This window comes from Neomonachus schauinslandi, chromosome 8 (genome assembly GCF_002201575.2).
Source record: "Neomonachus schauinslandi chromosome 8, ASM220157v2, whole genome shotgun sequence".
NCBI lineage: Eukaryota > Metazoa > Chordata > Mammalia > Carnivora > Phocidae > Neomonachus > Neomonachus schauinslandi.
The window spans coordinates 82,785,733-82,922,218 of record NC_058410.1 but is presented as its reverse complement, the minus strand read 5'-3'; the positions used below and the strand labels follow the sequence as shown (position 1 = coordinate 82,922,218).

Here is a 136,486-nt window from a genome sequence, read left to right as displayed (position 1 = left end):
TTTTCCTGTAAAGTGCCATGGTAGTAAATATTTTAAGCTTTGTGGGCCTTATGGTCTCTATCACAACTACTCAACTCTGTCACTGTCGTGAAAGAGCAGCCACAGACAATACTAAATGAAGGAGCATGGCTGAGTTCCAATAAAACTTTATTTACAAAAGCGGGCAGAGGCCTAGATTTGGCCTGCAGGCCATAATTGCCAACCCTGGGTTAAAGAAGGTTCTGCTGGGCAGAGGAGGTCAGAGGCAACCTGTGGCTCCCCCAGCACCCAGCTGACCCCTGTGGGGCTGGTCCACTAGAGAGGAATTTGCAAAGCTGGATTAAACATTATCTTCATTCTAGAGATATGGAGACAGAGACACTGAACAGGATAGTTAAGACTGGAACCCAGAACAATTCACCTCCCAGTCCCGTTTTGTCCATCAGTAGTCCTGGAAGAACATAAAAGTTAGCAGCCTCCAACTGACATAAGACACAAATGAGAATTTAATTAAAGGGGAAACTGCTGTAAGAAATGTATCCTGGGTTGCTATTCCCCACGGGTGGATCTTAGCTTTCTTAGACTTGACCTTCATTTTTCTCACTGTTCTTTTTTGCCTTCCACACCCCTAGCCCAGGCTCAGAAAATTGAAGCCATTCCTCATTTTATGAAGACATCCCTCATGGATGAATGGCCACAGAAGGTAAATCCTGTTCTTTACACCATCACCCTGTTTTTACAAGGTCTAATATATCTTGTCAGGACCACAACAGGGCGTGTGGCAGAGATAACTGTGCAGCCCTGAGCACTACGTCACTTTGGGATGGGAAAGAAACAGTGACGGCACCTAATTGTCCCTGAAACCCAGTCCCAGCTCACATGCCTTTTTAAACAGTTGGGTTCTGGAGCCCTGTTTAGAAAAGCTCATTTTAAAAGATGAGGGAATAAAACTGCAAGAGGCAGCCTTGAAATTCTGAAACTTGCAGTGCTGGTTTCAGACCAACATGGGTTTGCTCTTTGAAGCCTGAAAGGCAATGGGTTTTGGCCAACAGTGCTCTCACCGTGGCTGGGCGGAGGGAAGAGTAACGACAGGAGCAGCGGCAAACACTGATGGCACCTTCTGGGCGCCTCAGACTTTATAACTGTTAACTCAGGATATAGTTATGATTCACATTCTAACAGATGAGGAAACTGAGGCACAGAAGTTAAGAAACTGGGCACCTGGGTGGCTCAGTTGGTCAAGCGACTGCCTTCGGCTCAGGTCATGATCCTGGAGTCCCTGGATCGAGTCCCACATCGGGCTCCCTGCTCGGCAGGGAGTCTGCTTCTCCCTCTGACCCTCCCCCCTCTCATGTGCTCTTTCTCATTCTCTCTGTCTCAAATAAATAAATAAAATCTTAAAAAAAAAAAATTTAAAAAATTTAAAAAAAAAAGATTTTATTTATTTATTTGACAGAGAGAGACACAGAGAGAGAGGGAACACAAGCAGGGGGAGTGGGAGAGGGAGAAGCAGACTTCCCCACAGAGCAGGGAGCCCAAAGCAGGGCTCTATCCCAGGACCCGGGATCACGACCTGAGTCGAAGGCAGACGCTTAATGACTGAGCCCAGGCACCCCTAAACCTGTTTGTTAAACTTAAAGGTTTCATGTAGTAGCTTTGCTATAGTTGAGCAGTTCTTTGTGAAGTACACATTTTCTGTAAAGTCTCCCTTATTTAAAAGTACTCAATTTGTCTTTCATGGGTAGTCTGGTTCATAGCATTCTTAGGGAAACTTAGTAATATTTGATTTATAATAAAATTTTAATTTTTATATCATGTTTATTTCCAGTGCAACATGGCCATATGCTGTCCGTCGACTTGCACAGACTTACTTGAAAGAGCCAATGATTGTATATGTTGGTACTTTGGATCTAGTGGTAAGCTTGTTTTTTATTACTATTATAAAAAATATTCATGAAAGTTTTAATTACTTTGTTTTGGCATAGCTACTCTGCCCCCTCCCTAATTATAGAGAAGACCCTAGATACATATGATTTTATTCATAAATACTTCAGTATACATTAAGACTAACTTTAACATAATTGCCGTACTGTTATCTCACATCTGAAATTTTAATAATCCCTTAATACCATCAAATATTCATTCCTTGTTCCTATTTTTCTGATATCTCATTTTATTTAATCCTGTTAAAATCAGGTTCTTTCGGATGCCTGGTTGGCTCAGTTGTTGGGGCATCTGCCTTCAGCTCAGGTCATGATCCCGGGGTCCTGGGATCGAGCCCCACATTGGGCTCCCTGCTCAGCGAGCAGCCTGCTTCTCCCTCTCCCACTCCCCCTGCTTGTGTTCCCTCTCTTGCTGTGTCTCTGTCAAATAAATAAAATCTTAAAAAAAAAATCAGGTTCTAAAAGGGCAACATAGGTGCATGTATGTAATTTTGGTGGAGTCATGATGGATCATTGGGTCCAGATGTCAGTAATTATACAACTTATGAAGGTCTCTATGTATCTCCTCCATTACAAAGTTATCTGGCCTTTCACTTAATTGAAATCAACCTTTCAATTAATCATTATTGAAAAAAATGACCTTTTACTTAATCACCAGTAATAGTGATAGGTCATTGCCTAAGTTCATTTCATTAAATTTCATGAAAAGTGAGGATAGATGTCATTCTTTACCTTCATTGAATGCTGTTAAAACCTATTTTATCTCTGGGTTAAAAAGTTGTATCAGTGATATTATGAAATTTTGTTTTTTATAGATTTTTTTTTTTAGAGAGAATCTTTTTCTTTTTCTTTTCTTTTTTTTTTTTTTTTTAAGGATTTTACTTATTTATTTGAGAGAGAGAATGACAGACGGAGAGCACGGGAGGGAAGAGAGTCAGAGGGAGAAGCAGACCCCCCCGCTGAGCAGGGAGCCCGATATGGGACTCGGTCCCGGGACTCCAGGATCATAACCCGAGCCGAAGGCAGTCGCTCAACCAACTGAGCCACCCAGGCGCCCGATATTATGAAAATTTGCATTAAGTTGTCAAAATCATAAATGGGAACTCTTGTGTCCTAAGCTAATCATCTTCCTTTATTGAAAGGACTGTACCCAAATTCATGATGAAATTTTGGCCTTCAGTTTTCTTTTCCAACAATAGTAACCAATTACTTTTTTTTTTTTTTTAAAGATTTATTTATTTATTTGAGAGAGCGAGAATGAGAGAGAGTACATGAGAGGGGGGAGGGTCAGAGGAAGAAGCAGGCTCCTCGCCGAGCAGGGAGCCCAATGCGGGACTCGATCCTGGGACTCCAGGATCATGACCTGAGCCGAAGGCAGTCGCTTAACCGACTGAGCCACCCAGGCGCCCCAGTAACCAATTACTTTTAACACACTGCCAAGCATTCGTTTCCAACTCAGCTTCGGTGAATGAGCAAGAAGTGAAAGGCTGAGCTACAAATCTTTGAGTAGAGGTCATTTTGCAAGGACCTGCCTCTTTCTTGTTAGCAGTTTGTTAAGACTTAACCAGGGATAGAAATAGATGTATTCTGAGCCAGTGTATAGGGTTTGCCTCTCAATTTTGATGTACTGTGATCTTTATTCCTTTAGGCAGTAAGTACCGTGAAACAAAACATAATTGTCACCACCGAAGAAGAGAAACGCTCTCATATCCAAACTTTTCTAGAAAGCATGTCTCCCAAAGACAAAGTCATAGTGTTTGTCAGCAGAAAAGCTGTGTAGGTATTTTTTTCTTTTACATCCTTAAATCATCAAATTGATTTGTTTAGCATTCGCTCTATTTGCATACTAATTTCAAAAGGGGTATGTATGTCTTATAGTATGTTAATTCGGTCTTTTGCTAATAGAAGTAAAACTAGTGGATTGATAGTGATATTAGAAGAAGCACTTCAGATCACTGACTTCATCTTTTGCTTCAGTGCTGACCACCTATCAAGCGACCTGATTCTGCGACATGTATCAGTGGAATCCCTTCACGGTAATAGGGAGCAGAGTGACCGAGAGAGGGCATTAGAAAACTTTAAAACAGGTACATTTATACAAGTAGTGTTGGTTGCTGTTAAAGGGTACAAGGCCTGGGCATGGCTGAGTGACAACACCTTTTCATGGAGCCTGTTCGTAAGATCTGTCCTCAGCTTGCAGATCCCAAAACTATGCTTGTTAGAACTCTGAATATTAATCAGATCTCCAGAACTATCCAAACTCAAAGAGCAAATATTAGGCCTGGATATCAAGGCAATTTGCAGTGGGGTTATTTTCTTTAATTTACCTGAGAGGCATAGATCTTTGTGACATGGTTCAGATGATTCAGGGATGGGTTGCTGAGCCAGGGTGTATATTGTGTTGTAACTCACCAGCAGTTTAAAAAGCTAGAAATGCCCCTTTCTCATTTTCACTCTCTGAAGTGTTTTAATACTAAAAGTAATAATGGCTCACCTAGATAGTGGGGGGAAATTATACTTTTCTGCTATGTCTTGGGTTGGTTTATGCCAGAATGTATATTCTTTTGGTTTTATTCTTTAGGTAAAGTAAGAATATTGATTGCCACCGACTTAGCATCTCGGGGTCTTGACGTCCTTGATATCACACACGTCTATAATTATGATTTCCCCCGGAACATCGAAGAATACGTGCACAGAGTAGGGCGCACTGGAAGAGCAGGGTAAGTCAGCATAGTCTACCTCTGAAAGAAGCCAACTATCATTACTCCGTTCACAGACTATTCTTAGCTAGAAAACGTTTTTTTTTCCTATTGCCCATGAATTGTCTGTGCCACCCGCTTTGCTCCTCTATGCCTGTCTTAATTGGCCTGTTGCAGATTCAGCCAGACCCCTCTGATTAGCTGCAGCTGTTTCTTACTCCACTCCGCTTTCTCTCTGCAGAGTCACACGGAGCTATACCCAGTGGTTCCTCTATTGTCCCCGCGTAAGAGAGCCTTTCTCCTCATTGAGAGCACTACTATCAAATCCCCTGCAAACACGCTGTTTAAACAGCTCCAGATTATTGAGATTCTAAATAGCTGTTTGAGTGATGCTAACTTCTAAGACATAATAAAATATTTGGGCTTAAAAGTTGAGGTTTGGCTATTTTTAGTGTTTTGCTAATGAATCATGAGTATAAATCAAAAATCAAATTAACATATGAATTCGTTCCCCCCCACCCCACCCTTTTGTAGGAGAACTGGGATATCTATTACTCTTCTCACTAGAAATGACTGGAGGGTTGCTGGAGAGTTAATTAATATTCTGGAAAGAGCGCGACAGGTGATTATACAACTCAGAACTCTACCTTGTATCACTTTTCTAAAGTTCAAATAATTTCATTGACTCCAAGTACCGGGGCTTACTGTGTGTCAGGGAAAACAGATGTTAAGCATGTTATGAGGGCCATAGCGTGGCAAAGACAAGGAGCTGTAATACAGAATTGGGGAACCCAATCTAATGGGGGTAAGCATCAGTGGAAATAGTACTGTGGAAGAAGCCGGTGGAGTGGAGGTTGGGAGAATTGTGCAAGAATGGGATGCACATTCCAGCTGGGGAACACATTCAGGCCCTGGGGACAGAATGCCGCAGAACGTGGCACCAGTTAAGGCATGTTCAGGGCACTGGGAAGCAACTGAAGGGCCATACATACGAGCAGGGAGTGGTAGCATCAGGGAAGTTTAAGATCAGTCTGGTTTTTGAGCTTGAAGATTTCAGAGTTTAACACGCAAGGAGATAACACTTCATTGTTGGAAAGATGTCATGGAATTGGGAAGGTTCTGTGACTGAGATTTGGAGGTATTTTAGCATATTATAGAAAAGCTGTTACTCTGAAAGAAAAATCTCATTCCTAATACACATTTAATGTTTCAGAGTATCCCAGAGGATCTTGTGGCAATGGCCAAGAGGTACGAGGTGAATAAACTGAAAAAAGAAATGGAGAAAAAATTGGGGAAACCCCAAGGAAAACCCCAGAAGTTTTATTATTAATGCCCTTGTTGAAAAGTGGTACCAGCCTCCTGAGAGGAGGTAAATAACACTTTCAAATTTTGGACTTTCGGGGCGCCTGGGTGGCTCAATTGGTTGGGCAACTGCCTTCGGCTCAGGTCATGATCCTGAAGTCCCGGGATCGAGTCCCACATCAGGCTCCCCGCTCAGCGGGGAGTCTGCTTCTGCCTCTGAACCTCTCTCCTCTCGTGTTTTCTCTCTCATTCTCTTTCTCTCAGATAAATAAATAAAATCTTAAAAAAAAAATTCAAATTTTGGACTTTCAAATGCCTGTTTTCCTTAACTACACTGTTAGTGTTTATTGCATTCGGTATTCTCTAAGAGTCATTAACATAATTTATTCGGGGTAATTCTTTACCTGTTACCTAAGTTCCAGTTAATATCTTTTTTTAATTTTAATTTTTTATCTTTTATTTTTTTAAAAATTTTATTTATTTGAGAGAGAGTGAGAGAGAAGGAGCATGGGGAGGGGCAGAAGCAAACTCCCCGCTGAGCAGGGAGCCCGACATGGGGCTCGATCCCGGACTCGGGATCGTGACCTGAGCTGAAGGCAGACGCTTAACTGACTGAGCCACCCAGGTGCCCCTAATATCTTTTTTTAAAAGATTTTATTTATCCATTTGTCAGGGACAGAAAGCGCAAGCAGGTGGGGAGGGGCAGAGGGAGAGGGAGAAGCAGACTTCCCGCTGAGCAGGGAGCCCAATGCGGGGCTTGATCCCAGGACCCTGGGATCATGACCCGAGCTGAAGGAAGACGCTTAACCAACTGAGCCACTCAGTCACCCCCAGTTAGTATCTTCTTTAGAGTTAGATGTATTCAAGAGTTGAGAAAATAAAAAGCTGTACAGAAATCTCATTAAGCATGTGATGGAGTTGGTAGAGGTGTTAAGTTGGTAGAACCTCTGCGCAATTTGGTAATGTATCAATTATAAATACATAATTCCTTTTCAGCAATTATTTTAGGGATGTATTCTATAAATACGTATTCTGCATATGTAAAGATTTACTATAGCAATATTTGTAGTAGGAAAATACTATAACCTAAATGTCCAGTAGGGGACCATATAAATAAATTCTGGAGGAGTTTTTTTTTTAACACTTCCATACATCACCCGGTGCTGCTCACACAAGTGTCCTCCTTAATCCCCATCACCTATTTCCCCATCCCCCCATCCCCCTCCCCTCAGGTAACTATCAGTTTGTTCTCTAGAGAGTCTATTTCTTGGTTTCTCTTTTTTCCCCCCTCTTTGTTTTTGTTTCTTAAATTCCACATGAGTGAAGTCATACAATATTTGTCTTTCTCTGACTTAATTTCACTTAGTGTAATACTCTAGCTTGGAGGATATATTTTTGCAAGTCATATCTGATAAGGGACGAGTACCTATAATATAGAGAACTCCTAAAACAATAAAAATAACCTGATTAAAAAATGGGCAAAGGACTTGGATATGCATTTCTCCAAAAGATATACAAATGGCCAACAAGCATGAAAGATGCTCAGCCTCACTAGTAATCACTGGGGAAATGCAAATCAGAACTGCAATGAGGGGGCGCCTGGGTGGCTCAGTCGTAAAGCGTCTGCCTTCAGCTCAGGTCATGGTCCCAGGGGCCTGGGATCGAGCCCCACATCGGGCTCCCTGCTCAATGGGAAGCCTGCTTCTCCCTCTCCCACTCCCCCTGCTTGTGTTCCCTCTCTCTCTCGCTGTGTCTCTGTCAAGTAAATCTTTAAAAAAAAAAACAACTGCAGGGGCACCTGGGTGGCTCAGTCGTTAAGCGTCTGCCTTCGGCTCAGGTCATGATCCCAGGGTCCTGGATCGAGCCCCACATCGGGCTCCCCGCTCAGCGGGAAGCCTGCTTCTCCCTCTCCCACTCCCCCTGCTTGTGTTCCCTTTCTCGCTGTGTCTCTCTCTGTCAAATAAATAAAATCTTTAAAAAAAAAAAAAAAAAACTGCAGGTGCGCCTGGGTGGCTCAGTCTTTAAGCGTCTGCTTTGGCTCGGTCACGATCCCAGGGTCCTGGGATCGAGCCCCACATCGGGCTCCCTGCTCGGCGGGAAGCCTGCTTCTCCCTCCCTCACTCCTGCTTGTGTTCCTTCTCTCGCTATGTCTCTGTCAAATAAATAAATCTTAAAAAAAAAAAAAACTGCAATGAGATTGCCTCACACACATTAGGATGGCTCCTATAGAATAGCTACTATGAAACAATGGGTTTTGGCAAGGATATGGAGAAATTGGAACCCTTCTGCTCTGTTGGTGGGAATGTAGGGTACATCTACGATGCAAAATATAGCAGTTGCTCAAAAAATTAAATATAATCCAGCCACTCCACATCTGAGTATAAATCCAAAAGAACTAAAAGCAGGGTCCCTAAGAGATATTTGTATATCCATGGTCGTGGCAGCTTTATTCATAATAGCCAACAGGTGAAGGCACACCAGGCATGAATGAATGGATAAACAGATGGGCCTATCAAGGGGAATTCTGACCCAAGGTACAACATGGGTGAACCTTAAGGCCACTGTACTGAGTAAAATAAGCCCGTCAAGGACAAATACTGTGTAATTCCACTTAACCTGAGGTACCTAGAGTAATCAATTTACAGAAGTAGAATGGTGGTTTTTAGGAGCCAGTGAAAGGAGGAATATGGGGAGATATTTAATGGGTATAGATTTTCAGTTTTGTAAGATGAAAAACTTCTGGAGGTTGGTTGTGGAACAATGAATATACTGGATACCAAACTATATTTAAATGGTCAGGATGGCAATTTTTTTTATTAATCACCATACATTACATCATTAGTTTTTGAAGGATGGCAAATTTTATGTGAATTTTATCACAGTTTAAAATTCAAAGGCTTGGGAACAATTTACATTTTCTTTTTCAGATCTCAAGATATATGGAAGTATGGGAAACATGCTGGCACTATGAAGAAATAAGTGATTCTTAAAATAATAGTGTTTAAAAATGTAGAATTCAGTATTTTATACTTTAATAAAATCAAAAGTATTTAAACTTGAGTTAAATTTTTTTTCATGGATATTAAGGAATGTAGCATTTTTTCACTTTACTATCCTTATTTAAGAATGTAAATTTTATCTCCTGTAATGTTATATTAAGGTCAGTCTTAAGAGTTGAAAGCCTGTTCAGATGTCATGGCAGTGAAAGATACCGTTAACAAATAAATGTTTATGATAAAAAGATAAGATGATCACTGTCTCTTTGAATAGCTCTTTAATTTTGTTAATAGTATTTTATTTGGGAGTACTTAAGGGATTACGCTTCACCTACTTCTAAATGAAACAATAAAAGGATTTCATTAGACAAATAGGCAACAGCTCTTAAGTTTCAGCCCATAGGCTAAAATAAATCCTAGGAAAATAATCTCATTTTCATGAAAGCTTCTTTGACTAATCACATTCTCCAACTTCAGTTTTGAGTAGTTTTCTGTTCTATACATGATAAGTATTAACACTTAATATTTATATAGCTATTTGTATATAATTGATTAGGGCTTCACCTCATCTTACACAATAATAGCTTCCTGGCATAGGGATAGGAAGATTAATAACAGAAAGGAAAAAGGAAAAGTAGAAATGAATCAAAATGGAGTTCAGTGAAAACCAACAGCTGATTCTTAAAGCTGACTGATGAATTAAGTTTCTAGTAAGTCTGAGTGGGGAGGAGAGAACAGCTCTCCTGCTCTTTAGAGATCTAGAGGCATAAAATTTTATTTTTTATTTTTTTTTTAAAGATTTTATTTATTTGAGAGAGAGAATGAGAGAGAGAGAGAGCATGAGAGGGGGGAGGGTCAGAGGGAGAAGCAGACTCCCTGCCGAGCAGGGAGCCCGATGCAGGACTCGATCCTGGGACTCCAGGATCATGACCTGAGCCAAAGGCAGTCGCTTAACCAACTGAGCCACCCAGGCGCCCTAGAGGCATAAAATTTTAAAGGCCATGTATAACCCTGTATCAAAAAATTCACCAGCTTGACTATATTTTCCTAAGTCACCAAAAATAACCCAAGTAGTTAAGCTGACTAGACAAACATGAATGGTAATCAAGGGCCTTCAAGAGGGTTAAATCTTGTGCAGAACATTAAAAAGGATGAGTCTTGGGGCGCCTGGGTGGCTCAGTCGTTAGGCGTCTGCCTTCGGCTCAGGTCATGATCCCAGGGTCCTGGGATCGAGTGCCACATCAGGCTCCCTGCTTGGCAGGAAGCCTGCTTCTCCCTCTCCCACTCCCCCTGCTTGTGTTCCCTCTCCTGCTGTCTCTCTGTCAGATTAATAAAATCTTTAAAAAAAAAAAAGGATGAGTCTTCAAATCATTCTATAAAGCTAGCATAACTGATACCAAAACTGAGAAATAGCGTTATCTCAAGCCATTCTCAATGCTGTGCATAAATCTCTAGAAAATAACTGCAATCTGAATGCTGCAATGGAATAAAATGTACACGCTAGAAAGGATGAGGCAGTTCTATGCATACAGATAGAATGATCTCAAAGTGAAAAATGTTTTATTAGACTATATGTACGCATAGAAGCATATTCTTAGAAGGATATGTAAGAAGTATTAGTAATTGCCTCTGGGAAGGCAAATGTATGTCTGAGTAATTGGACAATTGATACTTTTCATTGCTCTTAGGTACTTTTTGAGTTGTTTTTGGCATTTGCATGTATCACCTGTCAGAAAAAACTGAATAGTAATGAAATATATTCATAACAAATAGTGCAAACACCTATCAAAGTGTGTAAGAACTAATTTTTTAATAAAAATTATAAACAAGCATTAAAATAAGTGAAAAATGGCTAACATTAATATGGATTATAGACAGGTTTTCAGCAAAGGTGGCCTAGGCTAATAGCTAAACTGTCCTTACCAAAATGCAGGATTAAATATAAGGTCTTAAATACGGGGTTTCTTTTCGAGGTGATGAAAGTATCCTGGAATTACGTAGAGGTGATTGGGTTTTTTTTGTTTTTTAAGATTTTGTCAGAGAGCACAAGTGGGGGAGTGGCAGGTAGAGGGAGAAGCAGGCTTCCCGCTGAGCAAGGAGCCCGATGCGGGGCTCAATCTCAGGACTCTGGGATCATGACCCGAGCCAAAGGCAGACGCTTAAGGACTGAGCCACCCAGGTGTCCCCATAGAGGTGATTGTTTAACACCACTTTTTGAATATACTAATAACCACTGAATTACACCTTAAACGGGTGAATTTTATGTTAGTGAATTGTATTTCAAAAGAGCTCTTTATTTTTTTCAGAGTGGGAATGGAGGTGAGGGGCAGAGATTTTTTTTTTTTAGGGAGTGGGGAGGGAGGGGCAGAGGGAAAGGGAGAGAAAGAATCTTTCTCTTTTTTATAATTTTTTTTTAAGATTTTATTTATTTATTTGACAGAGAGAGAGGGAACACAAGCAGGGGGAGTGGGAGAGGGAGACGCAGGCTTCCCGCTGAGCAGGGAGCCCCATGTGGGGCTCGATCCCAGGATCCCAGGATCATGACCTGAGCCAAAGGCAGACGCTTAACGACTGAGTCACCCAGGTGCCCCTCTTTTTCTTTTTTAAAGATTCATTAGAATGTAATGAGCAGGGGTGCCTGGGTGGCTCAGTTGGTTAAGAGACTGCCTTTGGCTCAGGTTATGATCCTGGAGTCCTGGGATCGAGTCCCACATCGGAATCCCAGCTCATCAGGGAGCCTGCTTCTCCCTCTGACCCTCTGACCCTCTCCCCTCTCATGCCGTTTCTCTCTCTCTCTCTAAAAAAAAAAAAAAAAGTGCAATGAGCACTGAACTCTACCTCTAAAACTAATAATACACTATATGTTAATTAATTGAATTTAAATTTTAAAAAGATGTAAGAGCTTTTAAAAGCAAAGCACGAAATTTAAAAAAAAAGATTTATTAGAGAAAGAGTGAGTGAGTGTGGGGCAGGGTGGGGGGGAGGAGGGAAGGATGGCAGAGAGAAACCCAAGCCGACTCCGTCCTGAGTGCAGATCCTGACAAGGTCCTCAATCCCACAGCCCATGAGATCATGACCTGAGCTGAAGTCAAGAGTCAGACGCTTAACCCACTGAGCCACCCAGGTGCCCATAGAGGTCTTATTTTGTAAGTCTCCTTAAAAACAGAAGAGCTAGTAGGATAGTAAGGAACTTACTTTATAAGTCTCGTGAACGAAAGCCAAAAAGCTGGTAGGATAGTAAGGAACTCAAAAGAGCGTGAAGCAGAGCACCAGCAACTCCAAACCCCTTTTGGATTTGATGACGTTTGATGACCCTATTCTGCTAGATCAGTGGGGAGGGAGGCTCAGTGGCAACTTCTTAGGCTAAACTAAATGTACATAACTCAATACCACCAACCCCCCTACTTAGCATGAGACTCGCTCAGGAGCATATGTGAGGAATCTCAGCTTGCCAGCAAAGCACTGTTTGGTGTTCATGGGAAGAGCCCTTGCAGAAGTCCATATGCCCAGCCTGGAGCTAGGATCACTGGCACTCCCAGGTAACAGTTCAGGGGCAAGAGACTAGATCCACCTTGGTGGGTCTGAGGTCCACTTACCTCTAGTAAAAACTTCACAGGCATAGATTCCCATACTGAAAAACTGAATTTTTACTTTGGTGACAAAAAATCAAGGACCAAGGTCAACTAGAGGTGAAGAATTTAAGACCCTCCTCACATTAAATGAGGAGACCAGAGAGCTATTATCTTAAGTTAAGGTAAACCAAAAGGAAACCCACTTCCAGCTTTCTGAAAACAAGACAGCCTTGGCACTAGGAGAATAGGAGTCAAAATGAAAAGTAAAAAATGACGTTGAGAATTGTAGCCCTGATTACACAGACGTGAAGACTAAGTTCATATCGCGTGGGTGATCTAAGAAGGCTCTAGATGTAATCTTTTTTTTTTTTTAAGATTTTATTTATATAGAGAGAGTGTGTGTGCAAGTGCGCACATTAGCAGGGGGAGGGGCAGAAGGAGAGGGAGAGAGAGAGTCTCAAGCAGACTGTGCAGCTCAACCAGTTGAGCCACCCAGGCACCCCTCTAATCAGATTTTGTAAATTAGAAACAACACGATTGTTGTTTCTTAAACTCCACAGTCTTAGTTTTTCAGGGACAGAGAGAATTTGTAGTGATGACATCAACTCCATGTCATTTGGCTGCTCCTGACGCTACAAGGCGAAGAGGATTTCTACCTCACTAGCCAGTGAGGACAAGAATTCTTCAGCTGTGCTCCAGAAGCATCTGAGCCCCGGCAAGGGGGCTCGCTTGCAGGGTCTGACAAAGCATGACGTGTTGCACAGGTAGCCCAGGATTCCCAAGCCTTGTAAAGGCTTTTTTTTTTTTTTTTTAAGATTTTATTTATTTATTTGACAGAGAGAGACACAGCGAGAGAGGGAACACAAGCAGGGGGAGTGGGAGAGGGAGAGGGAGAAGCAGGCTTCCTGCTGAGCAGGGAGCCCGATGTGGGGCTCGATCCCAGGACCCTGGGACCATGACCTGAGCCGAAGGCAGATGCTTAATGACTGAGCCACCCAGGCGCCCCGTAAAGGCTTTCATTAGTGCCCACCAGGCCTGTGCTAGTTCATCAAGTACCCTAACCAAGCACACACTCATCTTCCCTGACTTTCTGCTACCCACTAGCCCTGCCATACTCCTCTTAGCCTACTTCCATGACCCTACAAATGTCAAAAGGTGCACCAGCCTGGGGTATGGCAGAAGTTGTAGTGGGACAGCCTTTGAGACCATATTAATGAGTATTGATAAAAGAGAGCAGAGGGGGATGGAGTTAAGACGGTGGAGGAGTTGGGGGACCCTAAATTTGTCTTGTCCCTGGAATGCAACCAGATAGTTATCAAATCGTTCTGAACACCCGAGAAATCAATTGGAGGTCTGAGAAAACAAATACTGCAAGTCTACAGGTCGGAAAGCAACCACCTTTTGGAAGGTAGGAGATGCAGAGACTTGAATCAGGTGTGATATAGCTGAGGGGATACAGCAGTGGGGAGGGAGCCTGCCTAAGGAAGCTATGGCAAAGGATTAATAAGCAGCGGAGCACAAAGTCAGAACTTTTAGAAGTCTACTACAGTGAGAGTGTGCCTGGCTTAAAGGCGCTCAGGTGGTGAAGCAGGGCAGAATCCCAGGTGTAATACCTTGATCTGAGGATCCCCTGGGTCTCAAGAAGAAGGGGTGGTGTCTAAGCAATGCAGTTACCAGGCATAAGCGTGGGGAAGCTGGCTGAGAATAGTGAGTCTAGGTGCCGGCTTTCTGTTCTGTGTTGCCATGAACTGCGAACAGCTGTGTGGTCATGCCACCGCTCTCCTGGGATGGGTCCAGCCAAAGGTAGAAGCGTGGTGAGACTCCCTCCCCTCCGGGAGGAACAGCGGAGTCCCTAAAATTTGGAGGTTTTAACTCAGTCCCGGGCCTGAGATAAAAAAGCTCAGATGCACGCAGGGTGAGCATAAGAGTTCTCACGGAAACCGGGAAGACAAGAGTGATTGATTGCTCTTCTGTGAGGGCTCATTGAAAAGTGGGGTCCCGAATTTTCCGCTCTGGGGCTAGAGAGCCGGGCGCTGCCATATTCATCCGGTGCATCAGTACTAAAAGCCTTCAGGGAGCAAAACAGCACCACCTAGTGGAGTCCGGCGCTGCTTACACCAAGCGCAGTGCATTTCCACTAGGGCAAGTCCACCTGAGAATCAGTGCAAGAGACCCCTCCCCCTAGAAGACCAGCACAAACAACTCGCTCACATCAAGTTTACTGGTCACAGAGGCCTGCAAAGCTGCAGCAATAGGGGAAAATAGTATCTAGCATCTTTGTACTTTTATTCTTTAGTTTTTTATTATTTTTCAGTTACTTCCTTATTTTTTTCAATTTTTTATTCTTTTAAAATTTTTATATATACTTTATATATATTTTCTTAATTTTTTGTTTTCTTTCAATGTATTTTATTTTATATATACATATATTTTTCTTTCTTTCTTATTTTGGGATCTAGTTCATTTTAATAAGCAAACCAAAACACACCCGGGATTTAGGTTTTTTTTGTTTTGTTGTTGTTGCTATTGTTTTGTTTTGTTTTTTAAAGATTTTATTTATTTATTAGACAGAGAGAGACAAAGCGAGAGAAGGAACACAAGCAGGGGGAGTGGGAGAGAGAGAAGCAGGCTTCCTGCGGAGCAGGGAGCCCGATGTGGGGTTCGATCCCAGAACCCTGGGATCATGACCTGAGCCGAAGGCAGATGCTTAACGACCTGAGCCACCCAGGCGCCCCTTGTTTTGTTTTGTTTGTTTGTTTTCCTCTTTCTTCTTTTCTGGACAAAAGGACAAGATGGAAAAATTCAACCCAAAAGAAAGAAGAGGAAGTAGTACTCACAGTCAGGGATTAATTGATTGATTGATTGATATTTATTTTTATTTTTTACTTATTTATTTTTAAATTTGTCTTTTTTTAAAATAACGACATTATTTATTTGTCAGAGAGAGAAAGAAAGAGAGAGGCAGGCAGAGGGAGAAGCAGGCTCCCCACTGAGCAAGGAAGCTGATGTGGGGCTTGATCCCAGGACCCTAGGATGATGACCTGAGCCAAGGCAGATGCTTAATGACTGAGCCACCCAGTCGTCCCTCACAGCCAGGGATTTAATCAATATGGATATAAGTAAGATGTCTGAACTAGAATTTAAAACAATGATTATAAAGATACTAGCTGGGCTTGAAAAAGCATAGAAGACACTAGAGAATCCCTTAGTACTGAGATAAAAGAACTAAAATCTATTCAGGCTGAAATTAAAAATGCTATAACTGAGATGCAGTCCCAAGTGGAGGCCATAAAAACAAGGACAAATGAAGCAGAAGAGTGAATCAGTGATATAGAACATAAAATTATGGAAAATAATGAAGCTAAAAAGAAGAGGAAAAGAAAACTATCAGATCACAAAGGTAGACTTAGGGAACTCAGCTATTCCATAAAGCAAAATAATATCCAGGTAACAGGAGTCACAGAAGAAGAAGAGCGGGAAATAGGGGCAGAAGGTTTATTTGAACAAATTATAGCTGAGAACTTCCCTAAGCTGGGGAAGGAAACAGGCATTCAAGTCCAAGAGGCACAGAGCACTCCCCTCAAAATCAACAAAAATGGGTCAACACCACAATATATTATAGTGAAACTTGCAAATTACAAAGAGAAAGAGAAAATTCTGAAAGCAGCATGGGACAAGTGGTCCTTAACCTACAAGGGTAGACGCATAAGGCTGGCAGCAGACCTGTCCACAGAGACCTAGCAGGCCAGAAAGGATTGGCATGATGTATTCAAGGTGCTAAATGGGAAAAGTATGCAGCCAAGAATACTTTATCCAGCAAGGCTGTCATTCAGAATAGAAGGAAAGATAAAGAGGTTCCAAGAAAAAACAAAAACTAAATGAATTTGTGAACACTAAACCAGCCATGCAAGAAATATTAAAGGGGACCCTTTGAGTGGAAAGAAAGACCAAAAGTCAAAAAGACTAGAAAGGACCAGAGATAATCTACAGGAACAGCAACTTTACAGGTAATACAATGGCACTAACTGCACATCTTTCAATAATGACTCTGAATGTAAATGGACTACATGCTCCAATCATTTTTTTTTTTTTTTTAAAGATTTTATTTATTTATTTGAGAGACAGAGAATGAGAGACAGAGAGCACGAGAGGGAAGGGGATCAGAGGGAGAAGCAGACCCCCCGCCGAGCAGGGAGCCCGATGCGGGACTCGATCCCGGGACTCCAGGATCATGACCTGAGCTGAAGGCAGTCGCCCAACCAACTGAGCCACCCAGGCGCCCCTACATGCTCCAATCAAAAGACATGGGGCATCAGAATGGATAAAAAAAATAAGACCTATTGATATGCTGCTTACAAGAGACTCATTTTAGACCCAAAAACACCTCCAGATTGAAAATGAGGGCATGGAGAACCATTTATCATGCCAATGGACATCAAAAAAAAAGCTGCGATAGCAATCCTTATATCAGACAAACTAGATTTTAAACCAAGACTGTAATAAGAAATGAAGAAGGACACTATATCATAATAAAGGGGTCTATCCAACAAGAAGATCTAACAATTGTAAATATTTATGTCCCTAACTTGGGAGGAGCAAAATATATAAATCAATTAATAAAAAAACTAAAGAAACTCATTGATAATAATACAATAATAGTAGGGGACTTTAACACCCCACTCAGCAGGAATGGACAGATCATCTAAATAGAAGATCAACAAGGAAGTAAGGGCTTTGAATGACACATTGGACTAGATGGACTTAACAGATATATTCAGAGCATTTCATCCTAAAGCAGAATACACATTCTTGGAGTGCACACGGAACATTCTCTAGAACAGATCACATACTGGGTCACAAATCAGGCCTCAACCAGTACAAAAAGACTGAGATCATACCATACATATTTTCAGACCACAATGCTATGAAACGTGAAGCCAACCATAAGAAAAAATTTGGAAGGACCACAAACACATCATGGAGGTTAAAGAACAGCCTACTGGGGTGCCTGGGTGGCCCAGTTGATTAAGTGTCTGCCTTCAGCTCAGGTCATGATCCCAGCGTCCTGGGATCAAGCCCCATGTTGGACTTCCTGCTCAGTGGGGAGCCTGCTTCTCCCTCTCCCTCTGCCCCTCCTCCTGCTTGTGCTCTTTCTCTCACTCTCTCAAATAAAATCTTTTTAAAAAATTAAAAAAAAAAACAAAACAGCCTACTAAAGAATGAATGGGTCAACCAGGAAATTAAAGAAGAATTAAAAAAATACATGGAAGCAAAAGAAAATGAAAACATGATAGTCCAAAACCTTCGGGATGCAGCAAAGATGGTCCTAAAAGGAAGTATATAGCAATACAGGCCTTCCTCAAGAAGCAAGAAACAAATGACCAACAGACACATGAAAAGATGCTTAACATCATTCATCACCAGGGAAATACAAATCAAAACCGCTATGAGATACCACCTCATAGCAGTAAGAATGGCTAAAATTAACAAGTCAGGAAAGGACAGATGTTGGCGGGGATGCGGAGAAAGGGGAACCCTCTTACACTGTTGGTGGGAATGCAAGCTGGTGCAGCCACTCCGGAAAAGAGTACGGAGTTTCCTCAAAAAGTTAAAAATAGAACTACCCTATGACCCAGCAATTGCACTACTAGGTATTTATCCAAAGGAGACAAACATAGTGATCTGAAGGGGCACCTGCACCCCAGTGTTTATAGCAGCAATGTCCATAATGGCCAAACTATGGAAAGAGCCCAGATGTCCATCGACAGATGAATGGTTAAAGAAGATGTGGTATATATATATATATATATATATATATATATATATATATATATATACACATTGGAATATTACGCAGCCATCAAAAAACCCAAAATCTTACCATTTACAACAACACGGATGGAACTAGAGGGTATTATGCTAAGCGAAATAAATCAATCAGAGAAAGACAAACACCATACGATTTCACTCATATGTGGAATTTAAAAAACAAAAGAGAGGAACATAGGGGAAGGGAAGGAAAAATAAAGGAAGATAAAAAACAGAGAGGGAGACAAACCATAAGAGACTCTTAACTATAGGGAACAAACTGAAGGGTGCTGGAGGGGAGGGGAGTGGGGGGATGGGGTAACTGGGTGATGGGCATGAAGGAGGGCCCTTGATGTAACGAGCATGCGTGTTATATGCAACTGATGAATCACTAAATTCCACCCCTGGAACTACTAATACACTATATGTTAACTAAATTGAATTTAAACTCTAAACGAGGGGGAGCAGGGTTCCCCCAGAGACAATGAGACAACATCCCCTTCCCCTCCCGGCCCGGCCCGCCCATGTCTGCTCCTAGCACATCGTTAGGCAGTGTTCTCGTGTGAGAGGACCCTAGGGAAGCTAAAAGTTAGAACTGCTACCCACCTTGCCGCTTCCTGGCAGGTGAAAGTCACCTCCTAGCATGTCACAGGTGTAGCTGCAGAACACTAGCGGGACTAGGACTAGGACTGCTCTACCCTGTTTTCCCCCCAAGGGCAGAGTAGGCTCTGTGCGCTTTACTTTGTAAGAAAGAGACGTGAGCGACAAGTGAGGCACCTCCTGCCACAGCCTCCTTCCCTGCCCCATGCAGGTGTCCAGGGCACTCTCTTTGCCCCCAAGTGGCCAGTGCTCCACCAGCCTGGCACCGAATGGAACATCTCAACAGCAGAACCGAGTTCTAAAAACACAGTTTCTGGGCGCCTGGGTGGCTCAGTTGGTCAAGCGACTGCCTTCGGCTCAGGTCATGATCCTGGAGTCCCGGGATCGAGTCCCGCATCGGGCTCTCTGCTCGGCAGGGAGTCTGCTTCTCCCTCTGACCCTCCTCCCTCTCATGCTCTCTGTCTCTCATTCTCTCTGTCTCAAATAAATAAATAAAATCTTTTAAAAAGGGCACCTGGGTGGCTCAGTTGGTTAAGCAACTGCCTTCGGCTCAGGTCATGATCCTGGAGTCCCGGGATCGAGTCCCGCATCGGGCTCCCTGCTCGGCGGGGAGTCTGCTTCTCCCTCTGACCCTCCCCCCGTCTCATGTGCTCTCTCTCTCTCTCTCAAATAAATAAAATCTTTAAAAAAAAAATAAAATAAAATAAAAAAATAAAAACACAGTTTCTGCTAGTAAACGCTTATAGTCTGAGACCCAACCAAGGCTTCCCTCCCTCCTTCAAAAGTGTCCAGCTTCTTCCTCACAGATCGAACTCTCCCCAGTCCGTGAGTTCTCTCCTGGACCATCTACAGAACCTAAGAGGGAACCCAAGGCTCTTTACTAGACACTGGACAGCAGTGTGGCCAGGCCAGGCGAGACCCATTTCCTGAGCTGGCTGTTGTGGCTGCACAAGGCCTCGGAGGACAGGCCTCCCGTAGCAACAGCAGGTGTACAGGTAACAAGGCCAGGGGAGGGGACCCCAAGTGTCTTCTCCACAGGGAGGGAGCGCTATGTACAGGGTGGGGGCGGGGATAGCCAGGTACACCCCCCTGCCATCTCATTTAACCAAAAGATCAAACTCAGCAGCTCCAAACTCAGCATTCATGGACGCAGCCCATTCATCTGGCTCTGATTCCAGGATCTCCGGCATCTTCTTTCGGTTCTCTTTCACGGCTGGTGGGGGAATTCCTGGGAGTTGTATCTGGGGCCCAGGGCTTCCCAGGGACCCTGGGGACTTCGGTTAACTTTGAACACACCACAGGTGAGACTCTGGCCAAGTCTTTGGACCCCAGCAGCCCCTCGAAACCAAAGCAAGACAGACCGGCAGCCTGGGGCGGAGGTGGAGACACAGCCAAGGGTCTCCAGCAGGCTGGAGGACCGCCTGCACAGAGACGGACATTTCCAAGTCTCTGGCGCCCAGGTCTTCTTCCCTGGAGTCGGACTCAACATTCAGGGGGTACAGCACAGGAGTGGTGGTGGGGGTGACGTGGATATTACATGTCTGGAAGAGATCCTCCCTAGCAGGCTCCTTGCTAGGAGGATTGGTTTCCTTCTCCAAGAAAAAAGCAATCCTGGGACTCCTTTGAGGCATGTGGACAGTATGGACCACAATCTTCAATCTGGTTTTTTTTTTTAAGTTTTATTTATTTATGTAATCTTTACATCCAACGTGGAATTAGAACTCACAGCCCCAAGATCAAGAGCCACACGCTCTTCTGACTGAGCCAGCCAGGCACCCCTTAAAACAATGGGCTTTCTAACTAGAGCCACATGGGGTGTCTTGGCCAGATTTCAGGAAGGGTACTCGATCAGGGCCTGATTTCTGCTGGGACCTCCACAGAGACTGAGTAGGAATGGGGCCCTGGCCCTGGAGCACTGGGCAGCCCCTCTGGACCTCATTCACCTCTTAGACACGTAAGCCTTGGTCTCCGTCTTGGCCATCGCTGGGGCTCACACCAACCCAGAGACCCTGCATAACTTATTTTTAGAAAGTAGTCCCCAGTTCTTTTCCCCTTTATTTTTCTTTTCTTTTTTTTAAAAAAATATTTTATTTATTTGACAGAGAGAGACACAGCGAGAGAGGGAACACAAGCAGGGGAAGTGGGAGAAGGAGAAGCAGGCTTCCTGCAGAGCAGGGAGCCCGATGTGGGGCTCGATCCCAGAACCCTGGGATCACGACCCGAGCCGAAGGCAGACTCTTAACGACTGAGCCACCCAGGCACCCCTCCCCTTTATTTTTCATCACCAAGATGCAACCACTTTATCTTTTAGCCATTTCTTTTTTTAAGATTTTTTAAATTTATTTTATTTATTTGACAGAGAGAGACACAGCGAGAGAGGGAACACAAGCAGGGGGTAGTGAGAGAGGGAGAAGCAGGCTTCCCGCCGAGCAGGGAGCCCAATGTGGGGCTCGATCCCAGGACCCCAGGATCATGACGTGAGCTGAAGGCAGACGCTTAACGACTGAGCCACCCAGGCGCCCCTAGCCATTTCTTTTTTTAAAGATTTATTTGAGAGAGAGAGAGCAAGCCTGAGCAGGGGGAGGGGCAGAGGGAGAGAATTCTAAGCAGACTCCCTGCTAAGTGTGGAGCCTGCCCCAGGGCCCGATCTCATGACCCTGAGACCACAACCCAAGTCAAAATCAAGAGTCCGACACTTCTTAACTGACTGAGCCACCTAGGCACCCCTTAGCCATTTCTAAATAACATGCTTATATTGCATTTTCTTGGTTTTTCAAATTTGCTATTATCTACTCATCTCCCACTGTAAGAGAGAGAATTCAGCTCATTCATACTTGTGATGGTTATACTCTTAGGGTGGTTCCACGACTCTCACCCTCCTGGGATTTGTATCTAGGTAATAAAAACACAAACATGTAACTCAAGTTAGTAACCTAACTCAAAGAGAAGTCTTGCCTTTGCCATTGGCTTCTGGCAGGTAATCACTAGGCCCTTGGAACATGCCAGAAAGTCTAACAAAGTGATTTATGGCGGGGCTTTGGGTCATGACGCCCAGAGTGGTTGGACTCTGAGGTTAGACATGTAGGCAGTCAACCACTGAGCTCCAATAAGAATTCTGGACACAGACTCAGATGAGCTTCCCTGGTTGGCAATATGCCACGTGTATTGTTATATGCCGACGCAAGAGAATAATGCATCCATGACCCCATAGGGAAGGGAGAACAGAAGCTGTTTGGTCTCTGCTCTATGTGCTCTTCCCTTGGCTAATTTTAACCTGCATCTTTACCCTGTAATGAATTGTAACCAGTAACCAGGAGTATAACTGTTTCAGCGAGTTCTGAGTCCTTCCAGCGAATTATCAAACCTAAGAGTGCTTGTGGGAATCTCCTGAAACTGCAATTGGTGTCAGAAGTGAGGCTGCTCTTGTGGGGGTTGTTTTTCCCCTAACTGTGTAGTTGGCTAAACTGGCACAACACTCCTGAGTGAGTTCCCTCCCCTGGAATATGTGTGGGACCTGTGACTTGCTTCCAACCAATTAAATATGGTAAAGGACATGGAGGGTACACGATTATGGGCATGCAATTATGTTAAATAAGACCGTAGCACGGCCTCGTGCTGGAGTCTCTCCCTCCCTTGAGCTCTGAAGTGACCTGCCATGTTGCGTGGGCTGCCAGTGCTGGGAGGCTGGCATGGCAAGGAACCCAAGGCAGTTCCTAGCCGCTAAGGACAACCTCTGGCTGCCAGTCAGGAAGAAACTGAAGTCCTCGGTCTTACAAACGTGTGGACCTAAATACTGCCAGCAAAGGTGGATCGTTCTCAGTCAAGCCTCAGGTGAGACTGCAGCCCCAGCTGACACCTTGATGGTAGCCTCGTGAGACCCTGTGCAGAGCCGTGCCCAGGATCTTGACCCAGACACACTGAGAAAATAAATGTGTGTTGTTTGAAACCACTAAGTTTGTGGTAACTTGTTATGCAGCAATAGCAAACTATAGAATCCAACCCCTGTGCCCGCTGTCACCATACAAGCACTCAGCCTGTTCCCTTATCCTCCCCAAATAACTCATCATAATTCTGGTAAGACTAAGAGTCAATGGTTATATTACTTTGACTTCATACATAAATACAGCTGAGCAATATTCTCAAATCAGAACTTTTCTTGCACGCATTTGTTTTTCCTCTGGAATTAAAAAGTTTGGACTTTTTTGTTTTTTGTCTAGTTTTCTATTATTTAGCATTCACTGTCCCCAAAACTCTCCTCCAAATGTCTAACTGTTCTCTTAGTATGTTTAAGTAGGTTGTTAAACAAGATGTATAAAGTGCACAAACTATGAAGAAGACTGATAAATTCAACTACATTAAAATTTTAAAACCTGGTTTACTGGGGCACCTGGGCGGCTCAGTTGTTAAGTGTCTGCCTTCGGCTCAGGTCATGATCCCAGGGTCCTGGGATCGAGCCCCGCATCGGGCTCCCTGCTCAGGGAAGCCTGCGTCTCCCTCTCCCACTCCCCTTGCTTGTGTTCTCTCTTTTGCTGTGTCTCTCTGTGTCAAATAAATAAATAAAATCTTAAAAAAAAAACCACCCTGGTTTACTAAAAGACACCAAAAATGGTAAAGACATGCCACACGTTATTCATTATGTAGGCAAGCAACAAAGCATAAATATCCAAAGTATATGAAGAACTTCTACAAAACAATGAGAAAACAATACAATAGCCAATAATAAAATGTACAAAATACACAAGTAGGAAAAAGTTAATGAACAGCAGCTGCCTCTAAGTTGAATGCTGCCTGAGCAGAGGAGAAAGGGCAATTCCATCCGTTCCTTTAAGTGTTCTATGCATGTATTGCCTTTTCAGAAATACATATAAAAGTGTTATGAGGCATAGTAGGCCCTCAATTATTTTTTGACATGAATGAATGAGGGGCTCTCCGCTGAGCAGAGAGCCAGACAGGGGGCTCAATCCCGGGACCCCAGGATCATGACCTGAGCCGAAGGCAGCCGCTTAACTGACTGAGCCACCCAGGCGCCCCTCAAACATTCCAATTATTATAAAGTCACTCTAAATTCTTGATTCTTTTTAAAAATATAATTTCAAAATTCATGAAAAACTGGAAATCCATTGTTTCTTTCATATTCAATTTGCTGTGATAGAAATTCTTTACTTATTTTGTCAATTTGGTCCCGAGAAAACAGATTGAATCCAGGAATGAAATAATGCTTGAGTTGTTCAGTCCTGAGGCACTCAAGAAAGTACGTCACGCAGTTATCAAAGCAGAGCTCTAGGTTTCTGGTGTGCCACTGACTGTCTTGCGGGTCCTGGGTACAGACATGAAAGAAGGCAGTTTTCACATGGTAGGAGCAGAATTTATCAAGTTCCTTTCGGTGTCCAAACTTCATTTTCAATTGTTCTAAGAGATACTTCATTAGTTTTAAGCAATCTTTCCTATTGAATAAAAAAAGAAAACCACTTATTATTTATTTTTAAAGATTTTATTATTATAAAAAGCCACCCGAGGGCGCCTGGGTGGCTCAGTTGGTTAAGCGACTGCCTTCGGCTCAGGTCATGATCCTGGAGTCCCAGGATCGAGTCCCACATCGGGCTCCCTGCTCGGCAGGGAGTCCGCTTCTCCCTCTGACCCTCCTCCCTCTCATGCTCTCTATCTCTCATTCTCTCTCTCGCAAATAAATAAAAATCTTAAAAAAAAAAAAAAAAGCCACCCGAATACGAAGACACATCCAATTGTTGTGGCTAGCCATGGTGAGTGTTCATATCCTCTCACCCTATCATACTTTCTACAACTATCTGATCTAGGTTCAGGAATATGCTCTCGCCTTGCCTTCTAACAACGCTATTTCCTTGGGCTCCTGGATCTGGCTTCCCTGGTTTTATGCTCATCCCCTAGATAAATACTCCAGGGTCAGTCCAGACACGCACTGCCCCCAGGACTCAACTCAGCAATGATCATCTTCAGGTTAGAGATATGAAATCAGTAAAGAATTAAATGTTCAGGGGCGCCCGGGTGGCTCAGTCGGTTAAACGTCTGCCTTCGGCTCAGGTCATGGTCCCAGGGTCCTGGGATCGAGCCCCGCGTCGGGCTCCCTGCTCAGCAGGGAGTCTATTTCTCCCTCTCCTTCTGCTCCTCCCCCTGCTCGTGCTCTCCCTCTCAAACAAATAAATAAAATCTTTAAAAAAAGAATTAAATGTTCCATAGACAATCTACCATTTAACAAAACAAGGAAGTTACCTGCAACATTTTACTCCATCAGCTTCACAGCACGTTTTAGAATGTCCATGACTTTTCAAAAGGTCCTTTTCAATGTGAGAGAAGGACAGCCGCCATGTTTCTTCTTAATTTCCAAAAGAAAAACAGAAAAGCACTTTACCAAAAACATTCATATATAAACAAAACAATACTGAAGTGATTTCCTTCATTAAAATATCACTCTGGAAGATTTCTAGGGGGAGACAGACCAAAAGAAGTGAATAGATAAATAATGTAATTACATATTGAAACAAGTGACTTGAGGGCGCCTGGGTAGCTGTTCTGTATGGATACATGTTTTTGTGATTTGTCCCGCATAACTGACCACCTGGATGTGCATCAACACAGGCAGACTAAGGAATGTTGTTTGTGAGACTCATGCTCTGTGAATAACCTTGGGAGCCTAATTGTTTAAACTATATTATCTGGCCTCCACATCAGAACCGACCCTTCTGTTCTGGACGCCAAGACCTACAAATCTTGTCTCACATCCCCTGCTGCTCCAGGCTGGGCTGGACCCCCCAGAATGGAATCTGGGAAGGGAAGCAGATACACGTAGCCCAGGCTCCTTGAAAATACAGAAACATGATCACATGGAAATGCAGCTCACTCCAAACCATGTAGGCGAACAAATGTTTCATTTCAAACCCTGTTATTTGCCCTGTAAATATGGCCCTTATGGGGATGGTCAGTTGGAAGTCTCACCTGAGGGGAGGATGCTCTGCCCAGGCCTCTCAATCGGGACTCCAACCTGACTGTTTCCATCGGGTTCCCTTGCTGTTGAGGTCGGATGTTGTAAGTACCCGATTTGATGTAACTTTGCCTTATTCTCACTCATTGCCTACTATTACCTTCATCCATGTGTAGATTCCTTTCCTCTCCTGTTTCTGTTAGGTTTTATAATAATAATAAAGTTTTCTTTCCTTTTCAAAGCTGAAACACGGCTGTTGTGAATCTTTTGTTCAGAACACCATCTCAGCATTATTGACTTTTCTTTCTATTTTTTTTAAGATTTTATTTATTTATTTGTCAGAGAGAGAGAGTACAAGCAGGGTGGGTAGCAGGCTCCCTGCTGAGCAAGGGCCCCATGCATGCATGTGGGACTCCATCCCAGGACTCTGGCATCATGACTGAGCTGAAGGCAGATGTTTAAGCATCTGAGCCACCCTGGGCCTCTCAATTAGGACTCCAGTCTGTTTCCACCAGATTCCCCGGCTGATGAGGTTGGCTGCTGTAAGTACCTGATTTGATGTAATTTTGCCTTCTTTTCTTTTTTTTAAAAGATTTTATTTATTTATTTATTTATTTATTTATTTGAGAGAGAGAGAGCACAAGAGGGGGGAGGGTCAGAGGAAGAAGCAGACTCCCTGCTAAGATTGAAGAATAGATTGCTTCTCCCTCTCCCACTCCCCCTGCTTGTGTTCCAGCTCTCGCTGTCTCTCTCTCTCTCTGTCAAATAAATAAATAAAATCTTTAAAAAAATAAATAAAAATGTAAAAAGTAGCAACATAATATAAGGTAAAAAGTTGAGGTTTTTCCTTTGAAATTAGGAAGGCAGAGTGTTAGTTATCCCCATTTCCATTCAACATGGCCTGGTTATGCTAACAAGCACAGTGAAGGAAGAAAAAACAGGGACATAGCATTGGAAAGGGAGAAACAAAGCTATTATTATTGATAGATGATATAATTGGGTATGTAGAAAATACAAAAGAAGCTGGGTGTCAGGTAAGTGTAAGTTCAATATATTCTTCAATCTACTTTTGGTTTAAAACTTTTCATAATATTTTTTTTTTTTTTTAAAGATTTTATTTATTTATTCATGAGAGACAGAGAGAGAGAGAGAGAGAGAAGCAGGCTCCCAAGGAGCAGGGAGCCCGATGCGGGACTCGATCCCAGGACCCTGGGATCATGACCTGAGCCGAAGGCAGACGCTTAACCATCTGAGCCACCCAGGCGCCCTAAAACTTTTCATAATAGGGAGCCTGGGTGGCTCAGTCGGTTGAGCGTCTGCCTTCGGCTCGGGTCGTGATCCCGGGGTCCTGGGATCGAGCCCCGCGTCGGGCTCCCTGCTCGGCGGGGAGCCTGCTTCTCCCTCCCCTGCCTACTCATGCTCTCTCGCTATCTCTGTTGCTATCTCTGTCTCTCTCTCAAATAAATAAAATCTTTAAAAAAAATTTAAAACACCTTTTCATAATAAAAATGTACAAGTGCCTATGAGTAAATCTAACAAAATACATATATAACTTTTTAAAAGATTTACTTATTTATTTGAGAGAGAGAGAGAGTGGGGGGAGGAACAGAGGGAAGGAATCCTCAAGCAGACTCCCACTGAGCATGGAGCCTGACAGCAGGCTCAATCTCGGGACCCATGAGATCATGACCTGAGCTGAAATCAAGAGTCAGACGCTTAACCCACTGAGCCACCCAGGCGTCCCCAAAATACATACAAAACCTCTATGGAAGATTCTAAAACTTCACTGAGAAGTTTTAGAGGAAATCTTAATAAATGGAGATGTGCACCTGTATATGGATTGGAAGACTCATTATTGTAAATATATCAAGTCTCCCCAAATTTACCTATAGATTCAACGTACTCTCAATCAAAATTCCAAAAAAACATTTCTGTGGAACCTGACAACAGGATACCAAAATTTTTATGAAAATACAAAGGCTCGAGAATATCTAAAACAGGGACACCTGGGTGGCTCAGTCAGTTAAGCGGCTGCCTTCGGCTCAGGTCATGATCCTAGGGTCCTGGGATCGAGTCCCTCATTGGGCTCCTTGCTCAGCAGGGAGCCTGCTTCTCCCTCTGCCTGCCACCCCCCTGCTTGTGCTCTCTCTCTCTGACAAATAAATAAATAAAATCTTAAAAAAAAAAAAGAATATGTAAAACACTCTTAAAGAAGGACAAAGTGGGAGAACCTGCCCTACCAGATACCAAGACTTACAAAGCTACATTATGTATGACAATATGGTATAGCACAAGGAGAGACAAAGGTTTTAATGTGATAGAATAAAGAGTTTAGTAATAGCTACACAATACATAGACAAGGAACATATGGAGATGATAGCACTGAGCTAGGTGTACTCATGGCTAGTGTATACACCCATTTATGAAATCCACTTATGTCATTCCAGAAAAGGAAAAACTATAGAGATCAGTGGTTTCCAGAGGTTTGGGATGGGGAGGGTTGGAAAAATGAAACACAGGGGGCTTTTTAAAGCAGTGAAGCTATTATTTAAGGGTAGATAAATGATACAATGCATCTGTCAAAACCAGAAGAACTCTATAGCACTGTGAACCTTAAGGTACAAAAACTTAATTTTTTTTTACGAAAACTTTATTTTTTTTTAAGATTTTATTTATTTATTTGACAGAGACTGAGAGAGCACAAGCAGGGGGAGCAGCAGACAGAGGGAGAAGCAGGCTCCCCAATGCCGGGCTCGATCCCAGGACCCCGGGATCATGACCTGAGCTGAAGGCAGACGCTTAACTGACTGAGCCACCCAGACATTCCAAGGTATGAAAACTTCAGTCACTGGGAGGTCAAGTAAGCCCAGGAAATAATGCAGACTGGCAAAAGGAACTCTTTTATTTTTTTATTTTTTATTTTTTTTTTTTTAAGATTTATTTATTTTATTTGAGAGATCGAGAATGAGAGAGAGTACATGAGAGGGGGGAGGGTCAGAGGGAGAAGCAGGCTCCTCGCTGAGCAGGGAGCCAGATGCGGGACTCGATCCCAGGACTCCAGGATCATGACCTGAGCAGAAGGCAGTTGCTTAACCAACTGAGCCACCCAGGCGCCCAAAAGGGACTCTTTTAAATAGCCTCCCTGAAGGGGAGGGGTGGTGGTGGAAGCAAAAGGTGCTGACCTAAGTGACTTTGGAAATGTGTTCTCTAAGACTGAAAACAAAAGAAACTATACATAAGCACTGTACTCCAGTTGGTTTTGCTTCCCACAGGAAAATGGGTTTCATTCTGAATGTAATCGGTTTACGTTCTGAAACAACTACACGTATATACTATATACTGGAACTGAACAATTAAGTAAATAGGTGACATGCTGGGAGCCAGGTTTTTCACTGTCGGAATGAGAAGTGACTGATAGATAGCAAGGAGAGAAGTTTAGAATGATCCATGTGGTAATAGATTATAATTAGAGACATCGGTATGTACTCATGTATAACTTAATATAAAATATAAATACAGATGAGGGGTGCCTGGGTGGCTCAGTTGGTTAAGCGGCTGCCTTCGGCTCAGGTCATGATCCCAGGTCCTGGGATCGAGCCCCACATCGGGCTCCCTGCTCAGCAGAGAGCCTGCTTCTCCCTTTCCCTCTGCCTGCCGCTCTGCCTACTTATGCTCTCTATCTCTCTGTCAAATAAATAAATTTTAAAAAAAATCTTAAAAAAAATAATAAAATAAATACAGGTGATTACATAGAAATATTTATAGACATGTGCATACACTGGGGTTACAATACGTACACATAGTTCCTCGCTCTTTTAGCTGAGAGCAATGACACCTTAGTAGCAGAGCACACATAACACCCAGATCTTGGTTTCTAGTACATTTCTCAATAAAAGGATCCAGGGCTTCTTGGATAAATGGCTGATTCTAAGACTGAAGCTGGGGGCGCCTGGGTGGCTCAGTTGGTTAAGCGACTGCCTTCGGCTCAGGTCATGATCCTGGAGTCCCGGGATCGAGTCCCGCATCGGGCTCCCTGCTCGGCAGGGAGTCTGCTTCTCCCTCGGACCCTCCCCCCTCTCATGTGCTTGCTCTCTCTCATTCTCTCTCTCTCAAATAAATAAATAAAATCTTTAAAAAAAAAAAAAAAAAAGACTGAAGCTGGAAATACACAAGATGAGTCTGGAGCATCTTGTAGTGCCAGAAAGTAAGTTAGTGCTGAAAACAAAATCAACCTCCACCCCCAACTATGGGGTGTATGTCAAGGGATACGGGAGCCAACTGAAAGAACTCTCAAAGGCAAAAGCTAGAACAATTTAGGGGCGTCTGGGTGGCTCTGGTGGTTAAGTGGCTGCCTTCAGCTCAGGTCATGACCTTGGGGTCCAGGGATGAAGAAGCTCCACATCAGGCTCTCTGCTTGGCGGGGAGTCTGCTTCTCCCTCTCTCTCTCTCTCTCTCTCAAGTAAATAAATAAAATCTTAAAAAAAAAAAAAAGGTAGAACAATTTAAGCAAGAATATAAAGCAGTACTGGGTTACAGCTCAACGTAAAAAACAAATATCCATGAGTCCTTACTGATATGACTGATTGAGTAAATAAATAAATGGGGGAGAAGAGACAATCTCCCATGCAGAAGAATTCCAAATAATTTATGTAAATATTCTGCTCTAAAAAGATGGAGCATAACTCCCCAATCCTTAAGTGTGAACTGTGCACAGTGACTTCCTTCCAAATAGAACAGTCTGAAAAAGGGTAGAAGGATTAACAGTGGAGAAACCTGACAAATGCTACCTCAGCCATATGACCAAGGTCAACGACAGCAGTGCTGAGTAATGCTCATGGCATGTACCCTTGATAGGATATGATGAGAATGGCATTACCACTGTGGTCCTCCGCCCCAAAACCCAGAACTCCACTTTAATTATAAGAAGAACATCAGACACGTATCACATGAGGGACATTCTACAAAAGACCTGACTGGTACTCCTCCAAACCATCAAGGGCATCAAAAATAAGGACACACTGAGAAACTGTTACAGTGAAGAGGAGCCTGAGGAGATGCAATGACTAAATGTAATGTGGCGTCCTGGATGAGATCCTGGGATGGGAAAAGGGACATTAGGTAAAAACTAAGGAAATCTGAGTAAAGTATGGACTTTAGTTAATAATACTATTTTTTTTAAAGATTTTATTTATTTATTTGAGAGAGAGAGAATGAGAGACAGAGAGCACGAGAGGGAAGAGGGTCAGAGGGAGAAGCAGACTCCCTGCCGAGCAGGGAGCCTGATGTGGGACTCGATCCCGGGACTCCAGGATCATGACCTGAGCCAAAGGCAGTCGCTTAACCAACTGAGCCACCCAGGTGCCCTAGTTAATAATACTATTATCAGTATTTGTTCATTAATTGTGACAACGTAGCATATTAATGTAACGTGTTAATAGTAAGGAAATAAGTATGGGGTATATGGGAACTCCGTACGATCTTTTCAATTTTTCTGCAAATCTATAACTATTTTAAAGTTAAAAGTTTATTTTAAAAAACTATATTATCATTTCTCACTTTTTGTATTATTGGCAAAAATTTCAAAGTTTAACAAGGGTTGTTGCTAAGACTGAGGGTGCAATCGGTCCTCTCGTACATTGGTGTGGGAATGCAAATTGCGTGATCCCTGTGGAGGCGATTCTGGCAATGTCTAGCAAAATTACGTATGGATTTACTCCTCGACTGGCTGTGAAGACAGACTGAAAAATGGAATGGGTGCTACCTCCATTCAGAGCCACAGCTTTATATTCAAGATATCTTACTAAGTGATAAAAGGAAGGTGTACTTTTTATCTTAAAATATACGCATATATGTATTTACTTATACGAAAGGTAAATCAAAAACAAGAGCGTTTCCAACCAGGGAAGGAGAGAAGAATGAAGAGTGAGCATGAATGACAGCTGTGCTTCTCTAAGAATACCTTTTTCTGTAGCTTGGACATTGGAACCATGTGAATGCCTTATAAATTTATGAGACAAAATTAAATCAAAATTGAAAATCCAACATCTAAAATTTAAAACCATAATGAGGGGCGCCTGGGTGGCTCAGTGGGTTAAGCGTCTGCCTTCGGCTCAGGTCATGATCCCAGGGTCCTGGGATCAAGCTCCGCATCAGACTCCCTGCTCAGCGGGAAGCCTGCTTCTCCCTCTCCCTCTGCTCCCCTGATCTTGCTCTCTCTCTCTCTCTCAAATAAATAAATAAAATTTTATTTAAGAAAAACCATAATGAGGGGCACCTGGGTGGCTCAGTTGGTTAAGCGACTGCCTTCGGCTCAGGTCATGATCCTGGAGTCCCAGGATCGAGTCCCGCATCGGGCTCCCTGCTCAGCAAGGGGTCTGCTTCTCTCTCTGACCCTCCTCTCTCTCATGCTCTCTCTCTCTCTCTCTCTCTCAATAAAATAAAATAAAATTAAAAATCTTTAAAAAAAAAAAAAAGAAAAACCATAATGAAACAAACAAACCTAACTATTTTGAGTTGGGTAGCTTAACCACCTGGAGAAATTTTTTCAAGTGGATTTAAGCTTGATATTTTGACTGTCTTTTTATCTTCAGAACAAAAGAACTACAGATAAATCTTAAACCGTTTTTTTTTAAAATTATACTCTTGATAATGATGCTGGCATTATTTTGAAATACGTAGAAATATTTTTAAAATTTTTAATTAATCAAATGATTTCTATTTTTAAAAATATAGCTTGTGAGACCAGAAAATTTATAGTAAAATGTTTGGAAAGAGAAAAACTAAAATAGGTGTTATACATGCCTGCAATGTAGTATAAGTACTTTCACTGCTAATATGCCCCTCTGTTCAGTCATTTGGATACAGAGATGGGGGGGGGGGCTTGCCTGAATACAGATAACCTAGAATGATAGGAGAACAGCCAAAGGTAACAGAGAGCAAATATAGGCTGAGCACCCATCACCAGCCTCCACTTTCATCTTAATGCAAGGACGTGAAGAACTACCCAATCACACTGGCCTCTGTATGGCCACAGGGCCTCTGAAGGACTCTCTCATCCCTAATCTGATTTATCGCCCAGTCTTGCCCAGGGCAGTCGGTGGTAGACTAACAAGCTGGTGGTATGGGTCCTGTTAAGATTTCTGCATTACATACAGTGAGGGTTTCTTGGGATAGCCATTCTAGAAATTATTCAGTGGTGGCAACCCCTTTGCAGAAAGCTATGTTCCTTTTCTAAAATTATGAATAATGATATTTGTAATTCTGTCTTAACAGAAAATGGCTCCTATATATGTGCAGTATAAAAAGTTATGCTGTGTCGGGGCGCCTGGGTGGCTCAGTCGTTAAGCGTCTGCCTTCGGCTCAGGTCATGATCCCAGGGTCCTGGGATCGAGTCCCACATCGGGCTCCCTGCTCTGCGGGAAGCCTGCTTCTCCCTCTCCCACTCCCCCAGCTTGTGTTCCTGCTCTCGCTATCTCTGTCTCTGTCAAATAAATAAATAATAAAATCTTTAAAAAAAAAAAAAAAAAAAGTTATGCTGTGTCTACAAAACACAAGCCATCAAACTAAGCATGACTGACTAATTCCAGGATTTGTTCAGCAATACTAATTTGTAACTTGGTTCCTACGTTTCATGGTGTCCTCCAATATCCCTGGAATCGAGCTGTAGTAGGTGCCAAAAGTCCTTAATTTATGAGAGAAAAATAAAATAATCAGCTAAACTGTTGTATCTGTAGACTAACTCAGAACTTGAATGTTACCCAAGAGCACCACTTGAAAACCTGTCCTCAGCAGTCAGGCAGAGTACACAGGTGAGAAGACCAACTGCAGCTGAAGCTGCAAAGGTCTGCTAGCTGCATGGGGCACAGAGGAAGGGGAAGAAGGAAAGAAAGGAGTATGGCTGGGAATGAGAATCTAGGCTCTGATTGATAACATTAATTATAACTGCCTGTACTAAACTGGAGATTCTACACACACCGTCTCATTTTTATCTTCCCAGAAACTTTTTCTCTTTTCTTTGTTTTTTTTTTTAATTTATTCATTTGAGAGAGAAAGAAAGCGAGAGTGCGGGGGAGGGACAGAGGGAGAGGGAGAGAGAGACTCCTCAAGCAGACTCCCCACTGAGCTCGGAGCTGGATCCCAGGACCCTGAGATCATGACCTGAGCTGAAACCAGGAGTCAGCCACTTAATCAACTGAGCCACCCCCAGAAACTTTCAAGTAGCTTTGATTAAACCAGTATAGAGATGAGCAAACAGGTTTAGAGAGGCTTGATTAACTAGCCCAAAATCACACATCTAGTAGAAGAAGAAGCCTCAGGATTCAGATCCAGGGTAGTCTGACTCCAAGGCCAGTACTGCCCTTCTCTACTGAAAACAAACAAGCAAAAAATAACATTCAAATGGGGGTTAGCAGACATTTGAAATCTGAGTATTTGATACTACTACTACAACTATGCCTTTTTCAATTCCATTCCTCACCAAACTCCCATCTTATAGTCTATTTAGCCTCATGGCTCTTGATAAGCCAATAGCACTAGCTACTGTTTTAGTATATAATATTAACAACCCTTGGGGTGCCTGGCTGGCTCAGTGGTTAGAGCCTGTGACTCTTGATCTTGGGGTAGTGAGTTCAAGCCCCATGTTGGGCATAGAGCTTACTTTTTATTTTTTTTAAGATTTTATTAGTTATTTGAGAGAGAAAGAGAGAAAGAGCACAAGCAGGGGGAAGGGCAGAAGGACAAGCAGACTTTCCACTGAGCGGGGAGCCCAATGTGGGGCTTAATCCCAGGACCCTGGGATCATGACCCGAGCTGAAGGCAGACACTCAACTGACAGAGCCACCCAGGTGTCCCCATAGAACTTACTTTAAAAAGAAAAAAGAAAAAAAAAAAGGGTAGACCATTCTTTTATGTCTTTAAGTTAACCTTCCCATTCAAGATACCTTGAAAACCATTTCCTTCCTTTGCATGCTTGGGTACCAGGTAAAATGGCTGTCGTCTTAAATTGGTTTTAACTTTTGTCCCAAGCCACTGACTGATGGGCAGTCCTTCCTGGGTGCTAGCAGGCCAGCTGCTTTTTGACTCCAAAGCCAGGATTATATCCACAGATATTTCTCTAGGTTTTCTAATAAGAAGTGTTACAGCAGGGCTCCCCCTCTTCTTCCTCTGCATAATGACATCTGTATCTGTTTAAACGCATAAAAAGGGAAGACAGCATTTATCAATCCAGTTTTCTGCGAAAATAATACATCCGTCATCGGAGATCTATAAAGTGCTAAGTGTAAGGTGAAGTGAGTTCTAAAGTAGAAACTGACCCCAAAAGCAAAGTGTTTTTCCCCACTTAACCAATATTTATCAATACCTACCATAGGGAAGCATTGTCAAAATTCTGTCTGGTATAAATGATGAGGAGCCCCTGAAGACTTTGAGCTTTGCGAGTATTGTGATTAAATTTTCACTTAAATGTATGGAGGGAAGCCTGGGGAAAAGAGCAGATGAGTGGCAGGGAGGAGGCAGGCAATCGAGAAGACCACAGCAACAGTCCAACCCAGAGGGTGTGTGCATGCGGCACCAGAGAGGCAGGGGGCATGAAGACAGAGGGAGCAATCCAGGTTCCCTGCGGCATTATTCACAACAGCCAAGACATGCAACAACCTATGTGTCAATGCATGGATGAATGGATACAGAAACTATGGTAACCATACACAATGGAATACCATTCAGCCTTAGCTCAGAATATCCTGCCATCTGTGACAACATGGATGGATCTGGAGGACATTATACTAAGTGAAATAAGCTAGATGCAGAAAGGCAAATACTGCATGACCTCACTTTTATGTGGAATCTAAAAAAGCAGAATACATAGGAGCAGAGGGTAGGATGGTAGTTACCGGGGGTGGGGAGGTGAGGGAAATGGGGGGATGTTAGTCAAAGGGCACAGAGTTACAGTTATGTAGGATGAGTAAGTATAGAAATCTAATGTATAGCATGATGACTGTCATTAATACTACTACACTGAACACTGGAAGTGAGCTCAGAGAGTAGATTTTTGGTACTCTCACCACACACACAAAAGGCAACTATGTGAGAAGGTATGTTAATTTGCCTACTGTGGTAATCACTTCACTACGTATATGTATATCAGAACAGCATGTTGTACACCTTAAATACAGCTGACCCTGGAACAAGATGGGTTTGAAATGTGCAGGTCCACTTAAATGCAGATTTTTCTGGTAAATATAGTACAGTCCTGTAAACATATTTTCTCTTCCTTATGATTTTCTAAGTTTTTAAATTCCAGTTAGTTAACATGCAGTGTAATGTTAGTTTCAGGTGTACAATATAGTTATTCAACACTTCCATACAACACCCTGTGCTCATCATGACAAGTGCATTCCTTAATCCCCATCACCTGTTTAATCCATCCCTCCCCCCACCTCTCTTCTGGTAACCATCAGTTTGTTCTCTGTAGCTAAGAGTCTGTTTCTTTTTGTCCCTTTGCTCCTTATTTTGTTCCTTAAATTCCACACACGAGTGTGATCATATGATATTTGTCTTTCTCTGACGGACTTATTTCCCTTAGCATTATACTCTCTAGCTCAATCCATGTGATTGCAAATGGCAAGATTTCATTCTTTTTTATGGCTAAATAATATCCCATTGTATATATAAATAAATATATATACACTTATAATAATATACATTATATATATATATATATATATATACATGCACCACATCTTTATCCATTCATCAGTCAATAGACACTTGGGCTGCTTCCATATCTTGGCTACTGTATATAATACCTCTATAAACAGAGGGGTGCATGCATCCCTTTGAATTAGTGTTCTTGTATTCTTTGGGTAAATACCCAGTAGTGCGATTGCTGAATTATAGGGTAGTTCTATTTCTAACTTTTTGAGGAACCTCCATATTGTTTTCCAGAGTGGCCATACCAGTTTGTAATCCCACCAACAGTGCACAAGGGTTCCTTTTTCTCCACATCCTTGCCAAACACTTGTTGTTTCTTGTGTTTTTGATTTCAGCCATTTTGACAGGTGTGAGGGGAATCTCTTACTGTAGTTTTGATTTGCATTTCTCTGATGTTGTCATGATAAACATCTTTTCATGTATCTCTTGGCCATCTGCATGCTTCTTTGGAGAAATATTGTTCATGTCTTCTGCCCATTTTTTAATTGGATTATTTGTCTTTTCTGGTGTTCAGTTTAATAAGTTCTTTATAGATCTTGGATACTAACCTTTATTGGATATGTCATTTGCAAATCTCTTCTCCCATTCAGTAGATTGTCTTCTAGTTCTGTTGATTGTTTCCTTTGCTGTGCAGAAACTTTTTTTTTTTTAAAGATTTTATTTATTTATTTGAGAGAGAATGAGAGAGAGCACATGAGAGGGGGGAGGGCCAGAGGGAGAAGCAGACTCCCCGCCGAGCAGGGAGCCCGATGCGGGACTCGATCCAGGGACTCCAGGATCACGACCTGAGCCGAAGGCCGTTGCTTAACCAACTGAGCCACCCAGGCGCCCTGTGCAGAAACTTTTTATTTTGATGTAGTCATTCCTTAGATTTTAACATTTTTTCTCTAGTTTACTTTATTGTAAGAATATAGTATATAATACATAGAACATACAAAATTTGTGTTAATCAACTGTTTATGTTATCCGTGGGGCTTCCAGTCAACAGGAGGCTCTTAATGGTTAAGTTTTGTTAAGTTATACACAGATTTTCAACTATGTGGGGAGGTTGGTGCCCCTAACTACCCTGTTGTTCAAGGAATAACTGTACAGTTTTTATTTTTTTTTAAAGACACAAGTAACAGAAATGAGAACAATTAAAGAGGTCCAAATCAACAAAACTGGTAGATGGACTGAATCTGTAAGGTAAGAAAGAAGGTAAAAGTCTGAAATGCCATCCCAGGATTTTGACCTGGGAAATGGTTGATGTTGATTTGATTCTTCAATATGGAATAATCAGAAGGAAAAAAGATTGGGCTGAGATGCACTTCATTTTAGACATACTGAGCTCTAGGTGTGTGGAAGATACCCAAGTGAAGATGGCCATAGGATAGGTGGCTGTGGTGGTCAGAAATTTGGGAAAGGAGTATAGAGGAGAGATACTGGCTTTGGTATTGGGAGGTGTACAAGCAGTAGCTAAAGACCGCTCCCAGATAAGACTTCTGGAAGGGACCACAGTGAGAGAGAAGATAGGGGACAAAGGAGAAAATCCTAGAGAACGCCCTCATTTTCTTATTACTAAATTGGCAAAACCCACTTCTTACCCATGATATCCTTCTACCCTCCTATTCCTAGTAAGAAGTGTCCATCTAGGGGTGCCTGGGTGGCTCAGTCGTTAGGCGTCTGCCTTCAGCTCCGGTCATGATCCCGGGGTCCTGGGATTGAGCCCCGCGTCGGGCTCCCTGCTCGGTGGGAAGCCTGCTTCTCCCTCTCCCACTCCCCCTGCTTGTGTTCCCTCTCTCACTGTGTCTCTCTCTGTCAAATAAATAAAATCTTTAGGGAAAAAAAAAAAAAAGAAGTGTCCATCTACCTTTCAAAGGCCACCCCTGCACATGGTGTCTGGATTCCTTCCTTCTCACCTTCTTAAGCAGCTTGTTTCTTCAATTGTTCCCTCTCTCGTCATCAGTGGCTGCCCCCTCCCTACTGGATCATTCCTATCTGTATACAAAGGGTTCCAGTATTTCTCATTCTAAAATATACCTCTCTCTTGACCCCACCCTGCCTCTTCCCCACACTGACCCATCTTTCTGTGTCCTTTACAGCGGAGACTTTGTAAAGATATGCCTACACATGCTGTCCTTACTGCTTCCCTGCCCTTTGTCTCTTGTGTGCTCAGGACCCCACTGGAACTGCTAAGTCAAAGTTACCAAAAAACCCCACAAAACTGTAGACCAAATCCAATAGTTTCTGGACATCAGTAGCACTCTATACACTGACCGCTCATTCTGAAAAACACTTAGTCTCCTTATGCTCCTTCTCTTCTTCCCAACCCCTAATGGGATCCTCTTCTTACCACTCTACTTAACACTACAACTCCCCCTCCCCCATCCTATCCCCAACACTCTTGATCCCTCTCACTTTGCTATACTTTTTCATCATAAAACTTACTACTTTCTAGTATATAAGATAATTATGGTTTCCATTTGTTATTAATTGCATGTCTGCCCTTATATAACTATAAGGTACAGAAGGGTGAAGGTCTTCATCTCTTTATTCATTACTGTATCCCAAACACCTAGAACATCTGGCACATTAGATGATCGATGGATACTGATTCATGAATAAATGAATCAACCCTCTCTGCCTACGTGGTCTCATCCATTGTCAATGCCATTTATATGTTTACATACAGCCCAAACATATCCTCTGAACTTCAAACCCATATCCAATAACAGACTTGACATACTCACTTCAGTGTATCACAGGAATCTCTAACTTAAAATATCCAAAGCCAAACTCCTCTAATTCATACCTCAAAATACATTCCTCTTCAGTCTTTCCCATCTTAGAAGATGGTACAGTCAATCCACAGAGGTGCTCAGTTAGCAGACTGGAGGCCTTCTTTAATTCAGTCCTTTCTCCACCCCTACAGTTAACCCAGAAGTAAGCACTGCTACAAGCTTGGGTATGTCTGCTTCTCTCCATCCCCACCTCCATGTAAGCCACCACTGTCTTTCACCTGAATTACTTCAATATTTTCCTTTTTCTTTCCTTTCCCTTATTTGTCTTTTTAGAATATATTCTCCAGAGAAGCCAGAGTAAACTTCTAAAAATACAAAGCCAATCATTATTCCTTAATTAAAACATGAATGAACATGAAATCAATCTGAATTCATTTCCAGGATCTACAAGTCCTTGCACAGTCTGGCCCCTGGCCACGTCTTCAACTTCATTTCATGTCACTCTTCCCCTTGTCCACACAGGCCTCTTTTTGTTCCTTGAGCTTGCCAAGCTCTTTTCCGCCTTGGGGTCCTTCTCCACCCCAATTGCTACTACTTCTCCCAGTTCATTCCCTTCAGAGCACGCAGTGCAATTTGTGTTTACAAGCTTCAAGAGGCGATCCCGGTGATTTTATGCACCCACCTGCACCCAGTGGTACCATAAGGCAGCTGTCCAGTGAATATCCAATGGAGACCAAAATAGAACTAATCAACATTTAGGAAGAATGCCAAGAAATTCCAGTAAACTAGAATCAGTTTACTGATTTCCTAGAAACAACGTAGGACGTAGCGATCAACAGTCTGCTGCAGAGAGGTCCAGAAAGATCAGAAGAGGATCCTTTTGTAGTTCGTAAGTGTGAGGATCGGGTATTCACGTTGTGTGACATACGCCTCCCTCAACCCTGTTAGGACCTCGGCACTTTACCTGTCTGATGTGGAAAGAAAAAGATCAGGAGAGGAGTGTACACTGGCAATTAATAGGGATGATTAGAACTTTAAGAATCAACAGTCAAAACTCTTACCTTGAATGTTTTTAATTTCTTCCTTAATGATCTTCCTAAACTTGAACAGCATCTTAGAAGCTGATAATACTTCGTCTTCTAAAAACTGACTCAGAGGATTTCCTTTGGGATTTCTTTTGAACTTCACAAAGTAATAAGCACCACTGTTGCAATATTCTTCTGGCTGAATTCTGGGGACCTCCAGTTTGAACATTATATCAAATTCATTAGGAGCAGAAATCTAAGAAATAGTAAAAATAGCACTGAAATGTTGGTTTGTGAATATTTTCCAAGCAACTGAAATTTTTTTCTTGAAATGTCCACTTAACACCCTACTTTGAAAAGCAAGATTCCTGGGGTACCTGGGTGGCTCAGTCATTAAGTGTCTGCCTTTGGCTCAGGTCATGATCCCAGGGTCCTGGGATTGAGGCCCGCATTGGGCTCCTTGCTCCGCTGGAAGCCTGCTTCCCCATCTCCCACACCCCCTCCCCCACACCCCCTCCACGTCTCCCACACCACTCTTCCACTGCCCCTCTCCCACTCCCCCCCACTCCCCTGTCTTCCACTCCCCTGTCTCCCACTCCCCCATCTCCCATTCCCCTGTCTCCCACTCCCCCTGCTTGTGTTCCCTCTCTTGCTGTCTCTCTCTGTCAAACAAATAGATAAAATCTTAAAAAAGAAAAGCAAGATTCCTAAGATTTATATCCTCTGGAAGTGGGATTAGTGGAACTAGGAGAGTATTATTGTTTTGGTTTTTAGGTTCCACACTCTTTTTTTTAACCAAGAGTATGCATTATTTTTATAATTTAGAACAATTTTAAATATCATGCAAGCTTTTAAAATCTGCACCAGCTTTTTTCTGAATTTAAAACTTAATAAAATTAGGGCGCCTGGGTGGCTCAGTCATTAAGTGTCTGCCTTCTGTCAAATAAATGGATAAAATCTTAAAAAAAAAACTTAATAAAATTAAAAACCAATAAGGTGCTATCTTTTTTGTCACAAGATACTGCAGCCACCCTTCTGTCACAATGGTCTAAAAAATGTGCATAGTCATGGCTGGCTAGTTGAGCAAAGGCCACCTTGTTAGAGCTGCTGGTCACCCAAGTAACTGTGAGTGCCAAGTCATGAACTACATTAGTGTCTTTGAACCACAGCATTTTAGGAGCTTCAAAGAATCATTTTCATCCTCACAATAATAATATATGAATCAGCAATCAAAAATGATTATTTTTCTTATATTAAAAATAGCACAGGGCACCTGGGTGGCTCAGTAGGTTAAGCAACTGCCTTCAGCTCAGGTCATGATACTGGGATCCTGGGATCGAGTCCCACATCAGGCTCCCCCTGCTCTCTGGGGAGCCTGCTTCTCCCTCTGCCTCTGCCTGCCACTTCCCTTCCTTGTGCTCTCTTTCTCTCTCTGTCAAATAAATAAAATCTTTAGAAATAAATAAATAAATATTAAAAATAGCACAAATCTTTCATTAGTCAGGAGCATGCTTCAAGTACAGCTATTGGACTGTACTGTTCAACAGGGTACCTAGTAGCTATATATGTCTACTGACCATATGAAATGTGGCTAGTCCAAATTGAAATGTACTGTGCTGTATATGTATATTGAATTGTGTCCTCCCAAAATTCATATATTGAAGCCCTAACCCCAAAAGTGACTGTATTTGGAGACAGGGCTTTTAGACAGTTAAATGAGATCATGAGGGCAGGGTGCTAATCTGATAGGACTGGTGGGAGGAGAAGGAAGAGGAAGAGAAGGAGAAGAAGGGAGATCCCTTTCTCTGCCCACATGCACTGAGGAATAAAGTGAGGATACAAGGAGAAGGTGGCTGTCTACAAGCAAGAGAGTCCTCATCCAAACCTAACCATGCTGGCACTATGACCTTGGACTTTCAGCCTCCAGAACTCTGAGGAAATAAATTTGTGTTGTTTAAGCCACCCAGTTTATGGTGTTTTTGTTATGGCAGCCTGAGCTGACTCGGGTATACTATGAGAGTCGAACACTTGGGAGTGACGTCAGTGGGAATGAAGTAAGAGTCTCTGAAAATTCACTCTTCCACATAAGCAACAAGAACATGGACCAGATTAGTCAATTCAACTTCTTCAGATCTGTATATTAACCAAGAGCTTGCAACAATCCAAGGAGGATTTATTCCAGAAAAATGGCTGAATCCCAATAGGAACTGTGAGCTTTGTGGGCACTGCCCTGTTCTCACCCCCAGAGCACAGAAGATTCTCATTCCCATTCCCTCTCAGAAACCCTCCACTGAGAGTAGCTACTATTCTGACTTCTTACACCATAGATTAGGCTCACCTGTTTGGAAACACCATATAAACTGAATCATATAAAATGTATTCTATTACATCTGACTTCTTTTGTTTAACATTACGTTTGTGAGATTCATCCATATTGTTATGTGTATTGGTAGTTTGTTCTTTTTCATCTTATGCAGTATTCTACTGGATTGATGAAATATATCAGAATACATTTACTTATTTTGTTATTGAGTATTTGGGTTAACAGTCAAAACTGTTCTGAGCACTCTTATATATGCCTTTTGGTGGACATAAGCACTCATTTCTTTTGTGTATGTACCTAGGAGTAGAACTGCTGGACCACAAAATAAGCATATCTTTAACTTTAGAAGAAACTGTCAATTTTCTAAAGAGGTTACACCAACCTATCCTCTCTTCATCAAGTAAGGGTGTTTCAGTTGCTCCACATCTTCTCCTAAGATGGAATTGTCAAGTCTTTTAAAATTTTAGCCATTCTAGTGGATAGATATGTGGTAGAATCTCATCATGATTTTAATTTACATTTTCCTGATGATTAATGATGTTGAACACATTTATTGTTATTGGATTATATACTAAAGCATCTATTCAAGTCTTTGCCCAATGTTAAATTGGTTTGTCTTTTTCTTATTGATTTGTACTAGTCCTTTGTCAAATATACATATTGAGAGTAACTTCTTCCAGGCTGTGGCTTGCATTTTCATTCTCTCAATGGTGAGAAGAAATTCAATTCTAATGAAGTCCAATTTATCTATTTTTATGGTTGGCAATCTTAGTGTCCTACTTAAGAAATATTTGTACACCCCATTGTTATGAAGATACTCTTCTATGCTTTCTTCTAGGAGCTTTGTTGTTTTACCCTTCATCTTTAGGTCTATGTTATATCTTGAATTAATTTTTGTGTATGATGTGTGGTAGGTGGGTGTCACAGATATCCAACTGATCCAGTACCGATATTGAAAAAACCATCCCTTCTCCCACTGAATTACACTATTGCATATATTTTGTACTGAATTGAATTATATATGCAGGTCTGTCTCTGGACTTCCTACACAATTGGCTTATTTGTCTATCATTGCACCAATAATAACTGCTTAATTAGTGTAGCTTTATAGTAAGTCTTGCTCTTTGATAGGGTAAGTCCTCCAACATTTTCTCCTTTAGAATTGCCTTTTATTCTAGGTTCTTTGCATTTCATTTCATTTTCGTTTTCTTTTTTTTTTTTTTTAAAGATTTTATTTATTTATTTGACAGAGAGAGAGAGACAGCGAGAGAGGGAAAGGGAGGGAGGGAAAGGGAGAGGAGGGAAAGGGAGGGAGGGAAAGGGAGGGAGGGAAAGGGAGAAGCATGCATGGGACTCGATCCCAGGACCCTGAGATCATGACCTGAGCCGAAGGCAGTCGCTTAACCAACTGAGCCACCCAGGTGCCCCTTTCATTTCTTTTCATTTCATTTCATTTTCATTTCTTTTCTTTTCATTTTTTTAAGTAGTCTTCATGCCCAGCGTGGAGCCCAACATGGGGCTTGGACTCAAGACCCTGAGATCAAGACCTGAGCTGAGATCAAGAGTCAGATGCTTAACCGACTGAGCCACTGAGGCAACCCCCCTTTACATTTTCATGTAAATCTTATAATTAGCTTGTCAATTTAAACAAAAAATTGATGGGATTTTGACTGAATTGCACTGAATCTATATAGATCAACTTGAGGAAAACTGAACATGATATAGATTTCCATTTATTTAGTCCATTTTCAAATTTACTCAGCAATGTTTTGAAATTTTTATCATCTTTAGCAAGATTTATTCCTAAATATTTGATGTTCTTGATGCTATTATAAATGGCATTTTTACATTTCATTTACACTTTTTTGTTTTTAATATGTTGAAGTACTTTGGTTTTTGTTTACTGACTATGTATCTAGCAATCCTGCTAAATCCACCGATAACAGTTGAACAACACAGATTTGAATTGGGTGGGTCCACTTATACATGGTTGTTTTTTTTTACAGTACAGTATTATAAATGTATTGTGACTTCCTTATGATTTTCTTAATAACATTTTCTTTTCCTTCTTACTTTATTGTAAAATACAGTATGTAATACATATAATAGACAAAGTATATGTTACTGTTCATCAAAAAGTCAGTCAACACTAGGCTCTTAGTAGTTAAGGTTTTGGGGAGTCAAAAGTTATATGCAGGAAGCCTGGATGGCTCAGTCCGTGAAGCCTTCGGCTGGGGTCATGATCCCAGGGTCCTGGGATCGAGCCCCACGTAGGGAACCCTGCTCAGCAGCGAGCCTGCTTCTCCCTCTCGCTCTGTCTACTGCTCCCCCTGCTTGTGCTCTCTCTTTCTCTGACAAATAAATAAATAAAATCTTTTAAAAATTAAAAAAAAGTTATATGCAGATTTTTGACTGCATGGATGGGGAAGGGTTGGTGCCCCTAGTCCCTGTGTTGTTCAAAGGCCAACTGTATTTCTAATAGTTTGTATAAAAATTCAATCAAGTCATCTGCATAAATAGGTTTTATTATTCCTTTTCTGATCTTATGCATTTTGTTTCTTTTTCCTGCCTTGTTACATGGGCTCTGTGTATTCCTTTACCTCCTCTTTTTTGTTCAACATTATGATCATCAGATTCATTCACATTGTTGCATGTGGCTGTAGTTTATTTCTTTTCTTTACTGGTTAATGTACTACTGGCTAAAATCACTACAATTACTTGATTTCTATATAACCTTCCACTTAGCCCAAACTATATGATTGGTAAATTGCAAAGAGACAAAAAGAACATTATGGAATGGCAATTACACAGAGAATTTCTATAAGAAATCTTCCAAATTTTCACCTAGAACTTGACAATATTACAATAAAATACATGAATAAAAATGTGTCAATGTGGAACTAAGTAAATAAATCATTGAGAGGTGTGTCTATCCTTTTTATCAGTTACAAAGAGTTTGGAATCTAATTTTGAAATCCAAGTGTATACATAACAGAAGAAAATACACCAAAATGATAACAGTGAATAAATAAACAGGAATAAAATTGCTCTTCTATATGCTTTTCCTAACTTTCCAGGGACATCAACATGGAAAAGGGGCGAATATGGGAAAGGGTGAGAAAAGTGGTGGGGGGTGGGTAGCTGTGGGAGCCTGCTAGAAGATTAACTGCTGGAGCCAGGCAGTGAATCAACTCTACAATAAAAATGTATCAGTTTTAAAAATCAATATATGTTTTAAGTAAAACAAATTTCGTTCAATTTCTTCCATCAGTGTATGATTTTAAAAAAGAGGGGCACCTGGCTGGCTCAGTCAGAAGAGCACATGACCCTTCATCTCAGGGTTGTAATTCAAGCCCCACTTTGGGTGTGGAGACTACTTATGTAAGTTAAACTTTTTTTTTTTTTAAAGATTTTATTTATTTATTTGACAGAGAGACACAGCAAGATAGGGAACACAAGCAGGGGGAGTGGGAGAGGGAGAAGCAGGCTCCCCGCTGAGCAGGGAGCCTGATGCGGGGCTCGATCCCAGGATCCTGAGATCATGACCTGAGCCGAAGGCAGACTCTTAACGACTGAGCCACCCAGGCGCCCCAGTTAAACTTTTTTAAAAGTAAAAAATAAAAATAAAAAGAAGACTGGTTCTGGGGCACCTGGCCTGGCTCAGTCAATAGAGTATGCCCCCACTCTTTATCTCAGGGTCCTGAGTTCAAGCCCCACTTTGGATGTGGAGCTTACTTAAAAAAAAAAAAAAAAAGGAGACTGGTTCTGACTGGAAACTTCTTTAAACATCTTATTGTTCCTTCCAAATGACTGCACTGAATATTTATGTAATAAGAATCATACTTAAGCCAGACAATCTAATGAAAATTTTGCTCACTTGGCTTTCAAAATACTTTAGATGGAATTATATAATCTTCAGTGCTAAAAAAGTTTAAGATTCAAAGACTGATACATACACTGTCTTTTTGGCAATAAATAAATATCACTGAGTCCACACCAATGAAATGGGGGGCTGTTTAGGCTACAATTTATGTAAAACATTCTGTGACAATAGAGTTTACAATCCAGGTGGCAAGCCAAAAGAAAAATATATGAAAGATGGGCGCCTGGGTGGCTCAGATGGTTAAGCATCTGCCTTCGGCTCAGGTCATGATCCCAGGGTCCTGGGATTAAGTCCCGCATCGGGCTCCCTGCTAGGCGGGGAGCCTGCTTCTCCCTCTGCCTCTCTCTCTCTCTGACTGTCATGAATAAATAAATAAAACATTAAAAAAATATATATATATGAAAGGTTTAATTTCCACTGAAAGCTACCAGGTTAAATGCTTATCATGGGAATGAAATCTGAATCTGCTACCCTGAGAAAGCAGAGGTCTTGAGAGAAATCACTCATCCTTTCTTCCTTTTTTTTTGTTTGTTTTATTTATTTATTCATGAGAGTCAGAGAGAGAGATAGAGAGAGGCAGCAGCAGAGGGAGAAGCAGGCTCCCTACCTAGCAGGGAGCCCGATGCGGGACTCGATCCCAGGACTCTGGGATCGTGACCTGAGCCGAAGGCAGACGCTTAAGCATCTGAGCCACCCAGGTGTCCCACTCATCCTTTCTTCTTGAGCACATTCATTCATTTGAATACTTGCTATGTGTTAAGGCTTAGAAATACAAAGATGCGTAATATTTGGCCTGCTATCTTAAGAGTTTATAATTCTAAAAACCTAAATCTAGAGTTTAACAATCATTTACTTCTGAAGGAGAGCAGTTAATTGAATAAAGCCAATATGTAACATAAAATAAATTACGATCACCTAAATGCTATCAGCCTGTATTTCTGTTCATGCTACACCCAAGATTTTACAGATCTACTGGAGGTGCACAGCCCTGAAAAAAACTGACAGATTAGGTGAAAACACAACTAAAGAAATCTGCCACTGGGGGCGCCCGGGCAGCTCATGGTTAAGCGTCTGTCTTCAGCTCAGATAATGTTCTCAGGGCTCTGGGATCCGGCGGGCTCCCTGCTCAGCGGGAAGTCGGCTTCTCCCTCTCCCCCCACCGCCTCTTTCCCTCCCCCCACCCCCGGTTGTGCGCGCGTGCTCGATCTCTCTCTCTCTCATGAATAAATAAAATCTTTTTTTTTTTTAAGATTTTATTTATTTGACAGAGAGACACAGTGAGAGAGGGAACACAAGCAGGGGGAGTGGGAGAGGGAGAAGCAGGCTTTCCGCGGAGCAGGGAGCCCGATGCGGGGCTTGATCCCAGGACCCTGGGATCACGACCTGAGCCGAAGGCAGACGCTTAACGACTGAGCCACCCAGGCGCCCCGAATAAATAAAATCTTAACAACAACAACAAAAAAGGCCACTACTGGTCAGGAAAGAATCTTCAGTCAGGAACCTGCTCCTAAATCTTCAATTCATACTGGAATGAAGACTTTAATAACTCAGCCACACACAAACAAACGGAGCCGTGGAATACATACCCTAAAACAATCACACTGTATGTATATTTAGGAGGAACACTTTTTAGGATCTGTAGGAGATTTTTTCTTAATTTTTTTAAAAAATCACCCACTGTGAGGTTCCCAAGACATCTGTATAAGAAACTGGGGAAAGAGGAAGTCCGCAGGGGCTGAGGGTACTGACTGAAGATGTTCTTCCTATAGAGTTTTTCCCATAGGAAAAATGTTCCTAGATACACTAATTTTGTGGAATTTTTCGCACTTAATTATCCAAGTCAGAACTTGACTAGGGCACACCAAGTATAGCACTGTTACAGAAACTCCATACAAATCTGCTTGCATGAATGAATCGATACACTTGAATTCCCCCCAACAGTAGTGTCTTGACAGTAGTTGGCAACCAATATTGGTTAGCTGTATGTTCATTGGATGTATAGATGGATAAACGAACAACTGATCCTCTTTTTGGTTGCAGCTATGTCACAGGCCAAGAGAACAAGAGTCTGGGTTACTTCCGAAGGGAAGTGAGGGACCGCGCGACCCGCGGGAGTTGGGACTATCGGGCAGGCTGGGGACAGGGGCAAGGGAGTCAGCGGGAGGAGAGGCGCGGGGCAGCTCACCTTCACGTGCTCGTAGTAACTTCCGGTGCGCAGCAGGGAGACACCTTTGAACTCGGACTCACAGCTCTGCAATCTCCGCAGCAGGTGGTCCACAACCCTGTTCACAATCTCCGCCGCCACTGAGATTTCCTGGCGTCTCAGCCTCAACTTTTCCAGCACCGCTCGGGGCTTCCAGGCGCCAGGCACCGCCCCCTTCTGCCTCAGACTCGACGCTGGAAGCAGCTGGCCGAGGCCGGAGACCTCCGTGGGCTCTGGCAAGTCTCTCTGCTCCTGAGCGGCGCGCGCGTCCCTCTCGCGGCGAGATCCAGTCCGGAGAAGGTGCGGCCCCGAGGCCGCAGGAGACGCCAGCTTCGCCGCCGGAACCGCCAGCCCCTCCACCACGTCTTCAGCGCCCAGAGGCGCCTTTTTGGCGCGGACACGCCGCGCGCGCACCTGTGGTCTCTCCGTGGAGCCCGGGGCACTCTTCTTACGCCGGGATCCAGATGCCCCGACTGGGCCGCACTTCTGTGCTTTGGGCCCGGCGGCCCCAAGGGCGGCCGGAGGTCCGCTGGGCTCCGCCCGGGGACCCTTCTCTCCTTGCGCCAGAACCTTGGGGGCGGTGGCTCCGGCCTTCGAAGCTGTCCGCGTGGCATTTTCGCGCCGGGGATCCATGCTGGCGCTCTCTATTCCCCGAAAGAAGGAAGACTTGGCTTGGGGGAAGGCCACGGGAGGAGGAGCCGGCGGTGGCAGCGGGAAATGAAACTTAAATATCTGGCGGGAACGCAGGGACCGCGGCCGGGGAGCACGCGCCCAGGCGGAACGCTGGGAAGTCACGGGGAGCCACGACCCGGCCGCCAAGGGGCGGGCCGCCCATGGTGCCCGAGAGATGCTAACTTTCTCACCCTTCGGTGCACGTGACGTCGCCGGGCGGGGAAGCACACTGAATTCAACCAGAGGGCAACAGAGAACACTCTAAAGGAGCTTTGAAAGCTTAACAGATTTGCGGGCATTCAGCCTAAAAGAATTTTGGGGAACTACGAAGCTTCTCCCACATTGAAGTTGACAGAGAAAAAAAAAATTTTTTTAAGACTTTATTTGGGTGGCTCAGTCGTTAAGCGTCTGCCTTCCGCTGGGGTCATGATCTCAGGGTCCTGGGATAGAGCCCTGCATCGGGCTCCCTGCTCAGTGGGAAGCCTGCTTCTCCCTCTCCCTCTCCCCCTGCTTGTGTTCCTTCTCTCGCTGTGTCTCTCTCTGTCAAATAAATAAAAATATTTTTTAAAAAAGACTTTATTTCTTTGAGAGCGAGAGAGAGAGAGAGAGAGAAGGGGGAGGGGCAGAGGGAGAGAGAGAGAAGCGGACTCCCTGCTGAGCAGGGAGCCCCATGCAGGGCTCAATCCCAGGCTGAGACCATTACCTGAGCCTAAGGCACATGCTTAACTGATTTGAGCCACCCAGGCACCCTGACAGAGAAATTTTTTAAGTGTAAGTTTAAGTAAGGGTACTTTTTTAATTAACGAGAAATAGAAAATGTCCAACTTTTACAAGGTGGAAATGAAATGAGGACTGACTGCAATTGGAATAAAGATTTCATTTTATTTGACTTTGTAAAAGCACATACAGTCTTAAATTGTGTAGAAGTTTTTTTTTAAAGACTTAAAAAACATTATATACTTATTTGTCAGAAAGAGAGCACAAGCAGGGGGTGCAGCTAGCAGAGGGAGATGGAGAAGCAGTCTCCCACTGAGCAAGGAGCCCAATGCAGGGACTCAATCCCGGGACCTTGGAATCATGACCTGAGCCAAAGGCAGTTGCTTAACTGACTGAGCCACCCAGGCGTCCCTGTGTAGAAGTTCCTATCTGTGAGTTTTATCCATTGGTTCTCAAAAGCCCATCAAAAAATGGCACTTATATTTTAAATAATTCATGCTGTTTGGGCCCTTGTGATTCCAGAGTTCTCCATATAGGCTTTCAAATATCTATTTCTAAAGCCAATCCCTTTACAGAAATACATATTAGACAGGAAACCCCTGGGTTTAGATGCCTTGATTACTTTTTTTAAAAACCATCCTAATCATTTTTAGGTGTACAGTCCAGTGACATTAAATAATTAATATTGTTGTGCAACCATCACCACCATCCATCTCCCCAGCTCTTCATCTTGTAAAACTGAAACTCTACCCATTAAACAATAACTCCCCATTCCCTCCTTCTCCCTTGGCAACCACCCTTCTACTTTCTCTATGAATTTGACTACCCTAGGTAACTCATGTAAGTGGAATGATATATTTGTCCTTTTGTGACTGCTTATTTCATTTAAGATAATGTCCTCAAGGTTTATCCATATTGTAGCATATGTCAGCCTTCCTTTTCTTTCTTTTCTTTTTTTTTTTAAGATTTATTTATTTATTTGAGAGAGAATGAGCAAGCATGGGGGGGTTGGGCAGAGGGAGAGAGAGAGAGAATCCTCAAGCTGACTCTTCACGGAGTACCAAGACTGTCTCAGGGATTGATCCCAAGACCCTGAGGTCATAACCTGAGCTGAAATCAAGAGTCAGCCGCCCAACCAACTGAACCACCCAGGTGCCCCTGTCAGCCTTCCTTTTTAAGACTCGATATTTCAGGGCGCCTGGGTGGCTCAGTTGTTGGGCGTCTGCCTTCGGCTCAGGTCCTGATCCGGTCCTGGGATCAAGCCCCACATCGGGCTCCCTGCTCCGCAGGAAGCCTGCTTCTCCCTCTCCCACTCCCCCTGCTTGTGTTCCCTCTCTCGCTGTGTCTCTCTCTGTCAAATAAATAAAATCTTTAAAAAAAAAAAAGACTCGATATTTCTACTGAAAGTATATAGCACATTTTGATAGCCATTCATCTGTCAATGGACAAAAATGCCTTGATTACTCTTTTAAAAAGGTTTTCCTAAAACCAATATTTTGATATATCCTCTGATACAAAGGTTGTTTTTTTTTTTTTTTAACACCCCAGGGCAATGAGCCCTAGTTTGAAATGTGATGTGAGAAATCTTTTTTTTTTTTTTTTTTTTTTTGTAAAATGGAAAGAGGACTATTGTGTAGTCAGGCTTGTTCTCAAGCAAACCAATTTCAGGGAAAAGTAAATACAAAGGAAAAGTTTATACAAAGGATCTAAGGGGAGACTATGCCTAGTTGTTCAAACAACAGCAAGTATGGCTGGAGCTTGTGAAGTTTGAGATGTTGTGTCAGTTATCAACTTATTGCTTCTCAGACAAGGACTTAATACACCCCTCAATATATGCTGTCTGATAAACAACAGAATTCCTTTAAGCAGTTCTTTCAAAGTGCCCACTATGTTAACCTTTCTCAATAGAGGTTGCAGAAGGACTATGTAGGAGGAAGAGGTTTCCTGCAATTTCCAACATAGTGGAAGGAGTGGAAGGGGATTGCACGGCAAAGGTCAGACTCGTAGATGTGAGAATATCTAGTAGGGTCTACCCCAACTGTAGGCCCAGAAAGTGATCCCTCTGGGACCTTGCCACCTTGGCCCAGCCATAACCCATCTACAACTTACTAGACAGGGAAATCAAATTCCTGCCTGGCCTGTGGTCCAGAAGGTCACACACCAAGAAGCTGATCCTTCTACAAGCCTTGTGTGCAGCCTGCCTGTGGCCAAGGAGGTCCACAGAGAGCCGCTGCTCTCTTTGCAAGCCCCCTCTGTTATGTAGCCCATACTCTCTGAAGGCCTTCTGCACTTGCGATCTGAACCCCTTTTGAATTTATTCTTACTTGGATACTCTCCCTCAGCCCTAGGGTACCATATATAGTTTCTTTATATGTTATTTCTTTTATTATAGTTATTCTTTTTTTTTTTTTAGAGTGAAGTATTTGTTTGTTTAAGCAACCTCTACCCCCAACATGGGGCTTGAACTCACAACCCCAAGATCAAGAGTTGCATGCTCTTACCAACTGAGCCAGCCAGGTACCCCAATATAGTTAATTCTTTTTTTTTTTTTAAAGATTTTATTTATTTATTTGACAGAGCGAGACACAGCGAGAGAGGGAACACAAGCAGGGGGAGTGGGAGAGGGAAAAGCAGGCTTCTGCAGGGAGCCTGATGTGGGGCTCGATCCCAGGACCCTGGGACCATGACCTGAGCCGAAGGCAGACGCTTAACGACTGAGCCACCCAGGTGCCCCAATAGTTAATTATTCTTATATTAAATATCTACAATATGATTCTTTTTTTCTTTTTAAGGTTTTATTTATTTAATTGAGACAGAGTGAGAGAGAGAAAGCATGAGATGGGGGAAGGTCAGAGGGAGAAGCAGACTCCCCGCTGAGTGGGGAGCCCTATGTGGGACTCGATCCTGGGACTCTGGGATCATGACCTGAGGTGAAGGCAAAGGCTTAACCAACTGAGCCACCCAGGTGTCCTACTATGTGATTCCATATTCTGACTGGACCCAGACTGCTACAGAGTTAGTATTGAGAGTGGTCCCAGGAGATAGAGGCCTAAAGACGGGATTTGGGAATTGGTTTTGTTGTGCACTTGGGCTTGAGCACTCGAGGAGGAGGAACCAGAAAAATGAGAAGGAGTAGCCAGAAAAAATAGGAGGAAAACCAGAATAGCTTGATGATGTCCTGGAAGACAGGTAAAGAAAGTATATCAAGAAAGGGCTGTGAAGGGAAAAAAGCATTCACATATAAAGTGTCCATCTTCTTGACATTTATACTTAAAACTTAATTAAAAATCCAGTCTTGGCTACAGTATAATGAAATAGTCTTACACTGTTAATGCAACCTGACACAAAGCTTTCAGAAAGCTAATTTAGCCGTTATCAAAAATATAAACACTGAGGAATCCTTTTACCCAGTATCTTCATTTATAGAAAGAGTCCCATAAATTTAAAAAGAGATATATGTACAAGGATGATGATAATATAAAAAAATTAAAAACAATCCAAATGCCCAGTAATTGGGAGTTGATTAAATAAATTACAGCTAAAATGTAATAGATTCATATACATATGGCATAGAGTAAAAAATACATTGTTAAAAAGAGGAGCAAACTGGGGTGCCTGGGTGGCTCAGTCATTTGAGCATGGGACTCTTGGTTTCAGCTCAGGTCATGATCTCAGGGTTGTGAGATCCAGCTCCACACTCAGCAGGAAGTCGGCTTGAGGATTTTCTCCCTCTCCCCCCCACCCCTCCCCCCCATGCATGCATGTTCTCTTTCTCAAATAAGTAAATCTTAAAAAAAAAAAAGCAAACTGAAAAATAATATAATCAGTGTTATATGTGCAAAATAATAATAGCATGAGTAGTTGTATAAAAAAAACTAGGAGGCGGCATACCTGGGTGGCTCAATCCGTTAAGCATTTGCCTTCGGCTCAGGTCATGATCCCAGGCTCCTGGGATCCAGTCCTGCATTGGGCTCCTTGCTCAACAGGTAGCCTGCTTTTCCCTTAGCCGCTTCTCCCTCTGCCTGCCATCCCGTTTGTGCTCTCTCTCTCTCTGACAAATAAATAAAATCCTTAAAAAAACACAAACAAACAAAAAAAACCTAGGAAACATTAGCAAAAAAATGCTGACAATAATTACAGAGGTGGGCATCAGGAGGGCTGACGAAGTTATAGCTTCTTTAAGTCTCAAAGTTTTCCATTTCTATTTGATAGATTTTAATAATCATTTGACTAAAACTACCACATGGGTTGTTTCACTAACCAAAGGTTTCCTCTCTAAGGAAGGCTTTAAAAATGCCCCCCCCCCAAAAAAAGTCAATTTCCAAAGGCTGGACATTTAATCTTCAACCATTTGATTCCCCTAATTGGCCATCATGAATCTTTCATCCACAAATACATTTTAACTGCTTTCAAAGCTCCTCCTATTCAGAGGCTAGTCTTTATAAACAAACCGAAGTCCAGGTGATAGTTTACCAGAAAATTCAAAGAATCTTATAAGGCAAAGTGATTAAAATCATTGTCTGTAGGTGACCAACTGGAGATTAGGGCTGCCAATCGCCGAAAAGGACAGAAAATGTCCAAGCAGGAGCCATCAATTCACAGCCATATGTAATCAGAGGCCTCCAGGTACCATGAAACAAGGTTCACACCATCTGGGCCACCTGCACAGTTACCCGGTCTCGCTTCTCCAGTGAAGTCGCGCCAAAGCCCCAATCAGCGCTGACGCTGGACGTAAACTGCTACGCTGTGACATCAGAACAAAGATGGCTGCGCCCTGAAGCTTTTTCTTCCTATCCTAAGTTTTTGCGCCTAGTTCATGTCAGGTTCAGGGTCAGACTCTGCCTTTCTCCAGCTATGTTTTCTCTCCGAGGTTGTGGTCTCTGTGTCGCGGCTTCCCTCAGCAAAAAGCACCTTCCGTTGGCCCGGTTCATCGGCGACAGCGCAGCGCCCGTGGCTGCGAACTTTGACGTGGTCGTCATTGGCGGAGGACATGCCGGGACCGAGGCAGCCGCCGCTGCTGCTCGGTGCGGCTCCCGGACTCTGCTACTCACCCACCGCGTGGACACGATCGGTGAGGAGTTCGGGTAGCGTGGAGCTTGGCGTAGGACGCAAGCTGCCAGTAAGCCCCTTCACCCCTTCCGGGTGGCCTGATACGGGCAGCCTCTCCTCTCCGCAAGCTAGTGAGAATCCTAGTGTCTGTGGTTTTATCCTAATTTGAGTTTCACAGATCAGGTAGCCCTGGCCCAGAACCCTGGATTAGGCTGTTACGTGGACCATGTATTGTGCTGCTGCTGACAGAAGTAGTTGAGGGAGTTGGGGTCCGTGCCTTGGGAAAGGGGGAAACTAAGAAAACAAGCTGATAGCTTCTTACTTCATTGTTGTCATTTACCCTTTACTAGCTTGTTGCTTTGGAAATGGAGTGAATTAACATTTATTAGGAATTACTTGTTAAACGACTGTTGTATTTTTCTCGAGATTTTGTGAAGCCCTTTTGAAGAACGATGCTACTTTTTATTGCATTCTATATCTCTACTTGGTGTTTGTTTCCTAATTTTGTACTCAGGAACTGGCAGTGCTTTTTTCCCACTTAATAGGCAATGGGTGGATGGCTATAAGTTAAAGCAAGACCTCTCTCTAGCACCATAATAGATGCTAGCTAAAACATCATCTTGTAAATCATGCAAACCTATGTTTTTTTTCTCCTGCATTTAGCTCAGGAGTCAACAGTAGAAATATTAACTGTTTTGCAAAAATTGTGAATAAATCACATATTTGATACTGAAATACTTTTTTAAGAATTACCATTCAGCTTGTAACTGTGGAGAAATATACACTGTTAACAGTGATTCTTTTAGAGGGGGGTGATTTGATTTTTTTTTTAAAAGGTTTTATTTATTATTTGACAGACACAGCGAGAGAGAGAGAACACAAGCAAGGGGAGTGGGAGAGGGAGAAGCAGGCTTCTGGCCCTGGGATCATGACCTGAGCCCAAGGCAGACGCTTAACGACTGAGCCACCTAGGCGACCCTGGGGGTGATTTGATTACCCAAAAGATTACACTTTGTTTATTATACATTTCAGTGTTGTTTACATAAAAAAAAAAAAGGCGGGCTACTACTTTTCAATAATAACTTAAAAATTTAATGAAAAAGGTATTATTGAACTAAGGTCATTAAATATAAGTAATGTAGTTCTGTGAGGGATAAAGGGATACTTATCAAAATCCATATTCATATTATTCTACCAACACAGTTCAATCCGTTTTCTTTTTAAATAAGTGCATTTCAGAGATAGTAAGTCTTATAGATGAGCTTAGTAAGTGACAATTTTGTTTTGAATCAAAATCTCATTTGTGTGGTAATTTAATATAGTGGAGTATCTTTTTTTTTTTTTTAAGATTTTATTTATTTTTTAGAGAGCGAGCGAGAGAGAAACAGCATGAGAGGGGAGAGGGTCAGAGGGAGAAGCAGGCTCCCCGCTGAGCCGGGAGCCTGATGTGGGACTCGATCCCAGGACTCTGGGATCATGACCTGAGCCGAAGGCAGACGCTTAACCATCTGAGCCACCCAGGCTCCCTATAGTGGAGTATCTTAAATATTTCTACGTGGCCTCAGAAAGATAGCTTTGACTTAGTGGGTTCAATGGACCTAAGAATGCAAAAGGCAAGAATTGTCCCGTTGTGATTTAGTCATTATCATGTACCAATAATGAAATGAGAGGCGGAAAGTCTTTTATTTTCTACTAACCTGGAAAATAATGTTTTTTTGCCAACTATTTTTGCATTTCACAATGAAAGAGAAAAGCCTTGTGCATCTGTTTATTCTGTGTCTTATTACCTATGAATTTCATGGAAATGTTCAACATTAAAGAGATTGACATTCTGAATTTCAATCCAGGCTTCACTGAGTTCTAGCTGTGTGACTTTGGACAAGGGACAGTTTATTTAACCCTCAGTTTCTTTCTCTATGAAATAGAAATAACAGTACCAACTTCAGTTTGCTGTAAAGTTTAAATCAGAAAATACATGCAAATAATCTGGAACAGTGCCTGACCCATTAAGTGGTTCAGATGTTAAACTATTTTTTTACCATAAGCTTTTCCACATAGCCAACTTAAATTTTTTAGTAGAGTGAAAAATGGACTGATTTATACATTTTTATTACCATTGCCAACCCCAAGTACCACACTTGGGATGTTAGTAGTCTACCTAAGAACACAGATGACAAATAGACTTTCTTGTTCCAACTCCACGTGATTGGGAATGAAGGATAGTTTCCTGGAGTTCTATGTAGAGAAAGATCTTGAGGGCTAAGCAAAAGAAAAGTGGCATGTTCAACTTTTATGGCTGTAAGGAGAGGGGCTCAACATTGATAAATATATTTGAGAAAAGGTTTTCAGCAGTTTAAAAAGACAAAGATTTCTTTGTAACTTTCACAAGTGTAAGTTTTACAAATAGGTATATAATGTACAGTAATTCAATAAAGGGCCTGCTTGGCAGGGAGCCTGCTTCTCCTACGTGCTGCTCCCCGCTTGTGCTTGCTCACGCTCTCTCTCTCTGATAAATAAATAAGTAAGTAAGTAAAACAACATGGAATAATGGGAACAGTGGTGAGCTGGAAAGTATATCCTCATCCATTGTTTTGTTTGTTTTTAACAAAAGCTTCATGTATACCAAGCAAAACATCACCAGCAAATCACTGAGTTATGAGCTCTGATCTAAAAGTATCTGAGGGGCGCCTGGGTGGCTCAGTCGTTGAGCATCTGCCTTTGGCTCATATCATGGCCCCAGGGTCTGGGATTGAGCTCTGCATCAGGTTCCCTGCTCCGCGGGAAGCCTGCTTCTCCCTTTCCCACTCCCCCTGCTGTGTTCCCTCTCTCGCTGTGTCTCTCTGTCAAATAAATAAAATCTAAAAAATAAATAAATAAAAGTATCTGAAATGTATCCTGTCTAAAGATTGGAAGAGGATTACTTAAGAGTGATACAGAATAATAGAAAAAAAATTATACTTGGTGATATTTCACATTTCTAATTTCTGTTTTGATTATTCATTAATAATTCAGATATTTCAAGTGTGATTAAGTTATTGTGGGTTTTTTTTTTCTCTAAAAAAAGTCTTTGTCTGAAACATTTATAGTTGATACAATGTCTGGAAAAGAAGGAAGTGTGTAGAGCTATAAAAGATGTAAGATCGGACCTGAATCGATACCTGGGAATTCATTATACTATTCTTTCTTACTCTTTAATAAAATAGCTTAACATTGGGTCACCTGGGTAGCTCTGTCAGTTAAGCATCTGACTCTTGGTTCAGCTCAGGTAATGATCTCATGGGTTGTGGGATAGACCCCACATGGGACTCTGCACTCCAGGGAGTCTACTTAAAGATTCTCTCCCTCTGCCCCTCCCCCAACTCATGCTTCCTCTCTCTGTCTCTCAAATAAATAAATCTTTAGGGAAGCCTGGGTGGCTTAGTCGGTTAAGCGTCTGCTTTCGACTCAGGTCATGATCCCAGGGTCCTGGGATCGAGTCCCGCATTGGGCTCCCTACTCAGCAGGGAGCCTGCTTCTCCCTCTGCCTGCCATTCCCCCTGCTTGTACTCTCTCTCCCTGACAAATAAATAAAATCTTTAAAAAATATATAAATCTTTAAGAAAGAAATAGCTTCACATTTGTATGTGAAATAATATGTTGAATTAGAAACTCAGGAATGCAAGTTGGTTGCTTTCATAAATTCAATGATAGGATATTCACTGTTTATCGATTTTATGCAATGTATGGAGCACTTTTCTAAGATATTCATGTAGGGATACTTATGTCAATAGTAATATTTTACATGTGAGAAAGTCATATAAAAGTTTTTAAATGTTGCTGCTAATGGAAAATTATTTATGATTAAAATTTTTTAAAGCCAATTTGAAGAAATTATGTGATTTTTGAAGAAGTGAAAAGCAGAAGCAGAGAGTATTTTACACTGAGAAATGTTTTACACTGGGAAATAAAACAATTATTAGTAAATGTTATTTATTGCTTATTCTGTGCCAGACACTGTGCTAATTGCTTTGTGTACATTCTACCATTTGCAAGTAACAAATCCTTATTATTCGATTAATTTAAACAAAAAGGAGAATTTATTTTTTTATTTTTTTTTAAAGATTTTTTTTTATTATTTATTTATTTGAGAGAGAGAATGAGATAGAGAGCATGAGAGGAAGGAGGTTCAGAGAGAGAAGCAGACTCCCTGCCGAGCAGGGAGCCCGATGCGGGACTCGATCCTGGGACTCCAGGATCATGACCTGAGCCGAAGGCAGTCGCTTAACCAACTGAGCCACCCAGGCACCCGAGAATTTATTTTTTTTAAACTTATTTATTTGTTTGAGAGAGAGAGAAAGAAAGTGAGTGGGGGGAGGGACAGAGGGAGAGAGACTCTCAAGCAGACTCCCTGCTGAGCACAGAGCCTGATATGGGGCTCAATCTCAACAACCCTGAGATCATGACCTGAGCCAAATCAAGAGTCAGACCCTTAACCAATTGAGCCCACCCAGCTGCCCCAAGAATTTATTTTTTAATAAGAAATTTGCAGGTAGGTCAGTTTTAGGGTTGGTTAATTCAGCAGCCCACAATGTCTAAGGACTCATTCCTTGAATATCTCCATTATGCCATTCTTGAATTGTCTTCAAGCTAGCTATCCTTACGATTACAAAATGGCTATAATAGTTCCAGGTGTCACATCCAGATATGACAACTTCAACCTAAGAAGGGTTTTTTTCCCTCCTTGTATCTCTTTGAAGAGGAAAAACAACCCATTTTTAGAGACTCCCTCCCCAATAGGTCACCCCTCATGACTTATTTCCCATCCCTAACCCAGACAGTGGCAAGTAGAAACAGGATTACCATGATTACTTAGATCAATAAAGATTTATTCCTACTGAGTTCAAGTCACATTCCCAGAACACAAAGCCTCCTAGGGGAGTGTTTGCCTAAATAAAATTGTGATTCTGTATCAAAGGAAGGGGGGAAATAATCTGCAGCTATCATTCTTGTTTTTACAGTAGGGAAACTGAGGTAGAGAAAATTAGATAACTTGACAAAATGACAGAGCTTGTAAGTGGTAGATATAGGAATTGAGCCAGGTTCTTTTCACTCATTCCTGACCCATACTTCTAATCACAGCACGATTCAGCCTCCTTATGGAGACTATAAAAACTTTCAGAGGGCTTGGTGGTGGCTATGGTGGACCTACAAATGTTGACATAGCTTTCCTATCCCTCCACCTCCCATAAAAACCTTTGAGATAACCACATGAATTTATTTTTTTTTTTATTAAAGATTTTATATATTTATTTGACAGAGAGAGACACAGCGAGAGAGGGAACACAACCAGGGGGAGTGGGAGAGGGAGAAGCAGGCTCCACGCAGAGCAGGGAGCCCGATGCGGGACTCGATCCCAGGACCCTGGGATCATGACCTGAGCCGAAGGCAGTCGCTTAACCGACTGCGCCACCCAGGCGCCCAACCACATGAGTTTAGACCTCCAAATAAGACTAGGGGAATTTAAAGAGAAGGTATAAAATATGGTTTCTACTCTCAGGAAGCTTATAATTTAATTATTTTTACAAAATAAGCAAAAAGAAAACAGCAGATGACATTTATGGAAGACAATTGATGATAACAGTGAATCAGAGCCAAGGGACTTCTTAAAAGTATGCTTGATTTGGGGAAGGGTTTTAAAGGAAAAGGCAACCTAATGAACCAGTAAAAATATGTGTCAAGGAAAAGATTCAAAAGAAACTACAGTCAATGGTTTGTCTCCCAAGATGCCCTGAATGACTCTTACATCCCATTGGGATTTTCTAATTTTCTCTCTGGTGATTGCTTCAATTTTATTACATGAGATGATTCTAATCACTTGTACAGACATTTCCCTATTAAACACTCACTACGTACGGGGTGCTCATATATTTATTTTATGTCTGTTCTCCTTAGGTCAGATGTCCTGTAATCCTTCCTTTGGTGGCATTGGCAAGGGGCATTTAATGAGGGAAGTTGATGCCTTGGATGGCCTGTGTTCTCGAATCTGTGACCAATCTGGTGTACATTACAAAGTATTAAACCGGCGTAAGGGACCGGCTGTTTGGGGTCTGAGAGCTCAAATTGATAGGAAACTCTATAAGCAGAACATGCAGGTAAGGATGGGGCAGGAAAACAGGAGAGACTGTAGTGATTATTTATTTAACTGTTAGGTTTCAACCTGTGTTCTCTTTTGACAGAAAGAAATCCTAAATACACCGCTGCTTACTGTTCAGGAGGGAGCTGTAGAAGACCTTATTCTTACAGAACCAGAGCCTGAGCACACTGGGAAATGCCGTGTCAGTGGTGTGGTTTTAGGTGTGTACTTGTTATAGATGATAATAACAGTATCAGACTCCATGTGAAAAATTAATTTTAGAGCAGAATGGAGATGTTTAGCTTATTCTAGGAAATTGTTGTGTTTTCTCTTCATGGAAAAGGAAGACTGCATAAAAAATTATTTTCCTCCTTTCATCTTGATCTTCATGAAGCTCAGTCAAATTCTGGGCTCATTTATACCATCTTAGTATAGTACTTTATAACCTACATAAATGTGTTTTTCTCCTGGTCCTTCTGTTGTAATTTTTATTTTTCCTAGTCCTGACTTTAAGTTTTTAAATTTATATTATACAATGTTATATATATATTTTTTATTTAAAGGAGTTATGGATTAATTTTTTTAGAGAGGGGGAGGGGCACCGGGAGAGGAAGAAAGAATCTTAAGCAGGCTCCATGCCCAGTGCAGAGCCCCATGTGGGGCTTGATCTCACGACCCTGAGATCATGACCTGAGCCGGAATCAAGAGTCAGACGCTTAACCAACTGAGCCACCCAAGCGCCCATGAATTAATTTTTTAATCAAAATAATACATGCACATAACTTTTGCAAAAATCAAATAGAATTTAAAAGTTCATATGAAAAACAGTTATCTCTTTATAGACTTAACCACTTCAGTTTCACTTTTGATATGTACTTACATATTTCTTTCTTTTTTTAAGATTTTATTTATTTATTTGACAGAGAGAGAGACAGCGAGAGCAGGAACACAAGCAGGGGGAGTGGGAGAGGGAGAAGCAGGCTTCCTGCCGAGCAGGGAGCCCGATGTGGGACTCGATCCCAGGACCCTGGGATCATGACCTGAGCCGAAGGCAGACGCTTAATGACTGAGCCACCCAGGCGCCCTGTACTTACATATTTCTAAGTAATATGCTTATATTTGTACTCCCTAAATTATCAGTATTAGACATTATTAATTTTTAATAGTAGCTCTCTTTAATCCCCTACTTTCATTCTCTCTATCCTTTTTTTTTTTTTAAGATTTTATTTATTCATTTGAGAGAGAGACAGAGCATAAGCAAGGGAAAAGGCAGAAGGAGAGAGAGAAGCAGACTTCCTGCTGAGCTGGGAGCCCGACATGAGGCTTGATCCCAGGACCTAGAGATTGTGACCTGAGCCACAGTCAGACTCCCAACCATCCGAGCCACCCAGGCACCCTTCTCTCTATCCTTCTAATGTAATTATGCTATCAATTCTGACTGATAGTATTTATATTATTATGATTATATTGTTATATATTATGATTAAATATTGTTCACTACAGATCCAAGTAGTGTGCTATGTTTGTTTCCTTTCATAGACCTCTTTTCTTTGCCTTTGGTTAATATTTGCTTTATTTTTAATTTGCTTATTTTACTTATGGACTTTTTCAGCTTTTTCATTAGGGAAAAAAAACTGTCGGGGCACCTGGGTGGCTCAGTCGTTAGGCATCTGCCTTCGGCTCAGGTCATGATCCCAGGGTCCTGGGATCAAGCCCAGCATGGGGCTCCCTGCTCGGCAGGAAGCCTGCTTCTCCCTCTCCCACTCTCCCTGCTTGTGTTCCCTCTCTCGCTATGTCTCTCTCTGTCAGATAAATAAATAAAATCTTAAAAAAAAACAAAGGAAAAAAACCTGCCATTTTCTCAATAGTCAAGTAATCTGTAAATTCTGCTTTTTCTTTAATACTTCCCTCCCAGAGACATCAACTTCCTCAATCCCCCCCCACCCCCCGCAGGCAATCTGCTATAATCAGGACAATTGCTCTCTAGGACCTCTGCACAGATGTTATTTTGAGCCTTCCTTTTACTACTATGCTGTGTTACATCATCCCATGTTTCTTGAGACTTCAGTCTTGTTCTTTCTTATTGCCTCATTTTGCTGGAGCATATCTTCCCAGTAGCTTCCTAAGGAAAGAAGCAAGGAAGGCGGTTTTTTTGTGTTTAAGCATATCTCAAAATGTCTCCCCTTACTTGACACTTTATTTGTCTGAGAATAAAATTTTAGTTAAAATTTTTTTCTGAGAGGGCGCCTGGGTGGCTCAGTTGGTTAAGCGACTGCCTTCGGCTCAGGTCATGATCCTGGAGTCCCGGGATCGAGTCCCGCATCGGGCTCCCTGCTCGGCGGGGAGCCTGCTTCTCCCTCTGACCCTCTCCCCTCTCATGTGCTCTCTCTCTCTCATTCTCTCTGTCTCAAATAAATAAATAAAATCTTTAAAAAAAAAAAATTTTTTTTTCTGAGAATTTTGACGGTCTTGTTCCATTATCTTTTAGCTTCCAGTTTTGCTATTAAAAAGCTCAGTGTATATTTGGGCCACCTGGCTGGCTCAGTCAGAGCATGCGATTCTTGATCTTGGGGTTGTGAGTTTGAGCCCTATATTGGGTATAGAGATTGCTTAAAAATAAAATCTTTAGGGGCACCTGGGTGGCTCAGATGGTTTAAGGGTCTGCCTTCTGCTTGGGTCATGGTCCCGGGGTCCTGGGATCGAGACCTGCATTGAGCTCCCTGCTCGGCAGGGAGCCTGCTTCTCCCTCTCCTTCTGCTGCTTCCTCTGCTTGGGCTCTTTTGCTCTCTCTTTCGAATAAATAAATAAAAACTAAAAAATAAATAAAATCTTTAAACAAAAAAAATTTTAAAAATAAATAAGATAAAATTTTTTTAAAAAAACAGATGAACATATGTGGTGGGGGAAGGAGAGAGGGAAACAAACCACAAGAGACTCTTAACCATACAGTACAAACTGAGGGTTGGATGGAGGGAGGTGGGTGGGGGATAGGCTAGATGGGTGATGACTATTAAAGAGGACACTTGTGATGAGCACTGGGTGTTGTATGCAAGTGATGAATCACTGAATTCTACTCCTGAAACCAATATTGCATTGTATGTTAACTAACTAAAATTTACATAAAAATTTTTTTACATCAGTATGGAGTAGAAAAAATAAAATAAAATCTTTAAAAAAGAAAAAAAGCTTGGGGTGCCTGGGTGGTTCAGTTGGTTAAGTGTCTGACTCTTGATCTCAGTTCAGGCCTTGATCTCAGGGTTGTGAGTTCAAAGCCCCACATTGGGCTCTATGTGTGGAGCCTACTAAAAAACAAACAAAAACCAACAATAAAAAAAAGCTCAATGCATATTTACATTTTTTTGTATATGAAAGGTTTTTTCCTTTCTAAAAGCTGGGATCTTGTGTTTGTCTTTGGTGTTCTGAAATTTGAAAGTAGTTTAGACTGCTCTTTGTTCATTCATTATGGTGGGATACTAAGTGTTCCCTTTTAATCTGGTAATCTGTCCTTGATCTGCATATTTTCTTCTATTATTTCTCCATGCTTTCTTTCTGTAACTCCTGTCCCTTTCTGGATTGGTCTTCTGGGCTTCTTCTATTTTTATTTTTTTGTCATTTTGACACACTTTCTTAGAAGACTTCCTTAAATTTACTGTCCAAATCCTTGTAATGAATTTTTCTAAATTTGACCGTATTTTCATTTATAAAGTGTCCTTTTTTCTGATTGTTTCTTAGCATCTTGTTTTGTTTCTGAATTTAATATCTTCTTTAATCCACATAAGGATTTTAATTATCGATTTTTGAAGTTTCCTTTGATCTATGTGGTGTTTTCTCCAGATTCTTTATTCTGTTTATTTGGCTGCTTATTTTCATGTACATGGCCTTCCTCAAGTGTCTAGGGAACTTCAGCTGTCAGGTTTTTATTTTTATTTCTTTTTATTGTTATTTATTTTTTAAAAGATTTATTTATTTATTTATTTTAGAGAGAAAACGAGCAGAAGCAGGAGAGGGAAAGGGAGAAAGACTCTCAAGCAGACTCAACACTGAACACAGAGTCTGACGTGGGGCTTGATCTTGGGACCCTTAGATCACATCCTGAGCTGAAACCAAGAGTCAGATACTTAACCGACTATACCACCCAGGAGCCCCTAGGCTCTCAGATTTTTAAATGAGACAGTAAAATACTGGAAGATTTGCGTGTGCACAGTTAAATTTTATTTCTTGCCCTACTCTATAATCTGGTGATTAGGGGTTGGACTGGCCTTTTTGTTGGTGAGCTACCAAACATCAATGACTGATTTAGTAAAAGAATCAGTCTTCTGCCAAGGGGGCTAATATGGCTGCCTGCTGGCATTCTGGGAACAAAATGGTAAGAGGACTGTGATAGAAAATCTCATCATTTAAAATGCAGTTCTTGACTTAATTCCCCTGTTTTGAAAGTAATTTATATTATAGATTTATTTTTTTGAATGGGGAATACATATACATGGTAAACAGTTTATTTATTTATTTTTAAGATTTTATTTATTTGACACAGAGAGAGACAGCGCGTGAGAGAGGAAACACAAGCAGAGGGAGTGGGAGAGGGAGAAGCAGGCTTCCCGCTGAGCAGGGAGCCTGATGCGGGGCTCGATCCCAGGACCCTGGGATCATGACCTGAGCCGAAGGCAGACACTTTAACGACTGAGCCATTCAGGCACCCCACATGGTAAACAGTTTAAAGGGGACAAAAGAATGTGTAGTGAACAGTGGTCTCTTTCTCATCTTGTCCCCCAGCCAATCAGTTTTCTTCCTCAGGAACATTTCTAGTTTCTTGTGTAGTCTCTCCATCTGTATATATACGTATTTTCATGCATACGGATATATTTGTATTTTATCACATAGCAATAGCATATTACCCACACTGTTCTGTACTGTTGGTTTTTTTTATTTTTTATTTTTTTAATTTTTTTTTTTTTTAAAGATTTTATTTATTTATTTGACAGAGAGAGACACAGCGAAAGAGGGAACACAAGCAGAAGGAGTGGGAGAGGGAGAAGCAGGCTTCCCGCAGAGCGGGGAGCCCGATGCGGGACTCGATCCCAGGACCCTGGGATCATGACCTGAGCTGAAGGCAGACACTTAACCATCTGAGCCACCCAGGCGCCCCCTGTTGTTTTTTTTTAACCACTTAATGTGTCTTTGCTTTTGGGAGCTATTTCTTTTTTTAAGTTTTGGTTTTTTTTAAAAGATTTTATTTATTTATTTGACAGAGAGAGAGACATCAAGAGAGGGAACACAAGCAGGGGGAGCGGGGGAGGGAGAAGCAGGCTTCCTGCCGAGCCTGATGCGGGACTCGATCCCAGGACCCTGGGATCATGACCTGAGCCGAAGGCAGACGCTTAACTGACTGAGCCACCCAGGCGCCCTTAAGTTTGTATTTTTGTTCTGGTGATTAGTTTAGTAACTGATTTTATATAATGTGCTTTATCTTCTCTTTCTTCTGTCAGTGTTTACTGGCTTTCCTCTCTGAATAGTTACTGAAATAGTTTTATTTTCATTTCCTTTTCTCTCCCCTTCCTCCTTTCCTCTCCAGATTTAATGATTATATTGTTTTTCTTAGTGCAGACCTTTATACCTTTAATTTGTTTATACTTCTGTTACTTAATTTAATAACTTTAAATGCTATTTTTGGGGGCACCTGGGTGGCTCAGTTGGTTAAGTGACTGCCTTTGGCTTGGGTCATGATCCCAAGGTCCTGGGATCGAGCCCCACATCGGGCTCCCTGCTCAGTGGGGAGCCTGCTTCTCCTGCCTGCCGCTCCCCTTGCTTGTGTTCTCTTTCTCTCTCTCTCTCTGTCAAATAAATAAAATCTTTAAAATTACTTTTTGACCTTGTTTATATTTTATAGGCACAACAATACAGTTTTTTATTGTGGCAAAATGTACATAACTTAAAATTTGCCATTTTGGGGGCTCCTGGGTGGCTCAGTCGTTAGGCGTCTGCCTTCGGCTCGGGTCATGATCCCAGGGTCCTGGGATCGAGTTCCACATCAGGCTCCCTGCTCCGCGGGAAGTCTGCTTCTCCCTCTCCCACTCCCCCTGCTTCTATTCCCTGTCTCACTGTGTCTCTCTCTGTCAAATAAATAAAATCTTTAAAAAAAAAATTTTGCCATTTTTTGCCATTTTTAAGTGTACAATTCAATACCATTAGGTACATTCACAATGTTGTGCAGCTGTTACTACCACCCATTTCAGAACTATTTGATCATCCTAAACTGAAACTCTACCCACTAAACAGTAACTCCCCATTACCCAAAGATTAAGCCTAACATTTTCCTATAAGATAGGTCTGTCTACACACAAAACCTTTATATATACACTTAACTATTTCTCTCGTTTTCAGCCCCAACCTTTGTTCCTACATTCCTCAGTTCTCATTCTCAGTTCTCCAGTTTGCAGGCTTGGAGGGCAAGTTATTTCATTCTCATTGGTACGTTCTCCTCATATTCTTTTTTTTTTTTTTTAAAGATTTTATTTATTTGAGAGAGAGAGTGAGAGAGAGAAAGAGCACAAGAGGGGGGAGCGGGAGAGGGAGAAGCAGACTCCCTGCTGAGCAGGGAGCCCGATGCGGGACTCGATCCCGGGACTCCAGGATCATGACCAGTCGCTTAACCAACTGAGCCACCCAGGCGCCCTCCTCATATTCTTGAGTTACATCCTTCTCCCCTCTGCTGGATCAGTTATTGCTCTTCCATCTGCTTTCTGTCTTCTGAAAATATTTTGAGAGTCCTCATCTTTTGACAAGTTCTCTCCCATTACTTGTCCCTTTGGGTTTATACCCTTTTTTTGCCCCTTTATTTCATCTTCTTGGAGTTTTAGGAGGGAGAAGAAATCATGTGAGGGGGGCGCCTGGGTGGCTCAGTCGTTAAGCGTCTGCCTTCAGCTCAGGTCATGCATGATACCAGAGTGCTGGGATCGAGCCCCACATCGGGCTTCCTGCTCAGTGGGAAGCCTGCTTCTCCCTCTCCCACTCCCCCTGCTGGTGTTCCTTCTCTTCCTGTGTGTCTCTCTCTGTTAAATAAATAAAATCTTTAAAAAAGAAAAGAGATCATGTGAGGTAGTCTATCATATTTAACCAGGAGTCTAAAATTAATTTTAAAAATTAACTGAGACTACCTTTTCAGTACTGACATGATTTTAGGAACATGTGAATTAGTTTTTATATGTTACTGTGTTCTCTCTCCCAGCAGTCTTGGATTCTTGGTATTAATAACATACAGTCTTCTAACTTATTTAAAATTCTTTCTCAAGTTTCTGAAGACAAATTTTCTCTGTAGTTCTAATGTAAAATGGTCACATTTCAATTAGATCCATGGTAACAGGTCACAATTTTTACTCTTTCTTATCCTTTAGCGGATGGAAGCACAGTACATGCAGAGAGTGTGGTTCTGACTACTGGGACGTTCCTGAGAGGCGTGATTGTAATTGGACTGGAGACACATCCGGCAGGGCGTTTAGGGGATCAGCCTTCCATTGGGTTGGCTCAGACTCTGGAGAAGTTGGGGTTTGTGGTGGGAAGATTGAAGACTGGGACTCCACCCCGAATTGCCAAAGAGTCGGTTAATTTCAGCATTCTAAACAAGCAGACACCAGATAATCCATCCATACCATTCAGTTTTATCAATGAGACAGTGTGGATTAAGGTAAGATAATTTATGAAAACTTAACTTTACAGTTGATGGTGGCTATTCACAGCAGCATATAGCCTAACTCTCCCTCCATCCCTCTCTTCCTCTCTTCCTTCCCTCCCTCTTCCTTCTTTCCTTCCTTCTTTCTCTCTTCTGCCCTTCCTCCCTTCATTCCTTCACAATTCACCTTACATTCCTACTACTTAGGGTGCAAAAAAGTGATATTTAACAGGATTAGTTAATTTGGCTAATTGGGTGTTTCCCCATAAGTTCTTAAGTTTTGTTACTTCAGTAATCTTGCCAATTTAAACTTTTTTGAAACAATTGCAGACATACATAAATACTGCAAGACCATTAAAACAAACTCTTGTAAACCATTGAAATTCACCCACTGTTAATATTTTACTATATTTATCTCTATAGAAATATAGAGATATATGTATATATTTAATCTATAAAACAGTAATATAGACATTTGTCCTTATTCTTTTCTTTTTCCAGAACATTTGAGAGTAAGTTGTAGAGACCATGACCCTTTACTTTTAAATATTTGAGTATGGATTTCAACTAAGCCCAGAGACGTGCTCTTATATTACCTCATTGCAGTAATGAAATTCGGGGAATTTAACATTGATACAGTGCTGTTATCTAATATATAGTTCATAGTCAGATTTTGCTGATTGTTCCAATATTGTTCTTTATAGCAACCTTTTTTTTTTTTTTTCCGATCCAGGAAAAAATATAGTATTTAATTGTCATTTCTCTTTGATACGGAACAGTTCCTCAGTCTTTCATGATACTGGTATTTTTGTTTTTTTGTTCTTTTAAGATTTTATTTCTATTTATTTGAGAGAAAGAGAGAGGGAAAGAGCACCAGCAGAGGGAGAGGGAGAAGCAGGCTTCCCGCCGAGCAGGGAGCCCAATGTGGGGCTCTATCCCAGGACCCTGGGATCATGCTGAGCCAAAGGCAGACTTTTAACTATCTGAGCCACCCAGGCGCCCCGATACTGGTACTTTTGAAGAGTACAGTCTACTTTTGCCTACCTTTGGAATTATAAAAAAAAAAAGTATATTGTGTGTTTAGAATTGAGGACTAATAATTGATGGTCCTAGTTTCTGGTGAGTGTTATGTGATAAGTGGCTCCAAATATTCTGTGATCTTGAGCAAGTCACTCTTGTATTTTTGTATTGGTAAAATGTAAATTGTGATGCTACTTTCTTAGTGTGTATATTTTTAAACTGTTTATTATAAAATTTCAAGTTTATAGAAAGTAGAAAAAAATAGCATAATGAATCTCTGTGTCCATCACCCAGCTTCAACAAGTAACATTTTCTGGCATTCCTGTTTCATCTTTTCTTAACACTTTCTTCTTGTGAAGTTTTTCTTTTTTTTTTTTTGATTTTATTTATTTGTCAGAGAGAGAGAGAGCACGCACAAGCAGGGGGAGTGGCAGGCAGAGGGAGAAGCAGGCGCTTCACTGAGCTGGGGGCCCAATATGGGACTCGATCCCAGGATCCTGGGATCATGACCTGAGCTGAAGGCAGACACTTAACCGACTGAGCCACCCAGGCATCCCGACTTCTTGTGAAATTTTAAAGCCATAGTCCCAAATATCACATCATTTCACTTATAAATACTTTGGTATATGTCTTTAACAGATGAGAACTTTGTAAAAAACCAACCACAATACCATTATCACACCCAGAAAATAAGGACCAAATAAGGGCCACACATTGAGTTGGATGATATGCCTTATAACAGCAGTTCCCCTCCTTTTTTTTTTTTTTCCTTTTTGACATTTATATGTGGAAGAAACTGCGTCATCTGTTCTCTAGAATCTCTAGGATTTCCCACATTCTAGATTTCTCCCTTCTGGTGCCTTAAATATTTTCTTCCATTTTCTATGTTTTTTGTAAACTGGTAGATCTACAGTCTTGTTTAAATTAGGTTCATCTTCTGGGTTGTTTTTGGCAAGAATACTTCATTAGTAGTACTCAGCATTATGCATAGGTTTAATGTCTATAAAAGTAAGTGCTTATCATGTGTGTAATTTATTTGAGTAAAAGACAGACTAGTAAAGAAGCAAAGATTGTTATAAGTAGTTCCTATATTTTAGCCAGAAGATCAGCTGCCATGTTACTTGACTCACACCAACCCTAGAGTGGATGAGATTGTCCTTGAGAACCTTCACCTTAATAGTCACATTAAGGAAACTACAAGAGGACCCAGGTAAGGACAAAACATTACTTTAAGGAATGCTGTCAACCCTCTTTTGTTTGCTTCATTAAATTTTTAAATTTCATTGTCCTGTTCCAGATACTGTCCATCCATTGAATCAAAGGTTTTGCGTTTTCCAAACCGTCTACATCAGGTTTGGCTGGAACCTGAAGGAATGGATTCTGACCTCATCTACCCTCAAGGGTTATCTGTGACACTACCAGCTGAATTACAAGAGAAAATGATCACATGCATCAAAGGCTTGGAGAAAGCTAAAATGATGCAACCAGGTAAAGAGAATCACAGCTGCCCTTCCATATGAGCTCAGCATTGCTTTAGCAGTGAGGAGGTCTTAGCTACAGTTATAGTTGCCTAGAGCCTCAGAAGACAAAGCCCAACATCTGTGCATTTAAAATATTCTTTGTTTTTCAAGAGCATTTAATGATAATCTTTGCATCTCTAGTTTGAGACAAATCCAGCTCGGTTTTTACTTATTTTGTATCATTTATTCTTTGGTCAGGCTATGGTGTTCAGTATGATTACTTAGACCCCCGTCAGATCACTCCTTCTCTTGAGACTCATTTGGTGCAACGGCTGTTCTTTGCTGGCCAGATAAATGGCACTACTGGTTATGAGGAAGCTGCAGCTCAAGTAAGTGGTTGTTCAAATGTTACTATAAACAGAAAAGGGCAGGAAAAGAACTGGTGTTCCTCCTTTTAATTTCTGTTGTGATAACTATATAGGTCTTAGATACAACTCATAAACTGTAATGGAAGACTTATTTCTATTTCAGGGTATACAGGGATGGCTACTATATACAAGAGAATTTAAAAAACACCTGTGGGTTATGTTTTGTTTTGTTTTTGTTTTTAATGTTTTTATTTGCATGTAGTTGGCCCACAATGTTACATTAGTTTCAAGTGTACAGCTGAGTGATTTGACAAGTTTATACATTCTGCTGTGTTCACCACAAATGTAGCTACTATCCGTCTGTCCCGTTGCATCCCTACTACAGTATCATTGACTGTATTCCTTATGCTGTGCTAAACACTTGTGGTTTTAATTCTCTTTTCTGAGCTCCTAGGTCTGGTATCATATTTGATTAGATTTACTGTATTTAGAAATTTTTTAAAAGATTTTTTTTTTTTTATTTGCCAGAGAAAAAGAGCACAAGCAGGGGTGAGAGGCAAGTAGAGGGAGAAGCAGGTTCCTTGCCAAGCAAGGAGCCAGACGTGGGACTCGATCCCAGGACCCTGGGATCATAACCTGAGCCAAAGGAAGATGCTCAACCAGCTGAGCCACCTAGGCATCCCTATTTTGAAAAATTTTTTTTAAGATTTTATTTTTAAGTAATCTCTACACCCAAAGTGGGGCTCACACTTAATAACCCCGAGATCGAGAGTTGCATTCTCTACTGACTGAGCCAGCCAGGCACCCCTGAATTGTTTTGAAAAAGAAAATTTAGTTCTTTCAACATAACTTTATTGCAAATTATCATATTCCTTTTAAGTGAGAAGTTATGTTATTTTTACTTGTAAGTGGGAAAAGGCTAGAAGAGTTTTATGGGTGGATTTTAAAAAACATATTAGCCCACCTAAAGCTTATCAGGAATGTTAAATATTTTTGAAAACAATGAAACATAGCATTCTAAAGCAGCACATTACCTGTCTTGTTTTTGAGTATGTATCACATTTTCTCTCTCTATTCTCTCTCTTCTGGGCAGTGCCTGCTTTCTTAATACCCGACGCTGTTTTTTCCAGGTAGTGTTCTAAGGTAGCTCTTTGTTCAGTTCATAATGGCCTTTTAAACATTTCAGTCCTCTCGTAGGGTGTGATAGCTGGAATCAATGCAAGTCTTCGGGTCAAACGGAAGCCTCCTTTTGTCGTCAGCCGAACAGAAGGCTACATAGGAGTCTTGATCGATGACCTCACCACACTGGGCACCAACGAACCCTACCGCATGTTTACAAGCCGAGCAGAGTTCCGTCTGTCACTGCGCCCTGATAATGCCGACAGCAGGCTCACGTTCCGAGGTAACTCTTCACTGGTTTACTTCACCAGGTTTACTCTTCCTTAAAACCTCTCTTATTATATTCTTTCCCTCCCTCTTCTAGGGTATAAGGAAGTTGGCTGTGTGTCCCAACAACGATATGAAAGAGCTTCTTGGATGAAGTCTTCTTTGGAAGAAGGCATTTCTGTGCTAAAATCCATTGAGTTTTCAAGTTCTAAATGGAAAAAATTAATTCCAGAGGCTTCTATAAGTATTGGTAAAAGTCTGCCTCTCAGGTATGTACTTTTAGTATAGACTTTTCTCACTCTTTACAGAAAAGTGAGATTGTTTCAGAGAGACATTACTTGTGGGTTCCCTTTTTAATTTCTTTATTTTTTGGATTCCGTATTTTAAATGAATTTAGCTTACTTTTGGTTTCTTTTCAAAATCCTTTAAATGTAACTCAACTCTTTATTCAGGATTAAAAATATATATGATTCTAAATTATTATTATTTTTTTATATAATATTTCTGAGGCCCCCATTGAGTTCTTCTGGCTTTCCTAAGATTTAGAGGGTACAAACCAAGAAATACTGTTAATCCGCCTTCTTTTATAAGTATGGAGTAATTGGAAACCTCTTTTTTTTTAACTTATTTATTTATTTTAGAAAAAGAGAGAGAGTGTGTGTGCATGTGAGGGTAGGGAGGGGCAAAGGGAGAGAATCTCAAGCAGACTCTGCACTGAGTGTGGAGCCCGACACAGGGCTCAGTTTCACGATCCTGAGATCATGACCTGAGCCTAAACGAAGAGTAGGACACCCAATCGACCCAAGGCGCCCCAAAAACCGCTTTGATTAAACAGAGTATTTTAAATTCTGTGGACTTACTGGCAGAGTTCCTTGCTACATATTAGGGGTTTTTTTGTCCTTGCTTTTATCATTCTGGTTAAATGGACTCTGAATCTAAAGGACATAAATATAGAGCTTTGCTTCATAGATACGTTCCTAAGGACCTTGCATAGTTCAAAATCTGCATATCTCACCACTCATTTTTCCCATTTAAAAAAATGTAAGCTAATTCAGGTGGGGAGGTGCCTAGAAGGCATAAATCTTAAAATCATTGTAGCTTAGAAGCAAATATGGTGGCATTGATTTTGCAGCTATGTCTCCAATATATTTTTCTTTTATATTTTTCCTTTTTTTTTTTTTAAACCCTGTTTTCCTTGTGCGGGATTTTGTGGACTTAAAAGGTGTACCCATTTTAGTGCTGCTTTTTATTATCTCTAATCTTCCAATGCTCTCTCCTTAACTAACAGCCTGGCAAAATGAGTCCTTGTTTGACTTTCATCTCATCATGGTGTCTTATCATTTATAACTTCTATCCCCAAGTTGTCATTTTCACAGGAATTTCCCAAAGCACTGACACTACTGTTAGAGGATATTAAGCAGATTTTTTAAATTACAGTAATAGTAAGTGTTAAAGAACCTGCATAGAGGCGCCTGGGTGGCTCAGTCGTTAAGCGTCTGCCTGCAGCTCAGGTCATGATCCCAGGGTCCTGGGATCGAGCCCCGCATCGGGCTCCCTCCTCCCTGCTTCTCCCTCTCCCACTCCCCCTGCTTGTGTTCCCTCTCTCGCTGTGTCTCTCTCTGTCAAACAAATAAATAAGATCTTTAAAAAAAAAAAGAACCTGCATAGTAGTCACCCAAACAAGGAAATCTTATTCACAGGAGTGACAGCTTGATTGACAAATGAGGACGGTGGATATATTTACCAGCTAAGTGGCACTGGGAGATGGCAGTAGTATATAGTTTATAATCTACTCAGTATTCCAGGTGTTTGTTTAAATTTAGGAAGGCTCGCATTATTTCAGACTCTGTGCAAGGAATTTATATATTTCAAATTTATATAACTAGAATTTGCATTAAATGTAACTAATGTGTATGAGGTAACATTGCCAGTGGGGTAATTGATTGTTTTTAACACAGTCTAAAAAGCTAATCGATGAATAAAAATATGAATGAAAAGGCTAGCAGTTTTACATTTTTATCAAACTAATCCCAAGAGTGATTTTATTAGGGTGATTAAAAAAATAATAATTTAGCCAAATGCTTTTTTAAAAAATTCAGGTTATCTTTCCCTTCGGGAGAAACCAGGGTCCCAGTCGCCATATTTTATTTCAGCAGAATAGTTACAGTCTAGCATTCAGACTCCCTAAATGAATTCACTTTATCAATGCCTAGATATGTAAAGCTAGAAAGATAAAAAATTGGTCAAAATACATTTATTGCATTTACTGTGTACATGTCAGGCTCTGTGCTAAGCACTCAGAAGTTGAACCAGACTTTGAACAGGCATTTTAACGGAAGAGATACATAAGTAACTGCATACACATTTCCTGTCAGGATTATAGGGAAATACACTGATGTGTTAGATTTTCTCTTGTGTTCTTTTGAAGTGTGCTAACTTGTCCTCTCTGTGCCAGAGCTCTGAACTCTGAGATTTAGGCTTGATTCAAAGCAGGTCTTGAAGTTTGGATCTGAGAACAGTTCCAAGGCTTGTAAATAAATTATTTTTAAAAAATGTTTAAGTTGGATGGTCCAAGGTCTTTTCTTTGAGGTTGTCACCATCATGCTAGATTCCAAGATAACGCTTTTTTTGGTTAGTCATTAGGTGTGTTCCAGTATGTTCTGTAGTTTATTTCTTTTTAAGATTTTATTTATTTGAGAGAGAGAGAGAGAGTACACACACATGAGCCAGGGGAGGGGCAGAGAAGTAGACCCCCTGCTGAGCAGGGAGCCCAACATGAGACTCGATCCCAGGACTCTGGGATCATGACCTAAGCTGAAGGCAGACACTTAACCTTAACTGAGCCACCCAGGCACCCTGTTCTGTAGTTTAAAAGACAACCCAGCCATTTCTCTCTTCGTGCTTAAGGAAGGTTTCATTATAGCTTGAGATGAGGCCTCTGTAATTAATTAGTTGACCTAATTTGTCTCTTGAATCACAGCAGAACTTCCCAGAATTTCTGGACATTCCTAGAGCAGGTGGTCTGAGGAAGAAATGAGTCAAGCATCCTCAAAGGGTGATAATGCATGACTGGTAATTAACAGTAAAGAAGGTTGGTTGGGAGGTCTGGGAAGACTTGGCAACCCTGGATGGACAGATCTGGCTTTCTGTTGACTTGATAATTAATTTAATTGATTTGGGGTGGACAGAATTTATCAAAAACATAATCTATTAGAGGGATAGATCAAAATTAGTAAATAGAAGTAAAACGAATTGAGGCAGTAAATATGGGGAAATTATACAGATTAGTGAGTCTTGTGAGAACCAAACAAAATGAGAAGGAAACTGCAGGATATTTCCCAGTCTTGGGACCACAGGAATGAGGTGAGCCAAGGGCAGTACCATAGTTCAACTAAGTAGAACCAAGGTCTTGACAACAGTGGAACTCATTATGTACCACTTTTAGTTACTCTGGCAATAACCTTTTTTTTTCCCCCCGTTAATTTTTTTTTATTATGTTATGTTAATCCCCATACATTACATCATTAGTTTTAGATGTAGTGTTCCATGATTCATTGTTCATGTATAACACCCAGTGCTCCATTCAGTACGTGCCCTCTTTAATACCCATCACCAGGCTAACCCATCCCCCCACCCCCCTCCCCTCTAGAACCCTCAGTTTGTTTCTCAGAGTCCATAGTCTCTCATGGTTCGTCTCCCCCACTGATTTCCCCCCCTTCATTTCACCCTTCCTACTATCTTTTTTTTTTTTTAAACATATAATGTATTATTTGTTTCAGAGGTACAGGTCTGTGATTCAACAGTCTTACACAATTCACAGCGCTCACCATAGCACATACCCTCCCCAATGTCTATCATCCAGCCACACCATCCCTCCTGCCCCCTACCATTCCAGCAACCCTCAGGTTGTTTCCTGAGATTAAGAATTCCTCATATCAGTGAGGTCATATAATACATGTCTTTCTCTGATTGACTTATTTCGCTCAGCATAATACCCTCCACTTCCATCCACGTCGTTGCAGATGGCAAGATTTCATTCCTTTTGATGGCTGCATAATATTCCATTGTATATATATACCACATCTTCTTTATCCATTCATCTGTCGATGGACATCTTCGCTCTTTCCATAGTTTGGCTATTGTGGACATTGCTGCTATAAACATCGGGGTGCATGTACCCCTTCTGATCACCACATTTGTATCTTTGGGGTAAATGCCCAATAGTGCAATTGCTGGGTCATAGGGCAGCTCTATTTTCTCAACTTTTTGAGGAACCTCCATACTGTTTTCCAGAGTGGCTGCACCAGCTTGCATTCCCAACAGTGTAGGAGGGTTCTCCTTTTAAATAAGTTATAACCAAAAAAGTCACATGTAAATGATGTCAGTAATAATTAACAGAGCAACAACTGGTGTGGTTCTCTTCACCTTAGGGAAGGATTAGGGGATGGGGATGGCTGAGAACAAGAAGGAATCTGAGATCAGTACGAAAGGGATTAAACTGGCCAAAGGAGCACCAGAACTTCTGGAGATGAAACATACCTGAAGTTTCTCTCTCTAGTTGGATCTTAACAGGTGTCAATGAGTCAGTCAAGTTATTGCAAATCTCATCTGATCTACCTGTCAGCATTTATACTGAGGCATGTTCTTTTGGTGAGCCATGTAAGTTGCCTGGGAATTTTAGCAATTGTCTCTATTAGCTGCATGTATTGATTGCTCTCCTCTCCCCTTGCTTTGGCTCAGGAGGCCTTAGCCTAACCAGAGTAGTGGAAGTAGAACTGAGAATTAGCTCCTTGAAGTTCCCAATCAGTAAAAATTGAAATGGAGATTATACTAAATTAGAAAATAACTGACTGGAAGAATACATAGGAACCCTTGACCATCATTTTCATCAGTTTGTTTTGCAGAACCTTAAAACATACAGGGAGGGGGGGCGCCTGGGTGGCTCAGTCGTTAAGCGTCTGCCTTCGGCTCAGGTCATGATCCCAGGATCCTGGGATTGAGTCCCACATTGGGCTCCCTGCTCGGCGGGAAGCCTGCTTCTCCCTCTCCCACTCCCCCGCTTGTGTTCCTGCTCTCACTAACTCTCTCTGTCAAATAAATAAATAAAATCTTTAAAAAAAAAAAAAACATACAGGGAGGGGCCTCTTGTTCTTATTTGGGGAGTTCTGCAAAAGCAAGAAAGAGATCTTCAGGTGGTTTTGAGCATGCAAGAGGATGACTCCTTCACAGGACATGGGGCTTAACATGATTTAGATGTAAATTCTTAAGGAATTCAAACCCTTGTTATCAGAGGATATTTTGTCCTTACAAGAAAGGGAGGACAAAAGGATTATAGTAATGCAACCTTTACCAACAACTTATTTCTCATAATAAAGGAGAGGAGTTGGGGAGAATTACAAACTAGTCTTATTGAGGTTCTCCTGTGTTGCAAATCTACTGTTTGCTGACTGTACTTGGAAAGAATTAGGAGTATATCTTTTGATATTAGTATTAATTCTGAGATTTGGCATTATTTCCAAGGAATCTTCTTCTTAATCTGGCTTATATGATATAGATCCCTATGTTTTGTTTTGGGTTTGTTTTTTTTTTACCCCTATGCTAATGAAACTTTTGTATATTTGCAGAGCTCTAGATGTTCTGAAGTACGAAGAAGTTGACATGAAGTTGTTAGCCAAGGCTATTCCAGAGCCCTTGAAGAAGTACATTAAATGTAGAGAGCTAGCTGAAAGACTGAAAATAGAAGGTAGAAAATAATTTTTTACTTACATGCCTATACATTCTCTTTTCCATTTGTGCAAATTATGAATGGATAGCAGATTCATTGAGAAAGAGCTCTATGTTAAGAGGAACTATTATTACCATAGAATCAGCATAGTCTTAGGCTCTGTGCTATTCAGAGTGGGGTTCCCAGGCTAGCAGCATTGCAACACATGGGGGCTTGTTAGGATTACAGAATTTCACAGTCTTCCTCAGACCCACTGAATAAGCATCTTCATTTTAACAAGAACCCTAGGTAATTTGTGAGTACATTTCAAGTTTTGGGAAATGCTATAAGGTTTACCAAAAATAACCCCCCAAAACCAAAAAAACACAAAACTTTTTTTCCTTAAACTTTCTTTTACATTTTCCTCATCTAGTGTTCTAACGATGAGAAAAATAATACTGTCTTTGGCTTTAACAATATACCGGCATAGGGGCACCTGGGTGGCTCAGTCGGTTGAGCATCTGACTCTTGTTTTCAGCTCAGGTCATGATCTCAGGGTGGTGAGATCGACCCGTGTCAGGCTCTGCACTCAGCGTGGAGTCTGCTTCAGATTCTTTCTCCCTCTTCCTCTCCCTCCAGCTCTCTCTCTCCTTTCAAATGAATAAAATCTTAAAAACAACAACAACAATATACTGGAATACTCTACCATGAAAATACTTATTTTGCATCAGGCAAATCTGAGCCTGCCCCTGGTACATTGTAACATATATCGTGCTCTCATACTCTTGGTCAGTGTACTGACCATCAATGCTATGGATGACTTTGTAGTTGTACTCTATTTTTTTTAAGTTTTTCATTATGAAAAATTTCACACATAAAAAATATCATCAGCTTCTGCATTTTGATAGATGTTTTTTCCTGGAGTGGCAAATTATATGGAGAAAAAGGCAGGGAACAGAAAGAGCTGGGGAGAAGGGTAGGAAAAGTTGGATAATGATGTATTGTTCAAATGGAAAAGGACTTTAAATTCCTTAGAGACCAGCCAAGGTTGTAAGAATGCTGCATTCTTTCTAGCAATGGCATTTTCTTTCAGTTCCAGAGAGATCTATCACTTTGCTATCCTTTGGCTATACATACAGGGTGACCCAAGTGCTACCTGTCACCCACCATGCAAGTTAACAGAAGTCTAGCACCAAAGGGAAACTCAACAAAACTCTAGAATCATTATTCCAAATGACCAAACACTATACTTATACAAACACTATACTTATATGTATGAGAAATAATGTTGACAGGGATGCCTGGGTGGTTCAGTCAGTTAAGTGTCTACCTTTGGCTTAGGTCATGATCCTAGGGTCCTGGGATCGAGTCCCTCATTGGGCTCCTTGCTCAGCAGGGAGCCTGCTTCTCCCTCTGCCTGCCGCTCCCCCTGCTTGTGCTCTCTCTCTCTGACAAATAAAATCTTAAAAAAAAAAAAAAAAGAATGTTGACCTTTTATTTCAACATCATAATTTCTCTATTGAGTAAAAATTACTTATTGAACATTCAGACTGTTATCAGTGATTCTCAAATCAGTACATGGACCCCCTCCCCCCCCGCCACCAGATAGCAAGTTTCTTTCTTTTTTTAAAGATTTTATTTATTTGACAGACAGAGACATAGTGAGAGAGGGAACACAAGCAGGGCGGGGTGGGAGAGGGAGAAGCAGGCTCTCCGCTGAGCAGGGAGCCCGATGCGGGGCTCGATCCCAGGACCCTGGGATCATGACCTGAGCCGAAGGCAGACGCTCAACGACTGAGCCACCCAGGCGCCCCAAATAGCAACTTTCTTGATGGCAGAAATCAACTTCAGATTCTTCTTTGTATTCTCTCTCAGGTTTTGTTATATATATATATTTGGAAGTTTAAATAAATATACCTTTAAATATATATTATCTCTCATTTATATTCCATGATCCTCTATGGGGTTTATTTATGAGTCATACAATTATATTACAGTTTTTTGTGCTAATTTGTCATATTATAATTTGTATTAAGCCCTTTACATGCAGTATTTTGTTTGGTATTTAGAATTGTTCTGTGAAGGATAGGTATTAACATTATTGTCTTAATTTTACATTAAGTGGTAACTTGCCCAAGATCACACAATTGGTGAGTGGCAGAGCTGGAAATTTGAACCTAGCTTGTCTAACTGTGAGGCCTGTGCACTTCACAACTTTTTGTTGCCATAAAGACCATCAGAAGTCATCTGACTCAGCCCTTAAAATTTCTAGAGATGGGGCACCTGGATGGCTCAGGCAGTCAAGTGTCCCTCTCTTGGTTTCAGCTCAGGTCTCGATCTCAGGGTTGTGAGTTCAAGCCCCACATTGGGCTCCACGCTGGGTGTGGAGCCTACTTACAAAAAAAAAACAACAACAAAAAGGTAAAAAGAAGCTAAGGCCCAGAATGATAATGACCTGCCCATAGTCAGAGGATAATTCATTGGTAGAGCCAGGCTTCGAGCTGAGATTTTCTGCTAGTCAAGTAACAGAAGCAAATGTTACCAAAACCTTTAGGGAAGACTGGCTTTCTTGAACAGAATACAGTAACCACCTCAATTTAGATTTTAAAATAGGTTTTAAGTTTATTTTTCTAAGAACAGAATGCTATACAAAGTAATTGCTAAATTATCCTAACTTCACTTCTGAATAAAACCTTAAATTATGTATTACATCTAAAAATCTCTACTTTTGAAAATTATAGCTTTAGGGGCGCCTGGGTGGCTCAGTCGTTAGGCGTCTGCCTTCGGCTCAGGTCATGATCCCAGGGTCCTGGGATTGAGCCCTGCATCAGGCTCCCTGCTTGGCAGGAAGCCTGCTTCGACCTCTCCCACTCCCCCTGCTTATGTTCCCTCTCTTGCTCGCTCTCTGTCAAATAAATAAATAAAATCTTTTTAAAAAATTCTTTTAAATAAATGAATAAAAATTATAGCTTTATATGGACATAATTCTGAAAACCATTTTCTTAAAGAAACCGCTGATCTTTAGGACCTAACATTCCAAACCACAGCCTATTGAGGGTTTGCACTGAGAGGGAAAATTTGCACTGAGAGGAAAAGCAGTATCTTAATTTTCCAGATTTTTAAAATTTCTGAGTATCTCTACATCCAACATGGAGCTTGAACTCACAACCCTGAGATCAAGAATCACGTGCTGTACTGACTGATCCAGGAAGGAGCCCCTTAATTTTCCAGATTTTTTTTCTTAAAGATTTTATTTACTTGACAGAGAGGGAGAGTGGGAGAGCATAAGCACTGGGGAGCGGCAAGGGAGAGGAAGATGCAGGCTCCCCACCGAGCAGGGACCCTGACTTGGAGCTCGATCCCAGAACCCTGGGATCATGACCTGAGCCAAAGGCAGACACTTAGCCAACTGAACCACCCAGGTGCCCCAATTTTCCAGATTTTTGAAATGAAAAGGACATGCAGTAAACTATCAAACAGAATGCTATATTGGTATGCAAGATACTCCCGCTCTCATTTAGCCTCAACTTCCTCATCTACAAAAGGGAACACTTTTTTTTTTTTAAAGATTTTATTTATTTATTTGACAGAGAGAGAGATAGCGAGAGCAGGAACACAAGCAGGGGGAGTGGGAGAGGGAGAAGCAGGCTTCCCGCCGAGCAGGGAGCCCAATGTGGGACTCAATCCCAGGACCTTGGGATCATGACCTGAGCCGAAGGCAGACACTTAACAACTGAGCCACCCAGGTGCCCCAAAAGGGAACACTTAACCCCATTTATCTCCTGGTGTTAGGAAGTGTTGAATGACATAATATATACAAAAGTTTTTTGTAAATTGTAAAAAGCTATAAAAACACAAGTAAATATACTCTGTCATAACATAATTAATTCTGTTCACCAGCCACTTATGAATCAGTGTTGTTCCATCAGCAACAACAAATAAATGAAGTTCAGCAAGATGAAGCGCTCCAACTACCAAAAGACCTAGATTATTTAACCCTCAGAGATGTGTCTTTGTCTTATGAAGTTCGAGAGAAGCTACATTTCAGTCGCCCAGAAACGGTAAGAAACCAGGCAGTGGAGCAGGTTATAAAGAGCTGGTGCTTTAATTTTTTAAACCTGGATTTACAGCGGTCACATAATTAATGTTTTAGTTCATCATAAAAAATCTAACCTCTTATTTTCATAATTATATATCTTTGTATTGGTTTGTTTTTCAGAGACAAAAAAACTTAGTCTAAATAGATAACTAGAAGAATTGATTAAAATTATTCTCTAGTCCCAACTATGTGCTAAACCACAGTGCAAACTAGTATAATGCATGACATAAAAGAAAGCACATTAGGTTAATACATGTGAGTGGTTTTCAAATCACCGCTTGGTTCCCTCCCTAGGAGTTCCATAGTGTTGGCTTAGAAGCTACTAGGAGGAAGAAGGGAGCAAAAAAAAAAAGGTCCCTCACCCCATGTTTCTGTCTAAGTGTGTGTGTATGTGTGTCTGTAAATGTCTGCAAACAAATTAAAAATTTTATTATATGGTATATAGTATTGGACTTCTAGTAACAAATATTTAAAGACTAATAGGCTATATTTATCTATTCTGAGATGCCCATTTAACATTTCTGCAACTGAGTTGTATCTTAAAAATGGATGGTGTATCGTAGTAATGAACAGTGCCTTTTTTTAGTGGTGATTCATATAATAAAAGGCATTTAACAAAAATATAACCTGTAAAATTTTTTGAAAAAAATTATTTTTAAAGGGAAGAGTGATTCCGTCAATATAACATGACCTTTGACAAGTCACTTTAACTTCTTTGAGCCTCATTTTCCCTAATTTGTAAAATGAAGGTATTAATAATAATCACATTCCCTTTATCTACTTTATAGTTATTTTGAAAATACATTAAGATAAGTTCTGAAAATATTTTATAAACTATAATATACAGATTATTAGGAGCAAAATAGATTTGATTTGATTTGATATAGCTCACTTATGTTTTATGGTTTTAATTCTTAGATTGGAGCTGCTAGTCGTATACCTGGAGTGACACCTGCTGCCATCATCAATCTGCTTCGATTTGTGAAGACCACTCAGCAAAGACAGATGGCTATGAATGAATTGCCCAAAGCTGATCAGTCCTTATGTGATACAGAAAGCCTTGAAGAGAGACAGTTATAGCTTTATATTCATAGAAGACTTTTAAGTAGTACAAGAGTATAGATAGGATATAAGAAGTATTTATATTTAGCACCTATTAAAATAATAAAATAAACTTACTAGGTTATTATGGATTTGTCACTAATTTATGAAGAGGGCAGAGATTATAACTGTGTTTTTTTTTTTTAAGATTTTATTTATTTGATAGAGAGACACAGTGAGAGAGAACACAAGCAGGGGGAGTGGCAGAGGGAGAAGCAGGCTTCCCGCTGAGCAGGGAGCCCGATGCGGGGCTCGATCCCAGGATGCTGGGATCATGACCTGAGCCGAAGGCAGATGCTTAATGACTGAGCCACCCAGGCGTACCATAACTGTGCTTTTTTATGTATCTGAAAAAAGTTATAAAGTCTTCATTTATACTCTTTCTCTTAGGTGCTCTAATACAGTGAGCCTATTAATATAACTGCAGTGTTCATCAGGGAGATAATAGTGGACCCACAACTAAACCTGAAGAAAAATCTCAGCTTGCAGATTTACCTACTTGTAAGGACCTTGTCCATTAAATGTTACCAAAGTGAAAGTTTTTTGTTTTTTTTTAAGATTTGATTTATTTGACAGAGACACAGCGAGAGAGGGAACACAAGCAGGGGGTGTGGGAGAGGGAGAAGCAGGCTTCCCGTCAAGCAGGGAGCCCGATGTGGGGCTTGATCCCAGAACCCCAGGATCATGACCCGAGTCGAAGGCAGACGCCTAACGACTGAGGCACCCAGGTACCCCCAAAGTGAAAGTCTTATGTTCAAAACTGTTTTGAAAGTTAGTAGTCTTTTGCTTGGTTAATGAGGCAATTTCAAAGCCCTCAAATTCTTAGGGCTACAAATTTTAAACTATACAAAATCACCTAGAATCATTCAGCTGATTTCCAGCATTGGAATATAGTATGTAGGGTGAAAGTTGACTTTTGAGATTCCTATACTTCTGCAGGAAATCCTCACCAGTAATTATCTTTTTTTTCTCACCAGTAATTATCTTTGAACATTAATGAAAACCCTGTAAAATAGAAAGGTTGGAAAAGATCATACTTTCCTATGATCCACAATACAGAAAATTTTTTGGCAACCTGGTTAAGGGAGAATAAAGGTAAATTTTATATCATACAGTATTTTCTTATGAAACTGTTACGGCCATGATTTCTAAACAATAAAGACAAATTCATAGTAACTGGTGACTAGTGTTTCCCTGTTTTAAGTCAGAAGTGACAGAAAAATTGAAATGATGCTGGCTCTCCTCTTCCTCTTCAGTACTTCGATTCTATGTTGTCACAAAGTTTAGGGTGGGATGACCACCTGGGTCCTTTGGCTGGCTGGTTCACCTTAACCTTTCTGTATAGACTAGAGGATGAATACAGACAAGTGGGTCAGAGAGCCTTCCTTGTTCCTGGAAATGCCAGCTCGGATCTCTGGTATCATTAAGGAGAAGTTCCCATGTCAGCTTCAGGCCAAAGCAGATACTTAAGACCATACCAGGGGCCCTGAAGTCACTCTGGAAACAGATCTATGTGTTAAGCCTGATTATGGGTCAGAGGCAGCCAAAAAGCTCGTTGCTATAATCAGATATGGCTACTTGGATGTAGCTCAGTTTTCATGGATTTGTTTCATCTAATTTTAGTCTTTCCATTAAAGTAGTATCAGTAGCAAGTAAAAAGTATTTGTAATGCTGGATCATTTAGCAATGATGAATTCTTTTTGATACTTGATTTAGTAATTTCAAAAAGTGGTAACTTTTACTTTAGTTATGGCTATTCCTAGACAGAATTCTTACTACAGAGGCAATATTGATTACAATACTATATTACATTTTAAAAAGGCCATTTTGCACTACCTGTTTAGCACCGGAAGGGAAATCACTGTTTTAAAACTTTTTTCTGGTTAGGGGACACCTGGGTGGCTCAGTCGGTTAAGTGTCTGCCCAGCATCCTGGGATCGAGTCCCACATCAGGCTTCTTGCTCAGCAGGGAGCCTGCTTCTCCTCTGCCTGCCACTCCCCCTGCTTGTGCTCTCTCTCTCTGACGAATAAATAAAATCTTTAAAAAAAAAAACAAAAAACTTTTTCTGGTTAAATACAAGAGTAAAAGCAGTGGTGCTTTTGGGGTGCTTAATGATTGAAATTTATCTTGAGGAAATATAAAGTTCTTAAATGCTTTGGAAGGTTCTTGACGGCTGTAATTTGGGCCTAGTTGACAGTACACATATTAAGAAATTTAAGTTTTATAATGTGATTCCAGTATAATAGTAACTGACTCACTGAAAAATGATGGAAAACATTTGTTTTAGGTTCTGCCTTTTGGTTTAGGATCTTTAAATCTATAATTTAAAATGTGTTAACTTTTACAAAATTACCTTGCTTAAAAAGAGTGTTCCAAAACAGCTTACTTACCTTCTCGTTCTGCTGGCCAGAATGCTATAGACCATCAAGCTCTAGGGAAAAATCAGTTAAAAATGTACGTCATAGACATCTCCCCCAATGGGGTGCCTGGGTGGCTCAGTCGGTTAAGTGTCTGTCTTTAGCTCAGGTCATGATCTCAGGGTTCTGGGATCGAGCCCTGCATCAGGCTCCCTGCTGAATAGGGAGTCTGCTTCTCTCTCTCGCTCTGTCCCTCCCCCCCCCCAACCCTGCTTGTGCTCTCTCTCAAAGAAATAAAATCTTAAAAAAAAATCTCCCCCAACAATGACAATAGTCAGCCTCCAACAGAAGTTGGCCACACTTGTGATTTCCTCTACCCACCACAGACCACACTGCCTGGTAGGTAGAAAAACTAGGTACTAAAGTTCATTTCAACAGGAACACCAAAATAAAAAAGAGGAAAGAGCTAAGGAGCACAAAGCATTTGTAAAATCATCGGTTCAGGGAGAGAGAAGGGAGGATTGAAGATTGGAACTTTTGCTAAATTAAGCCATTATAACCTTGAATTGTGAAGTTACCTCCTGTAGCCAGAGTTTGAATTTTATTATTTTTAAAAATATTTGGTCATTTTTTAGTTTCAACCTAGATTAGAATAGCCATGGCTTTTTCACTTCAGAAATTTCAACTCCTAGAAGAATACCCTGTCCAGAAGTGGTGTGAAATACTAGGAAGTCACCAACAGAGACTAGATCATTCTGAGCTGGCAGAGCTGCTTATCCTGGAGGGCGCACAGTGAAAATAACCTGTTCCTCTTAGGCTCCCTCTTTACAATACTTTTATTATTGCACTTCTTTCATTCTACCTTAATTTTTAATACCTGTCTTACCTTAATCTCTTAACAAAATATAAACCTCTTGAATGCTTGCAATGTCATAGTTGTAGGGACTCAGGGCATGCTTTCTGAATGAATGAATATTACTAAAGGCAATAGATGACAAAACTAAAACTTAAGTGAATAATTAAATGGGATAAAAATATTTGACACAAATATTAAGAACTATATACTTTTGTGATTGCCTTTGTCTCCATAACTCTTGTATCTTCATATTGTCTTCGACTTCATTTCCTCCCTATCTTCCTGTACTATCTCTGTTTTTCTGCTCCTAATATGAAATTGAAGCTTATTTTTATGACACTCATTTTATTTATGAAATAGATTTTTAGTATTTCCTAAGGTAAGAACCAGGTGAAAGAAACAATCAAGAGAATGAAAAGGCAATTCACATAATGGAAGAAAAAACCATGTATCTAATAACACATTAATATCCAGAATATATAAAAGACTCCTACAACTCAACAACAGCAACAACAAAAAACCCCAAACAACCCAATTAAAAAATGGGCAAAGAGCTTGACTAGATATTTCTTGCATAAGATATACAAATGACCAATAACCACATGAAAAGATGCTCAGCATCACTAGTCCTCAAAAAAATGCAAATCAAGACCACAATGAGATGCCATCTCACACCTATTAGGATGGCTATTATTAGATAAACAGAAAACAAATGTTGGCAAGACTGTGGAGAAATTGGAACCCTTATGCACTGTTGGTTAAAAAAGTAAATTGGTACAGCTGCTATGGAAAACAGTATGACAGCTACCTCCACCAAAATTTAAAAAAACTACTGTATGATCCAGCAATTCCACACCTAGGTATATACCCAGAAGAATTGAAAGCAGGGTCATAAAGACCCTGTTCAAGGGTCATGTTCATAGTAGCATTATTCACAGTAGTTAAAAGGTGGAAGCAACCTAAGTGTCCATCAACAGATGCATGGGATAAGTAAAATGTATATAAATACAGTGAAATACTTTTCAGCCTTAAAAAGAAAGGAAATTCTGACACATGTTACAACATGGATGAACCTAGAGGACATTACGCTAAGTGAAATAACCCAGTCAAAAACACAATATTCTAGGATTCCACTTATTTTTTTTAAGATTTTATTTATTTATTTGAGAGAGATTGGACCAGAGAAAGCACAAGCAGGGGGAGCAGCAGAGGAAGAAACAGACTCCCTGTTCAGCTGAGCAGGGAGTCTGACACAGGACTCAATCCCAGGACCCGGGGATCATGACCTGAGCCGAAGGCAGACACTTAACCAACTAAGCCACCCAGGCACCCCTAGGATTCCACTTCTATGTGGTACCTAGAGTAGTCAGATTCTCCTAAAGACAAAGGAGAGTGGTGATTGGTGGGGTGGGGTGGGGGGAGAGGGAGGAATATGGAGTTATTGTTTAATGGGTACAGAGTTTCAGTTTTTGCAAGATGGGAGTTTCTGAAGAAGGATGGTAATGGTTGCACAACTGTGAATGTACTTAATGCCACTATACACTTAAAAATGGTTAAGATGGTGAATTTTTGTTGTGTATATTTTACAATTTTTTTAAAAGCTAAATGGATTTGTGTATGTATCTCAGCTCTAAAACCTATTTACTGATCATTTACCCCCTACTTATTTCTGAAAATATACTTGAGACATTTTAAAGCAAAGAAAATTAAGGATCAGCTGAGGAAAAGGCAGATCACACTTAAATGTTAAATTCCAGCTCTGAGCTTCCTGTCAATGGTATAGTTCTGTCTCATCAAGGAGACCAAGAAAAGGGGCGCCTGGGTGGCTCAGTTGGTTAAGCGGCTGCCTTTGGCTCAGGTCATGATCCCAGCGTCCCCGGGATTGAGCCCCGCATCGGGCTCCCTGCTTGGCAGGGAGCCTGCTTCTCCCTCTCCTTCTGCCTGCCTCTCTGCCTACTTGTTCTATCTCTCTGTCAAATAAATAAAATAAAAAATAAAATCTTAAAAAAAAAAAAGACCAAGAAAAAATGTTTTCCTATTACTAAAATCTAAGGGATGGACGCCTGGGTGGCTCAGTCAGTTAGGCGTCTGCCTTTAGTTCAGGTCATGATCTTGAGGTCCCAAAATCGAGCCCTGCATCGGTCTCCCTACTCAGTGGGGTGTCTGCTTCTCTCTCTCTCTCTCTCTGCGCTCCCCCCAACACTGGCTCATGTTCTCTCTCTCTCAAATAAATAAATTAAATCTTAAAAAAAAAAAAAGTAAGTTTTGGGCATGCTTCAATGCCTCTCTAGACAAGTATAGGTTGACACCCTATGCTCTTATGCCCTAGGGAAGGGATGCATTTATTTTGATCTAGAACCTCATTTTGACAGTCACTGACTTCTAAATCACCATTCTCAAACTGCTAGCTGCAATTCATTAGCAAGCTATGAAAATTTTTGTCATAGGTAATAAAAATACTATTCTCTGACACTTTTCAGTACTTCACATACAAATTATATTTCACCAATTTTAGGACTTATTTTTTTCCTTTTATCATCTCTAAATTGTTGTATGTTCTATAGTCAGTAGAATCTTAAAAACTGGCAGCATTTGGGGTGCCTGGGTGGCTCAGTGGTTAAGCGTCTGCCTTCGGCTCAGGTCACGATCCCAGGGTCCTGGTATTGAGACCCGCGTCGGGCTCCCTGCTCGGCGGGAAGCCTGCTTCTCCCTCTCCCACTCCCCCTGCTTGTGTTCCCTCTCTCACTGTGTCTCTCTCTGTCAAATAAATAAATAAAATCTTTTAAAAAAATTGGCAGCATTTGTGACTTCCAACTGAAAACATCTTAGATGCAATGAAATACTGTGTTATACTGTGTTGCAATAGAAAATATATTTCTTACTATGGATCCTAGTCAAAAAAGTTTGAAAAAGACCAATCTGTTTAAATAATAGCACTACTCCCTACTGGGAAAGCCCCAATATATTAGGATTTTTTTTTTTACGATTTTATTTATTCATTTGAGGGAGGGAGGGAGGCAGAAAGAGAGCATGTGTGCACAAGCAGGGGGAAAGGTAAAGAGGGAGAAGCAGACTCCCTGCTGAACTGGGAGCCCAACATGGGGCTCATTCCCAGGATCTGGAGAGTATGACCTGAGAGAAAGGCAGACGTTCAACCATCTGAGCCACCCAGGCACCCCTATATTAGGATTCTTTAACATGTATATATTTCTCAAAGTAGGAAAAACTTATCGATCTCTCCTGTGCTATAGCATGGCTAGGTGATGTGATTAAAGTATAATTGCAAGTTGCTGTTGGGCATGGACCTCAGCTATTCCGACCTCACAATACCTTTCTGCCACTTTCAGTGACTTTTTTTCCTCCTAAGGACCAGAAGTCCTCCACTAGATGAAGTTTCTCCAGCTCTCCTAAACAATCTCCTTCTCTGGGCTTAACCTTCAATTCCCTCCCACTCCCACACTTTGTAGCCTATCTCATGCTAAACATTTATGGAGTTGCCATGCTTAATGAACCATGACAGTACTCAATCTAAGTGTTACCTCAGAGTTTAGAGGCTATAGGGGAATTTAGAATGTGATTTTCACTCTGAACAGCATTCTCTGCAGATTTACAATATTCATGTACTTAAAGACAATAATACTCTTCTAGTGTTTGCTAGGCTAAACAACTACTTTTCAAATCCAGTGCCTCATAATTCAAATTTAGTCTTTATGTTGGTTGCTCTTTGAATTCTCTTTCAGAGTTGGTCTACACTATTTAAAACACAACAATCAAAATTTAAAACATGTTAAGAAACATAAAAAATGGACTGTGTAGGGGCTCCTGGGTGGCTCAGTCATTGAGTGTCTGCCTTCAGCTCTGGTCATGATCCCAGGGTCCTGGGATGGAGCCCCGCATCGGGCTCCCTGCTCTGCGGGAAGCCTGCTTCTCCCTCTCCCACGCCCCCTTGTGTTCCCTCTCTTGCTGTGTCTCTGTCTGTCAAATAAACAAATAAAATCTTAAAAAAAAAAAGGACCATCTAAACTTAAAAGGAAACATTCTAGACTGTATGTAAGACAACACCAGCACACATGCCATGTTTCAAGCAATGAAAAGGAAACTTACTGAATTTTCTGTATTTCCAACTTCACACAGAACTTAAAGGTGGGAGGGAGGGCAGTTTAACAAATTTCAGAGACATATCAGAGCTTTGAAGAAAAACATTCACCAACAGTTACATAAAATATGAGAAACTGAGTTCCAAGAGATGCATTCTCTAACCTCAATATAAAGATTTAGCTACAGGGGTGCCTGTGTGGCTCGATCAGTTAAGAGTCCAACTCTTGGGGCGTCTGGGTGGCTCAGTTGGTTAAGCGTCTGCTTTCAGCTCAGGTCATGATCCCAGGCTCCTGGGATGAGTTCCGCATTGGGCTCCCTGCTTCTCCTCTGCCTCTGCCTCTCATGAATAAATAAAATCTTTAAAAAAGGAAGAGTCCGACTCTTGGTTTTGGCTGAGGTCATGATCTCTCTGGGTCGTGACCTCCAGGCTAAGTGGGGAGTCTGCTGGAGATGATCTCCCTCTTCCTTTGCTCCTCCCCTGGCTCACGCAGTCTCTCTCCCTCAAATAAAATCTTAAAGAAAAAAAAAAAAGATTTAGCTATAAGAAAATGTTCCCTCTACCCAACTGAATAAAAATCACCTCATTTCTTGTTAGACATTTACTGAGTTGCCAGCTCTACACAGAATCTTGAGGAGGCTCAAGAGACATGTCCAAAGGGTCAATCAAGTTTTGACAATAGCTAAAGAGAAGGGCTGCAGGTCAAGTCTCGGTCACGCCCTTCCTTTGTTGCAATGATCCGGTTGTACCCCTTATACTAAAATGGTTACAGCCCAAGCCTCAGAAAATGTTGCAGATGCTCTCATCAGAAAGCTGAGAGAGGGAGGCCTCGGTGCCTCAGTTGGTTAAGCGGCTGCCTTTGCTCAGGTCATGATCCCAGGGTCCTGGAATTGAGTCCTGCACTGGGCTCCTTGCTCAACGGGGAGCCTGCTTCTCCCTCTGCCTGCTGCTCTCTCACTCTCTCTCTCTGACAAATAAATAAAATCTCTAAAAAAAAAAGAAGTTTGAGAGAACCACTTCCTCAGTTTGGGTGGCTCCAGACAGCCCAGGAACTCAAAACTCAAATTGCTTATGTGGCAACCCTACAGTTTATCACACCACCAACTTAGAATATTCCCCTAATCACAAGATTTTACTAAAAATTTAACCAAGTCCTTTAACATCTAGAAACCACATTTGCAGGATCATACCATAAAATCTTGTCGTCTTAGCTGCCAATTATCCTCTTTAGAATATTCTAAAAATGAAACTACCTACTTTTGACTTACGTCTATTTTCTTTCTTTTTTTAAAAGATTATTTATTTACTTGACAGAGAGAGACACAGCGAGAAAGGGAACACAAGCAGGGGGAGTGGAAGAGGGAGAAGCAGACTTCCCGCTGAGCAGGGAGCTGGATGTGGGGCTTGATCCCAGGACCCTGGGATCATGACCTGGGCTGAAGGCAGACACTTAACAACTGAGCCACCCAGGCGCCCCTTACATCTATTTTCAAACCTAATCTGCTCTATGAAAACAATAACCTACATCTTAGACAATGTCTCAAAAGAGATTGTGTTACAGGGAATATCCAGACTGCATATGTTGCTATTTTGATCACTTCTGGATGTAAATTTTGACAAAAGCTAGAACAACTCGAACTCTTTTAGGTAAATCATGATTAGTTAAGAAATTTAAATTCCTAGTACAGATTTTACTCCCACCTTGACTGACCTTAAGTGGCACAGCAATTATTTTTGTCTGCTGAAAAAGGGAAAGGAAATTTAAAGCTATTACCTATTTCACCTTGCTTTTACCAAGCATTTGCCAAATTTTTCATCATGATTATCTTGTGATCAAAATGGTGAAATATGACCTGGATTATTAAATATTAGGTGAATTTGCAATTGGCTGGACCATCATAATCAAAGAACAGTTCTATAGTGCAATACCTCAGGTCTGTTTCTGGAGCTAGTTTGTTTAGTATTTATCAATAATTTACGTAAAACTTACAGAAATACATTATAAATATCAGATGTATAAATAACAAAGTCCATATTTTTATTTAACATGCTAGATAGCAGGTTCCAGATTCAAAATTACCTCAAGATGAGATACAGCGGAGATAAATATAAACTCCCAACATTTGAGTTTTTAAAAGTAACCAAAACAGTGGTGCCTTGGATTGGATCCTGAAACAGAAAAAGGCCATTAAAAAAAAATTGATGAAATCTGAATAAAGCCTGGAGATTAATAGTAACATATCAATGTTGGTTTCTTAGTTTTGACAAGTGTACTGTGGTAGGACAAGATGGTAACATTAGGGGAAACAAACTAGGTGAGGGTGTCTACAGGAACTCTAGATTTATAAAAGTTGCAAAAATAGGATAGTTACTCCAAAAATAAAAGGTTATTAAAAAAAACAAAAAACAAAAAACTTCAGGGGCGCCTGAGTGGCTCAGTTGTTAAGCGTCTGCCTTCGGGCTCAGGTCATGATCCCAGGGTCCTGGGATGGAGCCCCGCACTGGGCTCCCTGCTCTGCTGGAAGCCTGCTTCTACCTTTCACACTCCCCCTGCTTGTGTTCCCTCTCTTGCTGTGTCTCTGTCAAATAAATAAATAAAATCTTAAAAAAAAAAAAAAGCTTCACAAAGCAAAGAGATTTAAAGTATAATTTACATTTAAAAAATCAGGTAATGGGGCGCCTGGGCGGCTCAGTAGGTTAAGCATCTGCCTTTAGGCTCAGGTCAGGGTTCCCTGCTCACTGGGGAGTCTGCTCTCTGCCCTTCCCCCTGCTCCTTCTCTCACTCTCTCTCAAATATAATATATATATATAATATAATATAATAAAATCTTTTAAAAAAAATCCAAGAGGGTTTTAAAATAAATAATCAGGTGATATTTGTTGACCTTAATCCAGAAGTACCACCGAGTTGCTTTACAGCAACTGATCTTCCAAACAGCTATAATAAAAGCTACCTTTTATTACTGGCTGTTTACAATAGGCCAGGTACTGGGTACAGAGTCTATATCCACTAACTCATTTCATCTTCACAACAATCCCAAGAAATGGGACAGTATTATGCCCATTAGACAAATGATGAAAGGGACAGCTTCTCCCCACTTAAACTACTCTGATCATCTAGTCCAAATGCATCAATTTAGGAAACTAGAGTCCAAATAAGGTGACTTATCTCTTGGGTCAATAAAAGCACACTCTACATTAAGAGATCACATCTACATCCACTTAAGCATCCACAGCTATAATATATTCAATTTTGGCGCACACACTTTAAAAGCCATAAACGGGGGGGGGAAAAAAGCTATAAACTAGAAAGGAGAATGGTATGGAAAGAATCTAGAAACCATGTGACCTAAGGTTAAGAAACAGCTGTTAAGTGTTTAGCTCAGAGTGACTAAAGGGTATTAATTGGGGACACCTGGCTGGCTCAGTTGGAGGAGCATGTGACTTTTGATCTCAGAGTCATGTTCGAGCCCCATATTGGGTGTAGAGATTACTTAAAATTTTTTTTAAAAAAGGGCATCTTAAATCAGTGGTTCCTGTAAATAGAATGAAATAGTTCAATTATCCTAGATAAGAGCCTAAGTATATTAAAAGTTACCATCAAGGAAATATAATGAATTAAGAAAAAAAAAATCCTCAGCAATAGGATGATTTAGGAGCCACCCTCTATACCTGCTAGCCATCTCTAATGAGGGTGTACTTGCCCTCCTAAGAAAGCTGTGGTGAGGTCTCTGCCCTCCAATATATGATATGCACAGCGATGACATAATCAAGTGAAGATTTCAATGAATATACTTCCAAGTTGATTTGAGATTAAAAAAGGCTTTTAGATTCTTTAGATTTTTTCTGATTCTATGTAATGGTTATGAGGCTAAAATATAGACATTTAAATGTCTAAGAAATAGGGGCGCCTGGGTGGCTCAGTTAAGTGTCTGCCTTCGGCTCAGGTCATGATCCCGGGGTCCTGGGATTGAGCCCTGCATCAGGGAGCCTGCTTCTCCCGCTCCCTCTGCCCGCAGCTCCCCCTGCTTGGGCTTGCACTCTCTGTCAAGTAAATAAAATCTTTAAAAAAAAAATGTCTAAGTAATGTTTTCAGGGGCGCCTGGGTGGCTCAGTCATTAAGCGCCTGCCTTCAGCTCAGGTCATGATCCCAGGGTCCTGGGATCGAGCCCCACATCGGGCTCCCTGCTCAGCAGGAGGCCTGCTTCTCCCTCTCTCACTCCCCCTGCTTGTGTTCCCTCTCTCGCTGTGCCTCTGTCAAATGAATAAATAAAATCTTAAAAAAAAAAAAAAGTAATGTTTTCATATGCTCCAATAACTCTTACTTGTCCTTCAGATCTCCATTATTCCTGACAAGTACCTTCTCTAGCCAATCCAAATTGTGTCCCTTTTACTCTTCACCCTCATAGTTTTGTTTTTTTTTTTTTAAGATTTGATGTATTTAACAGAGAGAGACACAGCAAGAGAGAGAACACAAGCAGGGAGAGTGGGAGAGGGAGAAGCAGGCTTCCCTGAGCAGGGAGCCCAATGCGGGGCTCGATCCCAGGACCCTGGGATCATGACCTGAGGTGAAGGCAGATGCTTAACCGACTGAGCCACCCAGACACCCCTCATAGTATCCTTTTCTTCATAACATCATCACAACTCAGAATTACTTTATGCTAATCTCTACCTCCCCCACTGGATTATAAACTCAAAGGGGAAGACCTGTCCATTTTGTTCACAACTCTATCCCCAGTGCCTAGAATAATATGACTTTGTAGGCACAATTAAAAAAAAAATAATCCTTCATTGATCTATAGAATCTAACACTTTTCTTCCTTAAAAAATTAACCACAGCAAAATAAAACTAAAAACTTCACTTAAGAAATTGATTACTAATGGTTTAGTCACTTTGGAAAGGTTTAGCAGTTTCCTATAAAAGGCATACATTTGCCATACAATCCAATGATCTCATTGCTAGGTATTTACACAAGATGAAAACCTATAGTCATACACAAAGCTACATGTGAATGTTTAAAGTGGCTCAATTCATAATCTTCCAAAACTGCAAACTAAATGTCCCCCAGCTGGAAATGGATAAACTGTCCCATTAAAAAGCAACAGATTACAGGGGCGCCTGGGTGACTCAGTTAAGTGCCCAACTCTTGACTTCAGCTCGGGTCATGAGGCTTGGTGCTCAGCAGTGAGTCTGCTCGAGATTCTCTTTCCCTCTCCCTCTGCCCCCTCCCCCAGCTCATGCCCACACACTCTCAAATGAATCTTCTAAAAGAAGAGATTACAGATACATGTGAAAAGAGATTAATCAAATTCATCATGCTCAGTGGAAAAAAAAAAAAGGCCTATATACTGTATGACTCATGTATGACATTGCTGCCAAAACAAAATTATAGGGACAGAAAATAGATCAGTGGTTACCAAGACTTATAGATAGAGGAGTGGGTTTACTACAAAGAGGCACGGGGTAATTTCAGTGGGGGAGGGTGGGGAGGGAGATGGTGGAACTATTCTATACCTTGATTGTGGTAAACTATACATCTGTCAAAACTTAAAATTAAGGGTGCTTGGGTGGCTCAGTTGGTTAAACCATCTGCCTTTGGCTCAGATCATGATCTCAGGGTCCTGGGATCAAGCTCCAGGTTGGGTCAGGGCTCAGTGGGGAGTCTGCTTGTCCCTTTGCCCCTCCCCCTGCTCTCTCAAATAAAAATTTTTTTAAGGTTTATTTGACAGAGAGCGAGAGAGCATAAGCAGGGGGAACAGTATTGGGAGAAGCAGACTCCACACTGAGTAGGGAAACCGATGTGGGGCTCCATCCCAGGACCCTGGGATCATGACCTGAGCTGAAGGCAGACACTTAACCATCTGATCTGAGCCACCCAGGCGCCCCTCAAATAAAATCTTAAAAAAAATTACAAAATTGTGTAAATGGGTGAATTTTAACTGTATGTAAATACCTTAATTAAGAAAGTAAGGAAAAACCTTTAAATTGCTTAGTAAAAGCTTCCTAATATTTTTTGCTTACTTGGGAAGTAACTGTAACATTCACTTAGCATTATCTTTGTTATCATGAGGTCTCTCCCACAGAAACCAGAGCTCTAAACTCTTAAGATACCCATGGGCCCCTTTAAGGGCAGTCCAAAGTCAATGCCATTTTCCTTATTTCACTTTTTGCTAGTGACTGATGGACATCACATTTAGGTCCTATCTGTTTAGAAAACAAAAGGACAAAAATCATATGGTCCCTCTCAAAGATTTCCATTCGATCAGGGGTCAACTACCTTTCAGGAAACATGTAGCAGTTTCAAGAAATCAAGGAAATTCCCAGAGACTTGCAAATGGAGGCGACTTTGATACCACCTAGATGAAAAAGAACCTATGGGTTGGTAGTGAAAAAAGACATTATGATAAAACAGATCAGGAAAGAAAGCTTCAGGAAGGTAAACAAAGAAAGGGGGAAACAGGTCTTACTCCTCTCATCCAAAACATCATGCACTCCTCCCTTGCAGGACCTAGATCTCACTGTTCACTCCCTGGAGGCTGCAGGTTAACTCCAGAATGGTATCTTAACTTTCAACTGACTGAATCTATTTCTGCAGCATTTTGTGGTAACAAATGAACATTTGAGTACCAATCTAAAGCATATGTAAAGCCACATTAACACACAAGAAATTAGTTGTCACCCTTTTTCTAGAGTTGCCCATTTCAGGTATTGTGACTACTATGGCCACAAAAAGTTTGTTTTGGGTTGAGCTCCATGCTCAACTCAGCAGAAAAGGTTAACAAGGTAAATCAATTTAAATACACATAAAACAGTTTTTGTAATAGTCATCAGAGTTTTTACATCCCATGTAACTAAACTCTACTTAAAATCAAGGACTCTGCACCATTTGTACAGCCAATAACCATTACTGGGCGGAATGCTCCTGGGAGGTAAAATGACCAAGTGTTAGAGGTATACAACGGAGTTCTGATCTGGCTGAAAACTTACTTTTGACGGTCTATTCTGGGCATTGGATGAGTAACCAGAATAATTTTTAAAAAAATCAGATATGCCCTACTGACAATCTGTTTTAACTCCTAAACCAGAAAGCCTTTCCTGTTTCATATTCTGTAATCACACCAGAATTCCTGGGACAAATTTCAACAAGCTCCCATCTGAGATTCCTTACAAACATGGATAATTTAACAGCTTGCCAATTTAAAACATGAAGGTCAAACACTAGTTTGAAGCATTCGGGTCTTATAAAAACACTAACTTTACTCAATTCAAACACAAAATGCAGTTAGTATATAAAACTCAGCAGAGGGGCCCCTGGGTGGGTCAGTCAAGCAACTGCCTTTGGCTCAGGTCATCACCCTGGAGCCCCAGGATCGAGTCCCACATCGGGCTCCCTGCCCAGTAGGGAGTCTGCTTCTCCCTCTGACCCTACCCCCTCTCTCCTGCACTCTCTCAAAAAAAAAAAAAAAACTCAGAGCTGAAGTACAAATATTAAGTTCAGGTTTCAAGCTAATTTGTAGTGAACACCAGTAGGTGGTGCTCAAACCAGACAATGGCACATCCGTATTGGATTCTATGGAATTAAGCATCCCAACTAGCCAAACTGAAGCTTTTCTGGACACTATCCCACTCTCCTTCCTACCCTTCCCCTTAGTTAGTGGGAGCAATTTTCTGCAGTTCTGAGTTCTAGGAGGTGGAACAAATCCCTTACGGTTAACATTACAGTTCAGAACACTTTATGCCAGCTACCATATATTGATTTTTAAGAACCTTACCTAGATCATCTTCTCTAACTCTAAACAGTAAGCACATTTGTTCAAATAAGTGAAAAATCTTGGAAGTTGTGGACAAAATCTTTTATTAGTTTTACAGACCTCATCAGTGCCCCTGGTAGTACCGTTATGACCATTTTACCTAACTTAGAACTAAATGAGAAAACTTTTTCAACTGCAGTCCTTTCTCACCTATGGATATTTCCCTTAGCACTGTTCACCTTATAAAATAGGACACATCCTGTTACTTTTGCCTGATAAACTTCTTTCGTAAGCAAAAGCCTATTCAGGGAATTAATGTTCAAATGGTCAAGATTATCAAATGCACCAGTGTTTCGAGATATTTGCCAGCTATCCAGAGCCAAGAATTAGATGGTTGACGCCCAAATACTGTTGATTTACCAAACACTGAATTCTTTTAAGTTCTAAAATTAATTTTTAAAGAGCTCGCTTTTCATCCTGTTCAACTGTCATCTTTCAATATTCCCTATTGTTAGTTTTTGGAGTGACACTTAATCAAGACCTCCAAAACCTTTCCAAACTAAAAACAAAGCTTACCCTGCACTCCACTCCAAAATGGATCCTCTCATCATTTCCCATTGCACCTCTTCAAACTTTGGTTAATAATCTCCAGTGCATGATGATGACTCTTCACCCAACCTTGCTCTTTAAAGATGAAAATTCCTATCGGGAAGTGGATTTCTAGTTCTTAAGTGACCGTAAACTTCCAGTAGACTTTCTTCTCCTACAACCTAGATACAATTAACTCTACCATTAAGTAAAACATTATTGAATGCCTGTTTTAGGGTACTTTAAACTACGTATTTATGTAACAAAGCATTCCAGTAACTGGGAAACTAAGTGTGACAATATATCAAGTTTACCCCATGGGATATAATAAAAGTCTTATATGCAACAGACTTTGGTATTACAGAATTTAACCTGTTTTGTAACTATCTTGTGGTGTTACTCTTTGCTTATCTGTTCTGTGTTGCACCAACAGACCCCTTTTCCCCATAGCTTTTTTCCCTTAGACAAGGTAAAAATGTTCAAGTTTCCACCCATGAAAAAAACGTTAACCCAAACTTAAGTTCCAGCGTTATTTTAACATTAGAAACAGGGTCTGCACAACACTTACTTTTACCTGAATAGTACTATACAAGGTTACAGTGTTGACCAAAAGAAGACACAGGTTTCTCATTAAACTTTTGTTTTAATGGGTCTCAAAATTCTGTGACAGATTTTTGGTCAAGTTGTTTCCATTAAAAAGTACTGATTTTAAAAACTAATAACTTAAAACTGCCACACACACACACAAAAAAACAAATGGTCCACAAAACATTCTCCTTTCCTTCTGAAGGTTTTACGATGCATTGTTATCATTAACCAGTCTTTTACTATTAAACTTAAATGGCCAATTGACACAAACAGTTCTGAGACCGTTCTTCCACCACTGATTAAGACTGGGGTGGCAGGTATTGGGGATAATATTCATTTAGCCTTCTGAGCTTTCTGGGCAGACTTGGTGACCTTGCCAGCTCCAGCTGCTTTCTTGTCCACTGCTTTGATGACACCCACAGCAACCGTCTGTCTCATGTCACGAACAGCAAAACGGCCTATTAAAACAAATTTTAGACCATCAGAAACTCTCCACACAAGCAGTATTTTCCAGCTTGTAATTTCCTAATACGCTCAAAGTCATCCTTACCCAGAGGAGGATAGTCAGAGAAGCTCTCAACACACATAGGCTTGCCAGGAACCATATCAACAATGGCAGCATCACCAGATTTCAAGAACTTGGGACCATCTTCCAGCTTTTTTCCAGAACGACGATCTATCTTCTCCTTCAGCTCAGCAAACTTGCAAGCAATGTGAGCTGTGTGACAATCCAGCACAGGGGCATATCCAGCACTGATTTGGCCTGGATGGTTCAGGATAATCACCTTGGAGGAAAGATTTGCATTTAATAAATCTCTAAAGGCAAGATTCTGGCAGTTAAGTTGAGAACACTGCCACTTTAAAGTGTTACCTGAGCTGTGAAGCCAGCTGCTTCCATTGGTGGGTCATTTTTGCTGTCACCAGCCACATTGCCACGACGAACATCTTTGACAGATACGTTCTTCACATTGAAGCCCACATTGTCCCCAGGAAGAGCCTCACTCAAAGCTTCATGGTGCATTTCAACGGACTTTACTTCAGTTGTAACATTGACTGGAGCAAAGGTGACCACCATGCCAGGTTTAAGAACACCAGTCTCGACTCGGCCCACAGGGACAGTACCAATACCTAGAATATTTATAAGTGGTGTCAAATACCTTATGTGAAGAAAGTACCGCAACCCACACTAATTACATTCTGATAGTAATGTTCAACTTACCACCAATTTTGTAGACGTCCTGGAGAGGCAGACGCAAGGGCTTGTCAGTTGGACGAGTTGGTGGCAGAATGCAATCCAGAGCTTCAAGCAGTGTGGTTCCACTGGCATTCCCATCTTTACGGGTGACTTTCCAACCCTTGAACCAAGGCATCTAAAACAAGATTGTCCATTAGCATTCCTCAAACGGTTGTCATTTAGTGTCAAAATCTGCCCCTTCCATCGCTTTCTCTAGAAGTCTTGAAGTCACTTACGTTAGCACTTGGCTCCAGCATGTTGTCACCGTTCCAACCAGAAATTGGCACAAATGCTACTGTGTCGGGGTTGTAGCCAATTTTCTTAATGTAGGTGCTGACTTCCTTAACGATTTCCTCGTATCTCTTCTGGCTGTAGGGTGGCTCAGTGGAATCCATCTTGTTAACACCAACAATTAGTTGTTTTACGCCCAGGGTGTAAGCCAGAAGGGCATGCTCACGGGTCTGCCCATTCTTGGAGATACCGGCTTCAAATTCACCGACACCAGCAGCAACAATCAGGACAGCACAGTCAGCCTTTAAAAGACAACAAGACCTATCCTGTTAAATGTTCTTCAAAAGTATGAACTCACCTCTTTTCTGACGCAGAATACAAGCCTACAGTTATTTTCAAGTTATTAATCCTACAAACCTGAGATGTGCCTGTAATCATGTTTTTGATAAAGTCTCTGTGTCCTGGGGCATCAATGATGGTCACATAATACTTGCTGGTCTCGAATTTCCACAGGGAGATATCAATGGTGATACCACGTTCACGTTCAGCTTTCAGTTTATCCAAGACCCAGGCATACTTGAAGGAGCCCTTTCCCATCTGTAAGCATTAAAAATGGTTACTTGGTAACTGAAACATGATCAAACTTCAACTTGAAATCCCTTACTCCCACTTAAGCAGAAACGCTGAATTCCACTTTACACCTGGTTAGGTGGCTTTAACTTAGGTCCCAAAGTTACATAGACAACAGCAAGCACTAGTTTATTCCGCCTTATGTAGGACATTCAGATACAAACTAGTGACTAGTTTTGCGGATGTTAACACTTGCTGACTTATCTGAACTACCTTTCTCATTATTTTATTGGACCTACCTCAGCAGCCTCCTTCTCAAATTTTTCGATAGTTCTTTTGTCGATCCCACCACATTTGTAGATCAGATGACCAGTAGTGGTAGACTTGCCCGAATCTACGTGTCCAATGACGACGATGTTGATGTGAGTCTTTTCCTTTCCCATTTTGGTTTAGGTTGAGCGGTGGTTTTCACGACACCTAAATTGAAGAAAAAAAAAAATCCTTTAAACTACTGTCCCAGAGGCTTGAGAATAAGCCACGACCCGCACTCGCAAAGGGCAAATTCCAAGGAGAATTACAACCAGTGCCAAACTGGCCCAACTCTCGTCTCCACCCACTAAGCGTGGGGTTAACTCCACCGCATAAAATCCCCTCCCCCGAGGAAGGCCTGCTTCCAAGGCGTTGAGAAGAAACGAAGGTGCCAAGACGGCGCCCGGTACACCGTGGGGTCATAGGAAGCAGCGGCCTAAGAGGGAAAGGCCCTTTTCCTTTGTGTGGGTGACTCACCCGCCCCGCTCTCCCGGGCCGCCGCGTCCTCCATTTTGAGCTCCCTGCAGCAGGGCCGGAGAGCGGCCATCTTTCCGCGCACGCAACTGGTGCCGAGCGGGGCCTGCCTCGCCGCCCGGGATGGGATGGCATATCGCGGCGCGAGGCTGGGCACCAAAGCCGCCCGGCCCACTCCACGGGACTCTCCCGCGTCCGACTCGGTGGCCACGGCTCGTGGGCCCCCCTCGGCTCGTCGGACATGTGCGCCGGGACGAGTGGGCCTCGCCGCCGCCCTCCGCGCCTCGCAGCGGCCCCACAATCCCAAGAACCCGACGACCGCCAAAGAGCCCACCCTGTGGAAATCCTGAACCTTCGCTGAACTATGTCGACGGAGGAAACCATAGCGGCTTTTTTTTGATAGTTCCGTTGTTTGGAGACTTAAACGACTGTTACCAGGGCAGGCAATAAGGTGCGGCGGAACTCGCACGCGGCCGCCACAGCACCCAAGCCAGGCCGCAAACCAACCACGAGGCGGAGGGAATCCTTAAAAAAGCGCAAGGCCTCGAACCTTCCCACCTACTCACAACCCGAAATTCGGGGTCAAGAACATCGTAAAGTCGCTCGGTGGCGCGGCAGTTGTAAAAGGCACGCGAGGGCCGCAGCCGTCTCAAAGAGGCCAGGCCCGCGGAAGCCACACCCGGCACTCACCTGTGTTCTGGCGGCAAACCCGTTGCGAAAAAGAACGTTCAGGGCGGCTGCGGCACTTATATATGGTCCTCCCCCACCCTCGGGGAAGAGGGCGGAGCCAGCACACGACACCACTTTCCCAGTTTACCCCGCGCCAACTCCATCAGGCACCCGTTCAATCGCCGTCCCCTCCCCCTACTTCTCGGGGACCGTGGGCGATGTACGCTCAGCCCACTGAAGAGCACACATCGCCTCGCGCATGCTCCTCTCGACCCCGATGACGACGAGAGCGAGGGAGTGAGGAGGCGGGGACCAGCGATCCCTCGGTTCTAGGTTAGCGAGAGTTTAACGACGGTCCCTGGGATTCCCCAAGGCAGAGGCGAGTCCTCCTTTGTATGAATTACTCTCAGCTCCAGCTGGGAGGGGCGGGGGCGGGCGGCGAGGAGGCGGCCCAGCGGGGAAGTACAGAATCTTCCATGTGCGATTCCTGGTTTAACTGCAAAGGTGGTGTGGAGGTTGGAGTATGCTTTCCCTCGGCCATATACTTCCAGTTCTTAGCCTAGTCCTCCCGAAGGTCTGGGACAGCCCCTTTGAGCTGCTTCCTTCGCTCGTCGCAGGTCCGCCCCGGGCTGGCTCCTCCCCGGTCTCTGCCTTCAGATGCCCTCTGGGCTGGAGAGGCGTCCAAGGCCCCAGCACTCAGGGCGGAGGGGCGTCGGAGGACGCAAAGGCCGGCCTTCACAGCCCGACAATCCGTAATGGCTTCAACTTGGTGGCCGTGACCAGGACGAATATGCTCTTGGGCTGGCTTCTTGGTCTGTTCCATTCAAAGCCCGCTGCTTTTATCGAAGCCCGTATCACACGTTCACCCCATATGGTACTCCAGACGTCTGGTTTTTCAGTTTAGAATAGATTTCAATCCCACAGTTTGCCTTTTAACTCTAGTTTTATTACGCTATAAAAAGACCCTGTGTGTGTCTACTCTCGTGGTACATTTTCCTTCCAGTGTACACTCATTTGATTGCTAGGATGAGAAACCTAAAAAGAATTTTTCAAATTCAGTCTTTCCACATGATCTCATGCAGAAACTAAGATCTACAGCATCAGCAAGCTTATCCACCCAATTACCTATCCTCAACACTTGCTGTGAAATCACTGCTTCCAAAAAGTGGCCCATTTTCTGTCGTCCCATTGATTTTAACTAAATTTTAGCATAAATCGGGGGTGAAACCAGATAAGGCCTTTTTGGTTGACAATCAGGGCAGACTGAAAAATACTCCTTTCAAGAAAGAACTTTTATTTTTAATGAGCTAGTTACTCTGTCAGTATGTCTCTTCCATGTGTGGAACATCACTGCAACTCCTCCAGCCGATCTATTAACAAATGCTTGAAACCTACTATGTGTCCAGGGCTAAGTGAAGTTCTGTGGCATGTACAAAAGAAATACTTCCTTTTGGAGAGGAACCCACAATCAAATTGGAAGAGGAAAACTAATATATAAAACAACTGGGAAGCAGTTAAAGGCAAACTTGTATGGTGCTTACTCACTTTCTATTTCATTGTGGAATACAGTTCTAGTCCTAGCTTTCAGTTACTTCTCACAACCCAAATCCTTTTTTTTCTTTGTAAATGAAATAAGTCTTTCAGAATAACCTTCCTATATCTTTTTGTTTTACCACTCTTTGTAGATATAAACATCTAAAATTAAGGGGTTTTTTAAATTTCTTCATTAGCAGGTTTCTAGCCTTCTCTTTTTGAGTTTTCATGAAAGAAACTAGGCTATATTTAAGTTTCCTTAGAAATTCATATAACTAATCTTTTTCCAGCAAAAAAGCCTTTTCTATGTCTATATTTCTAGCTTCTTTCCTTTCATAAATTCTTTTTTCACATTGCATTGTCCTGGTGCCCTTACCCAGTCATATACATATGGAATAAAATCATCTTGGTATGCTAGTCAATGTTTGTAATATAATAAAAATGTAAGATACCAATTAAAATCAGTCACTACCAATAGAACAATGCAAATACCTCTGCTCTTGTTTACTTCCTTGGAAACATTAATGACTATTCTCTTTGAAACTAGATTCCCACAATCAGTCATATTTGTACATCATAGTAATATGAACCGCACACTGTATTATGTCAGATTAAGATTAGGATGCCACACTAGATTTATTATTTCCCGGGCCTTCTTGAGCAAGCCTCAAATGGTTTAGGTTTCAACATTACTGGAGATAATACTAGGTCATACAAATATTTTAACAGGAATAGCAAATTTTTGAAAACGTAAAGAAATGGTTAAGTGACATGAGGGAGGGAAGCAAAGACTGAAGAAGACTAAAAGTTGAGTACTTGAAAGCTTTACGTGGAATCCAAAATTGTAGTTAACATCTAATCTAAGAAAGAAAAGTCAAAATGAAAGTGGATGTTGGTAAGAGGGAAAAGTATCAAAGATGATTTCCATTTAATAAAAGTGAGAAAAGTGACCTCTGTGAAATCTGCACAATTCATTAAAATGTGATGTTGCAAACTTAAGTACTTTTATACAATCCTAAAATTGTAATAATTGGAGATATGTGTACTTTCAGTTGAATTATTGTTTGAAAATAGGGACCTACTATATTCTAACAGTAATTTTTTTTAAAGATTTTATTTATTTATTTGAGCGTGAGCAAGAGAAAGAGAGAAGGAGCAGGTAGAGGGGCAGAGGGAGAAGGAAGGAGAAGCACACTCGCCCCTGAGCTGGGAGCCTGATGTGGGACTGGATCTCAGAACTCTGGGATCACGACCTGAGCCGAATGCGCCCCCAACAGTAATTTTTATAGATATGTGTGTATATTCAGCACTATGCTGGACACTGGAATTCTTTAATAGATGCACACAAACACTTCCGCAGGAGCTTATAAAAACTACAACTTCTGATTCAAATCTCACCTTTTAATTTTTCTAGTACTTCCTCCTTACAGCTCTTTTGGATGGTGAAAAAAAATAATCCAGTATTCCAAATAAAGTAACAAAATGGTCCAAGAATGTTCCAGGAGCAAATAAAGACAGCCGGACTTGCATTATTATGCCCAGAAGAGAAAGGAAAATTAAAGTAGGACTCCAAAGCCATCCCAGATTGTAAGCAAGTTTTCTCCAAGGTCCTGTGATTGCAGGTGAGCATATAAAGTATAATACCTTATAGAGAATCCTTTTTAAAAATAGAACCTAAGGAAAAGCAAAACTATGCATATCCCTGATTTATATCTAAGTAACCTGCTGGACACCACTGACTAGTTGCTCTTATTCATGTTTCGATAATGGTCCAGACTTTTGAGGGGTGGGGGTATCTCGAGCCATATTGTGAATTAGATTTAGATACTAGCCACATGCCTTTTCTCAGAGGGCAGAGGTCCCCCTCTGGTCTTGGTCGGGGTCAGAGCGCAACGAGACCGCGAGTCCCAGGGAAGTCGCGCGCGGCTCCGGGCGCACCCAGATTCAGAGGAAGGGGGACTGGAGCGGCGCCGGCAGTATGCCGCGGTCCCAGGTGGCGAGGAGGACACTCGGCCACCTCTCCCCGGCGCCCACTCCTGGGTCCGAGCGACCCGCGCTAGTGGTGCGCTGGGACACCTATAGGCAGGCCGGAACCCCCGGGTTCGGGTCTCCGCAGCACCGAGGCCACCCCGGCCCGCCCCCGGGCACGCCCCCACCTTGAGGTCACTTTCTTGGGTCCTCTGACTGCGGAAGAAAGCGCGCAGGAGGAGACAGAAAACCCCACGTGGCTCAGGGTGGGGGTCGGTTTTCGTCACCTTGGCATGGCCTCTTTTTAGAGGCCACTGAGGCAAATATTCTGTTTTTAAAAAGCCCTGTTCCCTAGCCCCTGTGTTTTGAACAAAATCCTAATGCAGTTTGTCTCCCCACGACTTTACAGCAGATACGGTGTGCCTTTTACTAACTTAAAATGGTAACAGTAACGTTGAGACTTGTAAATGTATTTTGGGGTTGTAATCTAAGGTCATATTTTGTTTAAGATTTTCCTTAAAGTTGTTCATACCATTTAGAGTAGTAAACTGTTAAAATACATTGTAGTAAACATCTGCATGACCCCTTTTAAGGGGGGGAAAAGGATTTTAGTTATTAACTTAGTAAAAGGGTGAACTGCAATCGTTCTTTGATATCTATAATTGTGGTTCACCAAACATCTTTCAGTATTGGCTAATCACTCTGCTATTGGGCCTAATTTAAAGCAGCTTTAAGTAATTACGTTTTGCTGTGGCTTGCCGCGTTTTCATCTTGCCAGTGCCAGTAAAAAATGATCTTTAAAGGGGTATTTTAGAATATGATTAAGCCAAGAAATTATTTGGATTGAGAATCCAAGTAAAATGGTATTTCCATGTGCCAGGCACTGTTCTAATATTTGCAATATTTAATGAAATCCCATCACCAACATTTTACAGATGGGGAACCTGTAGGCAACCGATAGTGTATGCATAATAAGCAAATGCAAACATACATTCTTTTTAAACACTACATCAAAAACTAATGATGTAATGTCTGGTGATTAACATAACATAATAAAAAAATATTAAACTAAAACAAAACAAAACAAGGGAACAAAGGAAGAAAAAGAGACAAACCCAAAAGCAGACTCTTAACTATAGAGAACAGATGGTCACCAGAGGCGAGGTGGGGGGGGGGGGGGAGAAAAAGGGAAAGGGGATTAAGAGTTTTGTTTTTTTTTTTTTAAAGATTTTATTTATTTATATGACAGAGAGAGACAGTGAGAACAGGAACACAACTCAAATAAATATTTAAAAAAAGAACTGATCATAAGGATTAAATGAGATAATGTATCTGAAGATGCAGACTATTTTTACAAATGTAAAAATGTATATAGAACAGGAACACAAGCAGGAGAGGGAGAAGCAGGCTCCCCGCGGAGCAGGGAGCCCGATGTGGGACTCGATCCCAGGACCCTGGGACCATGACCTGAGCTGAAGGCAGATGCTTAACGACTGAGCCACCCAGGCGCCCGAAAGGGGATTAAGAGTATACTTATCTTGATGAGCACCAGGTGATGTATGGAACGGTTAGATCACTATATTGTATTATGTAAACTACACTGGAATTAAAACAAAATTTTAAAAATCTTGAAAAAAAGTTTCACTTTTTGGCACAAAATGATAAAATAAAATATATCACATTGCTTCTTTCACTTAATACATCTTGCAGATCTTATGAGTACTTTAGGGCCCAGCAAAGCAACCTTGGAAACCCAGTAATCTGACCAGAGGGCTAGTTGTAACTTTCACGAGCAGGTCTAGGCAGCCTAGAAAAGGAAAATAGCAGTGGCTTTGGAGTCAGAAAATCAGGGATTCAGTCCTTGATCTGCTGCTTACAGATTTGTGGTAGCCAGCAGTTCTTGGTTTCTCAGTGCATTTGTAACATGAGTCTGTTCGTTATTTATATTTAATATGCACCTCACAATTCTAATATGCAAAGACATGAAAATATATGAGGGCATTCAATTATCTAGTAAAGATGGTGTTTCTAAAAGCTTTTTGGAGAACACCTGCCCTCAGTTGGTATGCGTTATGACACTCACTTGACTCAGTAAAGAATATAAACTTACTAGAATCTTTTTATTTGTAAAAATTTTGCAATAGCTGATACATGTACATGGTGAAACATTGTACAGATGTTATACAGTGAAATGTTACTCTTTTTTTTATATAATCAGTTTAAAGAAAGTCTGAAGACTATGCCAGGAAAATTAACTAAAGATATTTATACGACTGCTCTCATGATTCTAAGACCAGTGCCCACCAGAATAAATGCTCTCTCAGTATGAAAGAAAGGATAGGGGCGCCTGGGTGGCTCAGTCGTTGGGCGCCTGCCTTCGGCTCAGGTCGTGATTCCAGGGTCCTGGGATCGAGCCCCGCATCGGGCTCCCTGCTTGGCAGGAGGCCTGCTTCTCCCTCTCCCACTCCACCTGCTTGTGTTCCCTCTCTAGCTGTCTCTCTCTCTGTCAAATAAATAAATAAAATCTTTAAAAAAAAAAAAAAGAAAGAAAGAAAGGATAATCTTCCCTCACTCACTATTTTTTGTGAATCTGCATTTTATAGGCAATATTCACTTTCAGTATGTCTATGTCTTCATAGGTAACATAGTGAAAAGAACACTGGACTAAAGAACTGGAGTCTATTCCTAGCAATTTTATTTAATAGTTGTATGTCCTTGAATATATCACCTTCGAGCTCATTATGCTATCATACAATATCTAATACCTATTTACAGAACTGTTCATAAGAGGGGCACCTGGATGGCTCAGCAGTTAAGCGGTTACCTTTGGCTCAGGTCATGATCCCAGGGTCCTGGGCTTCCTGCTCAGTGGGGAGTCTGCTTCTCCTGCTTCCTCTGCCCCTCCCCCCTCCTGCTTGTGCTCTCTCTCTCTCTCTCTCTCAAATAAATATTTAAAAAAAGAACTGATCATAAGGATTAAATGAGATAATGTATCTGAAGATGCAGACTATTTTTACAAATGTAAATGCTCATTATAATTAGTAAATAATCATTAACTCTTGGGGCGCCTGGGTGGCTCAGTCGTTAAGCGTCTGCCTTTGGCTCAGGTCATGATCCCAGGGTGCTGGGATGGAGCCCTGCATGGGGCTCAGTGGGAGGCCTGCTTCTCCCTCTCCCACTCCCCCTGCTTGTGTTCCCTCTCTCGCTGTGTCTCTCTCTCTGTCAAATAAATAAATAAAATCTTTAAAAAAAATCATTAACTTTCAAAAAACAAGAAAAATCTGTTCAAATTTACCCATGTCTTTATTCATCCTAATGAGTACTATTTGGTCCATTTCATTTAAATATTAGAACTATATAGGGGCGCCTGGGTGGCTCAGTCGTTAAGCGTCTGCCTTCGGCTCAGGTCATGATCCCAGAGTCCTGGGATCGAGCCCCGCATCGGGCTCCCTGCTCCGTGGGGAGGCCTGCTTCTCCCTCTCCCACTCCCCCTGCTTGTGCTCTCTTTCTCGCTGTGTCTCTCTCTGTCAAATAAATAAATAAAATCTTAAAAAAAAAGAACTATATAGATTCACCAATACATATGACACACACTGTGTGTGTTCTGTAAGTGGCAGGGACTTTTGAATTATGGCATTCATTATATGTTGGTAATTGTAGAGGACTTCAGAGGTCAGTTTTTATTCATCCATCCATCGCGCATTCACGGAGCATGAACTGTGTGCCAGGCACTTAGCTAGACACTGAGGAGATAAGAAAACAATCACTGTTGGATAGTGTGTGCGGCAGAGCCCTGGACAGGAAGAGAGAGGGGACACTAACAGTGTTGACTCCAGGGGAGCGTGAATGCTGGAACCAGGAAACCTAAGGTGCTTTCCACGAGCGAGCACCCACAAGGGATTCAGACTGGGGGAGGGGAAGAGGACAGCAGCAGGGAAAGCTTCACCTTGGTTGGTTAGGAGCTGTGGTAATCAGCCGGTGAAGGAAGCCATGGGGTGGGGAGGGTGTGTTGTGGGTGACTGCCTTAGAAGAGAAGGTGGGAGGAAGGGTTTGCTCCTCCGCAGATAGGAGCAGAGATGGAGATAAAACTGTTTGGTATTCACTGAGGCCCCTGAGGAACCTGTGTAGAATATTCGGGCTTCAGAGACAGATGTGGGTCCCAGTCTGGCATCTATCCCTTACTGAATGTGTGGCTCTGGGCAAGGTATTTGGTTTCTTTAAGCTTCAGCTCTCTCATCTATAAAAAAGAAGATGATAGGGCACCTGGGTGGCTCAGTTGGCTAAGTGACCACCTTCGGTTTAGGTCATGATCCTGGAGTCCCAGGATCAAGTCCCACATCAAGCTCCCTGCTCAGCAGGGAGTCTGCTTCTCCCTCTGACCCTCCCCCCTCTCATGATCCCTCTCTCTCTCTTTCTCTCATTCTCTCTCTCAAATAAATAAATAAAATCTTTAAAAAAGATTTAAAAAAAGAAGATGATAATACCTACCACTGCTATGAAAATTAGATAAGAAAATGTTTTTTTTCACCAAGTTAGAACAGTAATTGTCAGGGAGTTGTTTGGTTTTTTTTCCTTTTTGTTTGTTTTTACCCATTGTCTATAATGTATAGCACTTTCGGAGGGAGGCACTTCTGAAGTCAGAAAGCTTTCACTCAAATCCCTGTTGGCTCTCCCACTGCTAGCATGGGGATATTTGGCAAGTGATCTAACCTCTTTAAGCTTCAGATTTCCTATCTATAAAGTGTGGACAATAATAAATAATATCTGCCCCAGAGGATTGTGGTGAAGATTAAATAAGTCAATCAATGTAAAGTACTTAACCCAGTGCCTCAGCACTTGGTAAGCATTCAATAAATCTGAATTGTTGCTTGTTATTTTATTTTTTCTTTTCTTTTTTTTTAAAATTTTTTTATTATGTTATGTTAATCACCATACATTACATCATTAGTTTTTGATGTAGTGTTCCATGATTCGTTGTGTATAACACCCAGTGCTCCATGCAGAATGTGATGTTATTTTATTTTTTCTTATTTGAGAGTCCTCGTTAACTGGAATCTTGTCATAGACTGAAGTTTCTTTTCCAAGAAAATGCCACAATTACCTTGTTTTCAGCTCTGTGTTTAACGTCCCTGCATTTTAGGTTTGCTTATTAATTTTTCTCATAGGCCCTTTTCTGGAATCTTAAAGATGCCATGTTTTGAATAACTGTGAAGTTAGAAATGTTAAACAGTTTTTCTTTAACTAGGATTTCTTAAAATTAAAGGCAGCATAAACCATCACCCCTAATTCTAAAGCCCTGTCATATCTTTGTACTTTTTTTTTTTAAGATTATTTATTTATTTATTTGACAGAGAGACACAGCGAGAGAGGGGACACAAGCAGGGGGAGTGGGAGAGGGAGAGGCAGGCTTCCCGCTGAGCAGGGAGCCCAATGCGGGGCGCGATCCCAGGACCCTGGGATCATGACCTGAGCTGAAGGCAGATGCTTAACGACTGAGCCACCCAGGCGCCCCATCTTTGTAGTTTTCTAAGATTAAATGTCCTGCATCCTTTAAAAAAAATTAGTATAGGCCTGTCCTCTCCTGGCCAAAGCCCGGGGGACCAGAGCGAGACACGGGGACCATGTTCCGACGCAAGCTGACAGCCCTCGACTACCACAACCCGGCTGGCTTCAACGCAAAGATGAAACAGAATTTAGAAACTGTATTGTTTGGCTTGAAGACCAGAAAATCAGACACTACAAGATTGAAGACAGAGGTAATTTAAGAAACATCCACAGCAGTGACTGGCCCAAGTTCTTTGAAAAGTATCTCAAAGATGTTAACTGTCCTTTCAAGGTTCAAGAGCAACAAGAAGCAATTGACTAGCTTCTTGGTTTAGCTGTTAGACTTGAATATGGAGATAATGCTGATAAATACAAGGACTTGGTACCTGATAATACAAAAAATGCTGACAATGCAGCTAAAAATGCAGAGCCATTGATCAACTTGGATGTAAATAATCCTGATTTTAAGGCTGGTGTAATGGCTTTGGCTACCCTTCTTCAGATTCAGCGTCATGATGATTACCTGGTAATGTTTAAGGCAATTCGCATTTTGGTCCAGGAGCGCCTGACCCAGGATGCAGGTGCTAAAACAAATCAAACGAAAGAGGGCTTGCCTGTTGCTTTAGACAAACATATTCTTGGTTTTGACACAGGAGATGCAGTTCTTAATGAAGCTGCTCAAATTCTGAGATTGCTGCATATAGAAGAGCTCAGAGAGCTACAGACAAAAATTAATGAAGCCATAGTAGCTGTTCAGGCAATTATTGCTGATCCAAAGACAGACCACAGACTGGGGAGAGTTGGAAGATGAACATTTTAGGATTTCAGATTCTTACCTACTTAGTACAATTGGGAACCATGTACACTCTGGCATGTGTTTGGAAATCAAATGTCACATTTTCAAGGGAAGAATCCTAGAAAATTGACCATGTTCTTGAGATTTACCATCATTGCTTTTTCTTTAATAAAGTTCAGGAAAGTGGAAAAAAATTAGTATAGTATCTTTTAAATTATTGCTATGTTATCTCTGTTTTTTTAGTACCATCTGCTTTTTGTTGTTGGTGTTGTTGCTTTAAAAACATTTTTTTTAGGGGTGCCTGGGTGGCTCAGTTGGTTAAGCGTCCGACTCTTAATTCTGGCTCAGGTCATGATCTCAGGGTCGTGAGATTGAGACCCATGTTGAGCTCTGCACTCAGTGGGTTGTCTGCTAGAGATTCTGTCTCTCCATCTGCCCCTTCCCCAACCCCCCCATAAATAAATAAATGAATCTTGTTTAAAAAAAGCAAACAAACGAACAAACTGAAAGTGCTCAGAGAAAGATAGGGGAACACATATAAGGGACCAACAACTGAAATGATTGTGGACATCTCATCAGAAGGATGGAGGCAAGGAGGTAGAGGAACATCATCTTAAAGTTCTGAAAGAAAAAAATAATCAAACCTGTCAACCCAGAATTCTATATCTAGTGAAAATATCCTTTATGAATGAAGGTGATAAAATCATAATGAAATTCCACTACATACCCACCAAAATGGCTAAAATTTAAAAGACTGAAAATACCAACTTTGGGCAGGCATTTGGGACTCTCACACAGCTGGTGAGCCTGTGAAATGGTATGTTCTCTTAGAAAAACAATTTGGCAACTGTTTTTAACGCTTAAAAAGTTAAACATGCATTTTTCATATGACCATCCTTTCCACTATTAGGTATTTACTCAAGAGAAATGAAAGCACATGTCCATACACAGACGTGGGGCCAAATACTCATAGCAGTTTTATTTGTAATCACCAAAAACTGAAAACAAGCCAAATGTCCATCAACAATTTTGATAAACAAACATGGTATATCCATACAATAGAAAACTACTCAGCAGTAAAGAAGAATGAACTATTGATACATGTAACACCATGAGTGACATTCAAAATGATTATGCAGATTGAAGAAGCAGTACGAAAAAGAATACATGCTGAATCATTCTTCATTGACATAAAATTTTAGAACATGCAAATTAATCCGTAGTAACAGAAAGCATATTAATGGTTGCTAGGGGATGGGGAGGGGGACAAAGGAGGATAGAGAAGAGGTATTACAAAGAGGTGCAAGGAAACTTTTGGGGATGATGAATATATTTGTTTTCTTGATTGTGATGATGGTTTCATGGGTGTATACATATGTGAAAACTTATCAAATTGTATACTTTATATGCAATTAATCAAATGACAAATTAGAAAAATAGAGAAAGGGGCGCCTGGGTGGCTCACTCGTTAAGCGTCTGCCTTCGGCTCAGGACATGATCCCAGGGTCCTGGGATCGAGCCCCACATCGGGCTCCCTGCTCAGCTGGGAAGCCTGCTTCTCCCCCTCCCACTCTCCCTGCTTGTGTTCCCTCTCTTGCTGTGTCTCTCTCTGTCAAATAAATAAAATCTTAAAAAAAAAAAAAAAGAAAAATAGAGAAAAAAACAACAAACAAAAAAGAATGAAAACAATATAGATAAGTTTTTGGGTATATATATATATGTGTGTGTGTATATATATATATATATATATATATATATCTCCTAATATATATAAAAACTAAGAGAATTTGTTGCCAGCAGATTTGCACTATGAGAAATGCTATGGGATATTCTTCAGGCTGAAGAGAAATAATACCAAATGGAAACTCGAATCTTCAGAAAGAAATAAAATGGAAATGATAAATATCATTTAATATAAAATGGTTAATATAGGTTAATATAAAAGACTGCCTTTCCTCCTAATTTCTTTAAAATACATAGAACTACTTAAAGCAAAAATTTTAATGTTGTCTTACAGGGTTCATAACATATGTAGATTGAGAGCATGTAGCAATTATAGCTTAAAAGACAGGTTTGGGGGTGAATGGCCCATGGTGTTGCAAAGCTTCTACACTGTACACTGATAGTAACTCTGTGTGGATTGTGAAAAGTTAACTATGTCTATTGTAACCCCTAGAGCAAACACGAAAAACATAATGCAAAGAGATAGTACTAAAAAGCCATTAGATAAAGTAAAATTCTTTTTTTTTTTAAAGGTTTTATTTATTTATTTGACAGAGAGACACAGCAAGAGAGGGAACACAAGCAGGGGGAGTGAGAGAGGGAGGAGCAGGAGCCGGATGCGGAGCTCGATCCCAGGACCCCGGGATCATGACCTGACCTGAAGGCAGACGCTTAACGACTGAGCCACCCAGATGCCCCAGATAAAGTAAAATTCTTTTTTTAAAAGATTTTATTTATTTGACAGAGAGATAGAGAGCACAAGTAGGCAGAGAGGCAGGCAGAGAGAGAGGGAGAAGCAGGCTCCTCACTGAGCAGGGAGCCCGATGCGGGGCTTGATTCCAGGACGCTGGGATCATGACCTGAGCCGAAGGCAGATGCTTAACTGAATGAAATACCCAGGCGCCCCAAACTCATCAATGTTTAATGTAAACATTTTCTTTTTCTTTTTTTTTTTAAGATTGTATTTATTTATTTGACAGAGAGAGAGCACAAGCAGGGGGAGCAGCAGAAGGAGAGGGAGAAGCAGGCTCCCCGCTGAGCAGGGAACCCAACGGGACTCGATCCCAGGACCCTGGGATCATGACCTGAGCTGAAGGCAGATGCTTAACTGACTGAGCCACTCAGGTGCCTCCAAATTAAGTTAGCTTCCATCAGAGTCTTCCTATGGTTGAAAATATTTTATTCTGACACTAAACTTCAGCAATCAAATGAAGCAAATGAGAGCCAGCCAGCAGAAGGAATCTATTATTAGATTCCTAACCTGAAGCAAAAGTTGTCTGCAGAAACCCTCTTTAGATGTGCTCATGTTCACTGTGTGACAGGGCTGTGGAAGAACATAAAAGAGCATGCAGCTACAGAATGGAACCTGGGAGCCTTCAGGGTCAGAATGCTTAATTGGAATTAGAGGACAGGACTCTCTGAAACTGGAAGAAATGCATTTTGTCCTGGTTAATCATAAAATGAAGCAATAGTACATGAATATTTTGCTCACACAACATTTTGTATGGCACAAATGGCCACAGGAGTTCATAAGATGAGCAGAGGAGAGGACTCAAGCACAGCTGGCTCACCTCCTCGCTTAGGTGTCATTTCATACACTGCATTCCCAGAGGGGTCCTCTCTATCATGTCTAAAAATGTTCCCTGTTATAGCCCCTTCTTTGTTTCCTTCTTAAAGCTTATTGCAACATATAATTATCTTATTCATTTGGCTACTATTTCAGCATTGTCTCCTCTACTAGAATGTACATTTCATGAGAACAAAAATCTTGTCTGATATATATTTTTTTTAACCATGGTATCTGGTGTCTGACACATGGTAGATGGTCAATAAACATTTGTTGAATAAATGAAGAGGAAATCTGGGCCTGCAATCTGCTTCTCCTCAAGTAAATTTATTCCATTGACACATGTATGCTATATCCAGTTTGAGAATTAACCAATCAACCATAAAAACCTTTCTTTAGTATTACAAATCATTCCAAAATTCTTATGTTTTCCAGTAGCCCTCCTAATGTGCCCTGGTCTTTTTCTTGTTTGAGTTTGGACTTGCACTATGTTTTCTTGCTTGGTTTTTTTTTTTTTTTTTTTAGTAGGCTCCACACCCACCATGGGGCTTGAACTCACAACCCTGAGATCAAGAGTGACATGCTCTACCAATTGAGCCAGCCAGGTGAGCCATTCTTGCTTAATTGTTTTAGGTTTGCCTACGAGTGACAGGTCAACCCCAGCCCTGGTAAGGGCAAGGAACATCCCTAGACATCACTGTCCTGATATCTGCTTAGCAAATAGAGAATGACATTTTCATGTGACCTAAAAAAAGAGTTGATTGCACCCATAACTGAGATTGGCTTAGAAACAAGTAGAAGGTGGTAAGGGCTGAGGGAGCTCGTTGAGAACAAAGACATGTCCCTATTTCTACATCTATCCCCCCAACCTCTTCATCGATCATCCCTTCTTTCAGCAAGCATAGCATTTACTAAGCTCAGACTTATACCAGAACTGTTCTAAATGTTTTATGCAGGGGCGCCTGGGTGGCTCAGTCGTTAAGCGTCCACCTTCGGCTCAGGTCATGATCCCAGGGTCCTGGGATCGAGCCCCACATCGGGCTCCCTGCTCTGCGGGAAGCCTGCTTCTCCCTCTCCCACTCCCCCTGCCTGTGTTCTCTCTCTCGCTGTCTCTCTCTGTCAAATAAATAAATAAAATCTTAAAAAAAAATAAATGTTTTATGCATGTTAATTAAATTAATCATTACGGTTACCCTAAGGGTTCATACTGTTATAATACCCAGTTTATAAATACGAAAACTGCTAACCATTTCTTAAGCATTATTGCTCAGTGGTCTTTGAGAAGGAGCTGACAATCTTTTTAGAGTCACATAGATAATGTGACAAAAATGATGATAATTTTCTAAATCATTTTTGACATATGTCATCATGATGAAACAGTATTTAAGCAAGATTACATATACTGTCCTAGAATTAGAGGAAGTGCTGCATATAATACATGTTAGGACAGAGTCAGTGCTAAGTAGGAGAAATGAGCCAAGTGCTGTGCTGCAGGGAGGAAGCCAGAGGAGTGGGAAGAGCATGGCACTGGGCTGGAGAGACTTGGGATTGAATCAGGTCTCTATTCCTCCTGAGCTCTGTGATCTTGGGCAGGGTGCATTAGCAGCAGTGTTTATACCTGTGAAATGAAAGTAACAAAGTCTCTAGTGGTCTTTCCTGAATTCCCCAGACTGGGCTAAGTGCGCTTCTCTGTGCTTCTCCATCACCTTTAGCAATGCTTGCATATCGTTTGCCACATTGAAAGTACTTTTGATAGGACCATCTCTTCCTTACATTATAAATTCCTCAGGGTAACAGTGTCTGAGGATGTTCTCTGCTTCCAACAGGGCTTGGGTGAACCCCTCACTTCTAGCTAAATTTGACTGTCTTCTCTCTCTCACTCTCTCTAAAAAAGCAAAAACATAACCCCCCCAAACTCCCACAAGTCGTTGCACATTTAGCTGTTCTTAAATTATTTTTTGCAGTTATCTAAGCAAGCATGGAATTGGACCTCTGAGGTTAAGAGCAGGGGGCTCCTTTTAGAAGTAAAAAGATAGGGACACCGGGGTGGCTCAGTCGGCGAAGCCTCTGCCTTTGGCTCAGGTCATGATCCCAGGGTCTGGGGATGGAGTCCCGCATCGGGCTCCCTTCTCAGCGGGGAGCCTGCTTCTCCCACTTCCCCTCCTCCTGATCATGCATGCTCTCTCTCTTTCTCTCTGACAAATAAATAAAATCTTAAAAAAAAAAAAAGAAGTAAAAAGATAGATTACTGAATTGAAAAACAACCAAAATATACATATAGTAGTGTAGAAAAGGTACACAAAGTCAAGCTGAAAATTGCAAACAAGATACAAAAGTATGTGGTCACATCACTTAAGAGGTTCTAATGGACAGGATTAGCAATTGTAAAACTCTACTAAATTATAGTCACTAATTTTTGCCTTAATTTGTTGAAAAAAATTTTTGAAGTCCAAGGTTAAACTCTTAAAGCTACAGAGAGTTTCTTCTATACTGCCCAACTAGAAATAAGGGGAAACATTTCCATCAGGTAGAACGCACAGCTGATTGTTGGAGAATCAGAACATGGTCTTACCACAATACGATGTAAAGCACAGATTACTGAAATGCAAATGTCTGCATGAAATAACTGATCTCAACATAAATGGGTTGCTTTGTTCTGGCTTATGGTTATTCCTATGTTGTCTTTTTGGGATTTATAAGTGACCCCGAATACTGTTTAAAGATTTCAGTGAGAGCAAATGAAAGCACTTGACATTGCACATATTGAAATAATAATTTTTTTTTACCTGAAACAATACTTTTCTTATGGAAGGCTGCTTTAATGCTAGAAGCAGATCAACACAGGATGATCATCTACAGAGACTGGGGAAGGTAGAGCCTCCAGGGAATGGGTAAGTCCTTACACCATCTTCAGGGACCCGAGTTTCTTTTACTCTACACATACCATAAATTAGTTATATAGGTGGCTATTTTTAGAGTCAGGCTCTCCTGTTACAAAAGGATTTTCTTTTTTATGAATGCTTTCTGTCCTTGACTCTCTTACCCAGCATTGATAAACAGGCCCAGGAAAGACTGTGTCCTACAACACAGGGTTTGCAAATTTGGACTCCCTACTGGATTGCATTAAGGTTTGCACATAGTTCATCATGACATATGTGTCATCTTCGATTGGTGATGTGACCATGCTTATTTTTTAAGGACTTTTTTTTTTTTGGAGCAGTTGTTGTTATTGTTGTTTTAGGTTCACAGTAAAATTGAGCAGAAGGTACAGAGATTTCCCATATATGGTCCCCTCCCAGGCACAGCTTCCCCCAATATCAGCATCCCCCACCAGAGTGGTACATTTGTTACAATTGATGAACCTACATTGACATATCATTATCACCCAAAGACCATAGTTTAATTAGGGTTCATTCTTGGTGTTACACATTCCATGGGTTTGGACAAATGTATAATGACATATATCTACCATGATGGTATCCTACAGAGTAGTTTCCCCGCCCTAAAAATCCTCTCTACTTTGCCTATTCATTCCTCCTTCCTCCCAACCCCTGGCAAGCTCTGATTTTTTTTACGGCCTCCATAGGTTTGCCTTTTCCAGAATGTCATAGTTAAAATCATACAGTATGTAACCTTTTCAGATTGGCTTTATTCACTTAATAATGTGAATTTAAGTTTTTCCATGTTCTTTCATGGCTTGATGGCTCATTTCTTTTTAGGGAAATTATATTTCATTGTCTGGATGTACCACAGTTTATTTATCCATTCGCTATCTGAAGGACATCTTAGTTTCTTCCAGGTTTTGGCGGACGATGCTCTTTGGACTAAAAAATAAGTAATCCAAGGAAGCAACATTAGAGATTTAAAAAAAAATATTTTGGGTCTCTGAGGTAAAAAATAAAAGTTAATACAAGTGGATTTGAAAAGATATTCTGCCAAACTCAGGAGAATTTTGAGACTCTTCCAAAATAGATATTTATATCTAGAAACAACACTTGCTTAATCAGCAAGTAGGCCACATTTCAGTAGTTTTGTCCTAGTTTGTGTGCATTTAAGTACCAAGATCAGTATTGTTACATTGCTAGACTGTTTTGATAATGCTTAATAAACAAAGGGAGACTACAATGGTAGATTGTTACTTGACTCTAAATTTGTTGAATATAAAAGAAATACAAAAAAAAAAGAAAGAAAAAGAAATATCAATGGGCAAGGAAAGTTATTAAAAGAGTGAGAATATGTGGTAAGGGAGAGAATATGGGGAAGTAGGTACTCATACTTTTGGTGGGACTGAGAATCAATGCAGTCTTTTTCTGAAGGCAATTTGGAAGACTTTTCTAAAAATTTTTTTCTAAAGATTTTATTTATTTATTTGACAGAGAGAGAGAGAGCGAGAGCAGGAACACAAGCAGGGGGAGTGGGAGAGGGAGAAGCAGGCTTCCTGTGGAGCAGAGAGCCTGGGATCATGACCTGAGCCAAAGGCAGACATTTAACTGCTGAGCCACCCAGTAGCGTATCTTTCAATGAAGTTTCTACAGATTTGTCCTATAAAAAAATACACAAGTGCTACATGGAAAGATGCTGACAATATATTAAATGAAGAAAACAATTTGCAATAATAGCAGTGATCCCTTTAAATATAGACTTGTATAAAACCAAAATTATCTGGAAGGTCATCTCCAAAATGTGTTAAGTGATTACCTCCTGCGAAGTGGGATTGGGGTTTTACTAGTTTTCTATTACTTTGTAACAAATACCAAACTCAGGGACAGAAACTAACACCTAGTGCATTATTTTATGGTTTCTATAGGTTAGAAGTCAGGCCCAGGGTGCCTTGGTTCTGTGTGCATAGAATCACAAGGCTGAAATCAAATTGTCACCCAGGTGGAGTTCTCATGTGGAATCCACTTCCAAGCTTATTCAAGCTGGCTGCAATACTGTGACTTATAGTAAGAAATATATATTTGATCTCCATTGCATTTCTATCACAGAGCTCCTAAAACCCTTGGAATTTCCTAAGTGATGAGAGCGGTAAGGATGTCTTTCGTTATGTTAATGAGGTAATTTTGGACCCCACCTCTGGGTGGGGGCTCGTTGCCAAGAGAACCAACCACGTGTTTAGAGGGTTGGAAGTTTTATTTTAGTCCCACCGCCCTGACCTTCAGAGAAGGGAGAGGGGCAGGAGGTTGAATCAGTCACCAATGGCCGAGGATTTAATCAGTTGTGCCTATGTAATGAGGCCTCCATAAAAACCTGGAAGGACAGGTTTCAGAGTTTCCCAGTTCATGTAAATTTGGGGAGAGTGGTGCACCTGGAGAGAGTGTGGAAGCTCTGCATCCTTTTCCTATTCCTTGTCCTTAGGATCTCTTCCATCTAGTTCTTCCTGAGTTGTATCCTTTTATAATAAACGGTAATCCTTTTAATATGTGTTTCTCTGAGTTTTGTGAGCCCCTCTAGCAAATTGATCGAACCCAGAGAGGGGGTGGGGGTTGTTGGAACCTCCAATCTATAACCATGGGTCAGAAGCAGAGGTGGTAACCTGGGCTTGGAACTGGCATCTCAAGTTGGGGGGTATAGTCTTGTAGGAATGGGCCCCTAACCTGTAGGATTTGATGCTACTTCAGGGTATAGTATATATACAATATATGTATTGTGTCAGAATTGAGTTGAGGGGTGCCTGGCTGGCTCAGTCTGTAGAGCATAAGACTCTTGATCTCAGGGTTGTGAGTTCAAGCCCCACATTGGGCGTAGAGCTTAGTTTAAAAAAAGTGGGTGGGGCGGCTGGCTGACTGAGTTAGTGGAGCTCGCAACTCTTTATTTATTTATTTGAGAGAAAGGGAGAGAGTGAGAGGGAGAGGGAGAGAGAATCTGAGCACAGAGCCCAACACGGGGCTCCATCTCACAACCAGGAGATCATGACCTGAGCCAAAACCAAAAGTCAGGTGCTTAACCAACTGAGCCACCCACACACCCCACAGCATGTAACTCTTTTTTTTTTTTTTTAAGATTTTATTTATTTATTTGACAGAGAGAGACAGCAAGAGAGGGAACACAAGCAGGGGGAGTGGGAGAGGGAGAAGCAGGCTTCCTGCTGAGCAGGGAGCCTGATCGATCGGGGTTGTGTGTTCAAGCCCCATGTTGGGTGTAGAGATTACTTAAAAAAAATCTTAAGAAAAAAAAGAAAAGAATTGAGTTGAATTGCAGGACAGATCTCCCGCTGGTGGTCTGAGAATTGCTTGGTGGTGTGGGGAAACTACACCCCACCCCCTTCCCCCATGGGAATTGGCTACCAGACTCATTACTGGCAGAATTCCATTCCTTGTAGTTTTAAAACTGAGGTTCCATTTCTTTGCTGCCAGTCAGTGAGGGCTGCTTGCTCTTAGCTCCCAGAAGCTGTCTGCATTCTCTGTGAGGCGGTCTCTACCATCAGGTGTGCCTAATCCTTCTCATCTTGCACACTTCTCATTTCCTCTTCTGCCATCAGCCAGAGAAAACTTTGATTTTAAAGGACTCATGTGATTAGGTCCAACTCAGGTAATCTATGCTGAGGTTGACTATCATGAGTAAAATCCCTCCTATTCACCGTTCTTGCACCTCAGGGACATGCACACCAAGGAGACAGGAAATCTTGGGGGCCATCAAGAATTTTGCTCTCCACAGGGGTGGAGGTAAGAGGAGGAGTATTTTCATTTTGTGCTTTATACATATTTGTAATGTTTGAATTTGGGGGGAAAGAATATGTGTCACCTTTTGTACTTCGAAATGTCTGGAAGGATATACCCTAATATTTTAACAATGGTTAGTAGGAATAAGATTTTTTTAAATATTTTATTTCAAAGTATTATCTATAGCCAATGTGGGGCTCAAACTTATAACCCTGAGATCAAGGGATGCATGTTCCACTGACTGAGCCAGCCAGGTATCCCCTAAAGTTTTATTATTTTTTAATTTTTTTTTTTAAAGATTTTATTTATTTATTTGAGAGAGAGAGAATGAGAGAGAGCACATGACGGGGGGAGGGTCAGAGGGAGAAGCAGACTCCCTGCCGAGCAGGGAGCCCGATGCGGGACTCGATCCAGGGACTCCAGGATCATGACCTGAGCCGAAGGCAGTCGCTTAACCAACTGAGCCACCCAGGCGCCCCTATTTTTTAATTTTTTTTAAAGTAGGCTCTATGCCCAATGTGGGGGCTTGAACTCATGACCCTGAGATTAAGAGTCACATGCTCTACCAGCTGAGTCAGCCAGGCATCTCCAGGAATAATATAGCCATAAGGTAACCAACTTTTTTTTTTAAAGATTTTATTTATTTATACATGAGAGACAGAGGCAGAGGGAGAAGCAGGCTCCCCATGGAGCAGAGAGCCTGATGTGGGACTCCATCCCAGGGCCTAGGATCATGACCTGAGCTGAAGGCAGATGCTTAACCGACTGAGCCACCCAGGCGTCCTGGTAACCAACTTTTTATCATATAAAAATATAAGAATATATAGAATAAATATAAGAATACAAGAATATAAAGTTATTTCCATTTTAAAATTTTAAAAAATTCATGCAGGTCATAGACCAAAAGAGCTAGCAGAGTTTATACTGATGCCATTCTGGCTAATGATAGTTCTTTGCCATGGTTGTAAATATACGTCCTAATAATGCAGCATGGCCAAGATGTGAAACTGTGAATGCATTTGAGAAGAGTGTAGATAAATTCCTGGATGATAGACACACAGATTATCAGGAGCACTGCAAGTAGGTAGCATCAGGGGAGAAAACATCATCTGAGGATTTAGGTTACCAGGTCCTCTTGACTGGCTGGAAGCAGGTCTCACACTTCTGTAGCTCTTGCCTCTCGTCTGTAAAATGAGGGCTTTAGACCAGATGAACCCTAAGATCCATGTGTTTTGCTCAATCTTTTTGAGATTGGTACCATGGTTTCTAACAAAATTCTCCTAGTGTTACCGTCCTAAATAAACACAAGCTGGATTATTAGCTTGATGCCGAGAGGCAGGTTTTATGTTCTTAATGATCAGCATGTTCCCAGAAAGGAAGGGTTGACACTGGATTAAGCTGGGAAAACAAAGTACAAATACAAAATTTGGGGGCGCCTGGGTGGCTCAGTCGGTTAAGCGTCTGCCTTCGGCTCAGGTCATGATCCCGGGGGTCCTGGGATCTAGCCCCGAGTTAGGCTCCTTGCTCAGTGGGGAGTCTGCTTCTCCCTCTGCCCCTCCCCCTGCCTGTGCTCGTGCTAGCTCTCTGTCTCAAATAAATAAATAAATAAAATCTCAAAATAAAAAACAGTTTAAAACAGACAAACAAAATGTGACTGAAAACCAGAATGAGCAAGTCAGGCAGGAAGAACTACAGGACTTTGAAAGGTGGCAAGGGAAGGAGTCTCTCATAGGAGCCTTCACAATTTAGAGGTCTGAAGAATAAAAATATTTTTCATCCCATCCAAAGAAAACAGGCTTCTTCTCAGAGTCAACACCAAGTAACTCACTCCTTATCAGGAAGAGAGAATGTGAAGAAAAAAAAAAAAAGGAAGAGAGAATGTGTTTGGGTCATTTCATATTTGTTATATGTAGGTCAGAGAGCAAAATCCCTAAGTTCAGGGTAACACACAGCAAAAACAAACTGCTAAACTAGATTGATTTTGTATTTTCTGTTCTTTTCCAGCAGGTCTTTGTTTCCTGAAAGGAAGGGCTGATGCTGATTAATTGAGAAAACAAATTTGGAATGATAAAGTACTTCCCACACATTCCTGACAATCTAGGCACTTAGCAGTTTACATGCGTTCTTTGATCTCTCTCCTACCACTACCTCCCTCCTCAACAAGGTCTGAAGCCTTCATTAGGACTAAGACAGAATCCTCATTCTTGCTGGGGTCAGGAGTCACGTTTTTATACATAAAACATCTTAATCTAATGAAAAGAGCTGGGGCCTGGGAGTCAGTGATTCCAGACTCTCCCACTAACTTCTTCACTCATTCATTTGACAAATGGATTATTAAGCACTTACCATGTGCATGGGTAGGCTGTTCTAGGTGCCAGGCACGCAGCCAGGAACCAAACCAAGTCCCTGTCCTCCTGGAGATTACTTTCTTTCTTTCTTTCTTTTTTTAAGATTTTATTTATTTATTTGACAGAAAGAGAGAGACACAGGGAGCGAGGGAACACAAGCAGGCGGAGTGGGAGAGGGAGAAGCAGGCTTCTTGCTGAGCAGGGAGCCTGATGCGGGGCTGGATCCCAGGACCTTGGAATCATGACCCGAGCCAAAGACAGCCGCTTAACGACTGAGGCACCCCAGCGCCCCTGGAGGTTGCTTTCTGGTAGAGGGGAGATGGACAGTAAAGAAGTCAAGGTAGAGCTTGGCAGATGGAGATGAAGCCTATAGAGGAGACTTGGGGAGTATGATCAATGGGGGCAGGGGGAGGGGGTTCTCAGATGTGACTCACATCAGAATCACCTGGGAGTAAGACACTTGTTAAAATACAAACTAATTGGGGTGCCTGGGTGGCTCAGTGGTTGGGCGTCTGCCTTCGGCTCAGGTCGTGATTCCAGGGTCCTGGGATCGAGCCCCGCACTGGGCTCCCTGCTCCGCTGGAAGCCTGCTTCTCCCTCTCCCACTCCCCCGCTTGTGTTCCCCCTCTCTGTCAAATAAATAAAATCTTTAAAAAAAAAGATACAAACTAATTAAAAACAAACAAAAAAAACAAATTGGTGTACACCACCCCAGAGTTTCTGATTCAGTAGGTCTCAGGTGGGGGCTTGAAAATTTGTATTTCTAACAAGTTCCCAGGTGATGCTGATGCTGTGGGTCCAAGGACCATACTTTGAGAACTCCTGGGGTTGATCATATGGGATGTCCAGGGAAGTCTTCTCTGATACTATGACATATACACAGAGACCCAAAGGAACAAGCCATGTGGGGAAGAGCCAGAGCATTCCTTGTAGACAACAGAAAGTGGGAGCCCCTTGGAGTTTTTGAGAAATGGCAAGGGGGCCAGGGTGGCTAGGATGGCGGTAGGGAGGGGAGGAAAAGAAGATCATATGGGCTTGATGGCTAACGTAAGGACTTTGCTTTTTATCCCAAACGAGGCAGAGAGACAGGAGAGGATTTTGAGTGGAGGAATGGTACGGTCTGTGTTGAGAGTGTTAGGCGAATGTACGGTATGGCTTCTCTGTAGCAGTAAGGATGACTTTCAGCACCTTGTGATAGAATTCGTACTTGTTTCTTCTTGCAGATTGATAAATGCATGGCAGGGAAAGCAAGGAAGGCCTGAAATTGTTTGACAATTATTATAGACTCCAAAAATTCCTCACCACTTCCACTATGTGAGGATGCAACGTGAGGATGGCCATCTGTGAGCCAGGGAGCGGGCCCTCACCAGACACCAGATCTGCTGGCCCTTTCCTCTTGCACTGCCAGCCACCCCACCTGTAAGAAATTTCTTTGATTTACAAGCCGCCCAATTATGGTATGCTGTTACAGCAGCCTGACCTGACGAATACAACTTATTGAATTTCATATTTGGAATACTATTTATACAACCTGTTAAATTGTATGTTAATAAACAGTTACCTTATGCCTCAAAATAGTTTACTTTCCTGTGGCCCATTAGAAAATCTACAGGGGCGCCTGGGTGGCTCAGTCGTTAAGCGTCTGCCTTTGGCTCAGGTCATGGTCCCAGGGTCCTGGGATCAGGCCCCGCATCGGGCTCCCTGCTCGGCGGGAAGCCTGCTTCTCCCTCTGACCCTCCCCCTGCTTGTGTCCCTTTATCGCTGTGCTTCTCTCTGTCAAATAAATAAATAAAATCTTTAAAAAAAAAAAAAAGAAAATCTACAAAGGTAGGGGCCATCTGTGTAGACAGTATTTTACACACACAGTCTTATTTACAGTTGTTTCTGAAGCCTCTGTGCTTCATATTCTATGAGGCATAGTAGGCCCTCAATTATTTTTTGAAAGATGAATGAATGAGGGGCGCCTAGGTGGCTCAGTTGGTTAAGCGGTTGCCTTCGGCTCAGGTCATGATCCCAGGGTCCTGGGATGGAGCCCCACGTCTGGCTCCCTGCTCAGTGGGGAGCCTGCTTCTCCCTCTCCCTCTGCCTTCTGCTCCCCGTGCTTGTGCTCTGTCTGTCAAATAAAGAAATAAAATCTTTTTTTAAAAAGTTGAAGGCTTGAACAAAATACTAACATGCTTCTTTCCTATTTTTTTTTTTTTTTAAGAGTGGAGGAGCAGAGAGGGACAAGCTGACTCTGCATTGAGCATGGAGCCCCATGTGGGGCTCCATACCAAGCTGTAACCAAGAGTCACACACTCAACTGACTGACAATACTAGGCACTCCAATACTAACATGTTTCTAACAGCTCAAGGTCACATCCTTAGGATGACCTTACCTTCCCCTTAAAGTGCCTGACTGAGAAAACTATTTGTTCCAGCCAGCACCTGAAGATCAGTCCCTTGTCTCCTGGCCTCTGTGGATGGGTAGGAGCCTAGCTTCCGTAAGAGTCAGTTAACAAAGCCAGAGGGCTTTCGCATAGACCACCCCCCTTTCCTACATTTTGTAATTTTTCATTTCTCTGACTCTACTGAATCTTCATTCACACCCCTCCCTATTCCTTCATTCTCCCTTTAAAATGCTCAGTCACCTTTGTACAAGTTCAAGTTGAATGCAGTTCACATTGAGCTCTTTCACACTGAGCTCTTTCTGTTTGCAGTGGTATATCACTGATTAAAATCTGTCCTTACCATTTTAATTAGTGTCCAGCTTTGTTCGTCTTTGACAATATGTGCACAAAATATACATTATCTCACATATGCAGTTAATTTGATTTACACATCGGGCATCCAGTCATTTTTAGTGACATTTTAAATCATGATTATGTTGCTAGAAATCACATGATCAGTTTTGAGTTCCCAAAGCTGAAATAACCTTTTTCTATGACACAATAGTAAAAAAGAAATTTTTAGAATCCAGTAGAGAAAAGAGGGTATCATTCACATTGCTCTGACCATTACTTTGTTTCTCCAAGTTCCTGACTTATTTATTGTGTGCTTTTTTGGTTTCATTTTTTTTTGGCCTGTAATTGATTTGTTTTGTAGTTTGTGGTTATGAAGTTTGAGTTTGAGAATTTAAGAGTAATTGATTACTACCTCAAATAGGACAAAAATAGCCACAAAGAATGAGTTTGAAGAGGTCAAATATCTTGTCTCCCTTCTGTGCTGTACACAAAGCATAGGGTCTGGTACTTTCCTCATAGAAAATAATTAAATTTTTGAAATGGTCCAGAGAGACCTTTTTTAGGGGTGGGGAGAGTAGGATTTATTGTGGTAAAATATATATAACATGGTATTTTTCATTTTAACCATTCATAAATATACAATTCAGTGGCATTGAATACATCCACAATGTTGGGTAACCATCCACTATCTATACTTAAAAGTTTTTTTATTATCATCCCCCAACAAAAACTCTGTACCCGTTAAACAACAGTTCTCCCCCCTCCTTCTCTCCCTAGGCCCTGGTAACCTCTATTCTTTCTACCTGAGAGAGCATTTTAAATACAATATTAAGTTTATTTATTATTTTTAGCAATCTCTACACCCAATGTGGGGCTTGAACTTATGACCCTGAAGTCAAGAATTACATGCTCTTCTGACTGAGCCAGCCAGGCACTCCTTAAATACTAGATTCTTAAAATTTAAGTTTTAATGCTGTTCAGGAAAGCATTTTTATGTACCTTATCCTTAGGGATAAATCTGACACTTACCAAGTCTTTTATACACTGTATTCTGACGTCAGAGCTGGCAAAATGGCTATGCATGAGATCCGTATCACAGTCGGCCTTTGGTCTTCAGTCCTGGTTCCTGACACAGCTCCTAAATCTCTAGGGATTTCCTGGGTGATAGGACTGTTTTCTGCTCCTAATGAGGCAACACGTGGTGGGCTCCTGGATAGCTTCAGGATGGGGGCTGGTCACCAGAAAGCCCAAAGCACGATTAGAAGGTGGCACTTTTAGCCCCACGCCCATCTAGGAAGGGGAGAGGAACTGGAGATTGAGTTAATGATTGATCATTGATTGTTGTGATGAAGCCTCCAAGAAGTAAGGTTTGGAGAGCTTCTGGGTTGTTGAACACATGGAAGTGCTGGGTTGATGGCAATCTGGAGAGGATATGGAAGTTCCTCTCCCTTTCTCCAGACCTTGCTCTATGAATCTCTTTATCTGGCTGTTCATCTGTATTTTTTATCATAGCCTTTATAATAAACCAGTATACTGGGGCGCCTGGGTGGCTCGGTCGGTTGGGCGTCTGCCTTTGGCTCAGGTCATGATCTCAGGGTCATGGGATGGAGCCTCATGTCTGGCTCCCTGCTCTGGGGAGTCTGCTTCTCTGTCTCCCTCTGCCCCTCCTCCCCCACTTGTGTGTTCTCTCTTACTCTCTTTCCTCTATCTCTCTCTCTCTCGAATAAAAAAAATCACACACTAAAATAAATAAATAAATAAATAAATAAATAAATAAATAAATAAATAAAAATAAACCAGTAAACTTCAGTAAGTGTTCCCCTGATTCCTGTGAACCATTTTAACAAATTATCAAACCCAAGGAGGAGGTTATGGGAACCCTTCTGGCTGGTTGGCGTCTGAAGTTGGGGGTGAGACTGAGCACTTAATTGTGGGATCTGATGCTAACTCCAGGTAGATAGCGTCTGAGTTGAACTGAATTGAATTGCAGGACGCTCAGCTGGTGTTGGGAAAACCCACATGTCTGGTGTCAGAGTGAAGAAAATGCAGTGTGAGAGTGAAGGAAAATGGGAATTTGTTCTCAGACATCAAATAACATGAAAATGACAAACAACATATTATATGGAATCCTTTTTTTTCTATATAATTTATTGTGGGCTGTTCAAGGCCAAATAACATATTAATTTTCATCATTTGCTTCTATTCATATCTTCTTGGCCAGTCCTTCATTTTTGCTCTAACATGTTGCGTACCACATTGAAGGCAATGAGAATGTCTAACCGCCACAGCTGAGGGCGTAGATGTTCATCGGCAGCTACTCGCATGCTTGTGCTATGCAGTCGTGCTTCTAGTGGTTTTGTTCACAGCAATCCCCGAGGAGAAGTTTTCAGAAAACATTTATCATGACAACTTTCATACATCTTCAAAACTCACAGGGCCTGTTGCACCTCCAAGGGCCCTGGGATGGGCCTCCCTCCCCACCGTCCTTGGTGCCGTGCAGGTGGGGGACGCAGAATCTTACCTGATTCCATGAAATTCAATAGTAAGTATTAATAATGTATTAAGAATAACATATTTTACATAAAGTCATTTATTGAGCTCAGTTTAAACTTCTTTTATAACCTCTACCAGGTGTTGGCAAAGGGCCAGTTGGGGAGTATTTTCGGCTTTGCTGGCCACGTGGCCCCTGTTAAAACTACTAAGTCTCTGTAGCTCCCTAGCAGCCCTAGGCCATACAGGAATGATGAGCGTGGCTGTGTCCCAAAGGACACTGAAAGTAAAACTTCATATAATTTTCATGTCACAAAAAGTTATTCTTCTTTTGATTCATTTTCAACTATTTAAGCATGCTAAAACCGTTCTCAGCTCTCAGGCCCAACAAAACGGGCAGTTGGATTTGGCCTGTGGGCTCCAGTAGTTTCCCTGCCTCTCATCTTTACTAATATAGTGTTTGCACTGAGGTCTTGATAGCTTATTTAGACCCACTGAGTTTCACAGCTGATGAAACATCCTAACATTTCTTTTTCTTTTTTTTTTTTAAGATTTTATTTATTTGCGAGAGAGAGAATGAGAGACAGAGAGCATGAGAGGGAGGAGGGTCAGAGGGAGAAGCAGACTCCCTGCTGAGCAGGGAGCCCGATGTGGGACTCGATCCCGGGACTCCAGGATCATGACCTGAGCCGAAGGCAGTCGCTTAACCAACTGAGCCACCCAGGCGCCCGAAACATCCTAACATTTCTTTAGGATGTCAAGTCCCACTCATGTTTGATCAGTGAAAGTACTGATCAAAAAACAAGATCTTACTCAAGTTCTTGTTCTTTAACACAGGACTATAAATTGCACTTTAATGAATAGCCTTGCTAATCATTCTTTTCCAATAGCTCTTTTTTGAAGTTACACCGTGGGTCCCACATTAGGCATGATCTCATCCTCCATACCCTCCAAATTCATTCACACTTTGACCCACTTAATCGCTTTTTAACTTTATCATCATCAGTGTTGAACTATTCCAGTACAGGAAAAGTAGTTTTGTAATAAGCTCATTAAATAGCTAGGGTTTTTGTTGGCGGTGTTTTCTTTTTAAGCTGAAACATGACTCAATTTGTGTGGCTTATGTTGCAACTGTGAGAGTTTGGTGAGTCAATATCACCTCATGAGTAGCTTTCATTAAAATTCAAACCAGTTGGTAACTTGGAGAATGAGAATACAATAATATAGTCAGTTGGAGTTTATTCCCTGTTGAGTGCTTTGCTAGGTTCAGTGGAGACAGAAAAGAACCGTACCTTTGAGGAGCTTACAGTTCAGTGGGAAAGATAAGATGAATGTACAAGAAACCATAATGAATTCATTATTAATTCATTGAGAACTCCCATTTGCTACAAGTAACTGCATTATATATTATGTCATTTGGTCCTAAGGTAGAGGAGGGATAATTTCTTCTTCCTACTACCCTCCCAGGTTCTCAGGCTTGAGCCCTGTAAATTAGACTGACAAAGGGCAGATTAACAGGAGGAAAGTATGCAGATTTATATAATTTCATTTGTATGTGACACGGGAGCCTCATAAGTAAATGAAGACCTGAAGAAACAATTAAAACTAAGCCTTTTTTTTTTTTTTAAATATTTTTATTTATTTATTTGACAGAGCGAGAGACACAGCGAGAGAGGGAACACAAGCAGGGGGAGCGGGAGAGGGAGAAGCAGGCTCCCCGCCGAGCAGGGAGCCCGACGCGGGGCTCGGTCCCAGGACCCTGGGATCGTGACCCGAGCCGAAGGCAGACGCTCAACCGACTGAGCCACCCAGGCGCCCCAAAACTAAGCCTTTTTATACTAGGTTTGATGAAGAGTGGAAAGTTGTGGGAAAATGTCATAGGACTAAAGAGTATGAACTAAGGGTAGTAAACTGGGGGAAATGTAGCAAGGCCTGTCCTTTTGGATTCCTCTCCACATTCCTCTGCCTTTGAAGATAAAGATATTCTTTTCCTTCAAGTTCAGGGAGGGTGCCTCTCACTAGAGGGTCTTATGACCTGCTTCAGGGAAGAAGGTGTTGGTCAGAAAGTTCTAGACCTGCTGCTTCTGGAACTTCTTCAGTTTGAAATATTCCATATGCTAAGGTGCCACATTTTGGGGTAGTATGTTCTAAATCCTGTCACTTGCAAGTATTAAATGAGATATGGTAACCATTTCACAGGTGAGGACATGAGGCAATGAGAAATTTTTTAAAAAGATTTTATTTATTTATTAGAGAGAGCACAAGCAGGGGGAGGGGCAGAAGCAGGCTCCCCACTGAGCAGGAAGCCCCATGTGGGGATAGATCCCAGAACCCTGAGATCATGATCCTGGGTGGGGGATGGGGGAGCCAGCCAGGTGCCCCAGCAATGAGAAATTTCTAAAAATTACTCAAAGTGACAACTCACAAGTGACTGCTTGACTCCAAAGCAAATTCTTTTGCCCTTTCACCACTCAGATGATCTAGTCCAATCTCCTACATTAAGGAAATAGAGTTAACATGGGAAAAATAACTTACTTATTTCCTAATTCAATGACCTATGAATAATGGCTATTGCTAGATTCAGTTTAGTGAGAATAATGTGCTTAGGCAAAAAGGCCATGCTGATGTAAGAAGTTCATACCAGACAACCTGACCTACAAGAATGTGTTTTATATGGGCCTAAACACTGTAAAGAAAACATATTTACATTAAAATTAAAAACATTTTACCTAGTGGTGCCTCGCTGGTTGGCTCAGTAGGAAGAGTATGTGACTCTTGATCTCGGGGCTGTGAGTTCAAGCCCCACACTGGGTGTAGAAATTACTTCAATAAATAAATAAACTTAAAACAACTTTTATCTAGTGTGCCTGGGTGGCTCAGTCGTTAAGCGTCTGCCTTCGGCTCAGGTCATGATCCCAGGGTCCTGGGATCGAGCCCCACATTGGGCTTCCTGCTCAGCGGGGAGCCTGCTTCTCCCTCTCCCACTCCCCCTATTTGTGTTCCCCCTCTCGCTGTGTCTCTCTGTCAAATAAATAAATAAAATATTTAAAAAAACCAAAACTTTTATCTAAATTTAATTACAATTTTAAAATAAAGCTACAGTGCTGGAATCCATGAAGGAAGGTAGACATGTGATTTGATGCCTGTCATGTTTGCAGAGATCATTTAAGTCAGTCCCCAGAAAACATGACGAGAGGCCTCTAAGTTTTGTTTATGGGAGAATGGAAAGAAACCAGAATGTCTCCTACTTAGATTTTTTTAAAGTGTTGGCTCCTTTCATTGAGGTCTATGCTGGTCAGCACTGATAGTGTTATCTATAGTAGGTCAAGGCCAAGCTGCCACCAAGATATTCAACCAGCCTGCTTAGGACTATGCTACATACCCAAACTCCTAGGAGTTAGAATGAAAGTCCTCAGAGGATGACCATCCCCTAAGAGCTTTGTCCAGAGAAATAATGAGGTTAGGAAATAATGCCTTAGGTACAGAAAGGACAAAGAAGACGAGAACCCAGCTTAGGGGGTCCAGCAAAACAACCAACTCATTAAGATTATGTTACTACAATGTTGTGATTCACACATAACAAAGTACTTAGGTTATTTTTCTTTTAAGTTTATTTATTTATTTTGGTAATCTCTACACCCAACATGGGGCTTGAACTCATGACCCTGAGATCTAGAGTCGCATGCTCTTCTGACTGAGCCAGCTAGGTGCCCCTGTACTTAGGTTATTTATTTATTTTAAAGATTTTATTTACTTATTTTTCAGAGAGAGAGAGAGAGAGAGAGAGTGCACAAGCAGGGGGAGCAGCTAGCAAGGGAGAGGGAGAAGCAGTCTCCCACTGAACAAGTTGCCCAATGCGGGGACTCGATCCCAGGACCCTGGGATCATGACCTGAGCCAAAGGCAGACGCTTAACTGATTGAACCACCCAGGTGTTCCATTAGGTTATTTTTTAAAATAGATCTTCTGGGGCACCTGGGTGGTTCAGTCGGTTAAGCGTCTGCTTCTGCTCAGATTATGATCGCTGGGGTCCTGGGATGGAGTCCTGCTTTGGCCTCCAACCTTGGCTCCCTGCTCAGTGGGGAGTCTGCTCCCCTTCTCCCTCTGGCCCTCCCCCTGCCCTGTCCACCCCAATTTGCGCGTGCGCGCGCACACACACGCGTGCACACACACACACTCTCTCTCTCTCTCAAATAAATAAATAAAAGCTTTAAAAAATAAAATAAATCTGAGTGAGAGGACATGGGAATTCTCTGTACTATCCTGGCAAATTTTCTGTGAATCTAAATTTATTCCAAAATGCCATTAAAAAAATCTTTTAATGGCATTTTGACTGGGAGGTGGGAAGTAACTCCTTTCCCCAACAATGGTTTCTGTAAGCCCAGGAAACCCTACCAGTCTTCTACCATTAGAAGTAAAACCACTGGGAAATTACCCCAACAAGTAAACCACCCTATGTGTAAACATAAATAATAACTGTTCTCACTTGGGAATGAATTTTAGTTTTAATTTTATTTACATTGTTAGTGTAATAAACTTTTTCTAGCTCATCTGTAAAACAAACTATTAAAAATTCCATTATTTACATTTTTAAACAACTCAGGCCTTATGATAACAAGGAAAGGGATACACGTTATATCAGACACATTCTAATGTAAAACCCAAGTATATCCTCTCATCTGACTTTTCTTTTGAGATCCAAACCTAACAGAAATGAAAGCTGAACCACTAAAGTGAAGTCCTTCCAGAGTATCCACCTCTTTCCAGTAAATGATTTACAAAGAGATAAACCTTTGTTAAGGGTAAATGAACATTTATTTACTGAGGCCCAAGTGTTTTACAAATGCTGTCTCATTTCATTTTCACAAAAGCGCCTGACAGTGTGATAGCTATTTTCCAGTTTCCTGTGAGGGAACAAGGATTCAGGGACATTAACCTTTTATAGATCTGCAGCTAGTAACAAGTTTGGATCCCCAGTCTGACAGATTCCAAAGCCTTTTGCCACCACCCCAGTAGGTTTAGCAAGAAACGTAACACCCTCCCCCCCTTACCTAAAATATATTCTTCCTACAGTGTCTACATTGGGATTCCCATATATTGGTATCATGCTGCAATTTTTGGATATGTTAAAGAATGGTATATTTATGGAAACAAACTAAAGAGAAAGTTCTTGATTCTTCTTATATTTTATTATCGTAGTATCCAAGAAGAAAAACCACAACAACAATAACCCAGCAGTTACACAAGACTGAAAACAGGAAGAAAGTAATTCTCAAATAAACTGGCAATGCTAAGTATGTCCCACAGAAAACTAATGCAAAGATGTTCCTTGGGGGAGAA

At 41.5% G+C, this 136,486-nt stretch overlaps 4 protein-coding genes, 1 non-coding gene and 2 pseudogenes across 5 annotated transcripts in view; 4 read left to right on the top strand and 3 right to left on the bottom strand.

Moving 5' to 3' along the window:
- Nucleotides 1–5,951, top strand: part of DDX43 (DEAD-box helicase 43) — an 18,658-nt gene extending 12,707 nt beyond the window's left edge. The window contains exons 11-16 of the mRNA XM_021693625.1: nucleotides 1,808–1,895; nucleotides 3,571–3,698; nucleotides 3,900–4,009; nucleotides 4,504–4,642; nucleotides 5,156–5,243; nucleotides 5,835–5,951. Of these exons, the coding sequence (XP_021549300.1) occupies nucleotides 1,808–1,895; nucleotides 3,571–3,698; nucleotides 3,900–4,009; nucleotides 4,504–4,642; nucleotides 5,156–5,243; nucleotides 5,835–5,951 (670 nt within the window). The remainder of the gene's footprint in view (nucleotides 1–1,807; nucleotides 1,896–3,570; nucleotides 3,699–3,899; nucleotides 4,010–4,503; nucleotides 4,643–5,155; nucleotides 5,244–5,834) is intronic.
- Nucleotides 5,952–19,996: 14,045 nt separating this feature from the next.
- On the bottom strand, nucleotides 19,997–20,880 carry LOC110583589 (annotated as a pseudogene).
- Nucleotides 20,881–23,965: 3,085 nt separating this feature from the next.
- Nucleotides 23,966–49,431, bottom strand: CGAS (cyclic GMP-AMP synthase). Its single transcript, XM_021693516.2, has 5 exons — nucleotides 48,698–49,431; nucleotides 40,343–40,562; nucleotides 34,794–35,036; nucleotides 25,146–25,248; nucleotides 23,966–24,343 (listed from the first exon to the last, which is right to left on the bottom strand). The coding sequence occupies exons 1-5, from the start codon at nucleotides 49,346–49,348 to the stop codon at nucleotides 23,992–23,994; spliced, it is 1,569 nt and encodes a 522-aa protein (XP_021549191.1). The 5' UTR covers nucleotides 49,349–49,431; the 3' UTR covers nucleotides 23,966–23,991.
- On the top strand, nucleotides 40,156–40,255 carry LOC123325646. The gene has a single exon (XR_006540576.1). It is a non-coding gene; the product is annotated as a small nucleolar RNA U13 (small nucleolar RNA).
- Nucleotides 49,432–54,919: 5,488 nt separating the features above from the next.
- MTO1 (mitochondrial tRNA translation optimization 1) lies at nucleotides 54,920–84,225 on the top strand. The gene is made up of 12 exons (XM_044917367.1): nucleotides 54,920–55,175; nucleotides 61,085–61,284; nucleotides 61,369–61,486; nucleotides 68,657–68,946; nucleotides 71,049–71,161; nucleotides 71,249–71,439; nucleotides 71,670–71,800; nucleotides 72,977–73,181; nucleotides 73,263–73,434; nucleotides 78,790–78,908; nucleotides 82,770–82,930; nucleotides 83,887–84,225. Exons 1-12 carry the CDS (start codon nucleotides 54,959–54,961, stop codon nucleotides 84,046–84,048), a joined length of 2,079 nt encoding a protein of 692 aa, XP_044773302.1. The 5' UTR covers nucleotides 54,920–54,958; the 3' UTR covers nucleotides 84,049–84,225.
- A 14,993-nt stretch (nucleotides 84,226–99,218) lies between these two features.
- On the bottom strand, nucleotides 99,219–103,850 carry EEF1A1 (eukaryotic translation elongation factor 1 alpha 1). Its single transcript, XM_021693084.2, has 8 exons — nucleotides 103,816–103,850; nucleotides 102,642–102,819; nucleotides 102,190–102,369; nucleotides 101,778–102,074; nucleotides 101,527–101,677; nucleotides 101,179–101,435; nucleotides 100,858–101,092; nucleotides 99,219–100,765 (listed from the first exon to the last, which is right to left on the bottom strand). Exons 2-8 carry the CDS (start codon nucleotides 102,783–102,785, stop codon nucleotides 100,641–100,643), a joined length of 1,389 nt encoding a protein of 462 aa, XP_021548759.1. The 5' UTR covers nucleotides 102,786–102,819; nucleotides 103,816–103,850; the 3' UTR covers nucleotides 99,219–100,640.
- A 9,066-nt stretch (nucleotides 103,851–112,916) lies between these two features.
- On the top strand, nucleotides 112,917–113,650 carry LOC110583601 (annotated as a pseudogene).
- The last annotated feature ends 22,836 nt before the right edge of the window (nucleotides 113,651–136,486 follow it).

Excerpts from the sequence above, each read along its gene's own strand:
- CGAS (XM_021693516.2), bottom strand. The coding sequence starts at position 49,348 with ATGGATCCCCGGCGCGAAAATGCCACGCGGACAGCTTCGAAGGCCGGA. Across the intron at positions 25,249-34,793 it reads GGAAGGAAATGGTTTTCAAG|AAGAAACATGGCGGCTGTCC; the intron begins GTATCTTGAATG and ends TTGGAAATTAAG. Across the intron at positions 24,344-25,145 it reads GATGGAGTAAAATGTTGCAG|GAAAGATTGCTTAAAACTAA; the intron begins GTAACTTCCTTG and ends TTTATTCAATAG.
- MTO1 (XM_044917367.1), top strand. The coding sequence starts at position 54,959 with ATGTTTTCTCTCCGAGGTTGTGGTCTCTGTGTCGCGGCTTCCCTCAGC. Across the intron at positions 61,487-68,656 it reads TGTCAGTGGTGTGGTTTTAG|CGGATGGAAGCACAGTACAT; the intron begins GTGTGTACTTGT and ends CTTATCCTTTAG. Across the intron at positions 68,947-71,048 it reads ATGAGACAGTGTGGATTAAG|CCAGAAGATCAGCTGCCATG; the intron begins GTAAGATAATTT and ends CCTATATTTTAG.
- EEF1A1 (XM_021693084.2), bottom strand. The coding sequence starts at position 102,785 with ATGGGAAAGGAAAAGACTCACATCAACATCGTCGTCATTGGACACGTA. Across the intron at positions 101,678-101,777 it reads TGCTGGAGCCAAGTGCTAAC|ATGCCTTGGTTCAAGGGTTG; the intron begins GTAAGTGACTTC and ends ATCTTGTTTTAG. Across the intron at positions 100,766-100,857 it reads CTCTGACTATCCTCCTCTGG|GCCGTTTTGCTGTTCGTGAC; the intron begins GTAAGGATGACT and ends TTGTTTTAATAG.